Source organism: Aquila chrysaetos, chromosome 9 (genome assembly GCF_900496995.4).
Source record: "Aquila chrysaetos chrysaetos chromosome 9, bAquChr1.4, whole genome shotgun sequence".
NCBI classification, from domain to species: Eukaryota; Metazoa; Chordata; class Aves; order Accipitriformes; family Accipitridae; genus Aquila; species Aquila chrysaetos.
Window position 1 is genome coordinate 10,614,705 of NC_044012.1, and position 144,179 is coordinate 10,758,883.

Sequence of the window (144,179 nt, forward strand, 5' to 3'; positions counted from 1 at the left end):
CAGGTTCCATGTGTGCAGACCGACTGATTTTTGTTTGGCCTGTCTCGCCTATGAACTAGCCAAACTTACTTGGCAATCCCTACCTAAAGCAGAGGAAATCTTTGGATTTATCGTCTCCACCAAGCCACTAATTTTCATGCAACTGGTATTAAGTCAGCTATCTGCAAGATCTTTCTTGTTACTGAAGTTGGCCAAATAATTTAAGTTATTTTTGAGGAGGGGGTAGAATAGGGCAGAGCACAAATGCAAAAGCAGAGGAAACCGGACTAAAAATATTTTAAATATGACAGTATTCTCTTAATAGTTGCGTCGTACTTCTGTTCAGCTAACAGGTGACTTGGAGAGATTTTGACAGGCTTTTGCTAAATTTGAATTATTTCAGATCCTGCCAGTTTCACTGGCAATTTCTCAGCCCAGCAAAACAACATTGCAGAGTATCAGTCAAAACATCCTAATACAGCTAGTTAAACAGTTGCTAATTATAGTTGCCTACTGACAATCCAGTACCTTTTCTGGGGCATGTATGCTTTTCCCAGGAAAATAAACCTGTGTCTAACAGTTCAGGTTTATAACATACACAAATTTCAGTATTAATTCAGTAACCCCAATCTCTTACATATATCAAAGGCTAATATACCACTTGCTTGTTTCAAAACCAGCCCATTACAACAGGAACTAACAGTTATTACTAAAGGATATTGTCAGCTGACAGCTGTTGAGTATTTGTGAGTTGAGTCACACAGTGAGATTACAGCACTCTCCTTACTGACCTCCACACCTAAGCTAGATAAATCCAGTTCTGGGTTTGTCTGGAAGTACCAAGAGCTCTCCCCCTAGCCTTTTGCCTTTGTTTTGGATTTAAGAGATTTTCTGTGCAGTCAGTGACTGATCTTTAATAAAATGGAATTTTTTCCTACTTCTCCCTCTCTGCCTATGGGCACAGTAACTTAAGTCTTTCAGACCATCTGAAAATTTTGAACATCTTCACTTTCTAATAATCTCCAAAGCATAGTCAGTATACCAAGTCCTTCATGGATTATAATTTGATTCCTCTGGAAAAGAGAATTTGATAGTACTTAGTGATTTATTATCAATGTTTTTATCATCCAGTCACAGCAAGTAACATTCATCTCCACCTTTACCCTACCATTTAAGACATACATGATCAATATGGTCATTTAAACTTGAGCGCTACATTCAAGTTTGCTCTGCAACCAGAATGTGTGTGAAGTCTGTGTTCAGATACGTACTTTAATTACTGGGCCTCTGCCTAGGTAGGTATCACCCTCCCACAACACGTGCCCACCATTCCTATTTGCACTGTGACCATGTTGTCAATTTGCTGTACCAGGCTCGGGCTTTTACCACCAGCTCAGATTGCCTTGCAGGACAGTCAAAAGGCTGGTGTCAGACCAAAAACTTGGCTGGGCTCTTTCACAGAGGGAAATGGGCAACACAGGGCAAGACAAAAATGGTAGCCAGTCACTTGGGCCAACACCTGCAAGTCATACAGTACTCTGTCCTCTAGTTCCTCAGACTGTAAGTCCAGTGAACAATACGTAAAGTTGATCTTGTCCAAGCCTCAGCAGCCATCTCCATCCGTTACCTGTTCAGTGGTCTTATTTGCTCTGTCAATTAACTCAATTCTAGTGCTGGGATTTCATTCCCACTCTAAAAGGAAAGTCCCTGGTTTTTGGAATGCTGTCAATCTGGTAAGATGAGTGCCAGAGATTTACAATTGCATGTTTCCTTTTCTGAAGAACTTCCATATTTTACTGCACATTCTTGCAAATATTCATGCAAAACGATTCCTAGCACCTTTTAGTTGCAACCACCTTTCTGGCATATTTTGAAGGATTTTTTTTGTTTTTAAGCATTTGGCAATTCTGAGACAAGGATGACATTTTTACATGCATCATAAAGCTACACTGTTACATACAAACAAGTACCAACAGTTTCATTAGTGAACAGTCATACTGAAAAATCAAACGCTTTCCAAAGGCAGCTTGTGCAACCTAATTCAGCTTTCTTGTACACAGATACAACTGTTTTATTTTAGTGCTGGACATTGCTATTTCAGCTTTTGTTCTGAAAGAAAGGAACCAGAGTGTCTTAATTAAGACAACTCAAAAATAGAAAGAAAAAAGCTTAACCCATATTAACAAAATTCTTAGAACTGAAAGAAACTGCTTTTGTTTGGCAAAAATTTAGCAATTTACTCTTTGAAAGATATTTAGCCTAAATAAAAAAAAAATAAAATCTGCCAAACAAGAATTATTAAGGGAACATCACAAGCAATGCCTAAGGCATCTTGCAATGGCACATTAAGCAGCATTACCTACAGGCATTGATCCCAAGTCTGCCACCTTCTGGACTTGGAACATTTCATCTCCAGAAACCTTCAGGAAAACATAATTATAATTAATTGTCAGGGAGAGTGGAGTCAAGGATCTTTTTCTTCAGATAAAAAGTTACAACTAGCAACGTTGATTCTGCCACACAGAAAGTCTGCAAACAAAGGCAACAGAGAAAATTGTTTCCCTTGTTTACTTTATCTTACAGACCTCTTGCATGTAACTATTAGCATGGTTTCAATATAACCCCTCTAGTAACTCCAGGTCTGTGACTATGAATAGCAGAACACAAACCAAAGCGATTACGTAGCTATTTCAGAGGGCAACAGTGGTCCACATCAACTTACACTGACTAGTCAAATCTTTTGCATCAGTCATTTCTAAACAGTGTCAGCACCATGCTCTCAGATGCACTGTTGTATTTGGCAAAAAAAAGTCTAAGGTGCTAATACTACTACTTTTTTTTTTTTTTAAGCCAGTTTAAAGCAGAATTAGGTGCCCTATACTTAAGATTTAGAGAGACATGCATGATTTTGAAGCATTTTAGCACCACATTTATACTACCACTTGTAAAGCGGTTCATTTGAGAAAATTAACTTCCTTGAGCTTTTTTTAAGCATTTGAATGTCAAGAGGCATTGATGTACACGTACAAGTCAGAGCTTACTTCATTTCACTTTTCCAGAGAACAGAAAGCATGCTAGATCAGATTCTGCCCTCACCTGCACTTCTGCAACTCCCATTACATAGAATGTCTGTTTATAAACTACAGTTACATTTGTCTGCAGACATCTCAGATGTTTGTCTCAGAGCCATGTGGTGTCCCAAAGCATTAGTTCAGACTGCTGGCTTTCTTAATTATTTGTGCTTACATTATCTTCTCCCTACAGTCTGAGTGGATCAGAGTAGTAGTAATTAATTATTATGAAGACTGTAGCAGAACAGGCTGGAAGTTTTATGTCAATGCTTCCTTGAAGGGGAAACTGAATTCCAGCAAAAGTGTTCTTCTGGAATTAAACTGCCTCTATCCTATAAATATATTATTTATTTTTTAAAAAGACCAAATAACAGGAAAGTTTTGCTTTTGGTACTAAGTATTCAATTTAGATATTCCATGCAGGTCTACATACAGACCCAGATAACCATGCAGGTCTACAGACCGAGATAACCAGAGTCTGGTTTAGGTCATCAATAACAATCTAATAATCTATAGCCTTTCCCTTGTATGTATTTGAATTACAAACTCAGAAACTGATGACTTCATTCAAGCAAAGGTTCTTATCTAAGAAGTTCATTCCCTAACAAAATCCTGGCATGGCTGAAAAGCCAGAGGGGTTAAATCTGGAAGAGTACAGACAGTGAAAGATTCATCTTGTAAGAGTAGCTTAGAGCCTCCAGCAAGATGTTTTCCACACCAAAACCTTATTATCCTTTTTTTTTTTTTTTTTTTTTTTTTCATTTGGAGATATTTTGCTTTCAAAAAAAAACAAATTACAGTTGAACCACAGTAAAATAAACATAAGTTACTAGGGTATTCTTCCACTTCGACCCACTGTTACGGTCCTTCTGAAGAAAGTCACTTTCAACTTCAGCATGTCCAAAGATGAAGTCTTCATTTAGTTTCCTCCCAAATTAACATAATAGATAATTCTCTTCATATATTCAAAAAATATTTTCTAAATCCCATCTTAAAGGACTAAAATTAATTCTTTACATTAATGAACTCATTAAAACATAAAGCATGGTGGCAATTCTAATATGATAATTGTTTCATGGCCTCATAAGGATTCACTTCTAGAGAAACTATGTATTTTAGAAACCAAAAGCTTAGTTGATGTGTATTTCAGAGGCAGGGTGACTCAAGAAACATTAACAACTAGAACTTCAATCTATGCAGGGGAATATATAGGCATCGAGTTAAAGTAACAATGAAGTAAACAAGTAGAATCCTAATTAAATCAGTCTACTCTTTCTATGCTTACTAGGAAGAACTTGTTACACCCACCAAAGGGACAAAACTTAGCTTTGCTGTCAGCAGAGAAGAGGCATTTGCATGACTCAAGCAGTTTACTCCTCTAACTTCTCATAACCTGGATTTGAATCCTGCAAATTTAGGACCAGTGCTCTGCTTTGATACAGTATTCCACAAAACGTATTAGAAGGTATACATCTTAACCTGGGAAAATACACAACTGTTTCCCCATTCTCATGAAATATATTACTTTGCATCAAAAGCAGTTCTGCTGACGTAACTGTTCATGTGTAAGCTATCACAAGCACAACTCTCTACAAATGCAGCTATAGCAATTTTGCTTTACTTACACAAGGTGCGTGCTCTAAACTCTAGAGAGGAGTTGCATTAGCAAAGGCTGGTACAAGAACTCCCAAGAAGGAAGTTGTCATTAAGTTGTACACAACTGTACAAGCCAACTTACTTCTCCTGTTCACAGAACTCACTAATATTCTGCTCCCATAGAAACAGCTCTAGAAGGGGGATTTTAAAAACAACAAAAAAAGCACAGCATAAAGCAGTCTGGATTCGTGTTTATTGAAGCCAGTTATTAAAGACGTCCTCATTTTGCCAGCACTAGAAAGCAAGATTCCACATGACTGCATACTGCACCTGGTTAAAGCCATACAACTGGACTAAGGTTTGTTTCATACATTTGCAGTCCTAATTGTAAGTTGGAAAAAAAAACCAATAAACTTAGTATACAGGACAGTGAACTTTCATTTACAGCACGTATATTGTTAAGTTCATGATGTACAGAGCAGTCACTTTCAACGTAGTTAAATTAAATAAAATACGAAATTCTGTTCAGTTTAAACAGTTTTTTTAAATGCCAATAAAAAAAGTGCAAACTTAAAATCAAGCAGCATAACCATAGCATTTTTATGGAGGGCCAATCTTTAAACTTTTCTAGTTGCTTCAAGTTGAATGCTGTCATTTTTTTTTTTTCTTAGTTTAAACATGAACAGTAGGTGCAGTCACTATAATGCATATAAATATATAATAGTTTAAACAGTCTACCATACAAGTGTATCTGCAAATAAAATGAAGTTTCACTTGAAAATGTAAAGGCTGTTTGCAATTTGGCCTTTGGTTCCAATGCTTGAAGACACCAGAATAACAACCGTGCAGCTCACCAAAGTGGACAGACTTTGGCAACCACAGGGTGCTACATTACTTACAACTTACTTTCAATAAACTAGGAGCATTCACTTGCAATTAGAAACCGGAAATCTGTTTCTGTTTTGTCAGAAGCATCTTTCTGCAAAGCTAGCAAGTTATACATTATCAGTTTTGATCAATTTTAGTATAACATTTTTACAGAACTGGAAAGTACTTCAATTTTAAGTTTTAGCCATATTGCTAGAGAAAGTGCTTATCAGGTTAGATGACAAAAAAAACGCAGTTTCAGACTGAGGTTTTCAAGCTATATCCTGTTATGATCACACACTTTTTCAATTTTCCTGTCAAGTTTTTGATGTTTTAGTCTCCAATCTCAATTCTCAGTGTCAGGAGCACAGTGTGTAATTACTTCTTCTGGCGTGGTAACTTGCAACTGGCAACCATTACACCAGGAAGTACATCCACATTACCCATCATCCATCTACAGTCTTAGTCTAACTGTTATCTAGACAACTGTATAACTTCAGGTCATACCGTTTATTAAAAAAAAGTAAAAAAAAGAGAAAAATATAGTATTTTCAACAAAAAAAACTGGCACAAATAACATACTCATGTTAATGTTTGTCAAAGAGGCAAGTAAATACTCTTAGCTTTCTAGATAATGTTTAGACAGACGTACAAGAACAGCCTCTTGATGTAACATAGGATTTGAAGTTAACATCCAGTACTGTGTTAGTGGTCAATCTAATTCTGTATATTTAAGTAACAATATATATTAGGGAAGTTATATCCAGACATCAGATTTAGTACAACAAGTTCATATCAATAAAAAGTAAACTCTGCATAATTCAAATTGTGGTTTTTCCCTTCAGCGTTAAGAGCACAGAATATGCTTGGTATTTTTAATTTATGGTAGTGTGTACACGTAAAACAAGCATACCGTATATAAAATCAAAGTGCCATTTCAATAACCATAGCAGTTTTTGTTTTTACAGAATGATGGTTTTATGTGACCATGGACAGAGCTCCGTTAGAGCAACGGGGACAACCACAACCCATCTTTCCAAATGAAATGCTACATTAAACAAAATACAAAACAAGTTATTGAGTATGTTCATCATGTACACATTCATACTTTTTAGGTTACCTTCAGAAGAATTGGGAGTTGGCTGCACCTGCAGCAGATGTGGTTGGAACTAAGGGCCTTGAAAGTTTTTTTTTTAAAAACCTCCATAGGTGTAAGGCAGGAATCAATTTTACCTTGGTAGCTAATATTTAGTTACAAAGAGTAAGAAAAAAAAAATACTGAGAGTGTTCTGTAGCACATTTCATTATGGGAAAATGATACGTCACCCACCATTCTTCATAGGCTAGCCTCTTGGCATAAAAAAAGGCAGAAGCTATCAGGAAACAAGATTTAAAATTAAATACAAATCGCCAAACTACTGATTTTAAAATAAAACCAAACAGTGACTGTTTGTACTACAGTGCACAGTAAGTTCAAGCACCTTCTAAAGACACATCACACAGTGCCAGGCACTTGGATCTAAACAACTTATAGTTTCTCCCTTTGTCAGCTACACCAGAAAGGGCATCCACACTCTTAGACTTTTTTAAAAACTAAAACAAGATTTATAACAAGAATAAATTCCCATGATGGTTAGTGTTTGGCCTGGAATTCTCCAATGTAAAGTAGTCTTTTTAAAACAGTGATTATTTACCCTATGTGAAACACAGGATTTAACAACATTGCTCCCCTCCAGTCAATCCAACATTCTAGTTTCTCACTGTCCCAAATCTGTTTCCCTTTTTAGGGCTCCATTCCCTACCTAGGCTTCTTTCACCTAATTAATGCTCTGTTACACCACCACCACCACCACCTTTCCAAGAATATAATGCGTTTGCAAACATACAAGTAGCCAATTCCAGTAACTCTGAAAGAGGATTTCATTTCTCTTTCTTGCCTTGTGTGCAGTCAGTAGTAGTATTTTAGTATGAAGTCTCCATTTTGCTTCTCTGTGTTCTTCACAACAGGAAATGCAGCTGCACCTGCTTACCTCCAAAACCAAAAGAATTGCCCTATATAAACTCTAAATGGTTATCTTATACAGAGGGATTTTATATGCAAACTTCCTGAATGTGCACTTTTTGCTGGGACAAGGCAATGATGTAGTAAGCTCATTTCCCCTGCCCCAAGAAAACTGATAGCATCTGCCATAGCAGAAAATTCCTGGTCTTATCAGATCAATATACATAGTTATTTGGTCATTTACATATGCATTTTTTTTATGCGCTATCAAGCTTCATTCTCTGTTGGAGGAGAGTTTGTTGTTACCATAGAGTCTGGCTTGCGAGTCATCCTATCCAATTCCTCTTGAACATTTGTCAAAACCGTTTTTTGTCCTAAAAAGAAAAAGGACAAGGTTAAAGCAATCTCATTTCAATGAAATGTTTTAACCAATGCGTACAAGTATTCATAAAATCACTTTTATATGACAATATTTCTTTAATTTCTCATTATTTCGCCACCTACCCAAGAACACAGGGCCTGACACAATGCAAGGCAACGTCTATGTAAGGACTGATAAATACTAAGGTTTGATTCACTTTATAAAGAGATGAAATGCTGAATTATACAGCAGCATAAAGCACAAAAACATCTGTGATATATTTTACAGCAACTAACATTTTAAAAACAACCACATTTAGAATTTTCTATAAAAATCAACTGTACAGAATTCCATTATTAGTATTGATAGCAAGGACTCTATTTAAACTCAGATTTTAACCACAAGTTTTCCAAGGTATGTAGGACACCTGCTACAAAAATTGCATTTGTTTGGTCACACTTAAACTTGCTGTGTTTTAATATTAAACAACTAGCAGGAAGAACTCTTTTATGTCTGCAGACAATGTTTCCCTTAAAAAAAGGGGACATGAATTGCATATTCATGTAATATCTCAGAGCAGTCATTTCAAAGGACTTCTTCAATTGGAAACAGACACACTGAAGAATTTCATGGAAAGGCGTATCTTACATTTTTATATTAGACTCAAAACTTTTTAACAATTCTTTAACTGAACCATCAGTTTAGTTCTCTCATTCTGAAAATTATAAACCCACAGACAAATTAATCACTAAAATTGGAACAATATATTCTAATGCTTAGAGCATACAAGCATTTAAGATTAAAAAGCTATATTTTTAGACAAAAAGTAGATTATATAACCATGTACAGCTTCCTTACATAGCCAAAGAATTTAACAAGCATCTGTTTTCCAACTCAAATGTGTGTGAAATATTAGGTGGATTTTTTCCAGGGTACATGCTGAAAACATTAAGAAGGCAAGATTTGACTGTTAGAGATTTAAGTGTTTTTTTCCAAAGTACAAAGACATAACCAAGTTAAAACGTTACTATAAAGGTTTTAGGTTTAAGCACTAGTCGTAAGCCACAGTACTCTTAATAGCATCTATTCAAAGCATGAGTATTTAAACAAAATTAAAAAATTAGTACATTAACTGCAATATAGCTTATAACACAAAACAATTTACATGTAGACTAATGGTACCTTGGAGTTAAAAAACCCTAAACTCTAAAACAATAAAAACCACACAAAATTCTTGCTCAAACAAAAGTACGTCTAAACAAAAACTGTGGCTTTATTTTTTATGCTAGATGAACTGGATCCTTAAGCCTTCAAAATAATACCAAGCAGCTGTCTCCTGCAACTACCTCATACTGGATAGGAAAAATATTGCCAAGCTATTCAAAGATATGTAGGTTTACATACTCCCCTTTACCACCATCATAGGTGAGCACCTTTCAAAGGAGAAGAAATACAAGGAGCTGTTTTTAAGAAAATAAAAATTTCCCCTCCATTATAAATTAAATTGATACTTGCTTTCAGTTTCCCTACAAAAATATTGTCAAGGACAGTAATGGCCCTAGTCAATTAGATGTGTTCTGTACAATTATATGTATTTTCCTTTCTAGATTAGGGTGAGAGCAGAGAACCCTAGTTCTTTATCTCTTGCACAGGAACAGAAGGGTAAAGGCAAATCTTAGAATTTGCAAGAATCTTCTTGTGAACATAAATGAAGTAAGTTTTTAAGTCTAGAAGAAGTCCATGCAAAGAAAAATAATCTACCACAGAAACCACCAATTGAAGTTCTTTGAAATATCATGGTCTACACATGGAAGAAAGACAGTCCAGAAACATAAAGGCAAGTAAGATGGGTGAGGAATTACGCAGCATGAAAAATAGACATGACATTGCAGCATCTGCCCAGATGAGAGAGTTCTCTCAAGTAAGAGTTAACATAGCAGAAACCAATCAATCAATTAGGCTGACCAATACGTTGAGATCCACAATGTCTCCTTCCTCCTGTGACAGAATCTCAACATTTCAACCACAGAATATTCATAGCTGTGGGAGAAACAGATGGTCTCTTAAAAGCTAAATATTTTTAGTGTCAACCTTCTGAAAACTTAGGGCTCTTTAAACAGTTTAGATTAGACATTTAAAATGCCTACAAAGATCATTTTAGCATATTTACTCGCACAGAGGATGCTGCTGTAAATTAGACTTTCTCCAAGATATTCTCCTCAACTCTTCCACAAAAAAGCAAGTAATCTCTTCTGTTATCACCAGCACCAGCTACCTTATACACTCAACAAGAGCTTTTCAAATACCAATGTTAGGAGCCCTTACCTTCTCAGGAAAGTTTAATGTTATATTGGTTGAACATAAGATGTGAGCACATCAGCTGACAAGGAACAGGCATATTCTCTTGTGAGTGAAAGCCGATTGTTCTGTTCCAAAAGTCAAGGAATGAGCGTGAGCTGCCAACTTGATGCAGCCAATAAAAGCCAACTGCAATCTTGAGATCACTCAGGAGAAGTACTTCCACCAAAGAAAGAGAACTGCTGTACCAGGCACTACAATGAGATATATCTGGAGTGCTGCATACAATTCTAATCACTCATGTTCAAGAAAAGATAAGCCAATGATGGGAACTAATGAAGAAGAAACTAGTAGGGAGAACAGAGCTCAACCTCTAACAGAAGACTAGAAGAGAACTTGTCTAATTTAGTCTAACAAAACAAGAAAGTTATGAAAGGATATATGACTGCTGTCTCTAGATGTTTCAGGAGAGAAATAATCTATTTAAATTAGAAGTTAATGCTGACACAAGGGAAAAAAAAAAAGTACACATAGCCATTTGTTATCTTTGAAAACTCCTGAAAGGAACATGATGTTCTAGAAGATTGAAAGAGGAAAGAGTAAAGCCCAGTACAGACTAGTTAGTTTTTACTCTAGTATTTTTTCCAGAAATTGCAATTATGTTTTAGGTGCTTACAAACAGCCTACCAGCACAACAATCAACACAGATCTGTTACCAACAAGTTGTGTCAAGCCAACCAAATTTCTTTCTATGATAGGATAACAGGTCCTGTGGAGAAGGGAGAAGTGGTCGATATCACATCTCACATAACCTTGATATAAATAAACTAGAAAAAAAACAATCTTGGTATTGCAGAAAAATGAATGTATTGTAATTCATAAAATTACCCATTAGTTATCCAAAGTACTGGTCAATATTTTTATTCAGCAACCTACCCTGTCCAACTGTTGAAGATATCAGATACGTAGGCAAGCATGCTTGAAGGGACTACAAAGGATTTTGAAAAACAGGATTGGAGGTAAACAGTTATTTAAATAAATTACCAAAGTGGTGTATAATGGAATGGAAAACAACAATTAAGCAAATGTACAACCTTTTGAAATACTAAGGTGATTTGATACAGACTAGAAAAACTCCTACTAGGAGGCAGAAATTGTATTAAACTGGCTGTATTGTTATAACAAATCCTGATCAATATCATATAGATGAAAAAAAACTAGCATCACGCTGAGACATCTAAACAGAAGCACAATACACAACACAGATTAAGTAACCCCTACTTAGAGCAGACAAAGCCTTGTCTGACATACTGCATTCACTTCTGAGCACCAAAAGAAACAGGTCATCTGCGTAGACAGCCCAAAGGAGAACAGTAAGAATTATCAGAGCCATAAAAACACGTCCTGTGAGGAAAGGCCGACAGAAGTGTATTTTTATAGTCCAGACAAACGTCACAGGCAAAAGGGTAGTGGCTTTCAAATATGCAAAAGACTGCTGCAAAGACGAAGGGGCTACACTGCTCCCTGTCTCCACTCAAACAAGACAAATAGTACTGGGATTAAGAAATACTGACTGTGCAAGAGAAAAAATAACTAAGAAATTAAGTACTGATATAGGCTTCCTGGGGAGATGATATTACATCTTGTATTTCAGAGTTTGTTTGGTTTTTAATCACTAGCCAGGAACTCCCTGACTGATTCTGCTTTAGATAAAGACCATGAATGAAATAACCCCTAAAAATTATATCTAGTCCTATTTCTATAAAAAGTTAATTTGGCATTGTGGTCAGTAATAGCACAAGGCTGCACTTGAAGCAGGGGACACCTTTCAGTGTTTAACTGAAGAGGGCATTCTGGATTGAGAAAGAATTAATTAAATATTTTTATAATGTAGATACAACAATATTATGTAAGTAATAAATAATACAAATAATTATTTTATTGTTATCTTCATAATAAATGAAGTTAATAAAGATAAATTGCAGAATTCATCATGGTAAAACAAAACAAACAAAAAAACCCCACACCCAATAAAATACTGACTTGCCATAAGTGAAATTCTAGCCACTTTTGAGCTTTCAGAGCATGTAATGTCATATAAAACCCTTTCCAATTAAAAAAAAAAACAAAAAAACTTTACTTCCCCCTTCAGGAATAGTTTCAGTTCAAATACCCACACTCCAACAACTGCTCTGGTTCTCTTACTGGCAATATCAGCACTGTGGCTAGCATCAAGTATTTTTCATTTCCAGTTCAGAATGTCTGGGCTTTACACTCTCCTCCAAGCATCAGAATCCATGGGTTTGGCATCACCATTAAATTTTACATGGTTTCAAAACAAGTCTGGGATCAGAAGTAGAACAATCTTATCAATAATTTAGTAGTGAAATAATTCTGGAAGGAAAGCTCCTGAATGCAAGTGTGATGGGAACACCAGTATCAAAAAGAAACAGTTAAATAATCGAAGCAGTAAATTTCTAGTATCAGCTGGAACAACCATGCATTTTACAACACTGAGTTTTGTATAGGTACCAAGTATTCTGACATGTTTCTTTTATTTTCACCTAAACTAGTGCAATTACTTATTAGCAAGTATCTCATACAACGCAGTCATAGGCACATACACAGAATGAATCCACTTGATCAGTGTTATCAGTTGCATTGGACCACAATAAAATACTAACTAATTACTGATAGAATAACTTCAAGCTGTCATAAGAAGTAACTCATTTAAACTTGAACTCTGGAGAGATTTCAATAGTTTGACTGGGAACTACAGCCCAAACAAATAAAATGCATTTCCTTCAAGCAACAGTTAAGTGTCAAGAAAGGAAGGAATTCTAAAGCAAAAAAAGAAATCAGCGCTTTCTGAATATGATCAAGACTCAAATCTTATTTACATCCCAGCAGTATAACTTCACTCGAAGAATCAAGTTATAACAGGCTTAATAGAAGCCCTGGAGTTGTGAAGTTGCAGTAGTTTAGTTCTTTTTTAAAGACTGCACATTTTGGCACTCTCATCTGTCAAGGTCTGTCACTTTATTGACCAGTTTAAAAGATAAACGCAGTTAGACCAATGTGGGCCAAATGAAATATTAAAAATATGCAAAACAGCCTGCAATAACAAGTCCAGTACCTGATTTCTTGGCTGTACTTTGCACTCCTCCAGCACCAGGACTCCCAGGAGAGCCAGTCTTTTTGCTCAAGAGACTGTTAAAGAAACTAGCCAAGACACCTTCACTTGCAGCATTATCTAAAAAAAAAAAAACCAAATATATACATATCACAGAATAGTTATTGCTGGTAAATGACAGAACTTATTTTTTACATACATAACTCTCTTACCAATTGAGGAAATAAACCTCAAATATGAGAGAGTCTCTCCTTGCTCAATTTTAAGACACTAGTCCTTTGCATTCTTTGGCAAAGTTAGAGACGACTAAAAGCACATTACTGCTCTTCTGGAATGGGGAGGGGTTCACAAAATTTTAACCTAATATTTGTATGCTTTTCCTTTTTCTAAATGTAGAAGCCAAGAAACAAAGTATTAAGTATGGATGTGCAAGTCAATGATTTATAAGTCCATTAACAAACTGCATAGATGTTTTAGTGCAGTCTTTCATGCCACACTACTTTTCATAAATCAGAACTTGGATATACAGCAATGAGACATGATCCAGAACTGCATGAGTATTTTATCCACTGTAACTGAGATATGGCACCACAGTGCATAATTAAAAAAAAATTGGCCCTACCAACTTTCTTAATGCACAAAGAAAGAAACCACTCAACAACATGGAGCTCCATCTTAGGCCTGAGGGAGGGTAAAGGGTGTAATTTCCAAGTTACTTCATGTACTATAGAAAATGACATTCTAGAGAGGGTTTAGTAGAACAGGTTTCATTGTGGATTCCAGAATAAGCAATATGAAGGATAAAACCGCATGTAGTTTAAAGCAGTCCCCACTCTAATAATCCAACTGATGCATAATAAATGTAGTTAGGCAACCTAAGGAAATAATGTATTTGAACTCTGTCTGACTGCTTGGCAGTAACAGACCTCTACTTCAAGTCATATGAAAGACACAAAAAAAAAAAAAAAAAAAAAAAAAAAAAAAAAAAAAAAAATAATATCAAATCTGAAGCTATGTCATAAATTCATTCCTGTTATTAAACTAATGATATCACTAGTGAATAAATTCCAAAACCTTTGTACAGGAGAGGAATTTTTTTTTAAGGGAAATAACACATGATAAAAACGGTACAATGTTTATTCATACTTTTAATATTTGGATCTGGTTTCTTAACTGATGTTATTGGTGAGGCACTGGGTACATTGGCGGGACCAGCTCTGCCTTGAGTTCTTGGGGATCCTGCAGGGCCTCTTGCAGGAGATTCCTTAAAAAAAGTCCAAATCACACAAATCAGAGAAGAACTTAAATGGATTAGTTATATAAAGCAAATGTAACATTACATACAAATTACTTTTTAAACCTTTATATTAGCACTGTAGTGTATGCACACTGGGAAAAAAAACCCAAACAAACAGAACACCACCAGTTATTATGGGCATGTGCCTCCACTAAAAGAAAGGATGAATCACTGTAGGAAATTTACAGTTCAATAATCATCAGATATTTCTATGTTTCCACAGTGAATTAGAATGAAGTAATTTATAAGCAACATTTTAAAATACTGCCTTTTTTTTTTCCATTTACTTTCTGCAGTTTGGGGAGATTATGTATTTTACGTTTACATTTACAAAATGAACCTCTACAGGTTAGAATCATTCCCTCTTCCCTAGAAGGAAGCAAAACACCTCCCACTCTTCTCTTGGATCTACTTACTGATGCTCTTGTAGGCGTTGCTGGCTGTTTGGCAAGGAATGACTGCAAAAACAACATATTAAATATATTTCAGAAAATATATAAAGGAATAAAACACAGTGAAGCTGACTAACCAGTAATTTATTTGTTAATTTTTTTTCCTGGTATTTACAGACTTCCCCTCTAATATTAATATACTTCCAGACTTTACCACTAGAGGACAGAGTTAAAATGAGTAAATAAACTTCAGTCCTTTGTCTTACACAGCCGTTGCAGAACTATAAACCAGACCCACAGACACCCAAGTCTATAACTTCTATGATATTTATGATCAACTATACAGGAAAGTATTATTAGATTTTTTTAAACAGTAAGGTAGTAAAGAAAGTAACAAGATACAGCATAACCAAATTTGACACCTTGAAGTCTTTCAAGCCTGTGGCAGTAACGAAACTGCAACACTAAAATGTTATGTTTTAAAAGTATCTATATTTTACAGATCAATACATCTATGTTGTGAAATGTCAAATTATCTTCGTGCTCTTCTCCTTTGAGATGTAAATTACTTCTGTTCTCAGCATATTTTCCTTTCAACTTGCCAAGATAAGTGGCCATATTTTCTACTTGTACTTGTTAAAATAAAGAAAAGTCTTAATTCACAATTACATCTGAATCTGCAAAGCTGAAAAGTGGCTATGTAGTGATTTAAATGAGGAATGAAAAACTGAAGTTATTAACAACAGAGAGCTTAAAGTGAAATCTTATTTAGTAAGGACATATTTTCATTCTTCCATTCTTACCTGCTGCTTCATAAGAAATACTTGTTCATCTTCTGCTGCCAGCTCTTTATCATGGACTAACTGTTGAACAAAATATTTTGTTATTACAAGTAAAAACTGAAATTACTGCAACTGTTTCTATGTTTTGGCGATCAAAAGGGAAGAAAAAGAGCTACATCTTTACCTCTTCAAAAAAAAAAAAAAACCACTTCTTTCACATTTAAGAGATTAGTAACATTAAAGAAGTTGTCATTAAAAAAAAATATTGTAAGTGAATGGAGTAGACTAGCATTGATGCTAGCCTGTGGGTATTCTCCTAGAAAGATGAGTACTTGGTAAGTAACCACATTCATCTTTTTAAGTTTAGGTATTAACCTCACAGCATGTCTTCAAAGACCTGAGATTACCTTACTTCATAAAATCCCACCCCCAAAAACATTATCAGTCATAACACTGCTATTTGGCAATGATTATTTCTTATAGGTGCCATGAGTTACACACAACAGGATTAAACCTTTCCTTTACATGAACGCTTCAAACATCTCTTCACTTTTCCAGATACTGGGGTTTGAGCTAGAAACGTTAAGCATGTATGAAAGTTGTAAAAGAAGCTTTCCAATACAGACCAGAATACAATTTCATCTGCAATTATCCATGTTATCCATTTTACACATATCCTATGCCTGTGTGCCTATATTCACAAAATTAGCAATACACAGAATTTATATGGATTATTTACTGCTCTTGCCTTACAAGAAAAAAAACTGTCATTAATAATATGATAATGCAATAGTGATATACTGTCTTGTTTTACAAGATTTGCCTTTACATGGTAACCTCAATGCCATGTGTGTATATATGTAAATTGTTGGAAGTCCTACAACAGTATTCTCCATTTTTAAAAAGTGGGTTTGCCCCACACATACAAAAAGGTTCATGTGAAATGGTTATTTTTTGACTGCCTTTCATTCACTAAAGTGAATGACTCTGTGTTTGCTTGCAGTATTTTAAAAAACTGGAAAATGAAAGCATGATGTTTCACACATTTCGATACAAAAAAAACCCCTACATTTAGATTTGGAGTTCTTCAATATTAATAGTTATTAGTAGCCATTCAAGCAAACTGCACATATTTGTCAAGGGGCAAGGAAGAGTTTACCCCTTTTTACCTTTCTTACAGGAGGTTTTACAATGAAGTCCTCATATGCATCTTCTGGTTTCACTGTTGTGAAGTTTTCATGTAAAATGGCAATTTTCTTTTCATTGTCCCAACCAGCAGGTCTATAAAAAGAAGGAAAGCTTTGCGTTTTCAGTCACAAAAAGCATTTCTATAGGGACCATTTATTTACTGCCCTCTACCTGAATAAGGCAATTTTATTATACGTCAGTCCTAATCCCCAGCTAAATTTCAAAGATACTAAAAAACTGGAATGGTATACTCTGAGTAACCCACATAATATGCACCAAGTTGGTTTTTTAATTCAGGATTTCAGAAGACTCACATACTAAGCTTTTGAACGACACGAACTATTCAAGTTATTTTTATATATATGTTATATGAAGTGTAGTGCTTAACAGAAAACAATCTGAAACCATGCTGCTTATTGAATTGACTTACATAAAAACTGCATCCTTTTCTACCACTAAGGCAGGTGTGGTAAACTGAAAACCGTATGTTTTATGTACAATGTACTTATACAACAGATCAAGGTTCTTTTCCTCCTTAACTGATGTATAAATCAAGGCAGCCCCATCTGATTATTTATTTAAGGAAAATTACGTAAGATACAGTTTTTAAATTATAGTAAGAATTTCAAAACAGGAGCTAATGGACACGTATCTACTAGACCTAATTTTGAGAAGTAGTTCAAGGCAAAACTATAGCCATTTAGTATTGAGGGAGAGGAAGGGGGTGTAACAGGACAAGATTCATGATACTTTTCTTTGACACACACAAAAGTTACCTACCCTCCCAGGCACTTAACTCTGAAAAAGTCAAGACTTTAAGAGACAGCTGAGAACTGAGGCTTACATGGAAATTGCAAGTTCTGAGAGGAAAACAAAGAAAAACCACCTCACAAAATGCAAGACAAATCCTTTGTAAAGGAGCAAAAGCTCCAAATCCCATGCACAATTTAAAAACTATGAAAAGTGTTATATGTCTCTCAACATTTTCAAAACAACAAATGCTACATAGTAAATAACTAAATACCAAGCAATCTTGAAGTGCAATTTCTGGGATTAATTTTACGTGCAATTCAACACTAAAACCTGTTTTCTTGCTTCCAGGTTACAGCAAATCACTTCAGTGCAGAAAAGGATACACTGTAAGCAGAATCTACGAATGTGTGACTGAATGAAGTCGAAGTGTTCTTCTCTGTAATCATGCTCCTTCTCTAGTACACTCACTGCATCGCACTGGAAGAAAGGGAGGAAAAACAAAACCAGAAAAACCCAGTTATTTAATCCCAGCACATCTTAAAACATCTTCCTTAATATTACACGCACATCACATTTACTTTGAGCCTTTGGTTTTAAAATGCCACCAATAAATCAAAAGATAAAGTAATTAACATATAATTGATAAGGTTATTACCCTTCTGCAAAATTAAAAATTGACACTGATGGCAGAAGCTTACTTTTAAAATAAATCCCTTTACTATTAATCCAGAATTCATTTTGCATGTCTGTATAAAGCATGCCTTCTAAAAGAAAAGTAATTAAACTTTTCCATAGTAGCGAACAGAACTAAAAACTCACTTTTGTACAAACTACCAGCACAGGAATACCAAGGTTGTGAGTCAGCACATTTTCTCCAAGTGGCAAAGAAACACGTTCATCCTCTTGGCCACAAGAAGGGCCTCTTCTCTGTGGTGATCCTTGGTAGCCTTCTTCAGGTTCTACATACTCTTGAAACTCCTTTATAACTATTAAGAGAGAGATCTTCTTAAGGTACAACAAAGGAACTAGTTCTTCTTTTTAAACCAAAATTAATCTACAACTAACTAGAAATCTCAACTTTTTTTTTCCTTTTATAGTGAGGCACTACATGAGAACAGAATGCAAGCTTAAGCCTTACTGGCACTTCAAACACAACAATTCTCCTCCACCAGAACCTACAGCAAGCTAAACCAAGTGCAATTTGGAGCCATTACAAACACTCAAAACTAGCTGCAAGGGCTATAGTATGCACAAATGCACATTCCTCATCTCAATGCATTTCATTACAGGGGAGTTGACAACAGAAAACATAAATGTAGTTTAGTAACATAGCCTGTACTCAATGCAATTGGTACCTAGTTTTGGAAGAAAGCATGGTGAAAATGTAAATGGACACGGAAAACACTGAGCTGAAACAGCCACTCTTTCTTATAAACTATTACTCAATTTAAGCTTGTATTACTCTACATTTCTGTTGCAGAAGTCCTGTGCCCAAAATATAAAAAATACACTGCATAAATACAGAGTCAAGGACTTCCAAAAGTTATCTGAAGAGACTCAGTTATATATTTTGGAAAACGACAATGGAGTCCAGAGTAAACTAGATGCTTTCTGTGTTTTCAATGTGTTAATTTTATGGCAGTGATGAGTGTTCCAACAATATTGAATACTATCAAATACTGAAGTGCCTAAGAAATGGTTTTAACACCATTTTGGAAGCGCACTGTGATCCCACGCATGCTTTATCAAAACTGGGCTGCAACTTACAGCTTTCATGTCTGTCTTCAGGACGAAAGCCACAGACCAGATAAATCTGCCTACAGGATGTGTCTGCTCCCAGACACAGACAGCACTTCACGAAGGCCCAGGGTTCTCCCTGACATGACAATCCCACCTGAAGCCTCCTTGCTCAGCCACGAGGAGCCCTCAGGAAAGAGGCAAGCAAAAGCTCCATGATTTGCTCCCATGAAGGCATCTTTATTTTAGAAACAGTGGGAGCAGGCTGACTGTATGTACAATAAGGAAAATTTGAAAAAGCTCCCAATCTCCAGCACAGTCACAAAGAGAGTGTTGTTCAGTACATCCATCCATGTGACAGGGAAGGAACTGCAACTGTACTGCAGGCCATCTGATACTTCTGAGGTTTAGGAAGTGGTAAAACCTCAGAAAAGTTTGTAATACAAATCTTGCAAAATGAAGTCACTGTACCTTTTCAAAATAGGGACCATTCCTGCAACAGAATGGGCATGTGGAAGGAAGAACAAATCAGAAAAATACATCTGTTCAAGCTGCACAAGCTACAATTTTTATTTGAAATATAAAATGGTGTGATTATTGCAGAAAACGAGAGCTCTAGTCCAGAGAAAAGCTAAAAAAAACCACCCCACATTAAATATAGACTGTAAGACTTTCAATCACCAATTCAATATATCCCAAGGTCCAAGGAAATTAAAAAAAAAAAATCTGAACGCAGTTGCTTTTCAACTTGGGGACACAGTGCCTTCTGGAGGAGAGGAAACAACAATGCTTTCAAAGAGATGCTTTCCTCTAGTACTGTTTCCTGTTCAACAACTGGCAATCAAAATTCTATTATACATTCTGCACAATAAATATGTTTACTGACTATCTCATAGAAAGCAAATTAATTCCAGAGCATTTAACTAGAAAAGGGTTTAAAAAAAAGTACTTATTTCATTACTCAGACTCCTCCTAGCTCAGGATAGAAAAAAACTCTACTGAAGACAGTTTTATTACAGCAGGTAAGACAATACCATTTACATCCACCACAATCATTCAGATAAGCCTCTCTGACTTAATCAGATGTAAAAGAATATTTGACAGTACTGCTCTCAATTTACTAAAGCATTATAATCAGACAATATTAGTTTCCTAGGTTTTGTTCATATCAAAGCAGAAACATCTTTTCTTTACCAAGGTATCTATTAGTATAAACCCCGTCAAATTTGGGAAAGAAAAGCCTCTCTTGAAAACAGAAGACTCTTGACAACATGCTACAAACCATAATTCAAGATACCCCAAGAATTTTACTAATACAAATAATAGCAAATGCAACATTGAAACTTCAGAAATCTGATGGCACATCCTCATTAATTTCTGCTGAATGGGAATGATGACCATAATCTAGAGAGCTGAGATTCCCAACTCTTCCCTCTCCGCAAGAGTAAGCAGTACCAAACACCATGCATCACAGCCCAGCCGATCAACAAGGCCATATCTCACTCTGGTTGATCCGTGCATGGAGGGAGAAAACAACTTCACTGTGGAGATGAGCTCTTGTTGTGGATTGTTAATAATGCATATGGTCTAGCATTAATCCCTGACTAGAGACTGAGAAATGCTATAGGAAACACAGTGCTTTAGTTAACAAGGGCATCTGCTCAACAAGTAACTACTAGAGTTAAAAGAAGGTAAAAGCTATACTAAGAACCTCTAACTACTGTACCTTGAAGATACACTTGTTTCTGACTTGGTTTAAGTGCCTGTTAGCAATAGGCTCTTAAACACTTCTTAGAGACTCTCATTCAACCCCCATTCCTATTCAAAATTTAGTCTTGTTAAATCCAAGTAAACCTGTATCACAAGTGCTGTCAGGCTACCTCTTATAAGCAAACTGCAATCTAAGCAGCTAATAAAGCTCACTTCAGTTAAAGCATTTCTTTGTCACACAGCAATCTAATACTTTTTCCTTACCTCCCATATCTATTTCTCACTTGATCTCCACTCTCAAACTTTTAACGGACATCAAGTTCATCATGTGCCCAACAGCTTGTATAAATGTTTTCTTTTTCTATTCTTCTAGTGAGCTATGAATATTTTCTCCTCCACATAACTCATATTCAGGAACCACACTCTATATGATATTGGAAATAACTGTTTTCTTTATTAAGAAGTAGGGGAAATTACTTTGGTTTAGATATTTTTTTGAACAGGAAATACAGATAAGAAGATGCACATAAAATAGGAAGCCAGAAAAACAACTGTTCATCTGACAAATCTGTAATATTCTGCTACCTATCAGTAAGGTCCACAAGCTACTGAAAGCTAACTATAACAAGAACAAATGTATCATTCATGTCACAGGAGCAATTGACTTTAAGTACCACCAAGAAAGCAATCCACAATTATTCTTAGGTTTGATTGTTCTAGTAACAATAAAATCCTCAGTCTTGGAGTACTGTTTAACTGCAATATGGAAATGGCAGACAAACACTACAACTTACTTAACTAGATAGATCACAAAAGCACTGAACAGCAGCACAAGAAAACCGCAGAAAATTTTTCTGAGACAATCGTTCCATATCTACACTCTTAAGTTTCACAATTCATGCAGCTTTTAGCTTTTTTGTGCACTATCTTTACTGATCATAAATTTTAGTCTTGCAAAAAGAATTCCTAGACAAAAGATATCTGGGCAAAGTAAGTTTCTTTTATCTTTTAGTATAAGAATTCTTTCAGCTGTGTGTCAGGAAAAAAAAAAAAAAAAAAAAAAAAAAAGGCAGAGAACCTGAAACTCATTCAGCTTGAATGGGACACAACACATTTTTCTGAAAATTAAGTAATTTTGTTTCAAGTCTTTAGCTTCAAATGCTCCAGAGGACATTAATATAATAGCCATTTTACCAGCATACTTCCTTTCTGCATTTCTTGATTCTTGACAGTCCTCTTCTCTGCTTTGCTGTCATAAACAGGGAGGCAAATTTTAGATCTTCCCTGAAATAATTATTCAAATGTGTGTTATTTAAACAATGATTTATCATAATTGAGCCTGAATTAAATTAGAACATTTGAACTGACATAATTTATCTGAATCCACACTAGCCAAGCTTTTAGCAAGAACTACCAGAGCAGCTCAGTGACAGGAGTGAATGCAAACAAACAATGCTCTTGGTATACTCTGAATAATTCAATTTCTTTCAAGGCAGCCTGTTGCTTCCGTATGTGTGTGTCCTGCCTCCCACTCTGGAAGCTCTTGAACAAAAGGAAAGCTTCTCATATACCAGATGGAGCCAAGCGTCATCCACCCAGTAAAGCCAAGAGTCAGTATCTCAACTAGCAAACACAAGACAAAAAGGCTGGGTGGAGAAAGGCTGTGAAAACCTTGAAAGCAAAAGACAAGCAGCCCAAAGTTCAATTCCATTGAGAATGATGAGCCAACAAAAGGATTTCTGGAAACCGGTAATAAGATCTTGGTAATGGAGAAAGAACAACCCAGCAGCACTTTAAGTGGATGCTAATGGGGTAATACAAGAAAATGTTTCCCCATGGTCAACAAGAACTACTGGGTACTGGTACTGAGTGCAACAGCTAGGGAAAGCACTGTGGACATTCAGCTTGGTCCACACGCCCCAGCTTATATCTAGAAGCAAGCGTAAGGGAAAATGGTTCTTTAAGGTGAAGTCAAGAAACATAAACGTCCATGTAGCATTATGCTGCAGTGGGGCTTTACTGGAATTAGTTTAGCACATCTCTTCACTCTGCACCCTGTTTTTAGGTTTTGACTGCCTGCTTCACATGTGCACTTTATTACTGCAGTTTTTACATATGCGGGCTATTGCAACACAGTGATTCTCCATTTTCTAAGTGGCAGCTTATCTCAAGAAGCATATGCAGCAGGATTTTAGTAAGGAAAACTTTGCTGGTGTAGCTTTGTTGATGGACTGTAGTCACAAGGCGTTCTTCAGGCATGTGTGCTCTAAACTGTCTAAGCAGTTATGCTAATATAGCCACAGTTACAATAGGAATTTCTTTTAGCACAATTTGCTCTTAAGAGAATTACAAGATATGGTGGCCAAAGTTTTGAGCACGCATCTGGCCTTAGGGACAGTCTGCAAGAACTCAGAAGACAAGTATTTGAGATGACACAAGTGTCCTACACAGTGACTGAGAAAAGGAGTGAGATGGAAGTTTCGGAGTAGAAACATTAAGGCCTCTGTTTCACCTGCATGCTGATATTGGACCGAAGTTCACCGCTCAGCCATAGGATGGCAGCAGAGTCCTGCAAACGTGTGAATTAAGCGGCTCTCAAGTTCTCCTCTTCCCTCGATTCTATTAAAGCGCAAGACAAACTACGAATTTCTACAATACTTTAATTTAGAAATCTCTAAGACAATACTACTCGAATGTCTTCTAAGTTCCCCAAACACGTTGCTAAAGCTTTGCCATAGCTGTAACTGACTCCACACAGTACACTCTTAGTGAAGGCTAAAAACACTACTCTTCAGAAGTAAAATTTAAGTGCACAAACTCCACATTTATTTGGATTGCCATAAGATTTGGTGCGTCTCAGAAAAGTGCAAATCGGGTTAGCTGCTGTATTCTGAGACTAGAACTGCCTTTCCATCTCCCATTCCCCAAAAATATCTCACACATTAAAAAAAAAAAAAAAAAAAAAAGCTTTTTCCCTTGAAAAATCACAGATTTTTACCTTTTTTTTTTTTTTTTTTTTAATATAACCTGGTGATCAAACCCAGGTGGTTTCAATCACTAAGTTTAAACTCTAGCTAGTATGCTGTCGGCACTAGCCTTTTGGGAAAGTAGTATATAACATTCAGAAAGGATATCAGCTATAAAAATACATCTGAATGCTCACAGGCCAAACAAGTTCACTTTAGGGAGCAGTGTAATCTAAGGAAACTACTAGACAGTATTTGCAAGGCTTAAACACTACAGTACAGCTAGCCACCAGCCCTGAACAAAAGCAGCAACCAGCAAGGATCAGTGTGAATCTATACTTCAGCTGAAACGGAATCCATGTTGCTAAGGTCTTTTTCACTGAAGAAATTTATTTTGGAGTAATTCAATATGAAAACAGAAAAAACTCTCCAGAAACATTCACAACTATTTTAGGAAAGAAAAGAAGCCGCAGGAAACAATACTGCAGCAATGACTGTGTGCCAGTGCCAGATTCTTTCCTGCCACAGATATGCCAGAAAAGAAAGTTAATTTATACAACATTCCTAAAGTCACAGGGTACGAATGGCTGTAATGAGAGACAATTAGATGTACCAGGATCACAGTCTGAACCTTGTGAAAAACAAGGGCAAAGAGACTTACTGGAAGACAAACACAGTATGGGAATGGGACCTGGCTTAGATACCACAGGAAAGCAGACAGCTCACTTCGCTACTGAATTTCATCCTATTTTTAAAAATGTGATTCTGTATGGAGGTTTGTTTTTTTTAAATTGGCCTTTTTAGAAATCAAATTATCAAAATCTCATTACTGCAAGGGATTTAGACCATTAATTCACCTGATGTTTTGTTAGCACAGCAAAACTGGAAGAGTCATTTTAAAGCCTAATAGGGTCTATTTGAATGAGAGTTGTAATCACAACTTCAAAGTAATTCTTATCCAACCCATTCTTAAAACATTAATCTGAAGAGATTTATCATTACAAAAGAAAGCTGCAAGAGCTAGTTAAAAAAAAAGAAAAAGAAAGGAAAAAATGGACAAGAATGTACGGATGCGCAAAGACTTACACTTCTGTTCCATGTCTCTCATCTCTTCTGGAGGAATTTTCATCTTATCAATATGTTCTTGCAAGACACTGGCCCATTTCTGTAAAGATTCCATAACAGTCCAAGGTCTAGACATATCTGCAACAAAGACTACAATGGTGTCTTGCAGGGATTCTGCAGAAACTGCAAACTTCAATAGCCCTTTATGGTATAAGTCTCCATCCAGAATCCAAACGTTACAGCGAGTATGATCTGAAAGGAAAAGGTACAGTTGTAAATCAAGAGATGCCAACTTTTTGCTTTGCTAGACTACAAGTAAACAGATGAGTACATTAGTGTTAGATGGAAGACCAAAGCCCAGCTACCAGCAGATCTTGCATGTTTAAGACAGGTACATGTGTAAATGCCTACATTATTCGCTATATGTTTTTATTTAACAGGATTTTTTTCTTTGTTCAGAATCTTTTCATTTAAAAAAAAAAAAAAATTCTGTTCTTTGGCTTTTACCATGGACAGCTGATGCAACAGTTTTTAGATACTGCACAACATTCCTGAATTTGAAATATGTGTATTCCAAGTAAAACCAGAATACATGTGACACATATGTAACTCCAAGTTCAAAAGGGGGTGGTCATAGCTCAGTCCAGCAGGGAAGCCTCAGGTGTCCCTCAAACACATAAGCTGGCTTAACATACTAAAGACATCTCACAACAGAAATAAGCTGCAAACAAGATACAAGCAATAAGCAGCTTATGTTTCTAGCACAGAGGTAGGAGGAGCAAACACAGAATAAACTTACAACCTACCAAACTTTAAAGTTGTGCTACCTGCTCTTAATTCACACTGACTCAACATTGGCTCCTACTTGCAGGCTCCTTACAGAATGAGTACTGGACAAATTATTTGGAATTTTAGTTTTTGTGTTTCCCACCCCCTCCCAGTGTTTTGATAGTGACTGGACATTTTTTGTTGAAATGCAAGGGGAGGGGGAATCAGCTGGGACAGACAGCTGGCATGAAGAGTTTTACCCCAAACATGAACTTTGGCAAGAATAGAAGAAACTGAAAATGGAGCATCATTCAGGAATCATGTATCAGGTACTCTGAACAAACAATTCTGTCCAAATTAAAAAAAAAAAAAAAGAAAGAAAAAAGAAAAAAAAGAAAATAATTACATTATCCTCAGAACTTCCTCCTGAAAAGGAACAACTCCATTTGTTTCTATCTTCTAGATTCTTCCTAGTACCTCTTCCAAAGTATTCCCTATTCTACTACAGCTGTCCAGAGGGAACAGTGGGTCTCCACAAGTATTCCATACAAGATACGTGAATTCTGAAATACATGGATCAGCAAAACAATCACTGCGGAGCCCAGATTTTCAAAAAAGCTACTGAGCTTCATAATTACTCTGCCTCACTGTATTTTCCCTGCCCTGTGCTCCAAATCTTTTAACCTCACAAAATAAATCCAGTTGCTGTGGTTATCATAACTTTACTCTAGGAAAGAACCCAGAAGGATCAAAAACACTGGCTCTAGAAAAAGGCAGAAACTTGACTAAGGAAGTTGGAAGGAGAAAAGAGTACAGAGATACACATACTACCCCCCTAATCAGGTCTTGGATGAAATTACTGAACAGCCAAGTTACAGTCAGATTACATCAAGATGCTATACGTGGGCAGTCTTCATTTAGCATGTTATGCTCCTACTTAAGTACTGTTAGGCTGTCATAAGACATTCAAACATCAGTATTCACACAAATGGGCCAACAGTTATGCTTTTAACTTAAAGATCTTACTTCCAACTGTGCATCTCAGATCTACCCTTGCAGTAAACAGTTATGGTAATCGTTGTGTACCTAAGAAATGCAGCTTTGCATATTCATCAATTGTTTCCCCCCTTCCCCCCCTCCCCACTTCAGGAAATTGTCTCGATATCACACAGGATTCTCATAGCACTAGACATATGAATCTAAAGCTATCGGAAGACCTCTAAGGACAGAGGGAAAGTCTGGTAAAAGTTCAGAAAAACAGAAAGGAAGCTAGGATATAAAGTGAACACATTTACTATTACACAACAGTAAATGAAACATCTATGCAGGACTCTGTTATCCTCTGCATTCCAGAAGCATCCTTTGTATATCACCAAAAGCAGAAATCTACCAGTGAATAAAAACCCTGTGAGCTTTCTATGAGTTAAAGGTTATTAATAGACATTAACTATGTCTATGCACAACTGTGTCCTTGAAGCAAATATGAAAGTTTTAAAAACCTAACTTAAGTCTACCTGTAGTCTATGAAAGTTTGCAACTCTTATCAGCACTTTCATAGATTCTCCTGTGATGCTTTGACTGCAGAAAAGACTTTCACACCTTAGCAAGTAATAAAAATTAATAAATATCCTAATTCACTGCTTCTAAGTCACTTTTTTAAGCCAGTATCTAAAGGTTACACAGGTTTTGTTTGCTAAACACCTTTGTCCTACTTAAGGATTTCGTTTCTGCTTAACATCCAGAATACAGACTAGAACTAGAATAGAGTTGGAACTAGAATGCAGTTGGAACTATCACTCAAATGAAATCAATCTGCTAGGGAGACTGGAAGCCTAGCACTCACATTAAAATGTACTCCAAAAAAAAAAAAAAAAAAAAAAAAAAAAAAAAAAAAAAAGAACATCATACGAAAATGAAAGGTTTTGCTCCTTTCTTACAGTAAAGAGGTATGGCTTGTGATTTACATTTGCTAAAAATATGAAACACAGTAGGGGTTGTTCACAATTTGGCAAAGGCTTGATGGCAAATTCAACTTTGTCAGCACCACATCAAGCTCCTAGTTAGTCATATGATGTGAATGTTAACTGGGCCTTTCATAATGGTTATGACATCAGACACCAAAACAGAGCAAACAATTACCAGATCCTGTTGGAAAAGCAGGTGCTACATATTAAAGACTATTACAATAGCTGCTAAAACTAGATTTCTAAATCCTGTCAATACTTCATTATCCCTTTAGTCAGGACAAAGATTTTCCAGCTTTAATGAATTTTACTGCAGATGGTTGATTCTGTGAACTGCAACTACATCTCCTGCATTTATTCAGAAGGTATCAGTGGTAATGAGATATCCCTTGTCCAAGCTCTGAAGAGAAGCAAAACAGGCAAAAATAATTGTCAAAAGAACTACTTTTAACATGTGGACAAAAAGACAATTTTCCCATTAGAAACCAGTGTAGCAGCAGCACTTGGCTCAATCTGGAACAACCAGTTCAACTGGAATATGCATATATGACATGACTGAGGCCAGTCCAAACCCGAGGCAAAAAACCAAGACTACTTGATTTTGTTACAAGTAAGAACGCAACAACGGAATGGCTCTACTTCACTGGCACATTTGGCACAGTCAGGACAACTGTATTGCATTTCTAATCTCAGGCCGTTCAACTGAAAGTTCTCTGTGATGTTTGTAATTGCCAGCTAACCCATACAGTACCGCTACTAAACCAGTCAATGTAGTTTGTCTTGCTGTATGTCCTTGCTTTAACTCTGCCCCATCACTGCAAGAGACTCTGAAAGCTACTCTAAAAACACGTATCCTCTAAGAAAATTATGCAGAGCCTCTCTTCTACCTCCTATGAATTAAGATTCTCATCTCTCAAAAGCAGACTAACCAGCATAGACACAAAACATCTGCTCATCACAAAGAAAGGCAAAAAATTAAAACTGGCCACGCTACCTGAGAAATTCCACTATCAGAGGACTCTTGGGCCTGAGCTCCAAGGTCGTTTAATATTCTGAGTTAACTTTACAGCTAGTGCTGTGTGCTTTCATCCAGATGAACTATGGTGTCATGTATGCAGAAGCAGCCATATGCTCCAAGGATATGGTACCTGGGGCTAATGATCTAGGAGAATCCTCTCTCTCAGGATTGCTTCTCAGGCATTCCCAAACCTCTTCTTGAACAAATGCCTTACCCTAGGCAGAATTTGGGGAAGTACCCTAGGAAGGAGATTTTTCAGGTAGAGATTCAGTAGCGAACTTATTCTAAGTTATCCTGAGACCTACGGACCAAAGTACTACACGTTACATTGAACAACTAACATCTAACAGAACTGAACCAGTTAATTACCAAGGCAGTGGCGATGTGTATCTTGCCATCCAAGCTAGGTATCAGCCACTGCCAAGAAACAAGCAGATGACAGTGAAAACCAAAAAGTTAGTGGGCACCTGTACTAGCTACAGGGATCCTTCAAAAAAAAGAAATGCTTTCTATGCATTTATTTTACTTCCCTACCAAAAAAAACCAAAAAACAATTTAATCACTGATCTGATCTTTTGGGGAAAAGACAAAAGTAACTGTAAACTAAAATATGCACCTAGCAACCTAGAGTAATTCTACTTCAAATGTAGGAGGAGCCAGATTCAAATATCCCTTGGAGGGGGATGCGGGGGGATAAGGAGCAACACAGAAGATTTTCCTTAAGATTTCCAGAGGGAGGTGGGAGGTAGATAATGACTCAGCACTATGACCAAAATATTTCTCCTGGACAGAATAAACTCTTCTGAAATAAAGCAGAAAAAGGCAAAGATGGCAAATAAATCTTCTCACACCTGAAAAAGAAGTTGAAAAGATCTCACTCCACTACAGAGTTTCAGTTACCAGTGTTGATTTGACACCCCTGGAAATCCCTGTGGTTTGCTGGACTTGAATATGTTGGGGTATAATAAAAAGCAGATACTCTCAAAAATGAATATGTGATAGTAAGCTCCTGAATACCCATCTCAAGTATTTTTATGGCTTCCAAGAATTGTGGGTCAGTTATAAAGGCTTTGTTCCCAAATCTGTGTCTGAGCATACATACGTACAAAGCATGCAAAGAATTTAAAGAAACAAACCCAAACCTGTCCTAGAGAAGAAGAAGTGTTATCTTTGCCTGCTGGGAGGTCCTGACCCACTTTGCTATTTATTTTGCTTGCTGATGACACTAATGAGACAGAAAGGAAAAAGGCATGTATTATTAGATCCTAACACATCCATTAAAGGGATGCATGAAGACCTGAATTCTCCAGCTGAGTCTGGTAGTCAAAAAGGTCTTGTCTCTTCCTGCTAGTGCTGCCTGAGTTCTTATGACAGGCTTCTCGTAACCACCTCAAATACTTATCACTTCCAGATACTCAGGAATAGCCGCAAAATATTTCCAAAGTAGGGACATACTTGAGGTTTGATAGTCAGCACCAGGAAAAATAGGACACCGAACATTTTCCCGCTTATAATACCATCTCCTTTGATGTTGCAAGAAGCCTGATGTCACAGGTTGTCTTAACACTCCTAATCATAGGGGTTTTTTCCCCTTGAAGTATTTATGCAGTACTGAAGAAGACTGTGCATGGTGAGAAAGCACACCAAGAACCTCAAGAAGCTGAGAATGGCTCAGCACTTAAAATTACAGGACAAAAGTTTTTTAGAACTGCAAGATTAGGTGGCCACTGAAGACACAGTCAATGTACTCATGATTTCATTGTGCCTAACTTAGTATCCAAAGACAGTTTACAACCATGTGAGCGCAAGACCAATCTCCATAACAACCCGTCACATATGGTACTTAATCACTCGTGCAAGCCTTCAGTACATTTCCATTTCCATTTTCAAAATACCATTACAGGATCTTCCTAGTTCATTTGTTTTCAGGAACATGGAAGAACCACCACCATTGCTTCCCTCTTCTCAACTGAAAACTCAGAAGGAAATCAAGAATAGGAAGACTGAAATTCCCCATTTTTGAAGATGGAAACTAACACAAAGAGGTCCAGCAGTTTGCCCACAATGAGACAGGCAGAGGCAGATTTAGAAGCAAGGATGATGAACTCACTCCCCATCTCCCCCTGTCTCTAACCTTCCTAAAAACAGGAGTATTCTGATCATTAGATCTGCTTTTAAGTGGTCTCTTGTTGTCATCCTCCTTCCATATAGTAGAGAAGAGCAATCATCAACAGCAACAAGGAGAAAGACAAGGGGCAAAGATAAAAGCTCCAATTTGAGAAAAGGAAATACTAATTCTGACTTAAAGTTCTGTTCTTCACTCATTCAACTCTACTAAAACATCTCAGTTAGTTACCCAAAATTCTACATACAGCCCCCACAAGAAAATACCCACACCCAGAAATCCATACTAAGAATTAAATTCTCATTAATGTATCACTTACTTTCTATAGTTATCAAGTAGTCATACCAAATGACAATATATCTGCTAGTAAGTCAACATCAGCAAATATATCTACCCTAAAAGTAAATGGATCCTGAGAGCTGCTCAAGTGTACTTTCTTCTCATACACAGGTCAAGCTGTAAGAAGGGCAAGAGGGAGAATGCACACTGAATGTAAAATGCTTTTCACTTTTAAGAAATTGATATGGCTTCTAAAACATACAGAGCAATGCTGGAACCAGCTACCTGGGCATAACCCAAAACACACTGATGAAACCACAGTTATTAAAAAAGCATGTCAGCTACTTAATTACAGTAAAGATATTACATATGAAATGAACTTACCATCTCTGTCTTCATCGTGAATATTTAGATACAAGTATTCCAGCCCTCTTCCTTTCTTGCCATGCTCCGCTCCCTGTATTTTAGCCATAAGTGTGGTTTTCCCTGAACCATCATCACCTGCCAGTAAGTTTTTACAGGAAAAAAAAAAAAAAAAAAAAAAAGACACTTTCAGGATTAATTTTAACTTCATAGAAAAGATTTTTCAAAACACGTTTAAGCAATCAGAAGTATTCTTGTACATTTCTGGGCCACACTTATTTGTTGTTTTCTTTCAAGTATTCCAGCTAAATCCAACAACTTATACCATGACAATAAGAACAAAACACTTAATTATTCTCTATTACATTCCATTTGTTTAAATATATGTTCTAAATCTAACAGCAGAAACCAAAAAGAAAGTAAATCTATGAGCCTGAAGACAGTAATACCATAGATCATATTACATAACCTAATTTTAACAGACTACTGTATCAGTTTGTTCACACCATTGTTTTAAACGCACTTTGTTTCTACAAAAGAAAAAACAACCACCCAACTGCCCGCATATGTTACTTACCAAAAACAAGAATATTCTTGCCTGCTGGCAATTTAGATCTTGACCGGGTAGAAACTTCACTCAGTATTGAGGACCTAGAAAAACAGCATCATTCTCGGTGGACAGACATGCACACGCATGTGCACACATATGCACGCGCACACACAAACGCAACCCACACATTGCCCATTTGACAGCACTGATGAGCTCAGCAGATCTCCACGGACCAATCCGGTTACATTCATTCTATTTACAAACTAGATATGATGTTACAGTTAAAGATTTAAGTTAATTTTAAAAGACCAAAACTATGCCACCTTTTTGAGAAACGCTCTTATAATTTCTAAAACACGTGCAATAACATTTTTTTCTCTCTTTTAAGACGTCGCGTTACCGCAAAACATTACTTTTCAACTGATGACTAACTCTTCCCACAATCCATTACTATATCTTATGCACGATTTTCTTCCTGCCGTTATTAGTATTTTCAAAAGCGCTACTCAGAGATAAGCGACGGCACAACAAGAGATGGAGTCTCCTGGAGCCTATCCCACAGAGCCGGATCTCTCGGGCTCCGCACACCTGCTCTCCCTCACCCTCGCAGCGATGCCGGCCTCATTCGTGCGGGTGCGGGGCTCCCCTCACGCACCCCACGATCCCTCTCAGAGCCGGGAAAAACAGCATTCCTCACCGCCCCGGCCGCCGGGCGGGCCGGCCCCCGCCGCGGGCAGCCGCCTGCCGCGGCGCCGCCACCCGCCGCTCCTGTCAGCGGGGCCCGAGCGCGGCCCCGCAGCCGGCGCCCACCGCCGCCCCCGCCCCGGCCCAGGGGAGGCCCCCGCACTGCTCCGCTCCAGCCCGGCAGAGGCTCACGCCCGCCGCGGGAGGACTGAGGCGGCTCGGCAGAGCAGCGAGACCCCCGTCGTGAGAGGCGCGGGACGGCCGAGAGCAGCCGCGGGGTGCCGCGGCCCGGCGGGCGCCCTCCCCGACACCCCCCCGCCCCCCTCGCTCACTCACTCACCACAGGTTCTGCCCCTCCTCCTCCTCGCTGGGGAGCTCGGCGCCGCCGGGCCCGTCCGGCCCCAGCAGCTTCTTCTCCACCAGCACCGGCGCCATCTTGCCAACTGCAGCCACAAAGAGTGACCTCACCCGGGCCCGCCGAGGACCCCCGCTCCTCCCTCTCCCCCGCCCGCGCGGGCGCCCCGCGCCGCCGGCCCCGCCGCGGCTCGCCGCCGCCCCTGCCGCTGGCGGCCGCACCGCCGCTCCCCGCCGCGGCCGCGCCGCTTTCCGATCAGGCGGCGCCCGGGCAGCCCCGGCAGCGCTCCCCGCCCTGGGCGGTGCCTTCCGCGGCGGCTGGGGCCGCCGCCGGCAGCGCCCCCTGGTGCCGGCGAGGCGCTGGCGGCCGCCGGCGGCAGCGAGGCCCGGCCCGGGCCGGCTGGTCTGCCCCGGTAACTCCTCGTGCAGCCGCCGCCGCCCCGGAAGGGTCCCGGGCTGAGCGAGGTCTGTCAGCGAGCTGCTGGCACGGCCCCTGCTCCTGGCCTGGCTGCAGATGCCGCGCGGCCCCGGTGCGCAGGAGTACCACGTGTAGCGGTGCAGGCTGAATTAACTCATGTGTTCAGATGAAAGCGCCTGTTATAAATTATTTTCCACTAAAGCAAGCTTTAGCTACCACCCTTGTTCTTACACCCCGCCATTAATTTTTGTTCTTCCACTAGAACTACAAAGCAAGGTGAAGGTTTTCTGTAAACATGCTTTCCTTCGGCATTGGTCAGTCAATTCAGCTTTTCAAAGTACTCAAACACAGTGCTAGGGAGCTTAAGCAGCCTAAAAAAAATGACATTACTCCTACACAATTATATTTTTACGATGCCCGTTATGTGTGGATTTCAAAGCATTTTATGCAAGAAAAATCAAGATGATCAAGATTGTACAGTCAATCAAAAACAGAGAAAAAGGTTAATTGACTTGCACAAATTCACACAACAGGTTTCTGCTTGCTTCTGGCCCATGGCTCTTCCCTTGTGGATTACACAAAAATGTTTTAATGACGTCTTTTTCAGCAACTTGCACTGCAAGAGTAGTTGAAGCACCAGAAGAGGTTGCCCAAAGAGGCTGTGGGAATTTCATCCTTGAAGGTTCTCAGAACTTGACAAGGCACTGAGCACCTTGACTAACTGCAAAATGAGCCCTGCTCTGAGGAGGAGGCAAGACTATGGCCTCCAGAGATCCTTTCCAACCTACGCTATACCTCAGATTAACTCAGTTGTCAGTACTGTGAGACGCTGACTTTGTGTCAAGTGAAGATTTACACCTTACATATTTTCTCCACTTAAAATACATCTAGGCCAGAATAATACGGATTACTAATACACACTCAGTCAATAGATGCAATAGCAGCTCGCCTAGACCAGCTTTTGAGTGCTTAGAAAAACACTTTGTAGAGTATGTAACGGACCAAAATCTCCCTGCTGTGCATACCGCTCCCCGGCAGTCCTTTTGGCTCATGTTCTGCAAATACATATACCAATATTTACCTAGGCTGCTTTTAACAGCTCCATTCAAAGACATGTTCTATAGATGCTTGAATATTTTAATAATATAAAAAAGCGCAACAGCTGAAAATATTAGAAGACCTATTTATTATATCATCGGCATCATCTTTACTGCAGGTCTTTCAGTTTTTGGTTATATTGGTTGGTTTTAAGCATATAAGCTACTTCATAGTGAAAGCCTAGTGCTAATAAGATAACTAAACTTTTTCCGTAATAAATCAACTATCAACTAATCATTCCTTTATCAGAATAGATAAAAAATAGAAATTAAATACTAAGGCTATCACTGAAAAATCAAGTTACTAAGGCTTTCACTAAAGCTTTCTGTAAAAACTGTGTAATTAGCAGAAATTACGGTTCTGCTCGCTTACTTGAATAGTACACCAAAAAATGTCTAACTGTGAAGAGAAGCCCAAGTTTATCAGTACCTGCATCCTACTTAGTTCAACACTGAAGTATTTTATGTAGGTCCAGGAATGTTATCCCTGTCATTAGTACCAGCCAAGAAATACTGCACTGAACCACACACCAAATCTTCTACCCAGAAGTTCTGACATTTCCAAAAGCTTTCTATTTCAATTTACTTACTGTACACCAATGTAAGATTTGCCTACTCTATGCAGCAGCATTTAACCGTACATTTGGTGTTTTCTGTCATAGATCTTTTCTCTGCACATACAGCAGATTGAATACACAACAAAATATTTTACCTGCATTAAACATTTCACTGATTAAGAGGAAACAAATTCAGACACAACAACATAGACATTTAGCGGTTTCTGACGTAAAATACTCATTTTAGCAATATAGCCTTTTCTTACAAATGGTATAAAGCAAACTATAAAAAGATTCAAACAAAAAGCCAAGTCAAATGTTACATAAATCAAATGTTCAAGAAGGTTAAGTTAAAAAAACCTGTAAATTCTACTGATAAAGATTGTTAGCTATGGTAGCATTATTTAAATAAAAAAGAACAACTTATCAAATTACACGCAATTTAAACTTGCAAAGCGTAACAACTCTGTCAGAAAATGTTATCATTGAAAAACATGAGTCCAAGCCAATCTAAATTCTCCAAGGGCTCATACTGTTGTGACAATACCTCGCTGTTAAAAATGCTGTTCTTCAACATTCTGCAACAAAATCCAAAACACTCTTGAATGATGTTATTGATGAGCTTTGTTTTTTTCTTGCCTCTATAAAATGGAGATAACAGAAAAAAATCAAAACAAATGTTGACCCAAACACTGCACAGTTTTAGAAAATGTTTCAGCAGAAGAACACTTGCCACTAAACACTCCCCCACATATCCAAAGCACAACAGAAATGTTATCATAGATAGCACCTCTGTGTAAGGAATGTACGTATTAAACACAGTGAAAACTGCCAGAGAGATATTCACAAACCATCATCAGAGACGAGGCTGAACAGATTAAATATGAACTTTAAATTAATCCCTGTGTTTATTAGAGAGTCCTTAACTGAAATTCTTATCCTCTTTGTATCCTGTCAGGTGGCACTGGAAAGTTCAAAGGCTCTCTAATATTTTCCCAGGTTAGTTCTCTCTCTCCAAGCATGAGCCCTGATTGAATTACGTCGGAGACCATTCTAATGCTTAGCGTGTGCACAGCATTTATCTGACACAAAGCACAATCCCATCGGTTCCAAATTCTAATAGCCTGTCCTTTTTTTTGCAAGTCAGTTCAGGGGCAAAAGCTGAAAACTGAGCTGACAGCATATATGATGAGTAGAAAATAAAATTATGATTACTTGCAACTGTAACCTGTAGTATTTCTTGGAAAGATCAACATTTGTCCGTCCTTTCTGAAATGGATAAGACCACAAAATTAAATTCCAGTGATTACCCATTTTTTTTACTCCACTCAAAAGACAGTTAATTTCTTCAGTTGTGAAATCTTTTCGGGTTCTTTTTCTCTTGTTTAAAGGTCTTCTGTTCACATCCAGGGAACATATTTCATTGTTCTGCAAATATTTATTTTGGTATCATTAAAAATTATGTAAATTTACATACTATTTTGCATTTGGAAGTAACACATTATTACTGACAATACGATCTTAAGTAGTTCTAAAGAAATGATCACTGTGTCAAGATAACAATGGCTCTTCAAGGTTTATTCACTGTCACCCACTTAGTGAAATACAGTATTTTTCCATGACTTTCACCTTCATTTCTGTCATGCCTACACAGTTTATACCTTTAGTATGTTTATGCCTTTAGGTTTCTGTTATTTCTATACTATGCAAATTGTCATTAGTGCAGGAAAAAGCGTAACTCCATATCCATTATTCAGAAAGGACTGTCAGTTGAAAAATGCTTAACGCATTTCAGGGATAAATCAGTATGACTAGAATACAATCAATAGAGGAGTATCTTTTTAATAAGGTTCACTTTGCTACTGGGCTCCTGTTAAAGGTGACTTAGAAAAAAACCTATGTGATTCATAGTGATTTTATTTGGACATTTATAAATATGTGAGTGTATGATTAGGCTTTCCATAACTAACCTTATCTTTGTGAAGTGAATATATGCAGTTTTCTTTTAAGCGCTGACATTCCTGTTTGCACATTTCTTTGACTTTTTGTCTCTTCAAGTTAGCATCTTGGGTTTTTTGGAAAGCTATGAAATTGTGAACAAGACCACCTCTTAGTTACTTTAAAATAACTGAAATCTACTGTAAAACTAAATAAAGTGGTATAAAGGAATATTTCTTCTAACAAACTTGAATATGTAAATGTTGCTTTATTAGTAATATCTCATTTTCATTAGATCTTTTTCTCATCATTGACATAAACACATAAGGATTATTTGTGCATTGGAAGCAACTAGCAAATAACAAGAATTAACTCAAACGTCAATAGTACTATGATTGGAAGTACACAAACATATCTATCTACATTCTCAGCCATTTGTCTCCAATAGCAAGCACAGCTGCTTTTCTCAATGCCCTGACCTAAATGCAAAACCTGATCGTTAACCTACACTTATTACAGAATTGATTTTCTGGTAATACTCACACTTTTCATATGTCGGTATCAAGTTATAGTCATCAGTCAACCTAGTATTTTTACTATGTTCATCTCTATTTGAAGTATTAGATTTGTTTTTTCTAATTGGAGTCAAAAGAATACCTTAAAAAAACCCAAACAATAAAACATTATGCATCTTTCTTAAAAAAAAAAAAATAAACCACAAAAAAACCCAACACAAAACACAGGTAATGTTTTAGGAATTAAAATTGAAGAGAGAACCATCTTTTGAGCCATACTACTATCTGGTATTGGAACAAAGACTGGAAAATTCAGTTTACTTCAGAAAATGTTTGCTTGCTAAAGGTAATATATTAGCGTAATGGGCTCACTAGAAATAAAGTTGGGTTTGGGATTTTTTTTTTTTTTTTTTTTTTTTTTAAAAGACCTCCATGGATATCATGGCTAAATTAATTAATTTCTGAATCTGGAGGGGAAAAAAAGTTTTAAAAAATTAAAAATCAATCTACTAGCTTTTACCAGAAATTAGTTAAATAAAATGATGACATAAACAAGGTTTTTGGAAATAGAAGACTAAAAATAAATTCCTGATGGGTGGGCTGATTTTTCAAAAGAGAATGTTTTTTGAAGTAATATTAATGTTTTAGAATTTAAGTACTAATTTAGAGAGCTGCTTCAGCCTACTTTAAAATTTCTGGTCATCAGTCATAAGAAACAGTATTGGTTACTAGTTGATGAATGTAGTAACGTATGACTGTAGTTGGAGCTCTGCAGGATGTACCCACAAACACCACATTTGGAAGAAAATTCCTTGTGAATTATGTAAAAATATATATCTGCAGGGTAAAGAAAAAAAACTATAACCATTACCTTTTTTGCTATATTGCAGAATAAAATACTGTAAAAGATACGTACTCTGCTATTTACAAATGGACAGTTGGGTATTATGAAGAAAACCAGTTTTTATGGGCAACTGATGGTTCTGTAAACATAGGGTTCCTAAACTGCACTGCAGAAACTGATGGAACTTATATTCACTTTTCCATCTCTACCTTGTTACGAACATCTTATTTAACAGCTCATAATACAGGACAGGTAAATAGATCTTCTGTACTTAATTTTCTGATAGGTTGTTTTCAGTTACTTGCTCTAGTATTGTTGTAGACATTAAGGTTTATCCTTTTAGCTATTTAGCGCACACAGATCCAAGCCCTTAGCAGAGCTCCAAGCATCAACAGAAACAGGTGTAATAGGGTAACATGGCTATTAATAGAGTGATGCTGAATCCAGGAACAGGCAACTGTACTGTATTCTGATCCTGACTATACCTCTCCATTTTAAAAATTAATGCCACAAAACTGAAAAATAGCAGATGGCATGGAAGTACCCCTGACAGGATTCAAAAGCAGTAACTACAAAGCGCCAGATAACTTCGTTGTAAACTAATGTGCATAACACAATTTCATTATTATAAAATATGCATTTTCTGGCCTATTAATATAGAGATTTTTCACTGAATCCACAGAAAAAAAACCCTAATTCCCTATCCACAGCATCCCATGGTAAAGACCTGCAAAAGAATTACTTAGACAGTAAGGGCTTTTTGCATTAATTTCCAAACCAAGCCCTTACTTTGGAAGCTATCCTTTTTGCTCCTAAAAGTTGTTATTTCTGTATGCAGTTTTTCTTTCTTCATTGGAGTCAGCACTAGTTCTGCAAAATATAAGATGGACACCAGTACAAATGCCAGTAAGTACTAACTGTTTAATTTTCAAAATGCCTCCTTTAAACCAGAAAAATATAGGATGTGCTTTTATTTAATTCATTAAGAATTATAAGTATCTTACATCCCTAAGTATGTAATAGTAGAATGAAATGACCTTGTTATGATGTCATACATCCCTTCACACTTATTTCAACTTAATATATTCCTTTCTATTAGTACTTGACTAAGTCTGGCAAACAGGACAGCCTCATCAAAGCCTATAACGAGGATATATTACTACTGCCAAGAAATACACAAGATACTCAAAACTGAAGTGGATAGTTCTGATCTCACTTAGTAAAAATCATTGGTAAATCAAATTAAATGAGTGAGTTTGCAAAAACAGACAATCAGAATCAGACCAAAAAAAGTTCCGAATCTTAAATAAAATTTAAAACAATAGTTACAACTACTAAAAAAAAAAAATCATAATTACTCTCATGAGTTGCATGTCTACTGTTGTTACAAACAGCTAATTGGCGAAGTTCCTTTTTATATCTTTCTTCAGCTTCCAGAATGACTTTATGACGGTCACACTGATGTGGACAACTTTGCAACATCTTGGTAAAGGTTTTACTATTGAAGGATAGTCCTTGTGCTGTACAACCTGGAAAAAAAATAGGATATGGTAGAAACAGCAAGCACGAATGCTACAGAAGCCATCACAAAGTCCAGCATTTCATTTTGCTCACTATAATGTACAATTTGACTTCCAGTTTTCTATATACACATCTCAAAAGAGGCTACACTTTACATACCTTCTTGAAAATACTTCTTGTTTTGTACTTGCTCTCAAAAAAAAAAAAGTTTTCAACATGACCTATGGGACCAAGTTATACTGCACTTCAACTCCAGAAGTACTAAATGAAGCACGGATCCTCTACAGAAGTAAAAATATTAGTGGGATGGGAAGAAAGGAGCCTCAGTTCCCTTTGCACATTTATCCAGGAGACAGAACATAAAAGATATCTTTGGTATCCTTGGACACTTTCTCTGTGTTGTAACAGTTATCTGTATTAACCAGAATAAGTAAGTCTAGCTTAGGTATGAATTTCCTCACAGGAAGCCTTCCTGTTCGTTTTTGAGGACATTCCTAGGGTAATTTATGGTTTAGTTATTCTTGGATGTTCCCACAGTTAGTTACATCAGCTGAAGGAGAACTTCTGCACTGTGAGGAATTACAACAAGGGCACTGGTACATATCTGCAATATTCTAGCCTAAGATAAAGCAGTGCTAAAGCTCAGGTTGAATTTAGTTTGACAACTTGGATTCATATGCCTAAATGATGTCCAAAGGTGGGTTATGAGCTTTTTTTTTTTGGTGGTTGGGTATTTTTGTGTGGTTTTGGGGGGGGGTTTGTTGTTTTGTTTTGATAATAAAGAGACACAGGCTTGATTACAACATCCACTTATGAATCCTGAGTACCAGCAGCATCCTTACAACCTACTGATAGACCATGTTCAGGAAGTAGAAGATGGGGTAACTGAGGCCTGCAATCATGAATTACTATAAAACTGCCTGCCTGTACTTAATAGCAGTAAGGCAGAGAAACAGAAGCGCTGCAAAATAGTTAGGAGGCTTAGCAGGGGAATACATGAGGAAACTAAGCAGGGCTGTATGTTTTTCCTCCGTCCTTCCAATCAGAGAAAGGAGGAAAACACCCACTCTTCACTATTCTTGTAAGTAGTGTGTCATCTTTTAAGCTGCTGTATATTCTGTTTGTTAGTAAACACACATTAAGAAAAGATACATAGACCAAAACTAGAATATGTAAGCTTTATTTCAATATTTATGTTTTATTTTAGGCACAGAAAAGGGAAAGGAAGCAGTTAAGAATTACATAATAGGTAATCCAATAGATGTGTTAAAATGTTTGTAATGTCAGTTCACTTACTGCATTGCTGACTCTTTAAGGCTTCTTTTATGGACTCAGGAAAGACAGGCCTAAGATAATACTTACCTAAACATCTTAAATCTGCCATTTTATGGGATGCAGATGTAGTTGAAGTACTTTTTTCTTCCTTGTTTATCTTTGAGTAGAATGAATGTTGATCTAAATCAGGAAGGAAAAAAAACCACTAAGAAAATGCAACCTATCTTTTTCCATGGTAATCATGCAACAATGTACCTATATTCAATTGTATTTTCTATTTGTAGACTATTAAAGTTTAATTTACATAAGAGCAGAAAATCCAAATGAAATTTCTGAAGTTAAATGGATCGCATTTACAGTTTTGTAAATCCAGAATAATTACATTTAATTCAGTGCTTTTTCATCACTCTCCCAAAGCATATTACTCCAACTTGAACACAGCAAAATAACCCTGTAAACTTAGATTGCTGAACTAAGCCTTACAAACTTCATTTCCATTTGGAATCAGATGCTGAAAGATGTGATGTACTGGAATAATACTTACTCTCAATTTAAGTAGGTATAACCTGGGGATCAGCTTGGTCACCTGTAAAGCAACCATCCTGGCAAATACTAATCTAATGAATAATTATAAATTTTATAAATTAACAGGAAACTAAATTATGAGTAAAGATTTGATTGAACAGATCCCAATTCTGAAATAAATGTATCAGACTAAGAACATCAATGCAAATCTGAAGAACATTTATCTTAAACACATGTTCAACATGTGGGAATAGCTTCAGACAAAAGTCACTCTCACAGGTAGGTTCTATCCCCAGTCTTACAAATACAGAACAAAACCAGCATCCTTGTGCATTTTCTATTAATGATGTTCATTGTTCAGTACGGATTGCATTCAGACTAAACTTAAAACATTTATCTGTGATACATTCATTTGAATAGTTAAAATCAATTAAAAAAAGAAAGCTAAAATATGTATTATAAGAAGAGTAGAATAAATATTCTACTGGTAAAATTGTATACAATAAAAATTCCAAAACTATGCAAACAGTTAAAGGATATTACACATACTCTCTAAAAAAAGGAGTATCTTTAGCTATTTGTACCTGGTCTGCATGTCTGTTTCATATGTTTAACAATCTCTGCTGGTTGTTTAAATAAGTGTTCACTGGGAAGATCAAAATGTGAACAAATTAAAAAAAAATAAAAATCAAACTTCACAACATACATTTACCTGTAAATTAATACACATACTGTAAAGGCAGAATGAAAAACACATTAAATATATAAAACTCTGAAAAATTTATTCTAATTATCCCAAGTTATAGGGCTTGTAGTATCTAGCACGTAACCATTGTGTGTTAGAAATCTGTTTTACCAGAGATCTGTGATTAACATTCCTTGCAGTGCTGTTCAGCAAGTTTGTTCCAGCATTTGGATGCAGTGCTTTCAAGGGGTGCTGGTTTCCAGAATCATCTGCAATTCTGATTCACGTCAAGATTACTTAGTGCACATAGAACTTTCACAAAGTCTTCAAAATACTGCAGCCTTCATCAGATGTAGCAATTGCTCTAAAAGGTAATCGATTTTCTTCTTTTCTTACACTGATTAACTTTTATGCAACCAACATGCTCCTATGATATGGTGATCATGTATTTTTCTATGTCACTGACCACCTCCAAATACTGCAGGAGCAAGGAGCCTCATCCATGATTATGCTTGGGTAACTCCTGTTTTCACATAAATGCATATGCAAGGAGAGAGCTTTTTTCCCCCGCAAAAAAATTAATTTAATAGTTTTGTGCTTCAGAGGTCAGAACAACAGATAAAGAAGCTGTGTGAAATTATGCTAATCAGTAGCAAAGCAAAATTTACCTGGATGTACCATGGAAAACACTCTAGGGCTCTTGATAATTTCTGTGGTAGTTGAAAAGTTACAATATAATGCATGCAAGCAAACTACATAGGAGCAGGGTCCAGCCAGCCACATAAAAAAGCACAATAAAAACATGGAACTCAAAAAAAAAAAAGGAGAAACGTAGTTTTGTTCTTACTCTCTCATTGCCTGTCTTGAGAGATATTCCAGATATAAATTCAAGATAACGGAATCTGTATTTATCCTTGCATGTTGCCTATAATTAATTTTTTATCAATAGGAAAGATAACCATAAGAAGCAAAAGAGGAAAGTAAGAATTCGTGAGAGCAACAAGCAAGACAACAGTGAATGACTAACCAAGGCTGTATCTTTCTCTTCCCATGCAGGCAAGCAACTGAATATGGAGGGGAGAAAAGGCGGGGGGGGGGGGGGGGGGGGGGGTGGAAGCTTTTTTCCCTAGTTTGTAGACACTCCAATTTTTTTGCAAAGCAGTTCCATAACTGCTGTTTTCGTAGTAAGTGCATATTACAGAGTTCTTTGTTGTTTCATCCAAACCAATGGGTCAAATCTTGATCTACTGAATCAGTGAGAATTTTGAGGCAAACACTATGGATGCTTTTTCAGCACTAAGTTGAAGGCATTAGAACATGGCCTGTAACAGGCTCTCTATACAATCCATCAGAAGCCTACCATTCAGAGAAAAAGATCAGAAGCTTTTATTACTAACTACAGTGTCTATAATCTTTGATCTGTGATGTCAAAAAACACTTCCACAGAATATTCTCTAGTGAGCCACCAAAAGGCTATGTCTTTCACTAGAAAAAGACATAGTAACAGAGAATTTAAAAGGCTGACACTGAATTTGGAAATTACTAAAGAAAAGCAACTTAGTATTTCTGCTTAGGTATAAGATACTTACCTTACTTGAAGAATAAACTGATTTTTTACACAAGCAGTTTTTTCATTTATATTGTGACTTTGAAGTACACTGTCTGTTTGCAGTTCATTAACTGAACGTGGAATATTACTCTGTTCACTTTGTCTAGTAGAAGCATTTACTGGATCCATAGTGTTCACTATTTCATTTTTCAGTGGAGAAGAATCTACAGATGGAGCAAGAACCTGATCATCTAACTCAGAGGTCAACTGTCGACAATGTATTTCTTTATGTGTTCTTTCTACATAAGCTTTTGGATCAGCAAGATTCACTTCATGGTACTTTGATGCTTCAATATTGGCTTCTGAAGATCTGTCTACAAATACTCTTCCTTGTACTCCTTCCTGTATTGAAAAATATTAGTTAGTAACTATACAAGCTCTATAAAAATACTAAATAAATCTAGTAACAAGATAAACTAGACTAGACCAGTCTAACTCCGAAGGCAAAACAAATTCCAGAGAAGCTTCAAAAACCCCTGAGTTGAGAGCCAACAAGACAGCGGTGCTGCTGAAGGTGTTGAAGGCGTAGTTAAGTGATAATTCCAGGCTGAAGCAATGGATTTGCTACTAATACAAGGCACTTCTAGAAATTAAAAGATTTAATTAACTTAAGATCCAGCTAAATAACTCAAAAACTTGCTGTTCCACACCCAGAGATACCAAGTAGTTACACAGAACAAGGAAAATACCAAACAACTTTTTTCACTTATGTTCACATTTTCCATTATCATCTATCCCGTCATAGCTGTATAATCACGGGCATTTCATGCACGCAAATATTAAAATTATAGGTTTAAGTGACCAGCAATTAAAAATAAATCCAACTCTTGTTTCTCCAACCTAAATTATCTCAATTTTGTAGAAAACCTGGTCTTATAATAAACTAAAATGTTTCATAAAAATACAGACACCTGCATTCTCTGATTGCCCTGCATACTTCTGACTTTGTACGATATACAGTAATGGTAAAAGCTGCAGGTTGTAGTTTCACACACATCCAATGTTTTCTCTACTTTTCCAGCTGACACTGAAATTATCTTAAGGGCTTACTTCCTATTTCTCCCTAAACTCTTGAAAGATTTGCTTAGTTTTATCCTACTTTGGTAAAGAGGCCAACCTCACTGTGTTCTTTTTCAATCAAGTTTATTCTGTGAAAAATTTCTTTTGCTTTCTTCCAGTAGTCTTGTAGACTTCTTTTTCTGACCTGCACATCCAACTCTTCTGCATTGTTCACATTCAATGAATTATCATTTATTTTCAGGGACAATTGTTCAGCTTTATGAAATAAAAAACAATATTATTATTGCAAATTTTATCAATTAACAGCTTAATAAGTATTTATTATATTTTAGTATGCTGAGGGACAGCCCCAATAATTTAGTGCAAAATATAACCTCTGAATAATAATTTTTATATAACTTCAATTTACACATAAATGTTAATATACTTCAAATATAAACGGCAGCTAGAAGAGGTGAGCTTGCAATCATAGTTACTATGAGCTGTTTACACGATGCTGTGCTCTGAAAAATTACTTTATCGTGGACTTAATCATAACACTATAGGTCCTTTACCAGTATGGGTCTCCATATTAATGGACACTGAAAATCACCGCACCCCCTCAATCTTAAAACTCTCAGTTATGTTTTCAGTATAAAAATGTAAATACATGCTTTTTACTAATTATCAATTGTATAATACCTTCCATGCTTTAAAGGACAAGGTATCTTTGTTTCATTGGTAGTATTATACACTTAATTAAAAAAAAACAGGATACTTCAAAGTACACTCTACTTTAAAAATAAAGATCAAGATTTTTTAATATTGCAAAATAATTGTAGTCATGGTGATTTCAGGCTTCATTATCTACTGGTTTTGTCTCTAGATACAATGGTACATACCCAGGAATAGAGTACCAATTGCGTGTTAAATGACAATGTTCATATTTTGCACATAATATATAGATAGGGAAAGCTTTCAAGAACTGGCCTTACATATGCAGGTTTCACAAATGCATTATTGCAACATCAATGGAATTTTTACTTTTCTTTTTTCTGCCTAAACGCCATAATCAGTCCATGGTGGCAAATACACAGCTTTTCTGCAGAAACAAACATCTCAGAGTACACTGAATTACAAAACTGCTACAGTTAAAATCATTTAGAAAGTCAACAGAACTTAAAGATGGAAATTATCTCTGTAATTTTTAAAGCAGTAACAGTAAGCTTACTCATTTGTTTGCAGTTTTGTAGCACGAAAGTAGCAGCTTTGTTTAGTTCCTCATCCTGAGACTCAGTTAATACCTGAATCATAAGTGGAAGACCATTGTTCTGGAGCAGTTCACACTGGTTTTCTTCTAAAATAGGACATTGTACAGGAAAATAGATTGGTTTCAGCTTCATACACACTTAATCTTACAGTAATTTTAGAAACTAATACTAGTAACTTTCAGAGTAATTCTGAAAAAGAGATTTTCATTATGGATCCAAGCATGCTGTAATGACCTACTACCTGGGTCGCAGCGGAAGTGCTCTAGATCACACAGGATGATTTCACCATAGCTCAAAGTTCTTGTAAGAAAACTGAAGGATGACTGAGACAAATTCTATGATGGAGATCCAAACTCATTTAATTGTCACCTAAAATATTTTAATTATGGCTTCCATATTTCTTTTCCTCTGGTATATACTCCTAAAGTATATACACTACATTTATGTAAGCCTTGAGATGCAGAGATATAAAAAGCTTAAAGTTTATAATTACCAAAACTCTAATAAAATTAGCAGTTTAATCCTGGTCTAGCTAATCTGTTCCTCCTTGTTAACTATGTAATTAGCTAGATTTTTTTATTGTGATCTCATTTGCAGTACGCATTCATAAAACTGATAACTTTCTAAAAATACTTCTTTGTTGTCTGAACTTGATAAAACAAAGGAAGCGACAAAAGATGAAATATGATTATTTTGTCAGTGTTGACATTTTAAGAAAAACTTTTATTCTGTTGGTTTAATCATATTTGTTTGAAAGACATTTTCCATTAAGCTTTGTTTCAATTAATTCTTCATGAAAAAGTGTCTTTTAAAGTATCAGATTTATGACCTGCTGAACTAATAATTGAACTTGTTATTGACATTTAGAGGATGATAATCAATCAGGATTTTTGAACATAATCGCTTTTTCTTTAATTTCTGAACATACATGAGAAAAACCAGTAATATAAATAAACAATGATCAGTATGTCACAACCTCACATTCTGTTTGCTTGTACTACCATAAAATACCAACCTAAGTGTTACATTTTCACCAGCTATGCTTGGGAAAACCCTGAGGAGCCTGGCAAAAACATTTCAGGGTTACCTACTGCTTACGTTACTTCAAAAACAATACTGTTATATAGCTTTTTTTAAAAAATAATAGCTATGTAAACAGTAGACAGACACTGTATATATTAAGAGCCATTAAAATAGAGCTCAAAAAGACTTATTTGGTATGTATGTATTGTAGTAGTTTTCAGGTCTGGATGAATTTTACCCTGTGATACCTAAGCCCAGCTCTGAATTCCTGCATAATAGTCTACTTTTTTGTAAGCTCTTAAAGATACTATCTGTTAACAGATTTTAAAATTTAAAGATGGAACTTTATAGCAAGCATTTTTTCCGAATGTTAATATTACATTATTTAATAGACCTTTCTCTCATGTTCCAGTCTTGATGAAACAACACCATTGAAGTAGTTAGTGTATAAGAATTTAGTAGAAACTGACAGAAAGAAAAAAGAAAATCTTACCACAAACTTCAGTACAGTGCCCAATTGTTAGAATAATACTAATTTTTTCTCCAGTATCCAGAGTGTCATTGGACAGCAACTTCAGTAGCTCTGACACAGTGTGATACTTTGTCAAGACAACACCCATGGCAGCTATTATGTTGAAAATAATTTGAAGAAAAATAAACTACATCGTAAGGCATTATCCAAGTATAAAATGCTGTTGTTCAAGAGAACTCTACAGACCTCTAAAAAGCCTTGGGCCTGCACAGTCCCTCTCTTCTCTCTCTTTCATTTTAACTCTTCAAATTACGACACCCTTCCTGGTGCCGTAATTCTGCCCATGCTACTCCCCATATCCAACACTGCCCTTTCTCCCAGCTTGCGCTGCATAGAGATGTGGTAGAAGATCTGATAAACAGGGGCTCTGCAATGTGCAAGTTTTGTAAACCTCTGCTGAGTTTCTCCACATCCTTTATCAGTTCCAGAACGGAGCAAGAAAGAGGAGAATAAGGTTTGACACACAGTCTACCTGCCACAAACAAAGCTAGGAATGTTTCTGGTAGAGGGCAACCTCTTCCTGAAACTGGGAACACCACTGCTAGTACATACATGCTGAAACCTCATCCTGTCATGTACCAACTTCTTTGAAACCAGACTCAAAACTAGTGCAGGTATATGCTTTAAAACTTTTTTGAACTTCCATTAGCGAGCACTTATGGCAGAAACATCAAATATGATCATGGCCAACAGCACAGATTCATCGGGCTCATGGTTTCTCAAAATCTTCTGATGGAATACACACAGACCTCATTAGGGTAGCACTAGCCACACAGTAAATCAGAGTAAAAATGTGTTATGCAGACATACCACATTTGTTCAGCTCCACACCTGAGTTACTAAAGCCTCCTAAAGCTTACAAAGTTTATTAGCTTAGACATAGGCCTACAGAAACACAGCTCTAACTCCAGGATCAAAGCTGACTGCTACACCCAGTTCTCAGCTTCATTTATACAAAACTAGCTCTAGCATCTTATTTTTAATTTTCAGTATAGTTTAAATTTCACTGTGTTTATTTTAGCAACAATAGGAAAGTAACCCACCTCAGATGAACTGAATCATTCCCCATATACATATTTGAATTTTTAAAAAATGTGCAATATAAACCTGGATGTATATAACTTAATTGCCTTTTAGCATCCATTCATATCACTTTTCCACCAAAACCAGACTTTTAAAATTGCATTTTAAAATTACCATACATAAAAAAATGGTAGCAGTCTTTTCACTCACAGTCATTAGCAATGCAGGCATCCAGAGTCTTTGTTACTACTACTGCAAGTTTTGTGCTTGAGTGACTCATACAGGAATCATGCATAAGATTGATGAGAACTTTAGCTAATGTATCCAATCCTCCAACAGAAACAAAATATTTCTGCACATATGCTTAGGGAAAAAAAAAAAAGAAAAAAGTGTCTTAAATAATACAAGTTGCAAATTGTTTTAGCTTTTTATCAATCATCACATTTATTCTGTGCATGTATTATTCATTACATTTCTACCCATACAACAGAACTGAAGCTGGATATATATTAATCTCAAGAAATGTAGTAATTGTCTTATACAATAGTTACAAGACACACATGGCCCTAATACATGCATACAAATGGCAAACATTATGCCCAAGTTCTAAGTCATTGCTTTCAGAGATGTAATAATGACTTATATTTGTAAAATACTTTTAATCAAAACAGCTTCCGTATAGTTTTTACTGACTTACTTTACTTACTAAATGTAGCCAGTTTGTGCATTTCGCCACAACGCAGTGTACATAAAGATGGTGGAATACGGTTTTCAGAGTAAAAGTTGGAATAACAGCAAATCAATTTGTAAAGTTTGACAAAAAGAAATAAAACATTTAACTGTCAAATTAAACTTACTTTTACAAAAGAAAAACTATTTAAAGCTTGAGCTGAACTTACAGTTATTTGCAACTGTGAGACCAACAAATGAACAAATAGGACGAACTATCTCAGGCTCTGCGCAACTTTCGAGCCACTCTTTGGCATATGGAAAAACTGAACAGCAAATGTTTTGATTATCTTCTGGAAAAGTAAAAAAAAAAACAAAAAAACCACACAAATCAAGAAGTAATATGAAATTTCAGTTGAACAGTAAAAATGAAAACAAACTGTTGTCTCTTTGGAGAAATACTTTAAACTTTTTTCATAATTTTAACAGCAACACTTACCATTCTGAGGATTGTTAACACAAGCACAGAGAGTACTGCAGACTGAAGACCACAGCTGATAGCACTCATTAGTATTTTCATCTGACAGATTCATCTCAGATGTGGAAAGTGTTGTTCTGTTAAGAACAATGCAAACAAGTCCCAAATAGTCAAGCAAACATAAGTCCTAAATAGTCTATCATTTTTCTATTTGAATTGCAACTGTTTGTTTACCTGAATAACTGCAGCAGAAGACCAATGCAGCCTGTATCTCTGACATAGGTTTGCCCACTTTCTAAAAAAGAACACATACAAGACTCCGAAGACACATGCAACTTAAGAGAACATCTTAATGTCAAGTTCAATTTACATACATATATTCTGTTTCCATTTCCTAAGCATTATATGCTTAAATGCTTATCCCCCCAAAAAACAAATACAAAATCACACCAACACTGGCAAAAATGTTCCATTTCTTTCTGTTTTTTTTCTATACATGGTCAGAAACTACTGGTTTGTACTATTTTTTTTTTAAAACTATAATTTCATTTTCAGAACTAAAACACTTTCTGCCATTTAAGGAAATCCCAGTGAGCTATGATGTACTTACACACTTTGGGTTCAGTTACATGCAACCATTCATCTTTATAAATTAACTTTACCAAAACATTATTTATTGAGCGTTCCACATTTCTGTACTACAGATTGGCAAATAGAAAAAATTGGTGTTATAAAACAGAGAAAAAAACCAACTTACTATTATTTGAAACCAGTACTAAGATGACGTAAACAGACATTCTTTTCAAGTTCACACCAGAATCCTTATTCATTAACAATAAAATGAGGTCTTCAAACAATGCAGAGGTACACAAAGTTTGTTGACAATAAACTGAAACCAGAAAATAAAAACCATTAAGTCCTAAAGCAAGACATTCATAATCCTAAATTATTTTTGTAATGCAGTAACTAGAGTCTCAGTTGCATCCAGTATGTGGTGAGTGGAGACAAAACATGACTATAGTGACTGAGGGCTTCCCCCCGTAGCCAGTTGTAAACCAACCAGTACCTAGGCAAACTTTGGAATAATCTACGAGTCATTTAACACTTGCTGCTGAGGAAGAGAAGTAGTACAGCTGTCTGGTATCATAAACACATGCTATTTACACAAGTCAGCAAGGTGCTTCTCCAAATCTGGGGATGGACAGTAAAGCAGTGGCACCTTTACTGCCCCTCACTTGAGCTGATAATCTTGTAATCTGATTTTTTGAGAGAAAAAAAATAATGGAGACAAAGCAGAAGTAGTAACATGGGATCATAACTCACTCAGAAAGAACAAATAATATTACTTATTATTACCATTACTCTCTATTATAATTCCTAATGTAAATAAAGCTGCTTCCTTTACTATGCAATGAACACTTGACTTTGCAAGATCATTTATAAACATCAAACCACCAATTTCTTGAAAATATTCACTTGCTTCACCTATAACAGAAAAAAAAGAACAAAAGTTAAACTTTTGCTTTTGTTTCTCTGTAAAATGAAAACCTTCCAAGATTTTATAACTTTTCAAGCCTTACATCCTTTAGATAATTTTTTTACAGTGACAACCAGCTTCTTAACATATACTGCAAACAGAAAATTGTGTTATTTCTAGGGAAAAATGCTTCTTACTGTTTTGTTGACAAATTGAATAAATAGTGATCAAAGCCTCTTTCTGAGATACAGGGCAGTCCATCTGGTATTTAAGGCATTCAAGGAGTAAGTTCAGATCTGTTTTCATATCTAAGAACAAACATAAAAAAACTTCATGTAAATTTTCTTTATATTAATCTATTTAGTATTACAATAAACCTGCCCAAAAACGTAGTATATCTACAAAAAAAAAAAAAAGTGAGCAAAAATGGAGCTATGCCACTTCTACCCACTTTTAAATAACAAACATACTTAACCTAAAAATATTCCTCTCCGTAGTTTGTTATTTGACCATGATTGCCTTTGTTAAAGTAACAGCCCCCTTTTAATATTTCTTTCATTACTAGTAACTGTTAGTAAATGCGATGCAAATTACTAAACATTAAATTCAGAGTTGCAAGGTGCATTAAGTGTATTTAAGTGAATAATACAGAACCATGAAAACACAACTGAAAATCTACAGAGTAAATAGGGAAAGAATCAAACAAAGCAAGGCTTCCTATATGATATTTATTTAGAGAACACTTAATCACTTACCACAGCAGCTAGAATCTTGAATCAGGTTGTTAGGTTAGCAAGTTAACACAAAGCATTTTCTGGGCACCTACATACAACCCTAGGTAGGTAAACCACTTTGAAAATCTGTTTCTTACTCTTTGGGGTATAATAAAAATACTTATTTGATAATTATTTGCAACAGTAACAGCAGATACTGTATATATATTAAAAACTTGTAAGGTTTGGGGTTTCTTAAGTTAAAATACAATAAAAATATGGGTAAATATTAGCAAAAAAGGTGACTTTGTGGTGGTGGTATTTACTATGCGAAGGTTTGTAAATAGATTTGTCCTTTAGCTATCCAATACAGAATCCACAAATTTGGCAAAAAGGAAAGTGAACATTTCCCCAACAACTCACCACCCCATGACAGACCTATGACAGTCTAATAAAACTTTGTAAAATTGATGCAGATAATAAATGAAAGTTACATTAGGTATCTTACCACACTGTTTTTTCTGCACCTTTTGATTTTCCATTTTTGGTTGTATCCCTTTTCTTGTTCTACAATAGCAAGGAAAAAGTGTTTTCTTTTCTGTTTAGATTAGCAGTGTTTGTAAGACCATATGCAGTATAAATGAAATCATTTTTCTTAAAATATACTCCAATTTTCTGGTTTTACACTATCATCTCAGACACACACAGAGTTTAATATGCTCTTGCATGGCAAAGATTTTCTTTGGAAATACAGTATTTATAGTTACACTGCATTTGTAACTACTGTGTTGTTATGTTTTGAAAGCTTAACATTTTGCAGAAATCAGATGATTCCATGCTACCACTGTGTGGCACCAAAACCATCTCTGTCATTAAAAATATACCTAGCTCTCTGTCATTTATTACAATAAATCTGATCCGATTTTCCTTACAACAGGTTGCCAACTTTGTCATCAGCCAACAACTGGCAGTAAGACCATCAAGTAATGTTATGTGGGGATCAAGTGTGCCTGACATCCACTATAAAACATTCAGCCTCCTACTGCTACTCAGTGAGCCACTAAACCATTACTATGTTGTTTTATCGGTATCGATTAAAACCAAAGACAATGAGCATGAACGGAGATGTTATTTCTTAAACTAAGAATTTATTTTAGTTCACCAAGGAAATTATCACATTACGTGAACCATATAAACCAGAAAAAACCCACAGCATTGATTCTACATAAACCTAACGTGCCGGCATCTGAGAGTTAGCGGAGCAGCAGTCAGAATGAAATTCAGGTTTGGAAGCAGAAAAATGGTCACTTAACCACACCCCAAGTCCCAAACACAAAGAAAGGTTGATGCAAGCATCACAGTAACATAACTCAATCTCTCAAAAATTATTTAGCTCCAGGTAGAAACTTTGTATCAGTGATAAATCCATGTTAATAATAAATTAGTTATCCTTCTGAAAGTAGAGCAAAGGCTCTAAGAAACATTAGTGTCATCTCAGTGAAGACAGTCAGCCCTGCTTTCCATTTAGGGTTACTGATTGCTGCCATTCCTTTGCTGCTTCCATTAGTTCATATGCTCCATACACCACCTCACAGTAGCATTCGTGAAGCACATGTTTTGAGAGGGAAAGTTTAAAAGTTCACCTTCCTTCACCCTTTCAGAACCGATAACATATAGGCATTTCATTTTCTTGCAAATCTAACCCTGCCATAGAAGCAGAAAGCTTACAAGTCTTCCTCATCTCCTTTTGCCTCTACTGATACCACTGTTAGCCTAAGAGAAAACAAAAACTACGTACATACTCCTTAACAAAAGAAAAGCTGTAAAAATGAGGTCACTTTGGAGCTAATTTCATTTTAGTAAAGTTTAAATACACATTTACACAATTAAAGAGCCTTTAATAAAAGAAGCACAAGTTTTTTTAAACACTATAGAAAAAAATGGCTTGACTAGATCTTTTTCTTTTGCAACATACAGAAGGTACACAAAATAATACTTACAAGCCAGCCTACATTAAAATGCAAATAGCGTGACTCTGTTGTGGCATCACAGGGCAAAGATGGAAAGATGAGTAACACGATTTGCTGCAACAGACTTCTGGCAGATGTTGCATGTAAAAGAAAATAGGTTACCTCTTCCCCCCCAGTAACATCCCTTCAAACCTCAAAAAAACACTCTTTAAAAAAAAGTACAGATATATTAATCTGTTTGTTCAGCAGCATTAGAGCACACAGCTTGAACATGCAGAAAGACCGACACAGGAGGTTAGGGAGTTCACATGGAGGCTGATGGGGACAACCCCAGTCAGTCAAGGCCTGGGCTGCTTCACTCACCCCCACGCAGCCACACCAGGACAGAAACAGCCAGTCTTGGGGGTCTTTTTCCTTTTCAAAACCAAGTGGTCAAATCCTGTACATTGGAAGAAGTCCAGATTGTTGGTATCCTGTTGAAATCAATATTCACACCAGCAGCTGAAGAAGCATCCGCTAACTTTGGAGAAACACTGCCCAGCGTTAACAGACCTTTGAAGTCTTCCAGTGCTATTTTAGCATTCATCCCATCCCCTCTCCCTCTCAAAAGAGCCATGTATGATTTACAGCTCATTACCAGAGTTCGACTTTGAAGTAGAAGTCTTAACAAGTACTCCAGATCATCCCAAATATAAAAAAACCACAGAGATTTATTAAAAAAAAAAAAAAGGGGGGGGGGGGGAACCAAGAGTCTAAAGATGAAACAGCAAAAGCATTCTTCTGCCAGAGCTTTTGGGAGGGGTGGGGAGTACCAGGAGGATCGGAAATAGGGCTCGGTTTAGCTACCTGTTGATCCGGCAGTGGGAGCAGTTCTGGTCAGCCACGAAGGCGGCCCGGGCCCCCCCGCCGCGCCGGGCCGCCACCGCGGTACCGGGCCCTCCCCGCCGGCCTGAGGAGAGCGAGACGCCGCCCGGCCGCCCTCAGCCGCGCGCCTTTCCCGCCCCGCCGCGGCGCGCGCGGGGCCCTCAGCCGCTTCCCCCGGCCCCGCCGAGGAGTCACCTCAGGCAGCGCCAGGCGAGCGGCGGCGGGAGGCGCCGCCAGCCGCGGCTCCTCTCGGGCACCAGGAGATAGAGCCCTGTTAACCTTCTCCGAGCGCTGTGCCAGCCTTAGCGTGGCTCCAGGCCTAGGCTAGGGGGAAATCGCTCGGGTTTCAACGCAGCTCGCTTTCCATACTCTGCGTTTTGGAAACTGCAGCATTTGACATTTGCCAGACACAAAGGGTGCAGGAAAAAGAATCTTTCACTAGATGAATACAGCTGAAAGAACCAGGCTTTCAGGCACGCAGTCCCCTTCCCTGATGTCCTTGAAATCAATAAGAAGTATTACAGCTTTCCCTACCTCTTCTCACAGTTAGATCCCCACACCATCATAGTTATATTAGCCTTTTTGAACCTGTTGCAAGTCCTCCCCCCTCGGTCTGAAGAGCAGCTTTTATTAAAAAAAATCCAGCTCTGCTGCAAACCAGGTAAGCCAATCTGTAAATGCAACTTACCATGCCAAAGAACAGCTGCTGCTTTTCTCTTTCAAAGGTGAAACAGAAAATTCTAGATTAAAAATATTTTTTCAGTATTTGGTATGATTTTATTTGTCCTCAGAAAAAAAAAAAAGATGATAAAATCGTTACAAATAAAATAACTTTAACTTGCAGGTAATACAGAACAGTCCAGTCAGTGGCAGACCACCACAGTATTTACAGGACACAGCGGCAGCGCCTGGTGGCAACAAATGTGAGATCGTTATCTTACAGCTGGAAAGTTGCTGAAGTCTGTGACATTCCACTGTAAATATAGGTGTTATTAAAAATTACAAACTGCCCTGTAATGACTTTGATAACCTCCTGTGCAGCAGCTCCTGTAAAGAAAAAAAAAAAAGGTAAAACAGAAGGTAGTTAGCAGGTCATACTTAAAAACCAGTAAAAGAATGCTATTTATCTAGCACTCACTACACTGGAATTATTTCGGAAGCACCTGATACAACTCCTAGAAGGAAAAGATGCCTTTCAGTACTTCCCAGTATACACTTTGCTGTATATACTTTCTCTCTCTCTCCATGTACATACACACACACACACACACACACACACACACAGAGTAAAAATATGTGAGCAGACAGACCCATGCAAGTTGTGACCTCTCTAAATGAAATTGAGAAGTTAAATTTAAAAAAATCACACACAGTTAAACTGTAAAATAAATGGAAGGGTCACTTCACTATGATCCCTTTGTGTTCTTCTGTAGTATGAAATATTCTTTAATTTCTTCAGAAGATATCTTTACATATTTTTCTAAAGCACTCCAAATACCAAGGTTCACTTAATCAGAAAAAAAAAAATCCTACATCCACAGAGTATTTAATACAATTATCTTCAGCACCGCATGAAGCCAAATAAAGAAGTGAACTGATACATCAATTTTGAGCATCCATTAAAACATATATTTAGTTTTGATAATGCCCACAGGTTGAATTAAGCAATCAAGGCTATTTATATTTAATAGATACTTAAGTGTATTGTGTTATTTTAAAGGAAGGTGTGTACTGTGTTAATTTTAATATTACTACAATTATTCCTTGCCCCCCTTTTTTTTTTGAACTCAAAGCCTCTTTCAAGCACTTAATTTTTAAACACACTTTTAAGCTACTAGAATTGATCTACTGAGATTATTTTTTAAGTTTACTTGCTTTCTTTTCCTGACTTTAAATCCCTTACTGTGTCCACTTTTTCTATATACCATAGGAGGTCATATCTGGAGAATTAAGGGGGAGGATTTTGTTCTAATAGTATCTTTGACTACAGTCTGTGATGGGTCTTTGCTCTGACAATACAAAGTAATTAAAACAGTGGAGATTTTGACTCAAGTATGCACTAGAGCAGGTTGGCTTGTTTGCATGGACCTTAGAAAAACAGTGATATTCTTACCTCCCATGAAGGCAGCGATAGCATGTGGCTCAGCAGCTCCATAGCGACAACTGGATAGCAAAGTAACAGTTAGTATTTTCAGGTCAGTTTTACGGACAAAGCGATGCTTAAGATATAATACTTACAACTCATGAACATAATCATCTTTCACCACTACAGACAACCCATGTTCTTGTAAGAAACCAGTAAGGCATGATTTTAGTTTTCCAATATCATCTTCTACGTGATAGTTGTAGACACCTGGAAAATTAAGTTAACTGTTTCATCACAGAACTGTAACACCAAAGTTAATGGGTTTAAATGGCAGTGTAAGTATTTTACTTTTCTGAAAAGTTTCTAAGCCAATTAATATATTAAATTATTAATACTAGACTAATAATAGAATATTCTGTTGATGCCACTCCTGATAATGACAAATTACTGCACAGCTGAACTGATTCATAATCCATGCAATCCATTTCAGTGGTATCAATTCAGATATCAATCCTTAAGTTCCCAAAGAGAAAAAATTCTCACTTGAATTTTCACATTCTTAAAGTTGTATTAATATGGAAACTAACTACAACTAATGCTATATTTGTAGTTTATAACTAGTATTATAGTAACTATTGGATCTTTGTATTTCTTTTGATGACATTAAGTAACTCTTGTATTAACATACCTGGGTATCTACCATGCTGCTTATAAAATCTGTCTACAGCCCGTAGCATCAAGTACAGCACTACTTCACTGTCTGGGTTGTCCATATAGGAAACTGAAAACAGTAAGAGAACTGATTAGCTGGTACAGATGAAATGGAAAAAGAAAGGTTCTGAATTACTTGAAATCAAGTTATTTCCCATGTGCTTAAACTGTAAAATGTGCAGTAAAAAGGAATATTAATGAAAACAACCTGCAACTGAGAATCTCAATTAGTCAACTGTCAGATACACAATTTTGACGCCAGTGTACGACAAAAACATATTGTATGTATTTGATATAAACTGTTCAGTGAAGATACTCATGTTTCAACTCTGACAGCTGCTATAACATTAAATGGGATATTCCTTAGTTATAATTTTGTGATTTGAAACGCATGCTTCATATGTAACTGTAATGACTAACTATAAAACAGGTCTTAAATCCCTTAACATACACCTCAGTAGTCCTTCTAAATACTAACTACTACTTAAATCACATTGCATACTACCAACTAATTCAACGAGCTTTCACTTAAATTATAAATATTACATATGTATACACAAAATGTATTCACTTTGTATATATGTTTTGTCCAAAACATTCAGAAGACTTGTATAAGCTCAATTTAAACAAACTTTGATTAAAAGTATTTCCAGCTTTTTTTTCCCCTTTTAATTTATGCAGTTCAAAAAATAAAACGCAATATTAAATAACTAGTTTGCTAGTTCACATACTGAAAAGATAAGCTGAGAGGGGCCAAGACAATTATTCTCATATCTTTGGTCAGGTGAAAGCACCTTTCCAGTTCTGTCAGAAATAATTGAGGTACAGAAAGGAGAAATTTGAAGAAAGCTATGTTTTATTTATGTACTATCAAAAATAACATCTGCAAGAAAAAAAAAACCCTGAAATATCCATCAATCTATAAGGTCACTTTTGAACTTTCAAAATCAAATTGAATTCAACAGTCTAGACTTAAAAAAACCCCATACTTCTAGTTGATGCCAAATTATTAAACTGCATAGTTGATGCCAAATTATTAAACTGCATAATGAACGCGTAACATACACTTCTTTTTGATCACAAAACCACTTCACGTTGAAAATGCAATTAAAGTATGTGCAAAAAAGAAGTACTTACTGATTTCATCCTTGTTAAAAGTGTTTAAACCATATTCTTCAGACAGAGATCTACATCGTACTACTCGGAGGAAAGCTGAGTTGCTGCCTAAGCAGAGGGGGTGGAAAGGAGAGCATTACCTACTTGAATGCATCACCAATTACTGTATCTTTGTAAGTCTGTATCTCTATTGTGTTAAACATGAAAGACTAAAACTTATAATTTCACAAACACTTTTCTGTTTCTTCCAGTAGCTTGCAGTAATAAAATCTACTGAACTACATTTAGGTCTATGATCACAAGTATTTTAGTGAAATACCTCATGCTTAAATAAGAATCTAAACATATCTGCCATGTTAATATAATAGCTCACAACATGTGTAGCTCTTCTATACCAATTCATCAGTCACAGCCATCAACTTCATGTTTTCCTCTCCCATGTTGCAAATGAACACAGGTTCTTTTCATCTTCCACTCCACCTACCGCTGTCTCGCATATCCTCAATTAATATTCTAACAGTATAGCTATGAGCGGGAAAAGGTTCTTCTCCAGTATCGTTGCTATGAAACAACCTAATGTGCAGCTACTACCTAGCACTCAAAAATGAGGAACTGTGAGGTTCTCAAAGCTCCCAGCAAATTGTATATCAACACAGGGGCAGTGTGCTCTTGGCTACATGCTTACAGAAAAATTTTCCAGTTGCAAGGAGACTTAGCCAGGCTGCTATGTGGACACGTATACATACCAAGAACAGATACAACCTAAAATGCCATCAACAGTACTACTCACTGCGTCACTGTTTTACCTTTTCAGACTACCAGAAGTTTACAGAGCCTGCACTCTGAAGTCAGTATCACAGAATGGGCAAGGTTGATTAAGTACTAATCAAAGTAGAGGACATATGCTACCTGTTCTTTGGACCTGAAAAAATACCGTATCTTTTAAAAGCCAACCTTTATAAACTCACTATTGAGAGATGCTGAGATCTGTTACTTCTACTGAAGATGAGAGATGCAACTGCTAAGCACTTACTTGAAAAATTCAAATATTGAGTTACTGATTAATAACTACATTATCATTCTACAGTTTTTGATTATTTGATCATTTGCATAAACACAGCAACAGAATCCAACCGTACTCACAAAGCAATTTTAATTCTCTCTCTGAAATAGATTCGGGTGCCTAAAAGAAAGAATATACTCATTCCAGTACATACAATGACCAGAGAATTTGTATTTTCAGAGATACTTATATATTCATTGTGAAATAACTAGTCGTTCTTGTAAAAAAAAAAAAAGTTATCTTAAATTGTAAATAATATATCCCTGTATGCCTTTTACTTTTATATGACCAAACCAAGTAATAAATAAAACAGACTACAGATAATAAATGTCATTAGAATTTACTTAAGCCTTTTGAAGAGAATGAGGTAATTAAGCCTTCTCTTTTCATATCTGTCTCCTGTGACTTATTTCTGTACAGAGTGTCAGGGTAAAAATATTTCTATCCTGTCAGAATGGCTGTACATTTGCAATTACCTTGCCTAGGGATTGTAACAATTTAGCAGCATGGTTACCCACAGCAGCAATATCCTTCTTTGCTTTTTCACGGTACCTGTTAATAATAAAGAAGTCTTAATAATCATAGCATAAAGCCAACTTCACAGTTAAGACCACTGCTTTTTGTTTCATATTATAAAGACAAAACACAAGCCACATTAATGGAAGTGAGCTACCTCAAGGCCATGAATGCACTTATAAACTCCCTGCATGACTGTTTGGCATGGCTGAGCTGTTCACTAAATCTGTGGCTTAGAAACCGGTTAAAATTAAAATGAATAGTACTACAAACAGTCAGAGGAAGAATATTAAGTAGTTTCAGAACAACAGCTATATGTCCTTCATTAGGCTTCTAATATTTCATTCATTTCTGTATTTTAAAATTTTTAGCCATGGTATATTAGTTCTATTAAGACCTATGACAATGCAAACATCTCAACAATACAGTATTTAATAAAATTCAATTTAAGAGCTCATTTTAAGGAACTGTAATTGTTTTATCTGCAAATTAAAATCTTGTAATGTTTATTGGAATTGAGAACTGAAGTACATAATGATCTGGCAATTCAGGACTGATGCTTATAGAATTCAGACTTACAAATTAGGGTATCTCTGCAAATTCAAGCAATTACGGTTTCATTTAGCAAAATAATGATACAAGTTCTTGGCTTTACTGTCATTATACAAAGTAAGTTCCATAAAGCAATAGCAATCAATTATTTTAAACATGTAACAGATTCGTACTTTTATATCCATCTTTTTAATGCTATTTGTCACAGATCTGAGGAATGCACTTCTAAAATTACAGATTTTGATTAGTAAACACTATTAAGGAACACAATCATTTTTCTAGCAGAGGTTGTGTTTCAGAATCTACGGAGAAAATCAAAATCTATTAGAAAGAATACTTTCCTGTTTGAACAATTCAACAGTACAATTGCACAGACAATAAATTTAACAGTCTTCTGCAAGATACTGCTTCATTTGAAAGATTAAAAAAAAAAAAGGGAGGAAGAAGCAATCAACTGCAAAGAAAATGTGGTAACACTGTAAGAAAGTCTTTTTGGCCCAACAATTTGCATCATGTCCAGGATGCACAGGAATAGTAAGTTCATGTTGAGGATACATGCATTCAAAGATGGCCTTCCTAAAATCTCGATCCACACAGATGCTGTTTAGAATTTGCAGTTAATGTTTATTCACACCCTTCCTTATCTACCAAGCAATCCCTTCAAAGGGCATTAATTAGAATTAAGTATTTAGAATTAAATATCTAGGAAACCAGAATTTCTGTAACCAGGTTGACATACATATTGAGGAGAAAAACCAAATGCTATGTTTAGGCAACAATTTTCTTTGGACAGCAGTAGCTGGGCTATGGGATCTGCTATCTATAGGAAGGTCTTTACTAGATCTGAAACTAAGAAAAGTAATCACTCGCTACCCAGCCTCAGGAAACTGGGATGCACTGAAGGCTTAGGCACCAGTTCCAAACAGCAGATAGCATCTGTACAGGGATCAGATAGTCCCAGGCTGCCGTGCTTCCCACACCCCTCCTCACCCCAGTCCCACATACGCTTTTTTTTTTTTTTAAATACAGGAATTCATGCACTTCGTGAGGTCTGAAGTCATCACCATTTACTATCGTTAGTAACTATTAAAGAAAAAATTGTACACTTACACATTTTGCAATTTGATAAATTTATTGGAGTCTGCTATCATATCAGGAATAGTGCCCCGGACAGGCAAGCTTCCTTGCCCCTCATTTGCCACAAATTCCTTTACAGCTCGAGCCAAAATCCAGAAGGAGGGTGACTGCAAATGCACAAGAGACAGTCATGTACACAAATGTTATTTATAATGCTTTTCCTACATTTAAGCCTTACCTTTAATTACTTGTTACCTGCTCCGTGAGATTTATGCAGCAATCATCATTAAAAATCTCTTCAATGCATCTTGGAATCTATAAAAAAATAAACTGGGTTTATATTTACTTAACTTTTGATTTCTTGATCTCAACACTCGTTACATAAGGGAGCCAACTCTAAGCGACCTGAGTTTCATACCAAAATCTCTTCTGAATCGTACATAGTCAGTGCTTCTCATATTTCAAAGATTAGCCCTGCCCGAGAACAAGGCACATGCTTCTGATCAAGATGAATGTTACTAACAAAATCTCACCTTATTTCCGTCTTCTACATGGAAGACTTAAAAAAAACTTGCATCAGCAAAAGGTACTACCAGTCCCAGCTGCCCATCCTACCTGCTAGAGGCAGAGAAGCAAAAAGGCTGGGGAAGTGAAGAGGGGCTGCAAAAGTGAGCGTTTTGACTCCTTAACTGCCGCAGTTCAGTCTGGCTCATAAACTGAAATAAATCACTAATAGCCTAGCACATGGCTTGTAGTGGCTTAGATGTAAGCACGAAGTTTTACCGGCTGCTTTCTTGGGAGATTTAACGTGACTGTCCGAGCAAGGATCAGCACAGTTCAAATAAAAATGGAAAGTAATCTTGAAAGAATCACAGAATGTGCTTTTACCTCATGTAGCTTTTGCAATTTACCATGGATGAGAGATTCAGAGGTCAATTCCAAACCATGAGTTACTACTTCAGGATTATTTAAAAACAATGAAAACTTCACTTTTAATGTTTTTAAGCTTGATCAGTCTATGAAAGGAATTTCATAACGTGTTTCTTCAAGAGGAAAGCACTGAATTTACCGAGTCAAAAGTCCCTTGCAGCACTCAATTTCTATACAGAATAAATCCTATAGCAAGCAGCTTCAATATAGCACAACTTCAATAAATGCCTTCTGAGTCTCTCTCCTAGCAATGTATTTAAATCAGACATCATCCACACCAGTGACTGCTAATTCTTTATAATTGCACCAAGCACTTTACAATTCAATCTGTAAAAGAAAATCTGATGAAGTCTAAGACAATGAACCCTGCTAATGAACCCTGGTTACTGAGTCATTCTATACTTGAATTCAAGTCTTCAGGAAGGAAATGTAGCTTCCTTGCATGAGCAAGGAAATAAGAATTTCCATAAGTTACAGTGCCATCTAGTCTAGGTCTATTTTACTACACGATTTCAACTCTAAAAATTTTACTAATCCTGTTTTACCTAAATATAAATGTTGCAAATGGAATTCCTGTCCTAAAAGTGCATAGTATGTTTTGAAAAAAAATGAGGTAGTTGAAGTTTCTTCAGTTTTGTCATATAAATGTTTATTTTACCTCTGTGGTATTTAATGCTGTGTTCACATTTTTTATAGCTTCTTCAAAGTTTTCCTCATCTTCTGGGGTCCCATTTTCATTCTTTAAAATACCTTATTAAAAAAAAAATTAAAAATACACAATCCTCTGAATTACATCTCATCATTTACATCTTACCAAAAGAGCAGACTGGCTTTGGACGTATTTGTGGCATAATAACTAATCAGCAAAAAACTGAATTACCAATAAGACCTACTGATAAAACTAACTACATATACATTCTGCATATGATTAATTTTCCTGTGATGTTTAAACAGAAGTTATTCATCACAAAAATACCAGTTTGTTTGTGTGAGAAAGAGAGTAAAGTTTCATAATCACTAAATTAATGTAGATGGTGGTAAATACACAATTCAACTCTCCTTCCCATCCCCAGTCATGCTGTGTTGTTTTTTCGTCAGATGTGGCAAACACTTACGAAGCCACACAGCAAGCTAGACCAAGAAATGGACTCTGCTAAAAACCTAGCTTAACCAAAGCTAATTACTACAGATCAGATCAGTTCCGTAGCCCAAGCTGGGGGTGACACAATCACTCAGTGATTTGAACACAGGCCAGCTTTAAATGAGGAAATGCCAAAAATCCAGTTAATGTTTTTATTCTACAATCATTTAAGATAATGTATTTCTAGATCTTAAAAACGCCTCAATTTCAGCACTCGCAGAAGGTATTAGATTGAAACATCTGCAAAAATGAAGTCTGTTCACATACTGGTTATGGTGTATTCAATAGATACACAATCCTTCTCTCTCTCTCTAAACTAGTTACTTAGAGCTGCAATGATTACCAACAGTTTGGTGGGTCAACTGACCAACCAAATACTTGCAGTTAATAACAATCACTTGCTTTCCGCTTTGCCACATTTTCCGTATTAAATAAACATTTTCCACAGGATTTTCTCTTAAGGCCTCTCCTCCCACCCAAATCAAAACATATTCTTGATCTTAAACAGCAAACAGTAAGAAACTGCCAAACTGCATTTATAAGCAAATCTGGGATCTTAAGATCCAGCTGTATAAAACAATCACTTAGCAGAAGAATCGTACTGTATATGGCCGCAGATTTTCATAAACGCTGAGAGAACTTCTGATTATTTTCCAGACATTGCCTTATATATTTCTGCCAGTATGAATAAATGACTCCTAGGACATATATTACCTTGCCGAATCAGTTGTCTGAAGGCTTCTTTTTCTTTGTAACTCTTAGGCAACTGATCGCTTTTCTAAATTTAAAAACACAAAAACATTTTGTCTTTAAATTATCTACTACTAACCTCATTGTGTTCAGACTGCTGAACTCTAGAATTTGTCATCGTTCACATACATTCACTTGTATTTCAATTAGTAATTTTTTTTATGATTCCACCTTGTTTTCTTTCTTACACTGCCAAAATAATAATCTAGTTTAGAAGAGACATAATTAAAGTAATAATAATAACAACAGACTGATGACTTAGCCAGTTTGGAATATACCTCTTTGAACCATTTTGTTAGATACTTGGCTACAATCACAATCCATGGAGTGTGGCTGTGGTCCTGTAATTGAACAGCAGAGAAATCTTTGTCAAGTTGTGAAAAAATAAAAATGGGAGACAAATTAAAAACCTATTTTAAAAATGTAAACTCCTAACATCCTTTCCACTGTTGTAAAAACACAGGACATGTTTCAGATTTTGATTCAGAAATAATACTCACTAACTACTGTAAACCAAATCATTAAATTATTATTCCTATACTAAAAGAAGGGTGGCTGAGCGAAGTCCTCCAATGTTTTTCTGGAGTAGAACTTAAGTTATGCACAAATACCCACACTGCAAAGCTCTGCAGCAGTAGGTAATCATAAAAAAAAAAAAAAAAAAAAGGGGTGGGGTGGGGTGTTAGAGGGAATCAATCTAACAAAAGATCAAGTTGTCCCAATAATATTCCTTACCTAAAGACCCCCACTTGCTTAAGATTTAAATACAGACCGTAACATTTGGGGCAGAGGCCAAAAATAGTACCTTATGACTGGTTCTACAGTTGCCTCTGCTCAGATGAGACTTGGCACCAAAAAAAGTCATCTGCCAAGAGTCATTTTCATAGAATCCCTGTTCTATGTCTGCTTCCGTCTTAGAGCACACAGTGCAAACCACATACCAACCTTTTTGTCCATATGATCCAAGTCATAAGACTGAACATGTTCCCTCAGCTCTGGAAACGGCTTGTCCAGTCTCAGATCTTCTAACATATTGTCAGGATGAGATTCAACAACTGTGGAAAAAATTACACAATGCATTTCACAGTTTTATGTCCGGCCTTCAAAACAGAGCTATACATCAAATGCAGCGCATCACCTGCTCAATTAACTGCTTAATTCTCAAAATCAGTGTTTTGCGTAAGTCAGCTTTAAAGTCAGGATAATCTCCAATTTTACTATTTGTTGCAGTCCATAATTTCTACAGATTCCTCAGAGAATGCTGAGAATGCTCCTGGTGATGAACTGCAAACTATGTTAAGACTTAACAAATAGTAAATACATCACCAGATTAAAAATAAATAAATAAATAAAAATCAAAGTGACATTACATATTGAAGCTTTAAACCTTTTAGAAAGGTCTTTATCTCAGAAAACCCTCTAACCTGTATGTTCTTTAATAATGACTCTCATATAACCAACCAGTCCGTAAGTCCTGCAGACCAGCAGAGGAACATTAGAATTCCAGAGAAGTTCAGCCAAGCGCAGCAATGTACTGTAAGGGAAAACATTTAATTTTTTTTCAGATGTACAAGAGGACAACAGTTAACTAAACTATAAAGTTAACTCTTGTACAAGTCACTTGTGAAAGAGAAGTTTTCTATGAGAGAAGTCTAGTATTATGATTCTAAGCACATATAAGGTGATTAATTTTATACATGAATTTACACTAGGTTAGAAATAGATTTATCCGTTAGCTTACTTATATTTAACTCCATCCTCCCAAATGCTCCAAATATCAATTAAACAAAACTTCAATGAGTTGTGAAAGAAAGAAAAAAAGAATTAGATCTCTATGTTGCACAAACATAACTTCCAGTAGGGGCAATTCCAGTCAGAGGTTTTTGAATAGCACGTAAGAAATTCTCTTCATTCACAAATGCCTGCAAGGGAATCACCACTTCAAAAAGGCAAGTTGGCTCTTATTTCTGCAAAAGACTGTATCTCTAGCTCTTCTGTAAGTAGGGGGAGGGAGAAAATATATAAAGTATGAACAACAGCCACTTCCTTACAAAAGCAAGATTTAGCTATTCCTCTATCCAGCAACCTCTTGCCTCTGGGGAAGCAGCTTGTCTACTGAAACAGAAGCATGCTCTTCTCCCCCAAGTTTCTCAATACTCCGAGAGTTGACATTTTTCATCTGTACTATTTACTGGAATGCAGCATGCAAGAGGCCTCTCAGCAGGAAGAGGTTAAAAAAAAAATAATCAAGAACTTCTGGTCCTGACAAAGTTTATATGGGCAATACAGTTACATCAATGGGTAAAATGGAAAGAGCTATACAAAGGATAAAATACATTTGCAAAAATCTAAAGGTATCACAGACCGAAGAATACTTGTTACAGTGATTTTGGACCAGGAACAACTATCACTACAAAAGGGTACTTGACACAGACAAATACACCTGGAGACAGCACTTAGGAGTCAGGCATGGATCTGAAAGAGATTTTAAACTATGTATTAATATATAAACAGGTCCATAGTAAAATGCCATCATTTACTGTAACCTTCCTTCACAATGACAGTTCTGTTTTGCATAAGTTTTCCTGCAAGAATATGCCTGCAGTTGAAACATGCTTTTACAACTGAATGAAGACAAACAAACAACTTTAGATGATTCTTTACCTTTCTGGTAGTTGCGTTGCAACCACCAAGTTAAACCGATTAAAAAAGGAAGGGTCATTGTCTAGAAGTTTTTCTGGACTCTAAATAGTAGGAAAAAAAAAATGTCAGGAAACACTGTGAAAACTTCTGAATACACAGCAAGTCTGCTCAACATCCACTGTAAAGTGTTAAGTGAAAGCTATAAAATTATCATGAAGTTATAAAGTAATGTTTAAAATACATAAATTGACTTTTTGCAAATAACTTTAAATCTTCTTCCTCAAATGTCATTTTATCATGAAGCTACTTAAACTGCAACATTACAAAGACAACATATAGCTATTATTTCATACTTTTATCACATTGTGTAACAAGAAATGTACAACTAATTTAGGACAACAAACCTCTTCAACAAAGTTTCCAGAAACATCATTATTCAATTCTTGCAGGAGCTCAGTAGCACTCTGGGCGCGATTCTGTTTCAGAACAATCAAAACAATGTTTAACCTCTTGAAATGCAATTTATATAGTGTATCAGCACTACATATGCTACATGCTTAAAAAAGGAGAAAAAAAAAAAGGACTTCATCATAAGCTAGGATTTCTTATTCCAAGCCTTGCTTATCTGAAGAAAAAATAAATCCCTTAACAGCACGCACTTGTTTGAGACCATTTTTAGTGATATAATTTTTAAAACAAGAATCATGTGACAGCTGTTTATTAATTTCAAGGAGTTACCTATGCCTTTTGCACTCTCTTGTTTTTGTGATTCCCCCCATCCACGTCTCTACTCTTAGCTTTATTTGGTCAGCCACAATTCTCTTCCACCTTATCCTTCCAAAGATTTTCTTAACTATATCCTGTTCATTTTTTCCATTCAATCTTGCCAGAATTGAACTTATCTTCTCACTTATAAGCAACTAAAAAATAAGCATGGGGAATTTTGTCAAAGAATAATGAGATTTTAACCTATGCATACAAGTTTTTAGCATTACTCATAATACGACATTTGAGTATTTACTCAACACTTTCATGCTTTCAATACACCTAAAGTGACATTTGTTATCTCCTTACCTGACCAATATGGCTTTTTTGTAGAAAGAAACTGAAAAGGAGACAAGGAAAAGAGTTACATGTGAAGTTTTATTTTGAAGAAAAACAACATTAAAGCTACATTTTGTAGTGCAGAATATGTTGCTGACTCTCATAAACAACAAACCAAGTTCCCCCTTAAATCTGCTTTTCTTCTCCTCACCACTGTTATATTTTCCTCATGATCAGTTTCTTAAGGCAACTTTCCAATGCCTGAGCCACAAATCTGAAAAATAAGTCAGGCCAAACTCATCTAGAAGTCAGGATCACACTGCAGATTCTTTTTCACTAAGCTAATTAAAGTTCCATTAGTACTCATTTCTTCATGTAATGGAATATCTTTCGCCCTTATATAACCCCTTTAAGTAGACAGATATTTGTAGGTATCTACCTGAACCATAAGAGAATGTGATCTCGAATTAGTAAACAAATTATTTTTTATAGCATTTGTAAAGAGTTTCTTATCCTTTCCCCTGCTGCACGCAGCCTTTCAAAGCTATGAAAGCTAATAAACAGCAACCAGTCACAGTTTCACAATGATAAATTAACAAAGTGAGTTATTTTCATCACCAAAATTACAGAAAATACATTTAGCCATGCTAAAACACAAGCATATCTTGCATTGTCATATCTCAAGATTACAGCAAACAAGTTATTTTTACGTATTTTTATACTGAGTAGACCATTGTCTTTATAAACTTGATGCATGAAGCAAATAGGCCTGTAAGATACAGAAACAGCAACTAAAAAGAAGATGTAAAATTTAGCAGCTAATATCAAAATGATTGTGCATGCTCTGTATATCACAAACACCCAAAACCACAAAAGACTTGGAGAAACATATAGAGGCTTTTAAAATTATTAAGAATTCTAGAGGATTTCTTAACAAGCATAGAGATGGAACTACTTATGAAACCCTGTTACTTCTCAATTTGTATCGGAAACTAGTAACAAACCTACTTATTTCCAACATCTTCTCCAGAGACCCGATTCCCATCGACAATTGTAAATGAACCAATACCTTGGGGGAAAAAAATTTACTATGAATAACTAGGCATTATGAAATTATCAGATACATTACAAAGAAAACACAGAAGACAGACCTACTCACCTGGTAGCACTAAGTTTTTGAGTATTTCAGTTCCTGTCGCCGTTGCGTTTATTACACAAACATGGGCAGATTCTAAAGCTTCTTGTCCATGGTCACCCCACAATCTATATTGGGATGGAAACAGAAACATTCTGAAATTATTTCATATCAGGTTGTAAAGCCAATATAAAGAAACAAAAAAAAATTTAAACAATCATAAATGGAGACTAGCATACTACTTTCCATTCACTGTTGAGACGGCCTAAATAGCACTAACCAAAATGAGCTTCCCTTAAGAAAACTTACTGTGACAAACTTGAAACTTTCTAAAGAGCAACCCACTTTTACTGACATTTCATTTTCTCCGTCTTTAGTCTCTACACCATATTAATGTGCACACCTTCTTCCATTGTAACATATTTAACTTTTTAAAAATCAGCATGGATCAAAACACTCCTTACATAATCCTGAAACTGAATACTCTCTTTTTCGTAAGTTTTATGATAAATAATACGTTTTTATACATTTATAATTTATAATACAACACACTGAAACATACAAGCAGATGGGAATCAGTCTTGATGAGCTCGGTAATGTATTTAAGACATCTATAAAATAATATTCAGGCCGAAATTGGGACTTGACTGTACTCAAACCACGAAGGCCCGGCTGACTTCACACGGGCACTGGTTTTACTCTCTTCAGCGGCAGAAAAAGTTACTGAAAAGACCCGGCAAAGCATTGTAACTACTACTTTCAAACGCATGCAAGCATGTGAAAATTAACCCGTGCCGTACTACAAACACCGGCTGGCTCCAGTACAAGCCACCCTCCTCTCATTTTTAAGCTTCACTCTTTCCTGCCTTTTTCCCCTATGCCAGCACAAACATTCACGCAGCCGCTGGCCGGCCCCGAGAAGCGACCGGCCCAGAACGGCCGGACCGGCTCGGGCACAGCCTCCTCCCCCCCAGAGGCTCCCCCCGTGCCCCCCACAGGCCGCGCCCCGGGCGGGGCTCAGCGAAGCGCAGCCCCGGGCGGGCGATCCGCCCGCCGCCCCTCTCCTCACAAGCGGCCGCGGACGCGGCCTGTGGCTTGAACGGGCAACCAGAGCCGCAGGAGCGTCGGCTGCGGCCCCCGGCCCGGCCCGCAGCGAGAGGCAGGACCCGGCGCCGCCACAGCCCGCTCTCCGCCCGGCCAGGACGGCGGCGGCGGCCCCCCGCAGCTCGGGGCTGGGACACGCCGCAGAACCCCGGCCCCGGCGCTACCTCAGCTGCCGGTCGTATCTCTGCTCCTTCAGGCTGGCCCTGCCCGGCTGCGCCATTGCCGCGCGCTCCCCCGCGGCGGGCGCTGCGCAGGCGCGGGCGGGCGCATGCGCGGGGGCGCCGGACCGCTGCGGGGAGGGCGGGGCTGCGGGGCGGGGCGGGGCGGGGCCGTCTCCTCAGGGCCGGGAGCCGCCCGCGGGGCTGAGGCGCCGCGCCCCGAGCCCCGGCCTTGCCCGGGCCATCCCTGCGGGAGGGGTCCGGCGCCTCCTCGCCCTCCGTCGCGCCAGGCCCCGCGGAGAGCGTCCTGCGGCTGCCTGCTGCTCCCCGCTGGGCCCGGCCCGGCCCGGCCGACCCGGGGTCCTGGGCCCTGGGCCCTGGGCCCGAGGCTTGCCGGCCGGTATCGGGGGCTACCTTAGGCTGGGCTGCGGGGCTGCAGGATTCGTCCCGCGGCTGCTTTTGTGAGTCGCGGGCGCTGCCTCTGTCTTGCGTAGATAGGTGAAAGCATTCCTTTGCTCTGACACGGAGATCTTGCCGAATCCGACGGTCGGGCGGTGAGGGGAGCTGCCGTCGTTGTTCAGCGGGGTTTGAGATGGCAATTTGGAAAACGGTAGAAAAAACCTGTGCTGACAAGGCAGGCCTTGATGTCTTTGGGGAACACTGAAGCTGATGGGAACCACGAGCATAGAAACAGAGGATGCTCTTTTCTTCAGGTGCATGCTTCTAAAGACACGGTGCCGTTCCTGGAATCTGTGTTCAAAATGGGTGTTTCTCTCCATCTCAACCCTCTTCCTGCTATAAAGTTTTGAAGCATTTTACAGCAGTCTGAGTCAGAAGCCCTGCAGATACCTGCATTCAGAAAAATCAGTTTAGATGTATTTTGCAGAGGTGGTGTACATTATTGCAATTATTTCTGTTTAGTATTGAGACAATAAAGTCTGGAATGTGTTATGTCTATGTACTTCTGTTACGAAAACCTTTCCACATAGGATCGATATAGATTGTACTATGAAAGTGTACAAAAAAAGAGAAAACTTTCTTTAAAAATTTCAACCAATGTCTCTGGCACTAAGTTTCAACAACAAAAGAGAGGTCCTAAAATGTGTGCATCGTTCCAGCTGATTTGTTAGTCTGTAAAAGGGTATTCTGTTGTCCTTTTTATCTGCTTCTCTTTAGTAAATTTTATTTGCTCTATATCTGCTGGAATGAAGTACACAACAGTGTGATTATAATTTGGTGTTTTATACCTTGCAGATGATGTTGTAATACAATATAGTGCTTCCTCTTTTGTTTTCCCATATACAGTATCTCCTCCAAAGTTCATTTTTCTCAGGCTTTGTGTTTGCTGTGTCACAGTAAATCCTTCATTCTGTTGAAATTTCTGTGACTGTTGCAATATTTGTAGGAATGTTCTGTTTACCAAAATCAGAAGTTGTCTCTTTCTGTTCTTGCTATCTGCTACAATTATACAGTTTCGACTGGACAAACCATAAATTGTAAGAATTATTACTTCAGACTTGGTTCCAAAATGCAGTCCCCATTTCTGGTGTAAAGCAGCCAAGTGTGTATAGCTTTAAAAGTTAAAGACAAGTAATAATAAATAATGGCATGTGAAGGCTGGGAAACTCCCAGGGAGCCAGGTATCCAGTTCTTCTTTTTCTGCCCCACTTCCGCAAGAATGTTCCAAATAAATTCCCTCTTTCCTCTTGGTCCATATTTTATTCAAGTTTTTCTCTTGCAAAATTGTCTGTTAATTTTATGCATGTCCTTTTTGTCCTTTTCTTCTCAATCCCTTCTTTGCTTAGGGGCCATTTTGGTTTGGTTTTTTTTCCCCCTTATGCCAGGAAGAGATTCCCAGTAAATAAATGTTGAGTTCTTTCCCTGAGAAATCTCCTGAATCTCACTATGTAGCTGTGGGAGAAGGATTACCACTTTCAGCTCCTGAAGTTACACTGGATGCATGAGAATCTCAATATGCAGTCATCACGTTTTTATGTTTGCAAAGAAAAACTTGAGAATATAAAATTTGAAATTTCTGTTGTCAATGAACAAGTGTAGGCAGTCACTTTTAAAATAAAATACTTAAAAAATGAAAAAAAAATCTGGAATGATGCTGCTTTTTAATGTTTAGTGTTGGCAGTACACTCTCCTGTTTATGTGTACCTTGTGAAGTATTTTTGTGCAGTTTCTGGATTCATTATAAATTATTTTAACACACACATGAAGAACAGATGTCACCTTAGTATAATTCCCATTTGGAAACTGCCAGCATTAGTAATGGCAATGTAAGAAGAGAGATGAGCCACCTGGATAAACCAGATACTCTTTCAAGAACCTGAGGTGTAGGCAAGCTCTGGAGTGATGAATGTTTTAACATTTAATCTGCTCCTACCTATTGTACTTCAAAGGCTCTAGAGTGAGCAGCCTGTGCCCAAACTGATTGTATTTCTGCCATATTTTTGTTAATAGGCAATGACACATCAGACACACTCATATGCATTAAAGAAGGCACATGACATCTCGTTCAAATGTATGTCGCCATTATTAAAGATGCTCAGCATAATAAGCTCAGATAATTGCCAAGTTACTTAAGCAAATACACTTTGAGTGCCATTTAGCCATACACCTTGGAAACAAATAACTATTCTTTCATTTTGCATCTTTTAAAATGCAGCTCTGCCCCTCTACAGTGATCCAGTAATATATAGCAAAAGCATTATCCTCAAGTGACATGATATCCTTGTGCGAATACCTCCCAATAACTCCAGATCTGTATTATAGAGACAACTTGCCTTAGAGATTCAAAAATTCAATTTCTTCAAGCCTGCAAAGCTTAGTATGTTCAACTTCTATTTGGCATGCCAATCTTGGAGCTTTCTAACCGTAATGGTTAGTTCTTATATAGCAGTTTTGATAAAAAGAGCTCAAATTAAATCATGAAGAAAATTATTCCGTACATAGGGATGGGAAAACTGAAGCATTTGTTGTTAGTCCTGTATCACAACATAGTGACAGGTTCAGAAGAACCCGTGTATTTGTCCTCAGCTGCTCCTCTGTTCACTCATGATTACTGTCAAAGAGAAATAAAACTGTAAGTACAAAGACTGGGGAAGACAGTATTGTTCTTTAAGTAGCTTGAAATGCTTCACTGTAGTGGATGGAATTATGTCTTCCTGTCATTCACTGCTAAGCAGACACTTTTGAGATGTAGTCAAAGCCCATGAGAAATCTATGGAAATCAGGAGTGCTTCACTTTTAGCTCAGCATTGGAGAAATCCACCCTTTAAGCACCTACCACTCTGTTGTTCTCACTTCTGTAAGCTCATGAGAGATCTCCTTGATTCAAGCTAGTAAAATTGAGATCAGAATTAGATTACTACCACAACTTTTGAAGTGATAAATGATAATTTGAGGACAGAATCAGTGAAAATCCATTCTTAGGTGCAGCCAATATCAAGAGGCATCAGGGTTACAGGCTAATGTGATATTTGTATAAGCAGCAGTATTACCCTATCTTTAAGAAAAACTTAATATTTTCCTCAAAAAGAAAGAAGGCTGATTGGATGGGGAAGCACATAAAATTGTCATATACACACTGGCTATCATTTATAGCTAAAACTTTATTCAAGCTATTTTTTTCTTTCCTCTCAGGTATTGTCATCCCCCTTTTTCACTTTTTCTAAATAAAACCATTTAAACCTCCATTTTGTGGAGTCCACTTCCTGCCATGTCTTCAGCACATTTTCTCTTGTCTCAGAGCTCTTCTATGCCCTGCCTTTGTAATCCACATGTGTAGACATCGATGTGTTTTTGAATGTGAGAAGATAAATGCTAAAGTGGTGAACGGTGTCAAATGCATGTAGACATTGGGCCACTTCAGTGGCACTCTGCCCTGCGAGCAAGATCTGAGCCTCAGTTTTCAAGTTTCTCTTGAAAACACTTGCCCAGCATTCTCTATCTTGCATATGTTTTTCCCCAATCTATAGTCTGCTTTTTAACATACAAAATTCCTCCTCCGTTTCTTCTTTTTGCTGGTAAGTTGGTATTTTTTGTACTATTTCCCATGGTCTAGAAAAGCTTTCCTGACTACTTGCATCTGACTGACTCTGTCTACCTCCAGCTTCCCTGTCTACAAACACAGCACAGAGCCACACAAGAATAAGAACCAAAGCATCACAACTTCTCGAAGCTCATTTGTCCTAGTAAGCAGCAAAGTATTTTAACCCAGTGGCAGAGCAGCTGTACTGCTTCCAGTATTTGAGTCACCATGAGGACCTGTGTGTGCAGACTATTTGGCCACAGACATAGCTGCAGAGTCAGTGCCCGGTGCGTGTGTCAGGCCTGTGCAGGGACCTGAGTAGATCACAGTAGTTTAACAGAAATAAATTGAGACGCTGACCTGAGTAAGTCGTTGCAGAAACTACTCTGTGGACACCTTTAGAGCTGTTTACATCCCTTATTGAGTGATTTAGCTCACACCAGTGAATCTCAAAGGTTTTACAGCTGACTTCTATGGAAAACTCCTGAAAAAGAAAATTAATACTTACAAGGCAGTACCACAATATAAAAGTTGCATAAAATGCATTCATTGCTTTTTTTCTTTCATTTTCTTGATCGCATAATAGAAGAATCCCTACTTCTGTTTGCTATTGTCTTTGTGAAAATCAATATGTTTATAAAATGTAGCCTTGACAGACAGCGTTTCCTCAGATCTAACAAAATTACTACCAAGGAGCCATTCTTCTTGCCACAAAGATGTCTTAAGACATTTTACAGCTGCAGGTTGGGTATCTCATTGTAGCCTCATTGGGTATCTCATTGGGTATCTCATTGCAACCCTTCATGGGTTTAGCAGGGTGCAGGCAACTACTGGATCATACCAGATAACTGAGGCTTCACAGATCAGCTCCTTTCTCCAGTCTGCTGTGTTCCGTTCCCTAATATAACCACACTTTTCTTTTTGTCTTTTGAAAAAGTTTCTTTAGCGTTACCACCACTACCAACAACAAATCAGATTGCCGATTTAGTCTTAATTGGTGTGGTTGTTATCTTTTTTAAAAGTAGCACAAGTAATTGTTTCTGAGATGAGAATGTTCTCCATCTCATCTAAGCACTGATTCTGAAGTTTTAGTTACAAAGCAGGTGGAAATATCATTCATTTTTTGCAGCTGGAGAGAGTGTTTAAGAAAAGAGAGGCGGTAGCCGGGTGGTTTCCCCCTGCAGAACAAAAAAGCGAGAAGGGCAGCTCCCCTTACAATCTGCTCACGCGTTACTGCACCCTGATGCTCAGAGCAGGTTACAGCTCTTGCTTCTTCGTGGTGTAGAATGGGAAAATACTACTACTTTTCCCTAAATTTGATCCCCACGCCACCTGGACAGTCTCGGTTCCTCTCTAAGTCCTGGGACTTGCTCCAGTTACCTCAGTTCCACATTTTCCTTCTCCCGGGCTGAGCGAGCCAACGGAGCGAGCGGCAGCAGCGCCGGGAGCAGGAGGAGCGCGGGCGCTTTCCCTGTCCTGCAGGATTCGCGTTGGCTGCTCTGTATCTTTAAGGGGCTGACCCCATCCCACGGTGAGCCGTTATAAAGGCAGGTAAGCAGCCGTGCCCCGATCAAAGAGCTGAGAGCAAAGCGGGGTGCAGCTCCCCTATAATGACTGGCCACCACGGTTGGGGATATGGGCAGGATGACGGTAGGTTATAGCATTTCTGCGCTGCATCTCTCTATCTTCCCACACTCGTTTTCTTTCTAGAACTGTTGCCTGAGCCCTGCAGAGCTGCCTGCATTTCAATGTCTGCAAGCATCAGTCATATACAGCAGGTAATTAATTACCTTATTGATAATAAATAGCACCCAGAAAGTGGCACCAAAAGATGCACAAACTTAAGCCTGCTGCCTTTCCTTGTTGCAATCAATGCTCCTAAAAGGGGGGAAGCAGTACTGAGTGGGGGTTTTTTTTCAGGCTGCAGATATTACAGATGGGTCCCTTTCCCAAAAGCTGTTACGAAAAGGATTAACCGTGTCTGCCTCTCCAAAAGCAATTCTTTTAAGTAAAGAAGATTTAGTAGAACAGTAATAGATCTTCTGATCCTGTGCAGCTGTTGAAATGTGATATCTAGGCTTCCATAGAAGTGAATAAAATATGGTATATGTTATATATTTCTAGAACATCAATAAATTATACAGATCAGTATCAGAAGTCTCTTATAGCACAATTTATGCTTTATGATTTGACAGTTTTTAATTTAGTCATCTTCCTTTGCTTCCCACCTCCAAGAACGTGTGTCACAGAGTGAGAGGATATGTGAAGCTACTGAAAGATTCCTATAATAGTGTATTATAGCACCTGTGTCCTTTACAGAGAAGGATGGATGAGTGACTGCTGTTGTCCAATACGACAGTCTTTTGCATAACTTTCAGGAGTCTCTCCCTCTTTTGACAGCAATTATTTTAGCTGCTGAGTGTCCAACAAGAGTCTTTCACATAACCTTCAGGAGCCAGTCTCTCTCTCTTTAAACAGCAATTATTTTAGTTTCTGTGAGTCCCAAAGCAAGTCTGAATTCTAAGTGAAGCTGGTTAGTGCTAGTAGATAGTGTTATGTGTTTGGGCGTATCAGTAGTAGTAATAAAGCCATGCATATTCTTATGAAGCTTATAAGAGACAAATTATATTGCCTAAGCTTGTGTAACAGCATTTAAATACTAGATCTGCTTTATAGGCAGGCTGAGAAAAGATATTCTGTAAGATCAGCTTTTCAGAAAATGCCAGAGACAAATGAGTATAATAGATCAGTGTTTTTGTTACGTAAACTCAAGGAGGGTAAATATCTGTGCTTGATTAAAACAGTTTCCACTCGTGAAAGTATGTAAGAATGCTACAATTAAAAATGTGCCTCTTGAGAATCTTAAAATAAAATTGTTACTGTTAATACTTCATGAACATAAGCAGTAGAAGAATTTAATTGCTTCTTGCACTACCATACCAAAGTAGAAAAAGAAGTTGTAAGAATAAGCATTTCTTTGATACAGATAAGGTTTTGTTATCTCAAACAGGATAAGAATGTTCCAGCTCTGGCAGTAGAGAGCTGTGTTATTAAATTGGTGTTTCTCCCCACTCTATTGGGGTCAGGAAGTCCAAAAATGTTAATTATCACACTGTACCCTTCACTCAGGGTAGAGAGATACCATAATGGGCATGAGTGAAGAATGAAGCTGCCTCAAAGATTTACTGCAGTCATAAAATGGTTTTAAAAATAACTGCATAGTCAGTAGCTAAGAGATTGAGTCATCTGCATCTAATTTGAATCACTGGAGCTTTTACACTATCTTTCCCAGGAAGAATTAAATGCTGTTTCTTTGGGGGAGTGTATGTGCGCATGCAAGTGTGTTTACATCTGCACCCACCTTGGAAGGTTTTCAGATACCTTAGCAATATAACTACAAACTCTGCAGAAAATTAGTAGCGCAAGTAACTGAAGATACAGCAGTCTGTTGATGTGCTGTGATTTCCTCAGCGTGTTTTGTTCAAGGTATTTGAATCCCTCATCTTGTTGCAGCCTGTTTGGGCTAAAAAACACACCAGCTTAGAATTTAAGTGGACTTCTCAGATACCAAACTTTCAAGTCACTCCTGCTCAGCAAGCTTTACTTCAAGTCTCATGAAAACCTGTAATGATTATCTTGTGTATAGTAGGAACAAAATAACGGTGTTTTCCTTTCTTTCCTTTTGAAGGACCTTCAGAGTGGCACAAATCTTATCCTATTGCCCAAGGGAACCGCCAGTCACCTATTGATATAGTTTCTGCAAGAGCAGTTTATGACCCTAATCTGAAACCACTTATTATCTCCTATGAATCATGTACATCTCTCAACATCTCCAACAATGGCCATTCAGTTATGGTTGAGTTTGAAGATACTGATGACAAGACAGGTGAGACTAACACACAGCCAACTAACGTGGAATACCATTTTGTGACTTAGTGAGGGGAAACGATTAAGTACATCCTGTATAGTATACTTTATATGATGTATAATTTCAGTTCAGAACAAGATATATGACCAGAGCCCTTTATATTTTGTGTTCTTGAGCCTCATGTTTCTTGTCACTTGAGTCTCTCTAGCAATGCAATATTGCAGAGCAGAATAGTGTTTCTGCATTAGGAAAAGCTCTTGCATCACGAAAATCAGAAGTTTGTTTGCAGTGCTTCTCTTTTAAATGGGGATTGTCAGTTTGCTAGACAGGGAATCCATGCATCTCTCCTGCACTCCTAGACCACATCCAGCATGTAGAGTAGGTTATGTACAGTCCTCACTGCCCTGTTGCCATGATCATCCAAACCAAAGATGCTAACGCACATGCCAGCTCTGTCTGGCTCGCTGCCCAGTGTCCATCCACAGGGGTAGGGAAGAGAAGAGGATTACCAGAGATCAGGTCATACAGCCTAGCCATAATCATACAACTTGGTATAGTGACTATCTGGACCAGTCACTGTTACGTTGCATTTTTTTCTTTCCTCCCTGCCTCATAGCGGTTCAGTTTCTACAGAAATTATAGAATTCTGAGTTGGTAGCAGCTTGTGGATGTTGGACTATTTGCAGTTGTATATTATTCTTGTCTCAGCTCTTGGCAGAGAATATAAATGCTTTAAGTGATTGATTACTTCTGTTAATTCTACTTCCATGGTAGACCTTGCTTTTACATCTGGGGAGTAGGGGAAGAGCATTCAAATGGAGATGATAAAGTAGCTGGTAAATGGAAAGAGTGCATTTAAAAAAACAAACAAACCAACCCCACAAACAACTGAACAATTTTTAAACCTCTCAGCTGATTTCTGTCTTCCATTTGGGTGTGTTTATTGATTCTAGCTGCATAGGATACCCTAGATACTCAAAACAAGTTACTTTTTCTGTGAAGTGACTTGTCTGTGCTTGTAACACTCTGAAATAAGGGCTGGGGGTTAAAATTCTAGCCATTTTGTTTAAAAATTTCTCTTCTGGAATGAATCTAAAACTGCCCAATTGAAGGGTCATGTTTTCGAGCGTCTTTACTGAATTTGAAGACTAGATGTGCATTTTCCAAAATCTTACTACACAGAACCATTAAGCATGTTACCTTACAAAGAGAATTTGTAAAATATATCTGGAAGTGTTATCTCAGCTTGCTAACTACTTTCGTGCAATTCTAACCTGAACTATATCTACATAACAGTGAACTTTAACCAGCTTTAGAAGTTTAAGAACATTATCTATTACTCTGCATTTAGAGATACAGACTCGGAGCACACGCAGGAATTAGGACCTCTGCCCTTTCTACACTAAGCACATGCCTTGTTTTAATAATGCTTTCAAGGAAGACTGCTAGGAGTGGAAAACATGGTTTAAAGTGTTTTTAGTTGTGTTGAAATAGATCTAGTGACTCACAGCTCTGCATAAATGGCACAACAGAATTTTGACAGTAACCCATCATAGCTAGATTTCTTAAAATAATATTTGAGACAGGTGATGCATTCCATTGCTAAGTTCAGAAAAACATACTAGGAGATACTTATATTCTTAATTAATACTAAAACCTTTGCTTTGGCAAGGCCAGTTTCCTGCATAAAAGCCAGCTGGAGCTATGCACATGTGGTAGCATTGTGTAAGCCCCAGCTTTAATTTTTTAAATAGAATTATATGGATTACACTGAGGATAAGTACTTTACAGATACTAAATGTAATTTTAAGTTTCTTAATATAAGACTGATCAGGTTTTCATGTCTGTTGGGCAAAATTTATTTGATTTAGTGCCATATTAAGTTACAGGAGGATTATTGATGCTGTTGATAAAGTATCTTCTATACATGGCATCTTAAATAGTCATCTGTTCCTAAGTGTTATTTCTAAATGATGTGTGAAGTTTCTCTGTAGCGTTTCCTCATCTTTAAGGTGATTTGAGATTCTGAATGGTGTCATGTAAAGTACAAGCTATTATATTACCTCTTTTATGGGATCAGGTATTTAAAGGAAACAGAGTATAGGTAAACTCCACTGGAAGTAAAGGCACTCTAAAGAGGAAATTATTACCTTGATTATCAGGTACACAGTTCAGCTATTTACAATCTTGCACAAAATCTCAAGTAGCACTGTCAAAAATATTTTAGGTACATGAGTTTCAAATTGCGATTTATTTTTTAATATACAACTTGGATTTATTGTGTTTTACAGGAAAAGCACAACCATAATAATGGCTACCACATCTTCATATGTCAAATATAGTCTTTCAAAAAAGCTACAGAATTCTGTACAAGTAGCCACTCAATGTTTTTAATTTAAATTTTCCCATGTATTCAGGTGCTTTCCATTACAAAATCAACCCTTCTAAATATCTGGATGATGCATCTCTTTCATATTGGCAACTGGGGATGCTGCTGGCTTTTTTCCACTGTTGTGCCAGAAATGGTTAGTTTTCACTCACAGGAAGGTAAAAAGCCAGAATGCTTAAGATTTTTCTTTTTTTTTTTTTCTTTTTTTTTTTTTCTCCTGCCTAGCAATCAGTGGTGGTCCCTTTGAGAATCCATTTCGACTAAAGCAGTTTCACTTTCACTGGGGGACAAAGCACAGCCAGGGATCGGAGCATACAATAGATGGCAAACCTTTTCCCTGTGAGGTAACGATGTGTTTTTACAGATGGGATTAATTCATGCAAATGCTGTTGACAAATGACTTTGCAGTGGGGACTGGATGTCCCTTAGGATTCTGATTGCTTACTCACCATGGTCAGGTCAGCACAGACTTCAATGAGAATTAAATGACTATGCTGGTGCTATCCATAGCTTAGAAATGGCTTCATCTGGGGGCTCTTGAGAAAATTCTGCAAAGCTAGGAGAAGGCACAGGCCTTTCCCAGCACATTCTATCCCAAATATTACAGTAGCATAGCATCCTGGAATCTACCAATGAGTACTGGAGCATAGTGCTTCATGGGATGAAGGCCTGTACCAGGGAGGTTAGGTCACAGGTTAATGCCTGATTTGTTTCAAATTAAGGCTGTGTGGTGGGTTGACCCTGGCTGGATGCCAAGTGGCCACCAAAGCTGCTCTATCACTCCCCCTCCTCAATTGGACAGGGGAGAGAAAATATAACAAAAGGCTCATGGGTTTAAATAAGGACAGGGAGAGATCACTTGCCAATTACTGTCACAGGCAAAATAGATGCGACTTGGGGAAAATGAATTTAATTTATTACCAAGCAAATTGGAGTAGGATAATGAGAAATAAAACTGAATCTTAAAAAAAACCTTCCCCCCACCCCTCCCTTCTTCCCAGGCTCATCTCCACTCCTGATTTTTTGTACCTCCTCCCCAGCAGTGGGGCAGGGGGTTGGGGAATGGGGGTTGCAGTCAATTCATCACATGTTGTCTCTGCTGCTCCTTCCTCCTCAGGGGGAGGATTCCTCACACTCTTCCCCTGCTCCACCGTGGGCTCCCTCCCACGGGAGACAGTCCTCCATGAACTTCTCCAGCGTGAGTCCTTCCCACAGGCTGCAGTTCTTCATGAGCTGCGCCAGCATGGGTCCCTTCCATGGGCTGCAGTCCTTCAGGCACAGACTTCTCCAGCGTGAGTCCCCCGCAGGGTCACAAGTCCTGCCAGGAGGCTGCTCCAGTGTGGGCTTCCCACGGGGTCATAGCCTTCTTTGGGGACCCCCCTGCTCTGGCGTGGGGTCCTCCACGGGCTGCAGGTGGAGATCTGCTCCACCGTGGACCTCCCTGGGCTGCAGGGGGACAGCCTGCCTCACCATGGTCTTCCTCACGGGCTGCAGGGGAATCTCTGCTCCGGCGCCTGGAGCACCTCCTCCCCCTCCTTCACTGACTTTGGTGTCTGCAGAGTTGTTTCTCTCATGTTCTTACTCTTCTCTCTGGCTGCAGTTGCGCAGTTTCCCCCCCAGCTTCTTAAATATGTTATCATACACACGCTACCAGCACCCCTGATGGGCTCAGCCTTGGCCAGTGGCGGGTCCGTCTTGGAGCCAGCTGGCATTGGCTCTATTGGATGTGGGTGACGCTTCTAGCACCTTCTCACAGAAGACACCCCTGTAGCCCCCCTGCTACCAAAACCTTGCCATGCAAACCCAATACAGGCTGATATATATAAACTTTTTTTAGTGTCTGCCCTTGCTTATGGTCTGGTCCAAAAGACTGAACTTCTCATCCTTCCTAAGATGCCTTTGGAGCAAAATGTACATGCTGTTTTGAACAACTATTAGTGCCTGTTAACATGAGACAACTTATGTTCACAGCTTCTATCACTAATTTATTTAATTCTTATTTGTTGTTTTTCTTTAAAGCTCCACTTAGTTCACTGGAATGCCAGAAAATATGCAACATTTGGAGAAGCAGCAGCAGCTCCAGATGGCTTGGCAGTAGTTGGTGTTTTCTTGGAGGTAAAAATCACTAAAATAGCATGTTTATATGATGAAAAGCATTATGCTGTCAAGTGTTTGAGAACCAAGCCACATATTTAAGAAGTGCTTAAGGAAAACAGATGACTTACTGGAAGCAGTAACTCATTGTAAATTGCTGTTAAACTTTAGTAGGAATGTTGAGATTCAGATAAGAAAACACCTATTCAAAGCATAATTACAGTTGTTTTTATTTAACCTGTCTATTCCATTATTTTAGATTGGGAAAGAACATGTCAATATGAACAGACTCACTGATGCTTTGTACATGGTAAAATTTAAAGTAAGTTTTAAGCTCTTTAAATTTAATTGTTTCTGGGATATCCTTTAAAAATCAAGTTCATATGTGTTTGAGACAAAAATGGAAAATCACCCACCACAAATCCTCCCATCATTAGAACATCACTGTAGTTGTATTTTCCTCTTCCCCTCCAAAGTTCATCTTATTTGCCTGATCTTGGGTGTCTCCCAAGGCTATGCTGACCCCGCTGGTCATTCTGAGGTTCTAACTTTCCCAGAGTATCTAAAATCAAAAGCCTCATGACCCTTCAGGTTCAGCTCTTATACTCAGCAAAATAATCCTTTTCTATTGAGCCTAGCCCTGAACAAGTCAAAGCTGGCTGTCTATCTTCTGCTGGAAAGCTCTGTCAGAGGACAATCTTAATGAGGTCCTGAGCTAGTCTATTCTTACAGTGGTACCTGAAGGTGGTCTTTAACCAGTTGTATCTCAGAGCTTTGCTGAAGATTGATATCTGCTGCACTTTCTCAAGTGCAGACTGATCAGACAACTACAAATGTTATCCTTTCTGGATTTAAATGAGGTTAATGCATTCTATGACAAGCATAAGTTCTAATATGTAAAATAAACTATATCTAATACTTCAGTGGGCATATTACTTCTCGCTCCTCTGTACATGCTTGTGAAAGAAGGAAAATGAAGGCAGTTACATAGCAATATGTAGGCTGCAGACACACTAAATGATACTTTCATGTTTAAGTGATTTCTTCCGCTTGCAGAAAAGAAATAGTTATCCCTCAGTTGTAGTGATGGAAGGTCTGCAGGTTTGGGGAACAAGCACTGGCAATAAGCTGCTCATTCTGTTCCTTATGTGCAATTTTACAGACAGTTGGACAAGTGCTTTCTGAGTGACTAAGTACCTTTCAGATACTCCTACAGGCTGAAAAATATTGCCCTAGACTGTGCCACTACTTTAGGTAGCACCTCCTATTTCTACTGGTCTTTTTGTTGATCTACCTTCCTCTAATTTTAGACTTGAACATTTGATTTTTTTTTTTTAAAGCCAATATTTGTCCTAGCAGACAATGACTGTTTGGGGCCAAGTTTTCCATAGTTTTGAATTTTCTACTCAAATAGAATAGCATAGCATAGAAAATAGCAAGTAACGAGACAAGGAATTCTGCCATGATACTACCCATAGCCCATACTGAACACTATATACAGAATACACTTCCTGCATTATTTTTAGACCTTTTGTGACAAGAGCTGAACTTTGGTAGAGGCAATGCGGCAAGAACTCAAAGTCCAGTAAGCCAGCAGCAGGCATCACACTTGTCATGCTACTCTTGGATAACAGTTTTTATAAGGCAGCCAAGCCTTTATTGACTTTTCCTTTCCCCTACTTCTTAATATTACATTAGCATTTTTTTCTCTTTCAAAGAGTTCTTTAGCCTGCACTTAAAAGTAAAAAGATAAATTTCAAGTATCGATTTTTTTTTTCTTTTTTTTTTTTTCCCCCCCCAGGGAACAAAAGCTCAATTTAGAAGCTTCAACCCCAAATGTCTCCTGCCTTTGAGTCTAGATTATTGGACTTACCTTGGTTCTTTGACAACACCACCCCTTAATGAGAGTGTAACATGGATAGTGCTGAAAGAACCCATCAGAATTTCTGAGAAACAGGTAAAGTTTTGATATCCTCCCAGTTCTTGTAGAATTCAACACTGGATAAACAGGCAGTGACTGTTTTGATTTGCAATGAGGCTAAGTTAAGACAATTAGCCTGTGAATAATCAGCCTGTTCAATAATTAGGGCTTCTGTTTTTTCTGTTAATACTCTCTAGCATCTTTCCTTGAAACTGTTCTATTAACAGATTAAAATGTACTGAATACTTTCCTTTGGTCCTTTTTTAAAAACATTGTTTGCCCTTTTAAGCAGTAAATTATTTCACCTGAATTTGCAGCTGGAGAAATTCCGCATGCTCCTCTTCACCAGTGAGGGAGACCAGAGGATCCAAATGGTGAATAATTTTCGCCCACCTCAGCCTCTTAAGGGGAGAGTAGTTCGAGCTTCCTTCAAGGCCTGAAGAAAACTGATAATGGCCCTGAGATATCCAAGAGCTTCCACATCTGAGATACTACAGACAGAAACTCTGGTCTTCAGATCGTTCATGGAACACAGAAGATAGCCATTTCCACGAATGCTTTACTTGGAGGGGGACAATCTTTTGATTTTATATTTTGTTTGAATTGCTTATTCTTTCGAGAAATGGGATCTTTTTAACTAGCACTTTTTAATATAAGGGATAGTCAAGTAAACTAGAATGTTCTCCAAGACCTGAAACTCTAAAAACTAAGATGAAATTAAAATCCTGCCTAATATAATATGGGAAATTATGTAGTGATCTACTAGCACTGGTGGCCACAACTTCTAATTTTCTCATTTAATACATGATGAAACAGTAGTCAAGAATTTTGGACAAATTGGACTTAAATTTTCCTTACCGGTCTCCTGTTAGTATTTGCTGAGCTCGGTCTGATTTAAAGATTGCTTTCACTGTATTCTTGCTGTCTGACAGTGCACATGAGTAGCACTAGAAAGAAGTTCTTTACTCACCTCAACTAGGCACTACATATATATATTTTAAAGTTACTGTTCTAAGATGCTATTTTATAACTAATTTAAAATAACAATGTAAATACTGTGTTTATAAGCAGGCCATTTCATTGCACAGTGTTGTTCAGACATTTGTTCGTTTAGCCCATGCAGCATACGTAACTATAATGCCCTTGTCCATTTTCTTGAAAAGAACATCTATAACAATTCAGGTAAGTGTTTTGTGGTTCTCAATTATTGAAATTCTACCTCAGTGAAGTGGTTTGCTCTGCAATACGACCTCTTTCATTGTCTGCCCTAAAGAAAGTAGATATTTTCTTTACTTTAGGGACTTAACATGGGTAGACCTTGACTGCACTGCATGTGCATTGCTGCACAAATCATCCCCTCGCTATGGCAGTCTCTCAGGGATTCTCCCTGCAGATCATCAGTCCTGAGTCACTTTACAACTTGAAAAGAAAGTTGCTTTAGAAAAGCCATGTGTTAGTGTTACTGCTTCTGCAGCTTAGTGGCAAAATTCAGACTTGTGCCTCCGGTACTAAATACAGTGATGTTACCTGTAACTACCCGGGGAGGTGGGGCGGGGAGTGCTGGTGAACAGCAGCTACTATGGGCTGTTCTCCTTTTTCAGAAGGGGAGAAAGACACTAAATGTGAAGCACAGTACAAGGAATGGAAGACTAGAATTCTAGACCTAACTCTTCTAAGTTTTTCTGGTACACTGACTTAAAGTTTTCTGTTCCTTAGTTTCATCTTCTATAAAATGAGGGTAACACTGACCTACCTCACAGGGATGTTGTGAGGGCTAATTCAACATTGTTTTAAATGTGAGATTCTTATATAGCAGATGCTAAAGGAAACAGAAAATTATTACTAAATGCAGTGTTTTTAGCTATTATGAATGTAACTTTGCTAGTAATACAAACTGGTATTGCAGAAAATCTATTTCATGTATCTTAATTTCTTTTAACAAATGAAATAAATGAGACTTTAAAATCAAGTGTGCATCCCTTTGTCTTTTATTTTTGAATAGACCTACCTCTCTCTACTTCCAGCAGTTTTTCTTGGACTTTCATTAACAGAAATGCTGTTTGATATCTTCAACTGATGCATCTATTTCAGATCAAGGAATGCTTTGATTGTTTACTTTCCGTTTCATAGAAAACTTGATTATGCTATAGTAGAATAACCTAAGTACAGATAAGAGTTACCTTGCCAAAGTTTCTGGGCTTTTTTTTTTTTTTTAAGTTCTAGAAAGCTTATCTCCTGTTTAAAAACTGGTTTTAGTCTATATCGCATTTCTTCCCATCTTTTGAGACTAACAGTTTTTCCTTCATCTTACTCCTTTCACTCAAACTCTGACATATTTTGTGCATCTTGAATGACTTCTTGCCCAGAGTTAAATTGTTGTTGTAATGAATCTTATGTCCCTGTTAAAAATTAAAACCTACATGAAGAGACTAATTTTAAAATGTAAAATGTCTTTCAGAAGAACCTTATGTATTTGATAGCCCAAATATATTTTATTAGGGATGAATTAAAATACTTTCCTGATTAAAATATAACCAATACTACTTACCATATATAGCTTAATCAAGCTACCAAAGTACTGCTGCATTAGTATTAGTACACACTTTTTACAGAGCTGGTCACTGATCAATATTTTCAGTGTTTTCTCTCATCCTAGGCATATAAGTAGGTTTCTGCTCACTCAGTCTCTCACAAAAGGTAAAGGGGGTTTGTATACCAAAACTTTGCCTCGTTTTTTTTCCCTGCTACAACCACTCAGTCTAATAAAATAAAAATCTTATTTATCCACAGAATGTGTCCATTCTGTGACCTTGAACACAGTACTTAAGCTTATTTAAGGGTGGTTTACTCATGAACAACAGAAGGATAATGTTTAGCTTGCAAGGTTATTGTAAAAGCTTAGCTGTCATAAAGAGCTTTAAATGCTGAATCCCCCAAGGTGTTCAGTTTCTGGGAGAAACTAAACTATACCTTACTTCAGAAATAAATTTTATCTTAGCTACAGGGGTTTTCTTAATTGTTGGATTAAAGAACTTTATATCTTTTTACTATGGTGAAGCAAAATATAAAAGGAAGCCTTTTATTTTCTTTGTTATTTCTTGAAGCCCTGGTCATCCAATAAAAAAGTACAAATATTTAAATTTTGAGTGGTTTTAAAGCTATAAACTACATTCTACAATTTAATGCACTTAATTTATTTTGAGATTATAAAAGCAAACTGCAAGAAGAAATATCAAGTATTATATGAAATAGTGAATTTTATTGTATACTCTATGAATAATGCAATCAGTATGATGAAGGTGTAGTATTCAGTCAGATTAAGCTTTGCCATACTGTCTTTTCCCTGTAACTGAAAATACAGTCTACCAGAAAAACATAGCAAAACCAATAACAATAAAACTGGTGATTTTAAGTCTTTTGATGAGGAACAATTTAAGTTATTTTTCAGAAGGAGTAGTATGAAGAGCTTCACTGGTGATTTGTTCTCATTTAACAGTTCTCCTAGTAATAATGTTCTGGAGGAGGTACAAGGAACCATATTCGTTTGTATTCCTTATACAAATTCTTGACTTGTTAATATGTTGGTTGAAATATAGTTAACTTGAGAGCCTTATAGCAAGAACACCTTTATTTCTTTTACCAATATTATTTTATCTTGTTGTCCATGAGATGAGGATAATCAAACCCAAGGACTGTGTACTATATTTATAGTATGGTTTGAAGCCCTTGGAAGATATTAACTATAACAGTACAAACTTCTGTTATTTAATAATTCCACTTTTGATCTGAGCTACATTTTGGTACTTGCATATACAGATGTGCTGGTTTTGGCTCGGATAGAGTTAATTTTCTTTCTAGTAGCTGGTATAGCATTATGTCTTGGATTCAGTACCAGAAGAATGTTGATAACACACTGATGTTTTCAGTTGTTGCTATGTAGTGTTTATACTAAGTCAAGGATTTTTCAGCTTCTCATGCGCAGCCAGCAAGAAGGCTGGAGGGGCACAAGAATTTGGGAGGGGACACAGCCAGGACAGCTGACCCGAAGTGGCCAAAGGGGTATTCCAGTCCGTGTGATGTCATGCCCAGTATATAAACTGGGGGGATTTGGCCTGGGGGGGATGGCTGCTCGAGACCTAACTGGGCATTGGTCGGTGAGTGGTGAGCAATTGCATTGTGCATCACTGTTTTTGTATATTCTAATCCTTTTATTATTATTATTGTCATTATCGTTATTAGTTTCTTCTTTTCTATTCTATTAAACTGTTCTTATCTTAATCTATGAGTTTTACCTTTTTCCTTCTGATTCTGTCCCCAGTCCCACTGGGTGGGGGGAGTAGGTGAGCGGCCGCGTCGTGCTTAGTTGCTGGGGTTAAACCACAACAACAGACATGACCATCAATTTATGAAGTGCTGCGTTTTGTTAGACTGTAGGATTCAAACCACTATTACCAGTTTGCTTACCTGAACTCCTAACAGTATTCTAGCTAGCACCTCTAGTACAAATGTTCCCCTCAAAGGTAATTCATAGGGCCAAATACCTGTGCTATGCATCAGTACTTTTTGAGGATTTGCAGAAACTTCATTTTTTCTGTTTTCCTTCTGAACTGTCTTCCTCTGCACACAAACATGACTTAGCAAAGCTCCTCCATCAAGGTCATTTAAATTCTAGAACATGTGCTGTCTTTATCTTCTACCAACTATGTTGAAGGAAAAATAGCAGTTGAATCTGACTAGTCCAGCAAGACTTAGCTTAACTTGTAATAGGATCACAGTCGTCATGACTGAGAGAACGCGAGGACAGTGACTGAAATTGCACAGCTGTAAAAAGCTAGATTAAAAATGCCATCTAGTGGCTATCTGTTTCCATTTCTTACCACAACGCTTAGAACAATTTTTAAGGCCAGTTCAGTCAAAATACAACAGATGAGAGAATTGAACTTTGACAATAATTACTTTTGAAGGTATGGGTGAGTGTAATGGAAATCCCTGTGCTGGCTCTACATATACAGTCCTTGAAACTCCTTTATCAGATAAGAATCAATCTTACAAAAGAAACTCAATAAATCAGTTACAATTTTTTGTTCTTCTTTTCACTGATAGAGTGGAGATATCCTCTGCCTGGTAAACCGCACGCTATCTTAACTTTTAACTTTTTAACTTTAATAGCTAAAGTTAAGGTTCAACTTAGGGGTTTTTTCCCCGTCCTCTGCAAACAGAAAGATTTTTAGGCAGTTTCAGTGATATAGTTGGTATGATCTAGCAGTGATTCATAATGATAAATTTCATGATGAGTGTGAATTAACCCAAAGATAAGCATCAGAGGAAAAGTGTTGCAATGTACCTTGTCACCAGATGGTGCTTTTGGTGGTGTTCAAAGGTCAGAACGATAAAAAAGGGAGCATTTCAGGAAAAAAACAGAGATAAGCCTGAAAAAAAAAAGATGTTATCTTATACCTCAGATTAGCTGTTTTCCTCTCTGAATTCCTTCGGCCTGCAAAAGTGACCATTTAGTAAAGACACTGAGTATCAAAGCACGTTGCTCTGTGCTGCCTGCAAGAGCTGGGGTCTCAATTTTTTTCTCACTTACCCTGAGGCAACTACAGTATACTGATGAAACCTGACTGACTTTAACAGAACTATTCCCAGTTTGCACGGCTGTAAGGCAGAGAATGTTTATACCTCTGATGTTCCATTTATACCACTACTTGCACATTTGAATTTTAGTAAAATTTCAGCCCCTCACTCCAGGTTGTGAACAGCAATATAGTAATGCAAACCGTCATTTCACTTCGTTTCACATTAGTATAGTGGAACATTAAATGCAGCAATTCAGGAGTCAACTCAGCCTGTTCATGTGTTGGAGGGGAAGAAAGTGGAAGGAGGAGGGGGAGGAAAGGAATATAATTACTTTTCTACACATGAGCACTTCATACCAAGCCAGAAGACTTTCCTGCACTTGTAAGCTGTCCTCAAGAAACTTAAACTCACTTTTACAGTGGTAAGAACCTTAACTGAACATGTATTTCAGTTTAACTTGAACCATTTTGTAAGCAATGGCTGGTAAAAATTATATATGTGGAGTTCAGATCCAATTACAGCAACTAGATAGGCCTTTGCACCAGTCCAATTACATTAACTTCATAATCTTCAGTTTAACCCCTTCAACTTCATATATAGACACTGCTTATCCTCTGCTGTAACAGCAGAGGTTAAATGAAGTTGGAGAGTTGGAATGGCACTTTTCCTACAGTTGTTCATTGTGTTTACCTCTGTTCATTGACATTTCTTGCAGCTTGTTTTCTTTCCTAGCATTTGAGTATTTGTTTTAGATTATATAGGAAGGTCAAAGACTGGAATTTGCTGCAACCAAACTAGGAAAATGCAATTGCTTTAACAGACATAGAGGAAATTTATTTTTCCAAGTCTCATTCACGTTTTTTTTTTTGTTTATAAGAAGGGATCTCTGCATCTAAGGTGCTAATTTGCCTTTTGTGAAAAGTCAAAATATGATATACAGCAAATGAAATGTATGTCACTATTCACAGGGCAAAATACATAGAGTAAACAGCTGACATTTTTAAAGGCTCTCAGCAGGAAAGTATCCAAGTGTTTTGTGGACTGGCATTGTATTAGTTTTCTTGCAAAAAGCTGGTTAGCTAGACTGTTGTGCTTTTTGTGCAAAGGCAAGTTCCGACTCAATCTGTATTCTCTAAGATGGATCAGAGATTCAATTCATTCAAAGGACCTACCTTCATTTGCATGATGGTTATTCACAAGTTTCCAAAGGGTTTGGACCTATGGCTATTTTCTAATGTGTATCACTAGACTAAGTCTTTCTCTCCACTTCAGGAAAACTTCTAGTAAACTATTTTCTTTGGATTCAAATTGTGTTTGTTACTAGTCAGCTTTTTGGGAAAGAATTAGTTATTTATTAGAAATATTATTCTGATTTTTAACTTGCTTCCTTAGGAACATCAGGCTTATTTGATGGTTCTGTTCTTCATGTGTCCCCATAACAAGAAATGTTTACAAAGCACTAGAAGTGCCATACCTTTCATGAATATCAATTAGTGGAAAGTAATCCATTGTGGCACCTGCTGTGAAGGCAGCAGTAACTGATGGACATCTGTTTGCAGCTTCTGGAAGCAGAAGCTGTATATATTGCACCAAATTAGCCACAGCCAGTTGCCCAAACAAACAAGGGGAGGAAAAAAAGTAATGTTCCATGGGAATAAAGGGAATGCCAAAGAGTGCAGTATCAGTGTAAGGAAAGTCAGATGGAAAACTTTAATTTTCCCTGTCCAGTTAGTCACAGAATTAGCCTCCTTTTATAAAAGGACATGAAAAATTAGAAATGGCTGTTCTTCCACCTCTTAGATACATTCTGGCTATTTCTTAACTTCAACTAAAGACCCCATTATCCCAAACTGTCAAAGCTATACCAAGTAGACTTTCATGTGCCATTTTGCAGCGATACATATATATGTGATGTATTTTGCCTCCTATATTTTTCAGTTCTTCTAGACAGTGTTGGATTTTTAGAGAGAAAGGGTTATACAGTGCTGTTAGGAGTCTAGTTACTGTGGAACCACAGTTATCTGAACTTCAGTTAACTACAATTCTTTCAGCAACATAGATGTTCCCAGAGTTGAGCTGGCTGCTGCTCTTTTCAAAGCAGAATACTAGGTGCTAAAACCCTCAAGCAAATTTTACAATCTGTGGGACACCTCCCCACACTCTCTCCCAAGAAGTCAGCTTTTCTTATCGGTTTTGCCATTATCTACCTCCAGTTCTGTGTATGAAAATCCTCACTGTGCAAATATTCTCTGTTACCACTGAATAATTCAGGTACTTCTGTATTAACTTACTTGAATTACTCCAGCTATATAAGATTGTGCATCTTCTATTATACTTCATTAATTTTTTGGAACAAACATTTAAATTTCAGACCAGGCTGCTGAACTATATCTGCTTTGCAAAGGCTGCACAAAGTCTTACTTTTGTCTTTGTAAACAGATTTTGGGAATTGACGAAGTAGAACAAATGCAATTGTTTCTCTGATGGCGTCAGCATCTTCAGTATATTGTAATTTAATCTTGAGCTAATTATTCTCCTCAGATCATTCTTAATGCTTTGCTAAGAAACTTGATATAGCTAAGATACTGAATAATAACAGTAATTTTTGCCTTAATATTAAGATCATCATAGAATCTAAAATGAAATCAAGGCATAAAAGCTCACAAAACGGTAAACCCAGGCTTATTTCAAGTCTCTGTATGCAATGGGAGGTATGCAATATAAGCAGAAATAAAGCAATTTGTCAATATTTTGGTAATCCCCCAAAGCGCTTACCAAAATATATCTCCCCTTCCTTCAGTCTTGGAACCCTAATTCTCCAATAAGCATCCGGTAAGTGATATCATAACTCCAAAAGTTTGCTAAGATACACCACAGGAGAAGAAGGAAGGACTAGCTTTTCCATTCTTTGTATCCCATATCCAGAAACATGCAGCCTAAGGATATGGGTTCAAGTGTCATTCATCCAAACTAACTGATACCAGAAGCAGCAGTACCCCTCCCCACTCCACATTTGTCCCCTTTCCCTACATTTGATCTAACAATCACACTACCATGCAGGAAGCTGGATCACAACTCCCCCTGAAAAACTATTATTTTGTCAGATTTGATGACAGCCTGACTTGCTGTAGGGTCGTGTGATAGCTAAATCTGACAGAAGAGCTGGGTTCTGGGAGAGAATAGGACTACATCTCTAAACAGCATCCAGTAATTACAGCAAATTGAACATACAGTGAAACTAATTAAGTCTTTTTCATAGTCTCACACTTCTCCATTCATACAAACATATAAGTTGGCTGAACTAACTTAAGTGAGGTACTCCTGTCTCAAATACCTGGCAGGATTTGTCTGCTTAGCAAATCCTGAGGTAGTAATTTCAGGTCAGAAGTAAAGATGCCATGTGCTTGAGCGGCCTCCTTGCAACCTGTTTCATCCAATGGCCTTTCTCAAACGGACCTTTTAGGCTCAAATAAAGATTTCACTTTATCTGAAACCTACTGAAGTCTGCTGAAGCTGTCATTGACTTTCATAGGAGCTGGACCATGGCCTAAACAAGCAACATAAAAATGAGCACAAAAATGTATTTGCAAAGAAAATCAGAGCTGCTGACTGTACAAGTCAACAGATAAAATTATACCCTGAAAAAATCTAAATACAGCATTTGCTACATTTTAACCTATCACTGCACCTTAATACAATGCCCCTGGAATTAGACTCATTTGCTTTTAAATACTGGTAAGAAGTTTTTCCTGGCACAAGACATTTGATACTGAACTTTGGCTCACTTCTAAACAGGGAAGTAAAAAAAAAAAAAAAAAAATCTTAGTTTTATTTAAAGAAATCTGAGTTATAATTTTTTCAATGCAAATTAACAAGATGGAGCACTATGGCAACCAAGCCACTGTTGCCACAGAAATTTGCCATTTTAATTAGATAATCCTGAAGGCAAAAATACTGCAAGCCTGAGCAATACTGTTTCTTTCCTCAAATCATATCAAAGAGTAGCATTTCTAGTTTTTTTAACTTTAATTGTATATCACTCTGGTTCATCAGCATAACCAAACACTGCAAAGCAGAATCTAAATCTCAATTCAACTTAATATCCAGTCCTGTCAAGTACTGGATATTAACACTGAAAACCATTAAGTTTCTTCGAAGCCTTCAATATGGTATTCCTTCTCGTGCTTAGAAAATATGGAATGAAAGCAACACCATCTTCTGCAGGACTTTTAATTGTTTCACCTTCATTTCCACATTTTCTAAATCACTATTACTGTATGAACATGTGAGCAATAAGTAATAGCTTTCAGCTGAAGAGAACCATTTAAACATGCTAGGAACACAGGAGACTCAGAGCAGTCAAGTTAGCTTTCAGGCTGCTGTATGAGGTTTTATCACTGCTGTAAATAGTACTGAAGCTGAAAAAAATTGGTAGGTCAGAATGAAGAGTGCCTTGAGACCCAGAAAATACTGTTAGTATACCTGAGCAGTGGAGCAAAGCAGAGAGATGCAGGTAAGGCCTGCTGTGGGTGACCTCTTTCAGTTCAGCATATTTGTCAGACAAATAAAATAATTATGTCAAACTTAAGATAATTTTTTCATGTGTGCTAAAATATTGTCCTGAAATTTTTCTTTAAGGTGACCTTCTATTTTTATTTCTTGCTCTTCCGTTTGACATGAAACTATGTTTCGTTGTATTAGTAAAACAAGAAACAAATGAAAGCTCAGACTCACGAAGATGATTGCACATCCTTCCACTTCAGATAACCTGGGAACACATTTATCTCATCTATGATACCTGCAACACATTATTTAAATGAAAAAATGCTTCAGTATAAGAAGCCAGGAGAATAAAAAAATACACTGGTAATATCAAAGCCTCTTGTGACGTGTGAACTCGGTTTTTGCAAAATCACTATTACAGGTTAAAGCAAGGAGTACTTAGTAACCAATCCATAATATGCAGTAACTACTTATTAACCACCATGCGTTTTGGGCCCATTTCTTGTCTTGTTACGTGGTATAAAACCACTCAGTAAAAATTTTAACCAAAACAAGCAGACATATGAAACAAAAAAAAAAATGGGGAGCCAGCAAAATGAGCCTTTAATTTTTGTTCTCCATAATTTATATGGCCTATCATTTTCAAACGGGCTTTGGGACTTTGAGCCTCATCAGCTGGTGGCCTCAGCACAGAAGAGTGTAGAATTGTATTTAAAAAGGCGCAAACCAAACAAATATCCTAAGGACCCTCCCTCAAGAGAATAACGTTTTTTGAACTTTATTAATGGGGAAACAAAAAAATCTTGCTGATGCTTTTTTCCCTAACACATCTCATCCGCTTGCTTTTGCTGCTCACGTTATTATCCTGCTTAAAAATACGCAGGAAACCGAGAAGCGCAGGGCCGAGGTCGCCTGGCCCGCCCTCAGCACCTCATCGGCGCTGTGAGGCAGCCAAGGGCACGGCTCCATCGACCGAGCGCGGGGTAGCTGAGGTGACGGGAGGCTCCGGATCCCCGCCCCCGGGGATCTCTCCTCACCCCTGGGCCTGGCGGCAGCTCCGGAGCGAGCTTTACCTCGCCCCTCCGCGGCTGCGCCCGAGCTTGCCGGCGGAGGAGCTGCCGCGGGCCGAGGCAAGCGCTGAGGAGAACATGGCGCGGGGGCGGGAGGGAGGCCGGGCTCGGCTCCACGCGCTTCATCCGTCCCGCCGTGTCCTGACAGGAACCCGCGCGCCGCCCCCCGCCGCGGCAGTTACTCGGGGCGGGGCGCCCAGGGCGGCTCTGGCGTCGGAGGCGCGGGTTGGGCGGCGGGGCTGTCAGTCAGCTCCCACCGCCCGCGCCGCGCCGGCCAGCCCGGAACCTGCAGGCGGCGGGGGTCGCGTAGCGGCTGCTGCGGCCGGTGGGTGCGCCCGGGGGCGCCGCGCGGGGTTGGGGGGGGGGGCGAGCAGCCGCCTGAGCGGGGCGGGGGAGGCGGGAAGAAGGCGCCGCCGCCGCGAGGGGCGCTTCGGCTGCCGCCTGCGGGGGAGCGCCGGCCGCGGGGGCTCGCCTGGGCGGCGGCGGGCCTCCCGCCCGCCCTTCCGCCCGCCCTTCCGCCGTGGCACCGGCTGAGCCGGGCAGGGGGCGATGTCGCGGGGCAGAGGGAGGGGAGCCGGGCCTGACTTGACGAGGCAGCCCTCACGGCAGCGGGAGGAGGGAGCTGCGGGGGCAGAAAGGCCGCGGGGCGGCTCCGCGGGGAAAGGTCGGCGGGGGTGTGTGAGGGGCAGGGTCTGTGCGCGGTGGGGTATGCGGGGCGGGGTGTGGGGTCAGTGGGGGGTGGTGTGGGGTAGGGGCCGGGGAGGGGAGGAGCTGGGGGGGTGGTGGGGTGGGGGTTGATGCGTGTGGGCAGTGTCGGGAGAGCGCGTGAGGGGAATATGGGGGGGGGGGGGGGGGACTGTAAAACTGAATGTAATGGATATCTGTTATTCTGTTGGAAAAAGCGGGCGTTCCTCTTCCGTGAGCCCCCAGTGCGCACCCCGACTTGCCGGCAGCGAGCGGGCTGTGCCGCGGGGGCAGTCTGGGTTTCGGTGATTACACGAATTCAGCTGGTGAGGAAGTGCCCTGTTTGGTGTGAAGTGGTAGGTGTGCCAGGCGGGGAGGGTAAGGTTTATGTAATTGGCTCTTACATAATGGTCTTTACCACATCGCTTTTATTAGCACTGCTACCGTGTTTTAACGTGGCTTGTGCTGAGGTGGCTAATGGATGCAGGTGGGTGTCCTGGGCAGAAGCAGCGAAGTCTGCACAGTGCGACTGGGTAGGAACCTGAGGATGTGAAAATTGTAGTTATGGGCAGTGAGTAGGGATGGTTCAGAAATGTGCTCCAGGACTGATCGATACTACCTGACCTTAGGCAAACACATGTCTAAATGGTATTAGGCAACTCTGCTTCTAGGGAAAAAAAACACCACCTTGCTGTGTCTGTCAGCCAGCTGATGTGAACAGGGTAAGTTTGTTTGAAACGCTGTTTATATCGGCTTTTTGAGTGAAGAACATGAAAGTTGTCATTGTTTCAATCTTATGTGGCTCAGAAGGGTGGGAAGAGAAAGAAGAAAAAAAGGATGGGGAACAGCCTGGGAAAGGTTAAGAAGCACAAAGGCTTGTCTTGCACTGTTGGTGCTTTTTGGGTTTAGCTGATGCTGGAGTTAGTCAGCTGTCTTCCTATTAGCTTTATTTTGGTTGTGTTCCCTCTGCGGTACAACAAAAAGTGTCAGTTTTGTTGAGAGTTGCCAGTGTCCCAGGAGACTGCAGGCGAGCCTTGAGCAATGAACTGGCATTGCCTTTTCCATCTGCTCTCCTGACATCAGTAGTAAAATTATGCTGTGTCTTTGCCTGTCCTCATAGGGTCCCCAGAATTATAGCAGTGGGGTCCTTGTTAGAATGGCTTGTCTACTCTTTTCTGTTGTTAAGCCAACAGTGTTTCTGTGGTACACTTCAGAATTGTTTTGTGACACTTTCGAAATGGGATTTCAGTAAAGTCCTTGGGTTGTATCAGTAGGCCTTTTGTTTAGAATAGTTCAAATTTGTTTTTAGCTCCTGCTGATTTCTTAGAAACATTTTCATGCAACTGGCTGGGCTGGCTTCTTGTTATTTCTCATGAAGTGCCCCGCTAAAAAAAACAATATTGCAGTAGTATGTAGCATCTTTGGCCTGAGACCTAGAGCACATGGTGCTACAGGCCGCCTGAAAGTGGTTCAGAGCTCACAGAAAACTGTATTGTTCTAACTGGCTGCTAGCATGATCTTTTGGGAGTAATTGTACTTGCAGTGCTGCTCTCCATTTACCTTTTGAAATCCATGGGGCAAAATTCTATTGTGGAGTAAGCATCTGGTTGTACTTAGGTACTCAAGCTGTGCGAAATTGCTTATTTAAAGTAGGAGACAATATGATGGACCTCCCCCGTGGCAAGTGAACAATTTCAGCTGTTCAGGTGCACTAGGTTTTAGTGCTGTTGACAGCAGAGCTCTTCACAAGCTGCTTGTTCTAATTGCACTCCAAATGAACAATCCAAATTGTAAACCTGTAAAAGCTGTCAGTGTAACTGTGCTATAACTTTCACTGCATCAAAATGCACAATGCTGTGATAAATGCATTAATTAACCAGCAGTTGAATCTGCCTTCAGTGGCGCAAAAAATCCTACCTGTGGGAAGGTTGGTTAAGACCTTGAAGGTAAAAAAAAAAAACCAAAAGAACAGTCGAGCTTACAAGCTGGAACAGAATTGGAAAGGTAGACTAGCTTGTTCTAGATGTGAGGATCGTGGCGATTCATATATATCATTAATTTGTCACATCTTTCAGTTTTTCTGGAGGGTTTGAGTACTGATTTTCTCTTGGTTTTGTTATTTAGAGTGTATTAAGAGAGTTGTACTCTAGCAGGCTTTTTAAAAGTTGCACATTAACTGTCACTTAAGTTCCTGTTTTCTAACTTGTTGGATCTGTTTGTTCTGTGTCACGTTAGACAAGGCTTTTCACCATACAGTTTACAATTACATTTCTTGTAATGTTGGAATTTCTTCTTAGCCTTGCCACAATGAGGAAAAACATGCCTGGAAAAGAAAAAGTAGCTTTTCTGATGAGTTAGCTGGAGAGGGGCAGTCATATCCTAAGGTTATAATTCAGTGATGGAAATTATATCACTTTTAAGATGCCTCTATCTGTAGTGGTCTTTTTTAGAAAAAAGTTCTGAATATTTCTGTGAGCTCTAGACTTACTTTTGTATTGCTATATAGAAAGCTTCTTGTGAACCTTCTAAGTTTTATACCTTTCCTATTCTTATATTCCAGGCTGTAAGGACATTCTGTGTTACTGAAGGAAGGTGCTTCTATTTGTGGAGTGACTTATAATGTCAAGAACTGTATCATCCTGGATCTTAAGCTCAGCAAGAAACAGCATTGTTTTACAAGGAAAAGGACGTTTGTACTCCATCTGTATCCCAAATAGAAACAAGATAAAATGGAAGCTTGTTTTCTCCAAAACACGTCTCTACCCTGCTGGGAGCTGCAGCTTAGACAATACTTTCTCCTTAAAAAAAGCATTCCGACACACTTCCACCGAAGAAGAACATTTCTCTTTCCAGTTGTCTCCATCACAAATCAATGATATACTCAGAGCAGGTGAATTATCCCATAAAATACTGGATTTGAATGGTAAAAATGCAAATTCTGTGTTGAAGTTTGAAAGTAACCAGTTGGCATCCAACACCCCTATCGAAGACCGCAGAAGTGCAGCCACGTGCTTGCAGACCAACGGGATGATGTTTGGAGTCTTTGATGGCCATGCAGGTTCTGCGTGTGCTCAAGCAGTAAGTGAGAGACTGCTTCATTATATAGCAGTTTCTCTCATGTCTCGGCAAACCTTGGAAGAGATCGAGCTTGCTGTGGACTGCATGAAACCAGTTCTGCCTATTCTGCAGTGGCACAAGCATCCAAATGATGTAGAGTATCGAGAAATAACTTCACAATATTTTGAAAACCTCCGGGTTTACTGGCAACATTTACTGGACCTAGACACTGAGCCAGGATTTAGTTTAGAAGAAGCCATGATATGTGCATTCAAACGGTTAGACTCGGATATATCACTGGAAGTTCAGGCTCCCCAGGAAAATGAATTGATGAGGAATATTGCCCTTCAAGTAGCTTTTTCTGGTGCAACAGCCTGTGTAGCTCACATTGACGGTGTTCACTTACATGTTGCAAATACTGGTGATTGCAGAGCAATTTTAGGTGTTCATGAAGAAGACGGAACGTGGTCTACCCTCCCTCTGACCCGAGACCACAATGCCTTTGATGAATTTGAAATTAGAAGACTGAAGAGAGAACATCCTAGATCTGAGGAGAAAACCCTATTTGTGAATGACAGATTACTGGGGATTCTCATGCCCTCCAGAGCTTTTGGAGACGTGCAATTAAAATGGAGTAAAGAATTGCAACACAGTGTTCTCGAGAATAGCTGTGATGTTGAGTCTTTAAATATTTATCAGTACGTTCCTCCAAACTACCATACACCCCCTTATTTAACTGCAGAGCCTGAAGTCACATACCACAAATTAAGAAGCAAGGATAAGTTTCTAGTTATTGCTTCGGATGGACTATGGGAGATGCTAAGTAATGAGAAGGTTGTAAAACTTGTTGCTGGGCACCTTACAGAGCTTAATGTGCAGAAACCACAACTGGCTTTTGAGAAACCAGTTAATTTGGGTTATATGCACAGCTTGTTACTTCAGAGGAAAAACAGAGGCATTGCCTCACTTGACCAGAATATAGCTACTCATTTAATAAGGCATGCAATTGGAAGTAATGAGTATGGGGAGGTGGACCAAGAAAAACTTGCTGCAATGCTAACACTGCCTGAAGACCTTGCAAGAATGTACAGAGATGATATCACTGTTACTGTGGTGTATTTTAATTCAGAAACAATTGAAAATTACTACAGAAACAATGAATAGAGACTTGAACTGCTGCTGTTCTATACCACTAGCCAACTTTGATACTGAAACCATTATTGTTTTTCTCTGATAGTCAAGCTGCTACCAGTGTTATGGTCTGGAACTTCCTAAATCTTTTTGTTACTTACTAGTCTCGAAAATAACTTTCTAGAAGTGAGTTTGGTGCAAGTTCCCTGGGTTTCCAGGTCTGTACACACTGAAGAAACATGTTTTGATAAAAGCTTACTGAAATGTAATTGAACTGAAGATTGCTGACCCAGTTCTGATTCCACGGGAACCGCTGGTAAAACTTTCCAAATGAACAAATGAGACAAATTTCACTGAGACTGGTACAATTTAATAGAGATGGATAATACCTGTAGCTGCATGGAGTGTAAGAAAGTTTATGCTCTTGTGCAAACTGAGTAGCATCCTATTGAAGCACTGTAACTGAATTAAATAAATAAACAAACTACCAAACCTTTATTTGGTGTAACAGTGTCAGATACTTTAATAAATTGCCTTGTATATGCAAAGACAACACTAAAGAAGGCTGTTCAAAGAGCCCTGGGATTGTCAGACATTTTTTTTCCCAATTCTTTTTTGTAAGTTAGGAAACAAAATCATATTTTCTTCCGCAACTATTTTGAAGTGTGAATGCGTATTCTCTTAACTCTGTGGATTTGTGTGACAACTTACAGCTCAAACACATGTGAGGGACTTCACGATTCCCTGTTTAGGAATTAACAGTATGAGACTTAAGCATTTAGGTGTTTAACTTGCTTAAAGAATATACCCTTTTATTAAGTATTGATCTGTGAAGTGCTGTGCATCAAATCCACCAATTGTAGTTTAAATGAAGTTTGACAGATCCAGAAGTTCAAAAATCCATCTAAATGTAGATACAGCAAAAGAGAGAGCACCTTTCTTTTCAGATTTAACTTAGAAGAGCGAAATAACAGTGCTGATATTTCACCAAAATATGTTTAATCTTTATTTTACTCTTATTCTTGCCTTTGGATACCAGCTTTTCCTTATAGGTGCAGAGTTATTTTCTCTAATGAATGTATGTTCTAATCTCTAAACGTATGCTTTTGTGTATTTTACAAGGGGTTTATTTTATTCTGTGCTTTCTAGAGTGCCAATCCAAGCTTGCAAATTAGCTGTATTTTCTTAAATTTCACATATGCTGTTCTCTAGTGACTCTTTTCCTTGTTTATGCACAGCAGTAACTGTTGCCCACAAGAATGTGCATACTGGGAATATAGGACTGTTTACTGCTGTTGCTACTGAGTAAGAACTCGTATGAGTGCAGCAGAGCAAATAAAAATATTGCTGCTTTTTTTTTTTCCTGAATTTCACTTAAAATAAAAGTGTTATCCTTCTGCAGTTTAGCAGATGAAAAAGTGCTTAATTTTTTCTCAAGATCTTAAGTAGATGAGATCTTGGGGCATAAACTGGCAGCAGTTGTGGGTTTGGGGCTTGTTGTATACTTTTCCTCCAGATGAAAATTCTCAGTGCTTTTTCAGGCATTTAAATAATCTGTTTTGAAGATTGATTAGAAGGAAACTAAAACTGTTTAAAAAATATTCATGCTTTTGACTATTCAGGATTGACCTGTAATTCAGTGCTACAATTGCAATCACTGAAGGCATCCTTAGAAAACCTCTGTTCTGGAAAACTAATTTACTCTTAAGTTTTCTTCACCTAGCACATTTTGGAGTACATACAGCAGTTCAACCTGGAGGCAGGTAGCCCTATTTTTCAAATAAAATGAGTAGGTCTATTCCCGTTGATATCTACAAAACAGGATTGCCTCAAATCTCACGCTTAGATCTTGGTGACGGGCTGCAGGAAGACTTTAGGTACGTGCAAGGTGTTACAGAGGTTGTTGAAATTCTCATTGCTTGGGTCCAACTTACTTTAAAGTCTGCCTTCATCCTTGAGGCTGGTACTGCGGAGACTGAGATTTCATCTGCCAGAAAAAAGGCAGTGAAGGTCAGGCCCTGTGTTAACCTTGGGAGGGGTCTGGTCTACCTACAAGGCAACTTGAGTGAGGAGGGGAGAGCTCTTCAGCAGCATTCCTGAACCCTTTTGGCTTTAAGTGGGCTGTTTCTGTTCGCTCTTACAAATCCTTCTGTGTGATTAGTTACATGCTTCATTGCTTGAAATTTAGACATAAAGCAGTAAAAGAATGCATTTCTAGACTACCTCTCAATAGAGACATTACTTAACAGTGTAGCTAGAGGGACAAAGGGGCTAAACCATATTAGAGCTGATACGAAGTGATACATTTTTAATGAAGATAATCTGGAAAACTTTTGATGTAGAACAAACCTGCAACTGCAAAAGTAATGTAGCAAACCAGCTAGTATATAGTCATAAAATAAAAATAGGCTGTTTTGTTCTTTTCACCACCCAGTGGTGAAATCTAGGTTGTCTTTTGAAAGAGTCATTGTAGCACTATGTCATCATAAGTATTACTCCTGGATATGTTATTGTACATGGGTTGTTGTAACTGCAACTGCAAATTGGTAATGATTGTGTTGGGGAACATGTCTGAAAGTAAGGAAGGTACTATTTCTAATTTCATGTTAGTTTTGCTCAGTTTGATGTGCAATGCTATAATTATCCTACAGTGGAAAAGGATAACATTAAACAACTAGTTAGAGGGGGTTTGGGGGTGGGGTGGGGTGTGTGTTTGTTTTATTTTTTTTTCTTTTTAAATGCAGATCAGGGATTTAACTGCATACTCCCTGGAATTTGTTGCAGGCCAATGAAAGCAACCTACCTATACTTGTGATAAGGAAAATAATGATTCTACCTGTTTGAATTGGATCATAGACATTTTCGTCTCTAACTGCAAACACAGCTAATGGACATTAATGAAAGCAGTATTTTGTGACTTGGAGGGAGAATCAACAATGTTTAAATGAAGGAACTAAATGCATTTATCTGCTCCTGCAAGCACAATGACATGAAGATTTGATAGCACATTTAGACACAAGTCCTGCAATATTGAAAATATGTTGGAACAAACATCTCTGCAGGCAGTCTGTTTGGTTTAGGTTAGATGATAGTTCTGCTTGGCATTTGTTTTATTTATTTCCATAGCAGTCCAGAGAAGCAATAGTCAAAACCACAGTCACTCAAATTCTGTGTCTCAAAATGTGGTATTATGGTCATTATGACTCTTAAGTAAAACATCTGAGGCTAAGCACTGATGTAAATACTAGAAAAAATATGATTTTCTTCCCTAAAACTTAAACCTTTGGTTGAAATACAACTTGGGTTGAAATGATGATGCTTATTTATATTTAAGTATTCAGGCCTCCGTAATGTATTTGGAGTTTTGGGGGGGGGGGGGGGGGGGGTGGGCGTTTGGGTTTTTTTTTTTTGGTAACTTATTTGTAAATAGTGAGGGGGATTACTGTTTTTGTAAGTAAAAATATTCATTTCGCACTTAAAACTAATTTCTGTTAAATGGATGAAAGACAATGTTTTGGTTGCTGTACTGGAATCTGGCATTCTTTCTGCTGAATGCTCCTATGAAAAGATGCCAGATTCCAGGTCAGAGAGCGTAAATGTTCAAGCTGGGGTAAAAGTAAATAGTTTGAGTAGGCATTGTGAGTTTGCTGGAGTGTTTGTAGCTCTGTGGTTTTCCCTCAATGGAAATAATTGTTAATACATAAAAGTAAGGACATCTTGATACTAGAGGTTCCACTAAATTAACCAGTCAGCAGAGGGAGCACGAGTTCACTGGCCAAAATATCCAAATTGTGCTTTAGTTAATTTGACAATCTACATAAAAATATTGTAACTTTGATAGGCTTACATGCACATATGTGTTCATCAGCAGTTAAAACATCATTGTAACATTCACATCAAGTATGTGTTGTAATTGTCTTAAAAGTAATGCAAAAATCCCTACAAATACAATATCTATAGAAACATTGATTAAATTCTTGAATTACAACAGACCAGTAGCAAGGCAAATGTTAATGTACTTAGTATTTGAGGCTTAATTTTATTTCCATTAATTCCAAGTGTTTGTCTTTTTTTTTGGGGGGGGGGGGGGGGGGGGATAAAGAGAAAAGAAAATTATTTGGGACAATTTTCTTTTTTTCTTCCAAAAGAAGATTTTTGTCTAAACTTTGAGGAAGAGGTTTTTGGTATTGTTTTAGTCGAACAGAGGTTCTCTGTTCAGAGCTATAATTGTACTGAGAACTAAAAGGAGAACTGTGCACACCTTGTGCTTTTGTCAGGTATCAATTGGTTGTGCTGGTGGTGTGTGCTCTGTACTACCACAGGCTTAATACTTCAGTAGAAAGTAGAAGAGTAAAAATCCAAGGCATGTGTTTCTCTTGGTGTGACATGGAAACAAAAAAGTTTTTCCTTCTTTATATCTGTTGCAGAGAGGTTAACCTTCAAAGAAGTAGTATTGTCAAATAAAACACTTGAAATTTTACTAAATCTTTGTCTTTATCCTGAAGAACCAGGTCAAACTGCTACTGTTGGATCTCTGCAGTTGTCAGTCAGGTAAGAGTTAGTCTTATTTCTTATTGCACTAGTTAATTGCTGCTCAGAGACTTTGTGGCCCATTGGCCTGCACTACAGCACCATGCTAACAGGCGGTGGGGTGTCTACTCGAGTCTGGCTTCTTTGAGCCTGTGCTATCAGAGGCTCTCAGAATGCTTTCACTGAAGCTCTTTAACAACTTGAGGGAAAAAAGATGACTGGGAGCCAAGCAGTTGTGGAAAGGAAGCATAATTATGGTTTCTGTTTGGGTTAAGCAAACTCAACTGGACATTTTTCTTAAAGAGAAAAAAAGTACTTTTTTTGCCTTCTGGTGAGCTTTTTCGGATTAGAAATAACGGAGAGGGGAACAATGTGGTCAACGAGCAATGCTTAAAAGGGTACTGGCACCCTAGGCAGCAGATAAGTTGATCATAAAGCATGCTTCTCGTGCCTCCCTGCTGAAATTTTGGAGCCAATCCTATAAGGACTTGTTCTAGAGTGGGTTGGTTCAGACTCTGACGTCGTACTTCTCTCAAATCAGCCAAAAGATGCTAGCAGTGGAAACAGTTCTTCCTGGCTGCAGCCTACTACTGAAGTGCATCAGAAACCAGCAGCTTACTGTCAGCTCAGGGGGGTTCGGAGCTCCGATGGTGGAGCATTTGACATGCTCTTTTCTATTTTTGTTCAGTGTGCTTTGCTTCATGCTCTCTGAAATGGTCTTTGTTGCTTTGAGGTGGCTCTTACATCATTAATTCATGCTCCACAGTTCTGTGGTGTTTTTCTTAACAAAAAGGATTTTAATTTCAGTGCTTTACGGAATAGATCTTTGATTTCGTACCTGCAGAACCGAGGTTGGCCAGAAGATGTCATCTGAGCTTTGCAAAAGGAGAGCTGTGTTACGAATTAAGTCTCTCTCGCTGTTACATATGTGTTCGTAACATAAATTTCAGGTGCTGTTGGAAAAAGGAGAAAAACTCCCCACCAATTACCTACACACATCTTAAAAATTCTATGTGATTTATTAGCACTCCCAGCTTATGAACTGGGTAATCTGAGCAAGAGTTTGATTAATTCTTTGCCAAAACCAGGTTTTAATGGCCCGAGTACCCTAAAGCGGTTAAGCTGTGTGGAAAACAGTCTCCTTGTCCTGGCACTGCTAGGTACAAGAACACGAAAGTGAAGCCAAGGGGCACCTGTCTGAGTTTCCTGAAGAGTCTTCAATTGCACAAGAAGAAAAGATGCTTCCTAAGCTGAGGAAGTCTTTGCTCAACCATTACCTGGCTGTCTAGCTCCTGCTGTTGTGCAGCTCAGAAGCTGCAGGTGGCCACAGCTGCTCCATGGCTACACTATGGCTTAGGTTAAATTGTTTTTGTTTGGACAAACTTCTAGTCTGGAAATGACATTGAAATGCTCCCGGAGGAGCTTGCTGCTGTGAGGAGATGGGGATCTACTTTCAGTCTAGGTGTTCACAGAGGTGGTTCAACCTCTGTCAGCTGTGATCCTTGAGTAAGATGAGGGACTGAGAAATAAATCAGTGTTTGGTTTTGTCGTGGTTTAACCTCAGCCAGCAACTAAGCACCATGCAGCTGCTCACTCACTTCCCCCCCACCCAGTGGGATGGGGAGAGAATCAGGAGGAAAAAGGTAAAACTTGTGGGCTGAGATAAGAACAGTTTAATAGAACAGAAAGGAAGAAAGTAATAATGATAATTATAATAATAAAATGACAATAATAATAAAAGGATTAGAATATACAAAACAAGTGATGCACAATGCAATTGCTCACCACCTGTTGACTCACGCCCAGTTCGTTCCCAAGCAGTGATCTCCCCCCAGGCCAACTCCCCCAGTTTATATACTGGGCATGACGTCACATGGTCTGGAATACCCCTTTGGCCACTTTGGGTCAGCTGTCCTGGCTGTGTCCCCTCCCAAATTCTTGTGCCCCTCCAGCCTTCTTGCTGGCTGGGCATGAGAAGCTGAAAAGCCCTTGACTTTAGACTAAACACTACTTAGCAACAACTGAAAACATCAGTGTGTTATCAACATTTTTCTGGTACTGAATCCAAGACATAACACTATACCAGCTACTAGAAAGAAAATTAACTCTATCCCAGCTGAAACCAGGACAGGTTTGTTTAGTTGTGCAGGTTTTGGGGTGTTTGTTGTGGGGGTTTTTTGGGGTTTGGTTTTTTTTTTTTTTTTTTTTTTTTTTGCTTTTATCTGCAGTTCTTTCTTCTGGACATAGTTGCCTGTACTGGATGCAGCTTCTCAAAACTTGCATCTCTTCTGTATTCTTGCTGCTGTTCTTTCCACCCCTCACCTCTCTCTTTCTTCTCTTCCCATTACTCCATGGTGTTTCATTTTCTATTTATTGTTCTGGGCAACTACTTCAAGAAAAAGGGGCAACATTGCATTTTTTAGAGCAATATGAGAAGGGCAATGTGACTTTCTTCTACACACAGCAGGTGAGGGAATTCTAGTGTGACAGGACATGCTTTCAGCCAGGTGTGTACGTGAGTGATCCTACAGTCCTATAGCAAAGCTTTTTCAACTGTTTGCTGCTGTTACAGCAATGCAGTACAGCACAGCAAATAACAAAGATCTGAAGTGCTGGGTGATGCAGAGTAATTGGTTTTTCTCCTTTTTGTTATCACAGATAAAAGTAATACATCCTCCTCATAAACCAACTTTACCTTCCATTTAATCCCAAACTTCAGCCTGAGATATGTTTGAGTCTCTGTTTCTAACCGCTTACCATGAAAGTAAAATAACCAGACAGTACTGGCAACTCAACTGAGAAATTAAAATGATGGGCAGTAGTGGGGCAGAAAAAAGCTGCGGTGTTTGGGTTACAGAGTTGATCCTCCACGGACTTGCTCCACACATGGACTTGGGTCAGGTTCTGATTTCAAACCCACTTGATATATTTGCTAATCAGATCTTTGCTATGCTTGCTCTCTATTAAAAGTGAAATCTAGTCATTTGGCTAGATTTTCAGAGAAGAATCAGGTCATGATTAAAATCTTCCAGGCTTGGGCCTCATTTTGTATCATATTATTTTAAAAAAACCAAAATAGTTCTCTCTTACTGTTTGGAAGCATATGTAAAGCAAATAAAATCTATGCATCCATCCCTAATTCTGATATTGCTATGCATTAAGAAACTTACTGTTCGCCAGTGGTTTTCTTTGCTGTGATACCCCCTGTGAATTCCTAAGGCATGTACATAGGACCTTTCTCTCATTTGCAGAGCTGTGTTTATGAATAAGAGATAATTGCTGTATTTTTAAAACTATGATACTAGTAGAGAGTAAATTCCCTAATGACCCTGATCCTTTTTCAAAAAATGTGCCTAACACTGCTGAAAAGGTTATTTATTTATTTTTATTATGACTTTGTTTATAGTAAGCCCTGTATCTTTCATATCTTTGGCTACAGTAGAACAGATTGCACTAGTCAATAGTCTGAAAGTTTCTCTGGTGACATTACGCAGGTGAGAGTGTAGAATCCTCTGTAAAAACGCCCAAACCAATGCGACATTGCTGCCCTTTTACAGCTATGTTACAAAAAGAAAAAGGGATTTCAATTTCATTTTTACTTCAATTTCTGTGTGGTTTTCCAACCACCTGACACAAAAGTAGGCGTACTCAGTTATCTTCACTTCCTTTTCTGGAGTGCGAGTTAATTTTTTAAATTTTTTTTTTTTTTTTTTCTGCCAGGCTTTTGGAGGCATTCTCGTGTCGTTTTCAGTTAATGCTAGTAATAAATATTTCTACCTTATTCACCTGCCAACTCATCTTTTATTCATCCCGCTGATGAAAACAATCTCCTGTGAAACTTCTGTTGCTGAAAGAGTTCAAAAACTTTCCAGTTATGGATGTAATGGATATCTTTTCAGCTTAGTGTAAGAATTTTCTATTACTTTGTTACACATTTTTGAAGAAGTTAGGAATTGTAAAGTTCTGATGTTTAATTAGAACAACAGAAAGAATGCAACCCAGTAAATGTAGCAACAGGTGAACCTGCACTTACATTACATTCTTATTGCAAAATGCCAATGTGGTATTTAATAAATAAATTTAACAAAGGCAAAATAAAAACTGGCTGTCCTTATATTTCCTCAAAACTTCAGAGGTGTGGATTCGTGCAGCTGTACCTAAAGTCCTTATTCTGCAGACACTGGTGCACTTGCATTATGGCAGTGGTACCAAACATGCAAGAGAATGGTTACTTGTAAAATTTTGTGTCTTGGGAACTGGAGCTGAGAATAAATTAATTGGCAATGTGTATTGATGGAAAAAAGGAAGCACCCACAATACTCACTCTCTTCTTTCCATGTAGGGTAAGAGCGTGCTTATGTAGGAATTTGGGGAGATACCACTGAATGAAATCCAGCTAAGTGATAATTCTTTTTTCTTACTTGAGTGGAAATTGCTGATTTATGTAAGCTATTGATAGCATGATCTCAGCTTAATTGTTGGTACCTCTTTATTAAAAACTAGCAAATAACTTAGCTGTAATCAAACAGCTTTCCTCAAGTTGTATTTTGCAAATATGTTTTGTAAAAACTGTAAAATGTTGTAGGAGCCTACATATCTAGTTAAAAATGTAACAAAATTACTAAATACATTTGAAACAGGTTGTAGTATTCACCAGACCAACTGATTTGTGCAGCTTTATGTATTTTATATATGTGTATCTAAAAACCGTCATTTGGTCTACAGATGAAAAGCAAGAACTGTAGGCAAGCTAGTATCCTAGACAGTCATGAGTACAAGCATCTTGCTACTTTAAATATATTTTTGTGATACAAAAATGTGATTTTTATGCTCTGTGGAGAGAAAAGAGAGGTATGAATGTGCGTCCATTTAAACTTTTTTTATCTAAAGAGGTTTTCTATACTTAACTAGATGAAATTCTGGCTGCTTCAAGAGCTTTCCCATGAACTTAATTAGAGGCATGATTGCATGTTTCTGACACGTTCCTTAGGAACATGTCAAAATCTGGCTCTGATTTTCAAGATGGTGTTGAATTAAAACAAAACATGCCAATGATGTAGGCATTGCCTCTGAAGTCAGATCACTTGAGGCACTGGTCAATAGGATCATTATCCTCTGAGCCGTAGCAGTGGATGAAACCGGTAGAGTAGAAAGTAAGCAAATGTCCACCTCTAAAAAACCATGGGATTTTTGATTCCCTGGCCTGGAGTAGAAAATGCAGTGTTGTGCTCTCCCCTGAGATCACATAAGATTTCACTGCCGTAACATCCTGTGACTCGGTCCTGAGCCCAGTGACCTCTCCTTGAAAAGCTTAGAAGGAATAAGAGTGTGAAACCCCTGGATGTGTACATTCTAACTGCAAACGAGGCGCAGTTTTAGACATGCAATACCCATGACTCTGATGATTACAGATCTATATTCTTATGGCCGTGCAGGATTGGCTATTGGCTGACAGAGTGTATTTTTGTTTATTGCTGACCCGTTTTTGAACTTTGCTCTTTTTTTTTGTAGCAGAAATAGGTTAGATCAATAACCTATTAATAACCTATTCAAGCCCAAAGTTCTATTCATCCTCACTCTCCAAACAAGAGGTATTTCCATTGCTCATTATTATGTGCCACTTCCATTTCAACCCTGAACTCATAAATCATAAATGAGCTTGAAGTATTAATTTCCCTCTTTCAGCACTACCTTTATCTAGTATTTGCTGACATGGCTCATTATAACTTATTTTTGAGTACAGTCAGACCTTGTTTTCTGAACAGATGAATTCATTGTTGGAAAGGACTCTATAAATAGAATTTAGGGGCCACCAAAATGAGAAATTCTAGCTCATTAGGATCTTAGCTGGAACAATGTGATCAGATATACAGAAATTTTGAGCTGATGAAATGAAAGCAAAAACTTAGCTAATTGGTTCTAAACCTTTAACTTAAAAATGGGCTATTTTTGTATTACTCTTAAGGGTGATAGAAACCATCTGGAAAAGAGATTCAAGGCAGCATATATTGGAAGGAGAGAAAGGAGAAAAAAAACTAATGTAGTTTAATATTAAGGAAAATAAATGAAGTGTATACAGTGGGATAAACAAATGACTTCTGGTATCTTCTGGTATTCTGAGCTATCTTCTTCAGGTGAGGCTGGCATAAAATTAAAATCTGGTTAACCTCTGCCTATCTTCCTCATATGTAAGAGGGAGATAGATATGTCTCCTCTATCAACACTTGGTGCTGAAGTGATGAAGTAAATTTATGGATATGTGACTTTATTTCAATATCTCAAGTAGGATTGCTAATGGAAAATGCATGAATCCTCTAAACTATCTAGTCTCATGGAAGACTAAAGGCTTACTGCATCAGCCCAGAAATATGTCCTCTGGGAACACTGTGAATAACTGTGTGTATGTTCTGCTCTGAGTAAGTGTCTGGCACACAGTGCTTCCCAAAAGTTGAAACTCTGGTGTTGGGGCATGCATGAAGACTTTGCCCTTATTCTTCCCTTACTGGCAGGCTTCAAACATGGTTGGATGCCGAACTAAGTTGGTTAGTTTTATTATTGTGAAATAGTATCCTAGCTAATGTCTTTACTTCCTCTTCCCTTACTGAGAAACAAAGCATGCTGTGCAGGGTGAAGACCCTCTAATCTTGAGACACAGTAAGTAACTGAGGAGGAGCTGTAGACCATTTTTCTAGGATATATATATTTGCTATTTAAGAATTACATTACCTCACCATTTTCTACTGTCCTCCTAGGACATCTTAACTTCAGCTTTTTCACTGCGTACTGCAACCAGGTGAGTCCATGTGTTGCCTCCAGAACCAACAGTTTACAGAAGAAACTGATGACATTATTTTCTTTATAACTTATATATTTAAAATTATTGTGCTTTAAGTAAGGGGCCTGTGAAATATGAGTGAGATAAAACACATGCAGGTATGGGATGGGATCTCTGAGTGGCAGCAGACTGTATAGCTTTGGTAAATAAAAAGTCAGGGAAAACCAGCTGTTAACCATTTGTGACTGTTACGGAAGTGTGCAGCTTGGAGACCCTTGTCACGGTTGTCCTGCTGTCCCCTATATGCAACGTCCAAGAAATTACGTATACTGTAAATACCTAAAAAGGAAAAAAGGGTAGAAAGGGAACTGGTGAAAAAGTGAGAAAATTTGCTGAGATCAGATCATCTTAGGAGCAGATAAAATCTGGGAATCCTGACAGTGTGCTCTCCCCTGCTGCTAGTTCACAGCTCTTAGCTCAGACTCCGTCACACAGCATAGACAGGCCTTATGGAAGTCCCACTTCCTCTTCCCGAGTATGGAATAATGAAATGTCTTTGACATCAGGAATCATCTTGTTCATATTCAGAACTGCAAAATTAATCTAGTTATACCAAGAACTGGATCTTTTGAGAAGACCATTTAAAGAGATACTTTTAACTTTGAAAAATGTATTGACTACAAATCTTTTTTTGAAATAAAACATCTAACATTTGTATCTGAAAGACCAAGAAGACTTTGCTGTGTTTACAGTACTGCATTAAGAAAAGAAGCAGTGATAATGGCAAGACAGGTAGTTAATTTTCCCAGCTGTTTTTTCACGTCTTTTGGGTGATCAGGGTGATTGCTGGACTTACAGAAAGAGCTGCAAATGTTTTTGTAGACTCACTCATACAAACCTAACAGGAAGGACATACGAAGTATCTGAAATTACAGTTGGGTTTTGTGTTTGCGACTTGACAAGCTGCCTTTTCTTACACAGTGCAGATTATTTTTAGAGAAACATGAAGCATTGTCAGTCTCAGTATGCACAGCCTGCATAGCTTGTAGGATTTAAAGAAATATGGGGTGCTCTCTCATCAGCAATTTAAATACATGACCAGTCTCAGTGATGCTGTAGAGCATGCAGTACAATACAGAGGTACCTGAGCTAACTGAGGACCTAGATAGTAGTAATTTGGCACTTTGCTGGATTAATTTTCCTCACTAAAAGAGGACAATTTGCTTGGATACTTTTCTTGTGCTTGTCATTTCTATTGTTAATACGTGTAACTTCAAAGTGATGCCTGTCTTTCCTCCTGTGTTTTTTGACACGTATTTTAAAAATCATTCTTTCACTTCCCTAAAACAGGACATTTCCAGTGTAGCTGTGTAGGTATGTTTCTTTGACTAAAGCATTTTGTGGCAAAATTAGAGCTATTAAAATAGGTAACTAGTGCATTCAGAAGTCAGAAGGAGGAAAACTAAGGCTCAAAGACCACTGTATCCTCCTTCAAATTGTGCTTTATTACAATTTTCTGTTCCTTCTCCAAAAACTAAAAAAAAAACCCCCAAGCTCCATGAAAGCAAATACTATCCTCTCAAAAACAAGCAAGTATGAATGGGTAGTCTATCTAAGCAGATGTTTTAGTGTTTGTGAAGCTCAGATGACTTGGAGACTGCAGCAAAACCCTGCATACACAGTTCAAAACTACCATGCTCACATTCAGCTAACTTGCTGTGTATGTAGTATCCAAGCTGAAAGCACAAACTGACTTGTTAAAATCTATTTCAATTTTAGATTAAATTAGTGATCTTAATTACACTAGGGGTAGTGTAAGCCAGGAATGATTAAGGAAAACAAAGTTAGAGAAAATCATCCGGTGACCTAAAAAATAAATTTGCTGTGCTCATTTAAAAATTACTGAAGTATTTCTTGCATGCTTGCCTTTTTCCTTTGGTCTCTGTGGATTTGTAAACCTTATGTTCCTTCTTGTAAAGTATGTGTTGATTTACATTGTATACAATGCTTATGAAAGCATGAGGTTAAAAATAATGTATTGCCTACATTTTTTAAGGCATACGCACTAGATACTAATTTTGCTGTGACTTGTGTTTATGTGAGGAAAGAATGTATTTGATACAGTGGGGAAAAAAACTATCATAAAGCACATAACATTAGCAAGCAATACTAAATTGGGATTATTCAATATGAAAGTCTTAATGGTGTATCTTGCCTTCTTATGTTAATGGATTAAATATAATAATACACATCCTTAAAACATATATATTGTGCTCATGGTCACTGTCTCTAATCAAAGTTGCCAATCACCATTACTTCACTAAATAGTTTGATGTATAGATGTTGACCTGCCTTATTAGTCATCAGCAGCCAATATAGTATGTTATCATCTGACTCATACCGCATTTAATTGGATACTGATGGATGAGTTAATTGTTCCAGGTAAAATAAGAAACTGCTTACAAATGTTGTTGTGTTAAACTAGGTCCTTTTGCTTTGTGAAAATGCCTTGTTAATAGGTAGGGTATTGTATAGTCTAGGTGCGAGCACAGTACTTTCCCAATGTACTACAGGAAGGACTGTGTCCTTGCAAGTTGGCTCACTTCAAAGCCAAGCAACTGTGGTGTACATCAGACAAATATCAAGGTTAGCTCACTGAACCAAAACTCCAGTTATTTCTTAACCATCTCTGGTCATGCAATTGTTAACACAGACAAGCTAAGGAGCCAATTTTAAGAAGCTGTTACATTTCATAGTCTTAAATCTTTTAAAGATGAAGATTCACAACCTTTATTTATTAGTGGGCATCTGATTCATTGCTGCTTACAGTGGAAATAGACTTTTATATTGCAGTATAAATGTTCATATTGCTTTATAAAAAATGTGCAATTATTTCTACTATTGATGTCTATTTGGAGGATTTATAGCTTGTCTGCAAAACCTATAACCTGCCAAGCTACAGCATTAGAGCAATCTCTATCTGGAAGTGATTTAAAGTGGTCATTTTTAATTATGAAAAGGTTTTTCTTTAGAAAAAAAGTTTCAAAGCATTCACAGCTTTTTCAGTAGCATATAGAACTCTAATTTTCATTTAAAAATGAAAATATCAATAATTTTCTGTTGGTTTAGCTAAACTGAAATGTTTCATACACATTTCAGTCACACACTGATTTTCACAGGATAAAAATTGGAAAGTTTGGAGGTAATCAACAAAATATTACAGAGAAATAAACCTTGCAATTTTTTTTTTTTTTTTTCCTCACGGAAAGGATGAAAAACCTTAATTTTCAATGAAAAGGCAATTCAGAACTTCCATCAGCACATTTTAAAGTTAAATGGTTTATTCAGGAACAGCTTAGATGAAATGAAGTATTAATTTTTAAAGTTTCACTGTTTATAACTTGAGCAGACCAATTCAGATTGAATCATGACAATACTGTGCCATTAGTCTTTAAGGCCACGTTTGTTTCATCTTACCTTGTGAAAAACTTTATACTTGTGCCATAACTGGATTTGAAACATGCTGCTTCCTGCACAGTAGAAATTTGGATCATTCCTTAGTGAAAGCTTGCTCATTTCAAATCCCTTTATGAATGGTCACTAGCTAGAGGCTGACTTGTATTAGCAATGGTATGGTGAGGTGTTTTGTGGGTTTTTGTTTTGGGGTGGGGTTTTCTTGTTTTGCTTTGGTTTGTGTTTTGGGGTTTTTTTTTCAGTGTTTGTGCACATCTTACTAAATTGCCTGGGAATTCCAGGGGTCTAGCACACTGCTGGGAGAGCTGAGCTGACTAATGGCAACAAATTGTGAGTGTTCTTTGGCATCTCAAGATTAAAGAAACAGACTCATTTGGGGACACTTTTATTCATAATAAGAAAAATAATAGTAAAAGCAAATCTGACATTTAGCATGCATTATTCCCATAATCTGGTCCAAAATGCTTTGTTTAGCTTTCAGATAGTCTTTGGCAAGCAGTAACTATTAGTTCTCCCTTACTGAACATGTCTGTTTCAGAGACTGAGAATGCTGAGGTAGGATGTTAGCAACTTTGCAAAAGTTATTGTGTGTTTTGAGCCGATGGACTTTATGCCAATGATACTGTAAAGTAATTATCTGAGAACAGATTTGTCCTGGTCACTAGGCCAGAAAGCTTTCCTTGTTATGAAATGATTGTTAGAAATTACTGTTCCTTCTTAGTTGCAACATGTGTAGGGAGTGGGTGAAAACACCATGTTAAAACCTGGAGTTTTTACAGGTAAAAGTAAATACATTGTAAGCTTTCAGATACCCTGTCTTCAAGATCTATTTCCATCCAAAGGCCATACAGTCAAGCTTAAGAGGATGCTAACTGTAAACTTCAAGAAAATGGAGAAGTCTAAGCCAAATGATTCTTTGTTGTACCTATGTGATTCTGATCTCACTTTTCAAATATAAAACCTCTGTTCTTATACCACTGAGTATCTGAAGATGACTTCAACTAGCTGAGTAAAGTCCACTTGTATCAGGTAAGGATTGATGGTCTCCAACATTGTGGTTGGTGTGGAAGCTTTATCTCTGTCACCTTCCATAGGTTCTCTCTGAAGCTTCCATCTCTGGCATTCAATCCTCATATCCATAAACATTCGGGACACTTGATTTTCACAATGTATTTTTTACAATTCTGATGACAACTCTATTTCACATGTTTCTTTTTACTCTTCAGGGCTTGTTATTTCTTTCCCATGATTATCATTCAAGCTTCTTAAGGAAGAAGCTCATTCAATGTGAAAGCATTTCTTTGGTTGTAAAAGCACAAAACTGGGAGCAAAACTTTTCCATGAGTTATGTTCAGGAGATATGACTGACTAAAGTTATATTTGTGTGAACAGAAATCAGCCGAAGACCTCTGAACATTGAAAATACTACTGAGGCTCTTCACAGTATTCTCCTGCTATTGCTGGAACTCTGACTGAAATATGGCATTTTCCAACTTTGCAGAGTTCCCACTACTTTAACAATAACTATGAAAATATAGTCTATGTTAGTCTATGTGCTTCTAACTTTATTTGCTTTTCCCACAATCCTCTATGCATTTATTTTTTAATATAAATGCAGCTGATTAAGATGTTTCATCTTCCGTTATTGTCTTCTGAAATAGTAATTTCTGTCAAGATGAAAGTATTAGGAGGGTGGGAAAGAAAACAGGCTCATATCTGTTTATATGTATAAATATACTTTAAGCTATCTTTTATTGTTGTATTTCTTTGAATTGGGGAAAAATGCTCTCTTTTGGCACAGTTTTCTATGAGGAATTGTTTACAGACAAAGTCAGAGAGCAACTGCATCAGTGAATGAAACATGACTGTTTTTTACCACAGTTTAGACTGGGCAAAAAGAAGGGCTTTTATGTTTGTGTCTAGCTGGGAGATACACAATGTGAAGATCCCTAATTTTAATTTGTACTTCTTGAAATGCCTTGGCGGTATGCATAGCTTTGCTCTGATACTCTAGTATCAGACACCACTTATCAACTGCTTTATTTCTGTATTCTTTTATCTAGTGTTTTACCTCCTTAGAGGGAGCACAACAGGATTAATGAGATAATCTTATCTTTTACAAGGCATTGGAAATGGCAAAGTAATAAGATGTACTAATACTACCTTGAACCTAATGTACAAAGGATTTTAAACCTTAATTCTATGATAGGTTTTATTTTGTTCTCATTATATTTAACTCAAAACTCAGTTTCAAGCCAACAGTTGTCCAGAAAAAGACAGGGAGATGGAACAAATAGAACACAATTTGTTTACAGTTCAGAAGGCATGTTTTCAGTTAAAAACACAAGTGGATGCATATGAACTTGTATTAATACGTACTTCTCAAATAACTACACTGTACTGCTTGCTCTGCCTGAGCAATTATGCTTGGTACTTTGGGTTTGCCAGGGGAACAGGGATATAGTCTAAGCCAAGGACACATATTTAAGCATTTGACTTGCTAGTAAGGCCTTTTGTATGCTATCCAAGACTACCTCTGTTTTACTGGTGAACTGAGGAATATTTTCTGTGGCTGCTATTTTGAGTTTACTTGCACATCTTTCTGAAAAGACCAATGATGACATGCTTTTTGACACTTCAGAAATCTCTATTGCTAATGGCTATACATCCATGTCACTTGGAAATTTTCTTTCCTGTAGCTGTGCCTAAGTATTTGTATTCTGGAAGTGGAGGGACTCTTTGCATGGAAAAGTACCAGTTAAAGTTCTATCCACTTCAGACAATAGTAGAAAGATATATTTGTCAATGAACAATTTTCATACAGTTTTTCTTGCAAATGTTTTCAAAATTGTGGCTGAAAATCACTGAGCTAGTAAGATAGTATGAAACCTAGAATGACTCTGAGCGGAATGCATGTTTTCATTTCAATGTGAATTTCCTCTTACCTATATTTGCATTGACTTCACCTTTTGAAGAGAAGAGCCAAATTCTCTGCCATGCCACCATAAATGTCTGAAATTCTTCTCAAGTGTATAAACCATCTTATAGAAGGGCACCTGGCCCTCTTAAAGCAAGGATGACTTGAATAGACTCTACGGCTACTACAGACTATTTTTTGGAAATAATTTCACAGTAAAAGTTTCCCATGTTTTTGAAAAACAGGAAGATATTTTTCAACCTCCAGTCTTGAAGACTGAAGGGTTTTTTTGATCTATGGATATGCTAAAATTATCTCCTTCTGAGTATAAAAGTAGTAGTGCTTCAGTACTCTGCTGAAACTATTAACCAAGCTTCCCAAAGAGTTCTTAAAGTCTTAATCTATTTAAGTCATATCCACAGTATGAGACAGCACTTGTCATACCAAGTTTTAAGGTAGCTAATACTTGGGCTATGGGATTTGTCCAAACAGGATTCTGGTTCCAGAGTTTATCCACAGCAAGTTGTGCCATCCCTACAGCAGCAGCAAAGCTATGTCTTGCATTACAACGCCATATTGTTGTGTTGTAATATAGAGGCACATTTATGACTAATCATACCCAAAATTTGTCTGGTAGACAACAAGCATTGCAATTACTTCTACACATGGAAATGGGGTACTAGTGAGACTGATTCACCAGAGAGAGCACTGTTGGAGCTGGATGTATAAAAACACACAAGCAGTTTATTCAGGTGGTGAAAAACAAGTTACAGAAGCAGCATTCAGCTGTGTCTCCTTGGGCCATCTCTGTGGCCCACTGCAAGAACAGAGTCAAGCTATAACCCAAACACTGGGGTGGAAAAAGGGTAGAAGTAGTAGCAGTTAAAATTTAATCAGGCTTTCAAAATTTGGCTAGAATGCTCAAGCAACTGGTCTAAAGAGAAATAGAATAATTCTGATTTAGTAATGTGACTGCATATGAAAGCAAAGTAGGTAGCTCATTTCACCACAATCTAAATGAAATGCAATATCATCATTTATTTATCTATTTTGGCTAACGTTTTGTGTCTGATCTGCACTTAATAGGCTGACAGCCTATGTTTCAAGAAATGCATTTTAGAAGCAAGAATGTATTCTTTTTTACAGTTCCACTTAGGCAAAAGACAGATCCTCATCAGTCACCTTACACTTTTTTTTTCCAAATATATGTAGGAAACAGAAGAGTTGAACTAAATACAAGAAGGAACCATGTCAATTGTGGGTAGAATTTCTAGTCTCTGTGTTAATCAAAGGAAGAAGGTCTCATTGTCTGGGAATAAAGGCATCTTTCCAGATTTTTGCTTTAGGAAACAAACAGGTTGCTTTGCTGTTGCCTCACAACTCAGAGCATGTGGGCAAGACAGCTTGTTTGAAATATGATGCTGAGCATTGTCTGCTTTATAGTAAAAATATCACAGCTCTTCCAGAAAAGAGGCAGTAAATCCACTGGTGAAATCTGGAGTTAAGAGGAGCAGAGGTACAGTATTCAGAGATACTTGTCTTCAGGAAAAGGTAAAAATGTTATGGTTTTGTGCCTCTTGCTATGAGTGGATAAGCCTTCACCTGCAGGACTCCTCTTGATTTCCAGCAAGGGAAAACAAGGAAGGAGCCTTAATGAGAACTTGTAACAAAAATGTGTTTCTAGTGCATCTATTTTTTAGTACAGATTCTTTAGCCTTTTATAGTTCTGACTATGGAAATACTTTAAACTAGGTAAATTTACTGTGATTCCAATCCTTATCCTGTGCGTTCAGAGATTTGCTAATCTACACTGCATTCACATCTGCTGAAAAGTCTATTTATGTCTGTTTCTGGAAAGGGAGGGTTATTCCTCTGTGAGCTAAGAAAAGGTGAACACACATGACTCTGTCAGTCTAGAGAAACCCCCAGCTCTGTCTGACAGCTGGTACACGTATTACACAGATGACTAGAACTATTCAGTTCTCGGTAAACCGCCTACTGACTACTTATCTGCCTGTCGCTTGCCAAATGTTAATTACACAAATGTCTCTGTCTCTGTCAAGTGTATATGTTGGGATTGTGGAGCATTTGTCTCAATGCTAGATGTGTAATTTATCAGTCATCTGGCCTGCTGTCAGCAGAGTCCTCACTTCCACCTAGCACATCAAACTGGGGATGAGAAAAGCCTCCCTAAAGATTATGTGCTTGACAATTTGTATGGGATGTACTCAAACAATGATGCTCACATTTGACACCAAGTTTTTAAAGAAATCTTGGAAATAAACTGATAACACCTATGTGTAAAAACAACAGTCTAATATTGCTCTATGGTCTTTATAATTGATAGTTGTTTTGATTCTTCCCCTTTAAAGGCTAAATTACAAGGGGATTTCAGACATTAATTATGAGTTGTCTGTAGCTTGCATAATGGCATTCACCTTTTTTGGCATTATTTCAGGCTGAAATGAAGAGAATTCAGAATTACCCCCCTCTACCTGGCAACCTGCTGTTGACTGCAGGTTGTGTGCGTTGTTCCAAGTATTCTTATTGCTTGTCTGACTGAGACTGAGAAATGTAATCATAAACCTTATGTATTTAAGATATCTAAATAGTGTTCCCAGTTAAAAACATAAAACCAAGCCGGTAGAAAAAGAAAAGAATCGTGGTTTTGACCTGTTGTATGAGGATCAGTCTGGAGAAATTCTTATGCCATTGGGGTCACTGAATCCACACAAGTGTAATGTATTTGGAGACTTAGCTTGGGTATTTATAATGTATCAGAAAGTTCTCCACAGCAGGTTATAACTATCATCCTTCAAAGTGAGTATGTAAGCTGATAAGTCAATAGTAAGATGAGTAGGAGTCTGAACCAGAGTTTGTTTACAAAGTGAATTACTGCACATTAATGGTATGAATTGTCTGCTAGCTACTTTGCAGTAGCTCTATTTGTCTTCTTAAGACAGTTCTTTAATGAAAAGTGGTGCGCAGTGGAATGCAATGCCATTCACTGAACAATATATATAGCTAGCTACAGCATGGCACTGAAGAGTGACCAGCTTTGACCCCAAAGACAGCAAATAGTTACTGGGGTGCAATGTTGTTTCTTAGTTAAAAAACCTGTTGGTGCGACCTTTTGTACAGTGCTGTGTTGTTATGACTGTTTTGCTTTGGTTCTGGTCACAGCTTGCTGAAGGAGATCTGCACCATCTTTCGTTTTAAGGAGAAGGCATGCCTTCAGCTTGGAGCATCTTTGTGCATGTGGACTGGTTTTCTTTTTGAAGTGTTTGCGCATGGGAGGTAGCGCAAAATAGGTAATAAGTAGTATTTCCTTACCCTGGCTTAATGGTCGTGATGTAGACAAGCCTGTTAGTCACTCCTCAGCAAAGATTGTCTTCCCTAGAAGAGTTTAGCAAAAGAGGCTTCTTCTTCTTTAGTTTTCTAACTTTCAGATTTTATAATATTAATAAAAATGAGAGAAATCTGGTGTATGATAATGCAGCTCTTCTCTGATAATAGCTGCATCTCTCTTAAGCTTTGATACTTAGGAGTATTTTAGTATGTTTTCTGACAAGCATCAGAATTAAACATCACTGCTGAATTTCTAAGGTAAAGGAAGGGAACTTTCTCCTACCCAAAACAGTTCATTGTTTTACTGTATATTTTTCTGTTACCTGTAATCTTGTTGACAGTGTAGTTATGACTCTCTATTAATTTTAGTTGAGCCTGTTTTCTGTTGTTTTCCCAAATAAAGAAGTTCTGGCAGATACAGGACAACAAGATACATACTCTTTCATGGGCTGTTCCCTGTAGTCAGACCTGACTCTGGAAACCTGAAGAAAGCAAAGAAGAAATCTGCTAAAGCATAGGGATATACGTACATAGATATAGGCATATACATTGTATATCAGCTTTTAGAAATAAAACTCACTTTTCTCACTTAACCAAAAAGCATAGTAACTTTTTGAATCTTTTGTTTTCCTTTGTTCTCTTCATTTTAGTGATTAAAGGAAAAGCTTTCCATGGGAGGTTATAGTCTCTCTTTCAGCATTTGAAATGGTCAAATGCTAAAGGAGAGGGAAATTATGTACAGGGAGAAGAACAATTTACTAGTTGGATTAACATCAATGAATAAATTCCTTAGCATGCCTTAGGGAGGAAAGTCTAAAGGACTCAGTTTTTACTTAATGACCAGTGGATATTAACATTAGTGAACAGCTAAAATGGATAGGTATATGAAGCTCTGTATTCAGCTGTAGCAATTGCTGCCCAGGCTTTGAATCTAATCTGGTCAGATTTTCAATCCTTTCAGAGTAATTGTGAAATGAATTGCATTCAGTAGTCTTAAAAAGTATACCTTGAGTATACCCTGCTAAAATAGGACAAGTTGGAATCATCCTACTTTCAGCTGTAAGCAGCCTTAATGCACTGGTATTTAGGACCATATTTATTTACAGAAGAAATAAGGCCCTATTCACAGACTTCTTGTGAAATTAACTTTTAAAATTATTTCAAATATTGGTAAAGTGTCCATAACACTGATTTTTTTTTTCCCTTGTATTTTTATTACATAGAATGCCTGTTAAGTTATATTGATCAGAAAGGGAACATGCGCAAGAAACATCAATAAAAAAAAGCATTAAACAGACACATGGGGATCTGTTCCAGTTTTTCTGGTGATAAGCCATGGATTTGTTTTTACTGTACTTCTTTACCTTCCCACTATTTGTCTGTCCTGAATAATGTATAGGGACTGCTCTCTTTGTTCTATGTCTGTATGGTGCCAAGTACAAGGACTAGAGAGAGATTTGCTGAACTGCAGGCATTAAAGAATAGTAAACCAGTAACTAGCATTACAGCTACTAAGTCTGAAAGCAAGTTGAAAGCAAATCTTCAGTCCCATAGAACAGAAGTAGTGCTGAAATGAGACCTCATAAAACTAATAATTTCTGCCACAATTTGAAGAATTTTTTGTTGGAAAACATCAAGTGAGGCAACCAACAGCTTTCAATCATAAAGGAACTACTGTAACTCTATAGGCTGATGTGGGTCTTTGCCAGCTGAATTCATGGCCTCTAGCCTTGGAGATTTTCAAACCTTTCTGGGCAATCTGTTACTTTTCTTAACCACCCTTGTTATAAAGAATATTTTTCTTATGCCTTTCTGATGTTGCAACTTGTGACTATTGCTCTTTGCGCTTTTGTGCTGTCCCTTTGAGAATAGTCTGTTGCTGTCTTCTCTATAAGCCCCACCTTTAGGTAGCAGAAGACACCACTTAAACTCCCTTTTGGCCTTCTCTTCTCCAGGCTAAAGAAACCCCATTCCCTCACTCTCTTCTCACACGCTATATGTTCAAGGCCTGACCATCCTTGTGGCTTTCCACTGTACTCTCTCCAGTGGAGAGAGCTGGGAGACCCAAAACTGGACACAGTGTTCCAGATGTGGCCCTTCACATAGCCTCTTCTCTCTTTTAAAGCTGTCCTTCCAGAGTGTCTACTTGTTTCTGTCTTCTGGTATTATGTTTTCCTAGGTGAAAGTTGATTTGATAGTCTGGGCTAGTATTTAGTCAGCTGCAAATGACACTGTTGTCATGAAAATGGTAATCCTTTTTGAAAAAATCTTACTAGTGATATTAAGATTTATAAGGATGGGAAAATTAAATTACCTTCCAGATTCTTTATGTACTGTGGTAAACTAGGTCTAATCCGGCAACCATTTCTTAAGCTACAGAACATTTAGTAGCAATACACATTTCCTTGAGATTTGGCTCTGACTACAGCAGTAAATATCAGAAATATAATTCACCAGAATGTTGATAGCAATGACTAAATCAGGTGGTGCTGCCAAAATGTTACTATTCTGTTATCCAGTTGTCCTGAACTGATGTGAGGTAAAATAACAAGAGCTCTGCCTACACAGTAGCTTCTAGTGCTGTTTACGGCTGGTAGAGCTATATTAGAGGTAAACTATGACTTTAAAAAAAAATGTTTGAATAAGGACACCTTCAATCTGCACTATGAATAAATAGTGAACTTCTATCTGGCAGAGGGTGAATTCGGCATCTGCCATTAGTACCACATTCTCTTATTAAAATAAATAAGTAAATATATCCTCTCTAGGTCATTAAATGAGGAAATACATTGAAGTCATCCTGTGGTTACATTTCACTTCTAGTTAATTCAGTTAAAAATTATTTTTTTCCGTTACATTAAATATCAAACTATCAGACATCTTAGAACTTCTTGAAGTGACAAGTCCTTAACACCCCAGCAACAATTTGGAAAACCTCATGTGAGTGTCTCCCTTTTCTAGGTCAGCTGTTTCTCTACTGAGTACAAATATCCAGTAGAATAAACATGTTTCCCTATCTTTAAGAAAAGCCACAAGTACTCTGACAGCACCTCAGCTGTGTGCAGAAGTAGTCATGTAGGCTAAAGATCATGAAAGTTTCTCCAAGCCTCTGTGCCAAAAATAGCAAACGTTTGGTATCTGAAATCAAAGGGTTGCTATAAAAAGATGCCTCTAAGCCTGTGGAGTATCCATGTCATTCGTCAGGAGGGTTTATTTTTGGCATGAGCGTTGACACTGCCACTTACAATCAAGGCAGATAGAAAGTTACTGAACCGTGAGCTCCAGGAGCAATGTTGCACAAAGGGCACTGTGACTCTCACGTGAGGAAAGCCAGGGAACATTACTGTCTGAGAGCTTTGTATCTCGGCAGAGAAATGATAATTATATAACACAGAACTAAATCGTTCTTGGTGGAGTCTTCTAAGATTTGCATTTCCTGGAACAACTCAAAGGCCCTACATGTGGTGACCCTTTCTGTAGGCTAGAAGGGCAAGACGCTGCATTGTTTATCAGTCAGCAGTGGTTGTTTAAGTGTCAGAAGACATGTTCATTACCCAAGAGCAGAGTTTGAAGGCTCTCTGTTATCACAGCCTTTTTTGACCCCCATACTTGAACTCTGGTACAGTTGGGTTTTTTTGATAGTTGAAGTAGAAAGCTGTGTTTCCAAATAAAGTTTGTATCTGTCCACTTTTCTGGTCCTCAGTACCATTGTATTTGAGGGCTTTGCAATCTTACCCTCAAGAACCCCTGCAATTATTTTTCAGGCAGCAAACCGAGGGACAGACAAGCTAATTACTTGTTCAAGGTCACAGAAGAAATCTCTGATGGAGCAGGACGTGAAAGCAAGTTTCCTAAGTGTGGCTGTCCTCTGCAGGACTGCCAACTTCTGACAAAGGGTATCCTTTGGTAGAAGACTTTATTCGGACAGATAAGCTGAGTCAATTTATTTTGCTGGACTTCTGGAGTGCAGTTGTATCCAAATGCCGTCTTCTGGCCAGAACATGCTGCAAATGGCAAGATGCCATACCAGTGTGCTGGGGAAGAAGACATAACACTGAGAGAGCAGAATGCAGGCTGACGGCTCAGCCAGCTGTTCCTCCTGAGCACTGCTGCCTGCTGTAAAGTACATGCTGCCTGACAGGATGTACCTGGGTAGCAAAAGACTCTTGGTGACCCCTAGTCTCTAATTTGCACAGGTGTAGTACAAGGTAGGATTTAGGCCTTAGTCCTTTTCCTATTAATTGAAACTAATGAATTATTCAGCTTCAATTTCCAATTTCTCGCTGAGGCTGAGGAAGTTGGGTAGGCCTCAATGCACAGCAAACAGGCAAAAAACATCTGATGATGTCACAGCAAATATTTTGTACTGCATATTAGCTGTATATATTTTGCTTTCAGGATACATAGTTGAATATAATATTCACTGAGTTTCATAACTTAGTTTTATACATATTCTTGGGTTCTCAGATGGATCTGAATCCCTTCATTCATTTATTGAGGCTATATCTAACTTTTGCAGATGGTAATAACTAACTCTGCTCCTGCTCTTCTTTTTTTCCTCTTACTAAGTTTTTTAAAAAAGACTCTTCCCTAAAATAAGGATTTCCCTGCTCACCATTCTTTTCTGATCCTCACAAGCACAGCAGATTACATCTTTTTCCACTGGATACACTGTGATGTGTTATTTAATACAACTTTTTGGGACATATATTTTGGCTTGGCTTGGCAGCAGAATTTGAAGAGCCTCCTGCGATTACATAGACTGCCTGGGGGTTCTGCAAGGATCTTCAATGGTTGGTTGTGTTTGGTTTCCACCTCACTGTTTCTGGCAACATGCCTACCACACACAGACACTTTCTACAGGATCGAGTCTAAGGAAAATGTCAGAAAAATTACAAGAAACAAAGTGTGTGGGGGACTTCCCTCTTTCCCACAGATTATTAGAAGTAGAGACATCGCTCTCTGACCTCTGCAGGGTTCTGTTTCCATTTAGAGCCACACTCCTATCGCTTCAGTTTCTCTGGGTTACATAAAATCCTTTTTAAACATTGGAAATATTTGCATCCAGTCCTTGCATATATTACTCCATGTTTGCCTCTGGCCTTGATGTTATCATCTTTGAAATTATGTAAAAAGCTCAGTTTTCTTCCTTATTAAATGATTAAAGAGACTAAAATAAATCTTAGTCGTGTGAATACAGCCTGGTTCTCGTGCAAAAGTGAAGCAACTCTACCAAAGCCAGTGAATTAAATAAATTCAAAATCAATTTACTCAAAGCAGAATTAGACATTGAATACTGCTGATGACAAATTTTCTGTTACAGGTTGGTAATACAAACCTCTTTCTGCAAAAACATTGAGAAATTTAAGTAAGTCTAAAACCAATACCATTAATTTGCCCCTGAATTCTTGTAAAATGAAACCCCTGCCAAGTTTCCAGGGAATGTGTTTGATAAGGACTGGGCATCCTTGTGACCTTACTAAATACTCTCCTAGTGTGGGAATATATCTTACACACTGTGCCCAGTAAGAATAGTAACATTGCTAACTTTGTAACAGATAGCTAAAAACAGACTACTTCACACCTTGTGTAGACTATTCCAATATCTAGTGGATGATGTGCGAAAACTAACGTGTGAGAGTGGACGTTTGATTTAAAAATGAAAGGGTATGAGAAGAGAGAGCTCAAATGATGACTCGTGGGTAATTAAAACTGCCTAATCTGTCTCCTTTCTGACTCTAAAGTTACGCATGAAGGTTTACATTGCAACTCAGCCCATTAATGATGAATAATTGGATAGACAACTGAGGAGCTCACATCACCTTCTTTCCATAGTTTGTTGATGGAAAAATAGCACTTCAGAGATTAAAATTCAAGTGACATGAAAAGTATAGGTTATATCACCAAACCAAAATACCACAAAAATGCCCTTCCACATTACATTGGGGTCTAGAAATATCCTCCCTTTCTTCTCTCCCCTCTTCCCATTTATTTTATATTTTTAATGGACTGAAACACTGCAGAATCTCATACATAGCTACAGAGGCCTGAATGCTGTGTTAACAATGGCAACAGCATTATTAGTTTGTTAAGAAACTTTGTTAACACTCAGTTTCTAAATCAAGCACAAAAGGTGGTTTTGAAGGTAAGCTATTTAATTCTAGTTGTATAACCTCTGGTTTGTAACATATTAAACACACTTCAGTTAAACTTTACAGTTAAGGCCAGGTATGTTGCTAAATTAATCTACTATTGAAGATAACTTTGCAGACTTTCTCTATAGGTGTATTTTATTGTTAGACTGCAAAGTCCACTTCATAACAGGGCTTGACAATTTTGTAGTAAACTAAAAAATATATTGAAAGAGTACAATTTGTTCTTGGATTGGTTAGCTAGCCAGCAAATCAGTTAACAGAGTTTAGAGAGAATCTGCTGCCTAAAATAGACTGGGACATCCAGTCAATACATCCATTTAAAATTAGTCAAGATTGTGAAGTCTGACAGAATGTACTGGTATGAAAATAGTCATTGTTGTTTATATTTTTGAATAGTCTTGTCCCAAAGCTGTGTCTGTATTTGATGTTTCAGTGAAAACCTGTGATGATTCAGTGGTAATAAACTTTGTAACAGAATTATGCATCTTCTTTGTTTTCGACTAAACTCAGCCAAATTTTCAAAATGCCTTTTATTGAGTCTGACTTTAAGGAATTCCTGCTTCACGCTTTAGGAGTGATAAGTCATTTAAAAATTCAGAATAAGCTTTGCCAATTGGCCTGTTTCAAAGCATAAGAGTACTTCAAGTTTACATGACATCAGAGTTGGGGGAAAAGAATGCAGGTGTTTACAGTATATTTGCACTGAAAACAGGTATCTTCAGTGATATATATGTTTTACTTTTATATCTGCATGGCTCTCCTGCTATATTGCTTTTCTTGAGGATTCAGTAGTTCTTAAATGTCACTGAAATATTTTAAGTCCCAGCTTTATTATTTGGTACTTTCAACGTGAAAATTTAAGAAATTTGTAATGTTTGCATCACAGAACAAACTTTCACTGAAAGTTCCTATTCTATGGCTGAACGGATAGCAAGATACTGTATTTTGTCATAACTTTGAGAGGAAATTGACATTAAAGTGTTAGAGTTCAGATATTCTTGTCTTAAATCATTCACATTCTAAAACATTCCCTCATATTTTCTAAAATACATACTCTCTCAAGCATCAGAAAAATCTCACTTTTCAGTCAAGTGAACTATTTACCTTGGCTTTTCAGGCTTTTTTAATGCAATTACTATTTTGCTTTTTTTAAAAGATACAATTTATCAAAATGATTTGGCAAACAAAATAAAATGAACTGTAACTGCTCTCCATTACTATATGGTATCTTTCCAAATTTACCCCAGCTTTTTTGTAGATATAACTGCAAGATGCTCATTCTGCTAACAATGGGATTTTTAAAATATTGCTTGATACACTCCATGCTATGCAGATATAATTTTCAACTAGAGTCTGCAGTGTTCTGGGAATCCTTGCATAATCTGAAATGTGCTATAAATAGAACATGCACTCAATGGAAGGAAAGCGTGACTTATTTTGTAACTGTATGCTTGCCACAGATCCAGCTTCCACCCAAAGTCAAATTGGTCTTGTCAGGGCTGCCAAGTTGTCAGGCAGAGAAAGCTCTTGCAATGTGTAAGGTGACTTCTCAGACTAAAGGGAGCGGGGGAGGAAGGAGGCTTCCCTTCTGCCGAGTAACAGGTTTCAGTCCTTTCACAAGGCTGTTTATATCTTCAGTTTGAGATACTCTCCACACTGAGATCAGATTGACTGTTCAAGAAGGCCTGCGAGACACTGTCCTGATTTATGGTCTTTGTTGGGTCCCTGCTGGTACCAGCAGGTCTTCCACTGAAAAGAGCTGAACCTTTGCAACACATAAGAGTAATGAGGACATAATAAGTGAGCAATTGTACATTCACCCTATTTCTGTGTGCCATTCACAGCCACTGATTTGACAGGAGAGGTGGTTAGGTCTTCCACACGAAGGAGCCATGTGGAAACCACTACTGCCCTCTTCGCCACCAGTTCCTAAGAGGAGGTGCAGCTCCCAGCAAGGAGGACTCCATTCCTCACCAGGCTTCTCACCCCAGTCTTGCCAGACCTGGTGGCAGGAACAGGGAAAGGAGGCAACAGCAATGCAAGAACCAGTGTTGGATTCCAGATTTCTGTCTGGTTGATTGCTTGCTCGTTTACTTTTTAGTTTTTACATGCCAATGTTTGAAGGGTGTTTTGCAGGAAGAAGGTGGCTCTTTTTCACTTTCTCAGATCTGTGATCTCATCATGTTTTTCATCTTCCTTAGGTCTGTTCTTTTGAATCTTTCTGAACCCATACAAACTACTTGCTTTTGCTGTCACTATGGAAAGCTCTGAAATACAAATCTAGTTTGTGTCTTTCTACTCACTCTGTCTGTGAAAGTCGATTCCTTCTTCTCATTCTCTTCTGTGAATGCTCCTCAGTCAGGTCATCAAATAATTGCAAAGTCTTCGTTCCCAATAAGCTGAAATGAAAAAATCAGTCTTTTTTATCTAATTTCTCCAAAACTCCAATGTATCAAAAGACCTAATCTTAAGCATTGCTGAAGTATAAATCAAATTGGAAGATGATAGGGAGATGGACAAACAGAAACTCATTCTCATATCCTGGCTTTCTGAATATGTCACTGAAATGACTGAATTTTGAAACTAAGAGCAGAGGGTGGTCATTTTAGGTTTCTGTCATCCTCACTGAATGAGGTAAAATGCTACTTTGTAGCTAAACCATTACTACAAAGCAGCCCCTCTTGGTGACTTAAGCAGTTATGGTGAGATCACCACAGCAGAGGGAATCCTTATGAGTCTGAAATTTATGTCGCAGCTCCAGTGCACCCCTTTTCTTTCCTGCCAGGAAAACTTTGTGTGGCTGCACTGCTTGTCTTAACTATTTCTATTTTTAATAGGCCTCTTGAGTTTACTGGCAGTTGGTATTACTGAAAGCAGACTTTATCCTACTGCACCCTATGCTTGGGTGCATTTGGGCACATGTCCAACTCGAGAGGGAACATAAGACCTTTTCTGCAAAACTGCTCAGATGTGAGCTAGACAGCAATGGCATTCTGGAATGATGTTACAAGAGATCTGTAAACTCCAAAAATATGTTTGGAAACAGTTTCCAGGCACATGGTTGCAAATGGGAGGATTTTTGGTATTTTTCACAGCTCAGTGTTCTTTTGATCACATGCAGAGAGAATCAGTCACCAATTTCAAATGAGTGCTGTAAAAATTCCACCTCTAGAAAGGAGGGCTTGTATGTAAAGCACAATTCTAAGCTACTAGGAAAGAGTCATTAGAGTAAAAGAGATGTAAAAGTTTGCCTCTTAAGTGAGTATGATTTACAAGTTTTTAAAATAAATCAAAGAAATACTTCACTACTTTGAAGGTTTGGAAGCCTGAAGAAACATTCGTAGAGCCATTATTAGCACTGGGCAAATGTACTGAGCCCTTCAGTCTGAACTGTCAGCCCTGTTCTTTAGATCTAGTCTGTTCAAATCAGAAAATCTTAGTGATGTTGCGTTATCTGAATTTGTGTGGTCATAAAGTTAGCATAAAATATACCCTCAAACAAACTATATTATTGGAATCTCTTATTCTTTTCTTACTAAGTCTAGTCATTTTCTGCCATTTGCATTAAAAAAAATCAGATGGGGATTCTAGTCTCAGAAACTTTTCTTCTTTTTGCTTTTAGTAAGTGACTAGGAGGATTACTCTGTTTCTTACTCATTGCTATAATGCTTTGAATTTCATCCAAAGTAACAAGGAAGAAAAATGTAAGGTGTATTAAAACAGAATTTGGGGATCCAGCTGAACTTAGAAAGGATAAATACCTAAATCACTGAGGGGCTCTTTAAAATTTTCAGAACCCTTGGCTTTTCTGAAACCTCATTTATGGGCATAACACATCACAGAGCTGGACCTTCCCAGTGTATCTTCTTTGATGAGCTCATGCTCCTTCAGAAGTCTCACAGCCCCTTTGAGAGGCAGGAAAACATTCCCCACAGTACAAAAAGGGCAGGCTGAGCTACTGAGAAAGGAAATTCACTGGTTGTGTGCAGTAAACCTCAGCTGCCTGGACTTCCATTCTACTTACAAGATACATCTGAAACAAGATTGGAAAGGCTTGTGAGAGCCTCTGGCATACTGCATATTGCATTGAATCACATGAAAAAAAACGATTTCATGTGAGGCTGACAAGGAAGAAATGTGACATTTATGTGGAGGTTAGGTCATTCAGGGGATTAGTAAAAATATGTCATAAAACTGTTAAATTCTAAGACAAGATAATAAAAAAGTCTGTTTGAATTTATGAAAGTAAGTTACTAGGTAGGACACAAATGCTAATTGTAAGAAGCATTTTTGAAGAGTCCAGTAAAAATGGCAGACAGCAAGCACCTACTTGTTTGAGACTTGCTAGTGTCAGGCACTATTCAGTTTTTATATCTAACCACACATTTTCTGGGACTTTTAATCTGTTTTCCACCAATATCCAGGAAAGGTAAAAATGTAAAAAAAGAACATGAGCTGGATCCAGAAAATCTTCACCAGGCCTTCCCATGGCACACACTGAACTTTTCCCTTCCATCTGTCTTTTGTCAGTGTGTCTGGAAAACCTAGACAGCAGAAAAATCTTACACTCTGGAGGTCACTGTCTCTGGAATTTGTTAGACAAGATGGTAAAAATGCTTTTTTGAGGACAGAGACTTCAATCACTGGATATTCTCAGCCAAGGAAAGAAATGAGGCTATTCATCCTCTCCCAGATTTGTCTTCTGAGAGAAGGAGGAATCAGTTGAAGTCCTAGGAGAAGTCCACTGAACTGAGAGAAGTTATAATCACAGCAGGTTTTGTCCATTGAGAATATAGTGTCCATAATCAAATAAATAGACAGATAAATAAATAAATAAAATGGTGACCACTACTCCCTTTGCCTACTTCCTGTGCTCTCTGCCCATACCCCTGCTTTTTCCTTCTTTTCACAGAAACCCCGTGGTTACTTATTTTGTGTTTGTTTACTTAGAACTCCATGCTAAAGCAGATTCTTACTTTCTGATAGTACAGAAGATTTATGCTTACAGGTTATTGGTATAAACATTGCTAATTTCTGAAATGCAGTCCCAGATTTATTCTGGGAAAGGACTTTCTCTCTCCTAAAAGCACATTTCTTTAATGCTGACAGTCATTTTCTTTATAGCTTAGCTTCTTATGAAAATGAGATTTATACTATCATATTATTAGCAATAGCACAGTCCTATCTCCCTGAAGATGTTTTACATCCATGGGATAATTTTAGCCAAATTTGACAAAAAAATATGGAAGTCTAATTCATAATTAAGTTTCAATAAAACTGAAGGCTGTTCAGAAGAGAAAATCTGCACTAGTGCCATCACTGAGGGAAGCAGAGGTACAACCTGAGTGCCAAAAACTCCATTTAGCAGAGGCCAGCTAGCCAATCTACAGGCAAGCACTGTCTGAGGATGCTTTAGAACACATGGAGAGAGAAACTGTGTTAATACAATGGTGTAGGTGAGCATTTGTGGAGATAAAAAGTACAAATTGATAGAAAGCAGGTGTCTCATTATTTCCAGTGCTCACAGAATAACTTGTCTTCCAGGATCAGAGTCTTTAGAAATTTGGAGACCTGCAAAGATGCTGGAATTCTTCCCCAGTGTTATACTTTGACTCTTAGCAATAAACAAATTTGGTCAAGCAATAAAATGAAAAGCTGCTTTTGAAAATTCGACCCAGAAGTTTATCTTTAGTAATTTAAGTTTTACTTCAGCAAGGTGCATACATATATCCTGAAGTATATACTAGCAGTAAACAATTAAGTACCTTGCTAAATTATATCCAAATACCATTAAAAGGTGCATGCAATATTCTTCACTACAGAATAATTAACCTCCTGAATTACTATAATCTTGATTCAAGTAGCTTTACAGTAACAGTTTTTTAAGATCTTGGTAGAAAATCTGAAGTCCTTATAAACATATAAAGCTGTATCTTTGACAGAAGCCAATATCTTGGCTTGTCTTACAGTATTGGAAGTGTGATTCCCAAAATAGCATATGGTTGACAACAGGCTGATATCTAACTAGAACATATTCTTTTCCATTTTATCATGTATATGATTTTTCAAAGAAGGTCAGTTGGTTGCTGTAACCACAATAAAGATTTCCGGCATGAAGCAGGAATAGGCACTAAAAATGCATTAGTGCTAAAAGAGACTGGGGTTAACCAGGGTTATTGAAACTAAGTCTCTCTTTTTAATGTTATTATATCCAGCTTTGGAAGTTTTCATCACATTTGTTGTACATTGAGTCTTTTTGTATTTTGCTGAGTGTCTTTAGCAATGGTGACAGCAAAGATTGTCTGTGTTCTTTATCAGTTCTGGCTGTGCTCAGACTGTAGTTCACTCAGGTTGTATTTGTAATGGGGCCCAAGCCAGACTGAATTTCTTATTTCACTCAGTGAGCTATGATTGCTAGGAAGCTATAGCTTTCTTCAGAATTACTGCTTGGCTAGTATTTAGAAAGAAAGGCCAGATCGTTGATTAGTAGCCCAGTATTTCCTCCAGTTGCCTGTGCTTAGACCCATGATCAGATCATAAACAACCATTTTATCTGATTTTTCAGAAAAAGAATTTGGGGGTTAACAGAACTCTCTAATGCACATGAGAAGTCAAAGCCAAAATCATATGCATTTTAACAGTCTTGATTTGTACATTGGTTTTTCTCATCAACTCTTATTTGACTTTTATATAGTATGTTCTACTGTTATAATTTTGGAGGGAGTGTATGGAAAGTGGCTAGTTACATTAAACTATCAGTGATATTTGTAATGTGCCTATGTACTGTCACATAGCAGAAGGCAGCTATGAAGTAGGTAAGGCAAACTGAGTAGAAGGGTAGCAATCGCTTACTTTTGCACACATATGACTTTCAGACAAGGTGAGAGTCATAGGGCAGCTTGATGCAGACAGAAAAAGGTTTTGTGATTGAACTAACTAATTGCCTATAATTTTGAGATTGTGTATTACTTGGAAACGTTAATATTTTGGTATTATACAGAGGGCAAAACTCACTGAAAGCTCAGTTACTCTGATTGAGTAGCTTTGAAACAGACTTAAGTGAAATGCACTTTCAATAAATTCTCCCGAAATGAACAACATGCATTTCAATGAAGTAAAGTGGGACTGACTTCTTGAACTTTTCCTTATTTCTTCAGCTTCCTGAAAAATATATCTTCCATGAGCCAATATATTTGTGGAATACTTAGGGAGGGATTCTCTGTTGATGTCACTGTATGCACAGGTTCTAAGTGTAGCCTCAGACACCTCATTGCTTTCAATTTAATTGAAATTTTGCCCAGAGTGGGAAAATCGAGATTAATAGGCTATTTGTGAGGCTATCAGATATGATAGAGATAAACATACTATAAAAACATAAATAGACCATCTTATAATGAATAGGTTTCTGGCTTTCTGAGAGGTTCCTTTGAAAAATGTAACAATAGAGTTTACTTTGTTAAATCAGTGTTTCTTGATGTATAGAATAATTTTATATTGGAAATAAGATAATTATTAAGTTATTATATGGTCCATTTATACATAGACATGTCGCTGAGCAAAAGAAATAATTTCAGGTTAAATTCAAGAAGGTATCTAACACATAGGGAGTTTTTTTGAGGGGTATTAGTATAATAGTATAAACCTTTTTAACTTTTGCGGGGGGGGTTCTGGTGTTATTTAGAAGTGAAGTTTTCAAAGAATGTGTTCTGCATGATGTAAGGAGAAATTGCCAGCTTTGACTTCAGGTAAAAGCTCTGCCACTTGAGGCTTGATCCATTTATGAGATTATTAGTTCAAGGATAATCTGTTTCAAGTATACTCACTCACAACCTAAACAAACATGTTGCAGTGTTTTCCTTCTTGCCTAAATAATAAGGGTTTATTGCTTTAAAACATTTATGCAACTTGCTCTTTGTGTCTGTTTAAACTCCACAACATATTTATGTCCAAGTATCTTCACACACGGCTCTATTGAATTTATATCCACTTTGTTGCATTATGAAAGGTAATTTCTGTTTTGTAAAATCAATATATTGGATAATTCTTATCCATCGTCCTGAAATTAGATAAATAAAGATTGTTACTGAAAGATAATACATTTTAAATAAAGCCATTAGGAAGAGAATTTGTCTTTAACAGAACGTTAAGTGTTAAGGAATGGTAGGTGGGTGAAACTTAGTAGTTTATAACAGCACTGAAATCAGATGCAAAAATTGTCTGGAGGGAGGCTGTAAATGGCTTTCAATGTTGCTTGTGAAAGCACAGAGATAATGTTCATTGACCATGGCAGATCTATGCTATTCTTTCCAGAGTGGCCCAACAACACCATCGAGACCAAACTCACTGACCATGCCAACAATCAGCCCACAAGCACGACTGTCAGGCACCCTCTGAATCACACAGGGACACTATTTATTCAAGTATGCCCGGCAGCTTAACAAGGCTGGTAGGCTGCCTGGCATGCCTGGGCTGGCTGCCTGCAGCCTGCCTGCCAGCCCGGCCCTGCAGCGGTGTGCAGCAATGGGCACTGCAGGCAGCTAAGGAACTGCACCAGACTCAGCACTGCCCTGGAGAGCACCGTTTGGGCGTTGCATAGATGGAACCTACAACAGCAAGCAGTTATGGATATACACAGGAGCATCTCAGTAAAAAAAATAATATGTGGATACAAATGGGCTTACCGTTACTCCAGAATGGAGACTTATTAGCAGCTTGAGACTAATGCATTCTAGAAAGTCATAGAAAATTATTCTAGAAAGCCTCAGCTGATCAAGTTCATGCCTCAGCCACACAGCAAGAAAACTCTACTGTGCCTTTCCTCACCAGTGTCCTTAAAGACTTTCAGCACTGGAGACCGAAGTCTTCCTAGGTCAACTGTTCTGGAGTTTCACTATTATCATTAAAAAGCTTTTCTAATGTCTAATCTGAACTTTTTTTTTTTTGCTGCCGTTTAGGCTTTTGTTTCTTTTCCTGTCCATCCTGGGCAGGCGAATTTCACTGCTTTCCCGGTTTTCAATGCTTTAAGCAATACAATCCCATTTTGTTCATTCTTGCATAGAAATTAAAAGATCCCTCATGTAGCCCTCCTTTGAATTTTTTTAATCTCAGCAGCATCCTTCTTGAAGAATGGCCCCCAAAACTGGGGCCCAAAATGTATTCCAGCCAAAGCTGCACCATTGCAAAGTAGAGTAAAAGGTTATTTCACATATGTCTTCTAGACTACACTTTCATTTAAACCTCTCAGAACGTTATCTTATATTTTTTGTGACTGCATAAACAGTGTTGACTCATGTCCAGCTTATGAGTCACTGAGACTCCTAAGTTCAGCTTTAATGTTGCCTTATCATTTATTCCCCACCTTTTATTTTTGCAGCTGACTATTTCTGTTCGGAACAGTATAGCACTTATTGCTATTGACCTGCATTTCTTTTCAGATTGCTTTCCAAATTTATACTATGCACTTGTAGTCTCTCCCAGCTTGCTAGCATTTGCAAATTTAATAAGCACAGTCTCTATTCCATCTTCCAAGTCACTACTGAGAACAGTGCGCAGTACTTGGCTGGGACAGACTGCTGCAGAATCCAGCATGATAAACCCTTCAGTTTTCCCTAGGAATCATTGAAGATTGCAATCTCAATATAGTTTCCAAACAGTGCTGCACTCATCCTACAGCAGCTTCATCTAGAGGACACTTCCTTCTGTGTATGTTATATGAGACCATGGCCAAAGCTTTACTGGAGCCAAGACATTTGACTCCTACTGCTTCTTCTCCATTCACAGGGCCAGTTACTTCTGACAGAAGGGAATTAGATTGTCTTGACAGAATTTGTTCTCAGTAAATCTATGATGTCTGTGAATCTTTGGGTTTTCCCATGTGCTTGTATGTAATATGTTTGAAAATATTTCAGTATTTTTCCAGGAATTTTAATTAAGAGGTGTGACTTATAATTCCCCAGCTGCTAACTGCTTTACTTTTTCTTAGAATAGGAACTACGTTTCTTTTTCTTTTTTCACTTGGTACCCTTGTGTGCCAGTTTTTAGAGAGAACTATTATGAACTGCGGAACTGCTTCAGTTACTTCTTTAAATATCCTAGGATGACAAAGTTCAGCCAGCCCAGTTGATATGAAAACTCCCTAATCCGTATTTTTCCTCTTCTAGGTTAAGATCTTATCCCTCCTTCACTGGTACTAATTATGTTAGGCCCATGCTATTGCAACCGACATTTTTTAAAGGGGTGATGAAAAAGGCTAGTAAACACTTCAGTCTTTTCCAGAGCTGCCACTTGTTGATCTGTTCCAAGTAAAGTACTGAGACTTCCCTTAGATTTTTTTTTTACATGCAGTGTGTGGGTATACTGCCGCACACTGATATAACGAACAGATCCTATTCCAGGAAATTCTGCTCTGGAAAATGTTTTTACTGCTATTGTTCAGACTTCTTACAATGCAGATATAAAAGCATTTCCTTTTGTCCTACAGATCCTGAAGGAATAACATTTTGAAAATCTCTAACAAGAGATCCTAACAAAAATCTTTGTCTTGAATTGAGAACATCATTCATTAGGTACAATTTATATAATTTCAAAAATGTGGCTTTACTTTAAACTGCATACAGTTAATTGTATGGTCTTCAGGTTACAGACAAACATCATTTTTCAGAGAAAATAAGCAAGCAGAAATTCAGAGATTATCTTTACAGAGATCATGAATTTAATCACAGGATTGCTCACAAGAACACAGATGCTCAAGTAAGCGTCACGTGGAGGACGGAAACATACTCATCACTAGACTAATGGCATCTTTAATTGCTGTCCTTACTTACAAACAAAATTGAATCAGTGGACAGGATTACAATTTAGTTCGGTTTATAGCATGAACAAATCCTGATCATATTTTAGTTATTTTAAACAAGATAAGCTCCTAGGAGAATATATCCTATATTCTCTGATATCCCTATATCCTAGGACACATATGCTATATTCTCCTATATATTGCAGAAAATAAACTGCAGTTATATTCTGTCTGGGACAGGGAATGACTCATTTGGATCTATGTCCCTTGACTTTTACATACATGTAGCATTATGGGATTAGTACATGAGTGACCAAAGAAATGTCAGTTTTGCTTGGACAACCCCCCTTCTATCTGAAATCTGCCGACCAGTAACAGTAGAAATGGTGGGGTTATAACACAACCTGAGACACTGCTTATTTCTACCAAGTCTTATCCAACTCATTATGAAGTCTTACGCAAACATGTGAGCAAGTTATCAAATGGTACTACCTTATCAGGTATTCCACAAGAGCTTCAATCTGTGTGGAATTATGACTGGCCTTCAAGGCCAGATTCAGTAACAGATCTATTCCTAAAGTTTAGGCACTTGATCTGAGGAGTAGACTTCATAATACAGTGCTACAGGAGAATCTGGAAGAGCAAGCAGAGGGGATCTAAAGAGTTGCACGCTGAGCAGGAAACTGTGTGCTGTTTTCTCGGGAAGTAGTGGCGACAAGATGGATCTTACACTCTTCATTGCAAGCAATTTTACTCTCTACAGTCAGGGAGGATCTTCTGTCCATTCAGATTCCAAAGCTCTGATTCCTCTTCCGAATGATACCACTTCTGCTCGTTCACTCACAGAACAGAGCAGGGCCTCCTTTTTTATCTTCAGAGGTTCCTTGAGAGGAAATGTATTGGTGGTATCTCCTTTTCTGGTAAAGGCAGTTGCTCAGGAAGGAGGTATGGAAATGTGTGTTATTCATCCTTTTTGCTTAAAATATGTCAGAGTGAAAGAGCTCAAGACTGATTTCCATATTCCCTATGCTACAGAGTTCTATCTTTATGCCTCTATCAGAAAACCAGGGAAAATTATAACTAAAAATGTCAGGCATGTCCAGATGGTTAAAAAAAATTCAAAATCACTGTTTTGGTGCTGGGTTTCAAATTAAGCCCAAGTTTTATTTTAGGTACCAAAGGCCTGGATCCTCAGAGATTTATCTTCCTAAAACCCGTTTGACTTCCGTGGATGTTTAATGAGAGTGAAGTGCCAAGATACTCTCATAAATCTTGGCAAGTGAAGTTTCTGATTTGCTCTGGTCCTCAGTTTTGAGCAAAAGACACTTGGCATTTTGCAAGATCACTCCTGGAGTGGTAAGGTAGGGACAGAAATATGTGTTTTGTCTTCCCTATTTGATTGCCTATTACAATTTTTCTTCAATTATATGAGTTACATGTTCTTCAGTTATATGAGAACATCCTGCATCTGGAACCTGACTGTTTCAATGCACCCTATATTAGCCTAGGTTACTTGTTCCCTTCTGAGTTGTTTATGTGCTGTTCCCTTGTCTTTGCTGTCGGGCAAATGCTAAAAATAAGAATTTGCTTATCTAATTTGTATGGATCTTCACAGTGTATGTGATTTCACTGTCTCCTTTCCCCTCAAGCAGTAGACAGATTTTCCAGACCTTATGACTACGGACTATGCATTCATTGCTGTCATAAATCAGAGGATTTTTCCTTTCAATACGGACATGTTGAATTAAGACACCCCAAATTTTTCCATGGGGAATAGTTAGAGATTACAGTTTCTGTTTGTTCTGATTGGGCTCTGGACCTACTAAGTCTGATCTGACTATATTTATTTCCAGTCCTAGAAATCTAATTAACACCTTGTAAAATTGTTTACTGTAAGCATGCCTAAAAATGTGCTTATACCTATGAACTGATTTTTTGTTTTTCTTTAGATTAGATGGGTAAATTGTATTTGGTGTCAGATTAATAACTTGTATGACAGAAGAAGAATCAGGGTAAGCTTCCCTTTGTTGTCAGCCCCTATGCTAAAAGATTTGCTAGAGATGCCATCTCAGAGAAAGATCAGGTTATTCTGCCTTCAAGGCTGTCCTGTCACTGCCCATTCTACCAAAACAGCTCAATATAAGTTCCTGTTTGTTAACTGCAACATTGTTTTTGAAAAAAGGAACTGCAGTACAGAGGTCACCAAATGGGCTTTTTCTGGTATGGTTTGCATTTAATCGGAATAGGCACATATTTCAACTATCTCTATCATGAATCAGTAGAAAGTTCTAAAATGCAGACACAGTTCTTTATGTACCCTTGCACATACTCAAAATACGCAGCCAGTTTAATTCCTGTTTTAAAAGATCTAATGCAAAGTATTTTTCACAGCAGGAAGTATGATAGTCAATGCTGATGTTTACAATACTGAGTTCAGGTCTTAGGACTACCTTATCTGTGTTATCTTCTCTTATTAACTCGGAGCAGTAAAAAAAGTTATATACCCTTAGGAACTTACAGATGGTAGGGAGGATTAAAAATGAACTTTCTCTTCTTTCTGTATGCATCATATTTTTTTTTAGTTGAACTGAGGAAATAATATTGAAAAACAACAGAGCAGTAAGTTATGTTTTGACAGTTTGAAACTTCTTTGTATCCTGGCTCCAGCTGTAGAATTGTTTTATCACTGAGCTGCTCAGCAAGTGTGGAGTCAGGAAACACAGCAAAGCAGAGCAAAGAGAGTGATCAGGTGGCAGTGCTGGCTTGCAAAGGCCACAGGCCTGTGATGGTCAGGCATGACTGGAAGCTTTGTCAGGGCCACAGAATAGAAAGGAATTCCTCGTGAACATAATAAAATCAGCTGAGGGACTAGTCAAAAACAAAATATATGGGCTATACAAGAGAAACTAATAAACTGTGATATGGAGATGATAATCAGGGCTGAGGGAAGAAGAGGGAGGATCCTGGAGGACGGTAATCTAAGCCCAAAGAGCATGGAAAAGTCAGGTATTCTGAGCTTTTTTAGAACTGTATTGTTAAGTAACTTAACAAGCATATGTGTGGACCTATTTACTTCCATGATTATGGCATCTCATGGTTGGAATTTTGCCTCTGGAGGAGCAGAACTGACACTGTGTTTGAATAATAAGCTTTTGCTCAGCAAATGCACTAGCAATGTCATGAACACCTCCACACACACGTATCTAGAGTCTACCTGGGCCAAAGGCAATTTAAGAGCATAGGAGCTTAACATACAGGGACTCAGTTTAACACCCAGTTTATTAACCAGCTGGCAAAACTTTTGAGAGTAGATCTTTAGCCAGATTCTAACCCCAGTTGCACCAGTATGAATACAAATTAATTTCCAAGACTCTGTCTGAATTTGTCCAGTAAATTCATTATCCCTGAAAAAAGAATTTGGTCCTTCCTGTGCAGTCTCAGTTTTATTCTAGGATAGGTCAGATTCCTTGAGGGAATAATGAAACAACTAAGACATCTGGCAAATCTCCTCTCTGACAATGATACAGTGGTGAAATAGGTCAGTGTAGTTTAGGGTTGCTTTTGAATCTATGAGATAGGAGACACAGGAGTCTTTTCTAATACAGGAGGTTGAATCCTAGGGACAGTGGGATCAGTTATTACAAGGAAGACGTAGAGAGATATGAGAGAGCATTAAAAAACAAATTCAAAAGATTTTAAGGCTGTAAAACCAGACAAGATTAAATTAATTAAATACTTCTAAATAATTAATTACAGTGTTGGCTCCTATTTACAAGTGCTTGAAAGGCAGTACAATTCCTATGAAACAGTATAGTACAGTATATAGTATATATGTTAGCATAGTATACAACACACCAGCTTACACACTTCTGGACACATTAGTATACTAAAATGTAGGAATAACCAAAGAAAAGTTAAAAAAGGAAGGAAGCAAAGGAAGTAATATTTTAAGATTAAAACTAAGACTTATATCCTGACAGTAACATTTGGAGTTGTTTGCAAGCAGATACAGCTTGTAGCATTTAAAACAAGGTAGATAAAACACTATTCTTAACAACATGAGTTCTCTTTAGATAGAGGATTCTGGTTCCAGCAAAATTAGTGGCAACTTTTGAGGCCATCTGAAATTATCCATAGCTTGCAAGAATAATTTCTGAAGGTATATATGTCTAAAGGAAGTGTATAGCCTATTCACATGGCAGACCCAGATATTAAAAAAAAAAATCTGTTAATGAAAAAGTACAAGAAAAATAACAAGTAGCTGGAATTAGGTCAAGGCCTACAACAGAATATTTAATTTGGCTTCAATGAAGGGGCCTGGATTTATCATTTGTTGTTAATCTAGGCACTCTGCTTGTCCTCATTTATCTTCCCTTCAGAGCTACTGAGGAGAGCTTCAGAAATACATTTCAGCACGTTGTGGAAACAGTCTATGCTCACAGCTAGTAATGAAGAAATAATGTAATTAATTGCTGTTATGTAATGGCACTTGGCAAATTAATGTGGACTGCTACAGAGTAA

The 144,179-nt window shown here is 37.8% G+C and overlaps 5 protein-coding genes across 26 annotated transcripts; 2 read left to right on the forward strand and 3 right to left on the reverse strand.

Annotated features, from left to right (window-relative positions):
- Positions 1 to 4,879: 4,879 nt before the first annotated feature.
- On the reverse strand, positions 4,880 to 33,569 carry DYNC1LI2 (dynein cytoplasmic 1 light intermediate chain 2). 3 transcript variants are annotated; one of them, XR_005933207.1, is made up of 14 exons: positions 33,289 to 33,475; positions 32,292 to 32,365; positions 31,736 to 31,852; positions 25,219 to 25,449; positions 18,539 to 18,705; positions 18,103 to 18,196; positions 17,397 to 17,532; positions 16,948 to 17,059; positions 15,800 to 15,859; positions 15,021 to 15,062; positions 14,454 to 14,571; positions 13,311 to 13,427; positions 10,202 to 10,943; positions 7,780 to 7,889 (listed from the first exon to the last, which is right to left on the reverse strand). XR_005933207.1 is itself a non-coding variant. In XM_030025622.2 (13 exons), exons 1-13 carry the CDS (start codon positions 33,381 to 33,383, stop codon positions 7,783 to 7,785), a joined length of 1,470 nt encoding a protein of 489 aa, XP_029881482.1. In that variant the 5' UTR covers positions 33,384 to 33,569; the 3' UTR covers positions 4,880 to 7,782. The 3 variants fall into 3 exon arrangements, 2 of the variants coding, with proteins under 2 accessions (XP_029881482.1, XP_029881483.1); XM_030025622.2 differs by lacking the exon at positions 10,202 to 10,943 and having other exon boundaries at positions 4,880 to 7,889; positions 33,289 to 33,569; XM_030025623.2 differs by lacking the exon at positions 7,780 to 7,889 and having other exon boundaries at positions 10,201 to 10,943.
- A 578-nt stretch (positions 33,570 to 34,147) lies between these two features.
- On the reverse strand, positions 34,148 to 56,017 carry TERB1 (telomere repeat binding bouquet formation protein 1). Of its 14 annotated transcripts, none has more exons than XR_005933149.1 (23): positions 55,994 to 56,017; positions 54,805 to 54,914; positions 52,980 to 53,038; positions 51,956 to 52,066; positions 51,638 to 51,766; positions 51,039 to 51,170; positions 50,516 to 50,576; positions 50,303 to 50,418; positions 50,034 to 50,156; positions 49,345 to 49,497; positions 48,073 to 48,204; positions 46,517 to 46,642; positions 45,404 to 45,561; positions 44,267 to 44,628; positions 42,577 to 42,638; positions 41,555 to 41,647; positions 40,030 to 40,200; positions 39,461 to 39,541; positions 37,856 to 37,969; positions 37,345 to 37,457; positions 36,590 to 36,802; positions 35,922 to 36,015; positions 34,148 to 34,775 (listed from the first exon to the last, which is right to left on the reverse strand). XR_005933149.1 is itself a non-coding variant. In XM_041125828.1 (23 exons), exons 1-22 carry the CDS (start codon positions 55,994 to 55,996, stop codon positions 35,945 to 35,947), a joined length of 2,598 nt encoding a protein of 865 aa, XP_040981762.1. In that variant the 5' UTR covers positions 55,997 to 56,017; the 3' UTR covers positions 34,148 to 34,775; positions 35,922 to 35,944. The 14 variants fall into 14 exon arrangements, 13 of the variants coding, with proteins under 13 accessions (XP_040981762.1, XP_029880696.1, XP_029880693.1 ...); XM_041125828.1 differs by having other exon boundaries at positions 36,685 to 36,802; XM_030024836.1 differs by lacking the exon at positions 34,148 to 34,775 and having other exon boundaries at positions 34,890 to 36,015; positions 36,590 to 36,643.
- NAE1 (NEDD8 activating enzyme E1 subunit 1) lies at positions 54,805 to 71,457 on the reverse strand. The gene is made up of 21 exons (XM_030024844.2): positions 71,338 to 71,457; positions 70,094 to 70,197; positions 69,943 to 70,003; positions 68,965 to 68,995; positions 68,295 to 68,366; positions 67,912 to 67,991; positions 66,672 to 66,781; positions 66,193 to 66,302; positions 65,526 to 65,588; positions 65,212 to 65,275; positions 64,015 to 64,106; positions 62,682 to 62,741; positions 62,460 to 62,593; positions 60,758 to 60,833; positions 60,362 to 60,401; positions 59,240 to 59,326; positions 58,080 to 58,172; positions 57,544 to 57,658; positions 57,419 to 57,468; positions 55,501 to 56,352; positions 54,805 to 54,914 (listed from the first exon to the last, which is right to left on the reverse strand). The coding sequence occupies exons 1-20, from the start codon at positions 71,391 to 71,393 to the stop codon at positions 56,243 to 56,245; spliced, it is 1,608 nt and encodes a 535-aa protein (XP_029880704.1). The 5' UTR covers positions 71,394 to 71,457; the 3' UTR covers positions 54,805 to 54,914; positions 55,501 to 56,242.
- Positions 71,458 to 76,945: 5,488 nt separating this feature from the next.
- Positions 76,946 to 87,611, forward strand: CA7 (carbonic anhydrase 7). 2 transcript variants are annotated; one of them, XM_030026683.1, is made up of 7 exons: positions 76,946 to 77,020; positions 79,059 to 79,256; positions 81,853 to 81,971; positions 83,647 to 83,742; positions 83,981 to 84,043; positions 85,523 to 85,678; positions 85,960 to 87,611. In XM_030026683.1, exons 1-7 carry the CDS (start codon positions 76,981 to 76,983, stop codon positions 86,080 to 86,082), a joined length of 795 nt encoding a protein of 264 aa, XP_029882543.1. In that variant the 5' UTR covers positions 76,946 to 76,980; the 3' UTR covers positions 86,083 to 87,611. The 2 variants fall into 2 exon arrangements, with proteins under 2 accessions (XP_029882543.1, XP_029882544.1); XM_030026684.1 differs by lacking the exon at positions 85,523 to 85,678.
- Positions 87,612 to 97,008: 9,397 nt separating this feature from the next.
- PDP2 (pyruvate dehyrogenase phosphatase catalytic subunit 2) lies at positions 97,009 to 102,165 on the forward strand. Of its 6 annotated transcripts, none has more exons than XM_030026478.2 (3): positions 97,067 to 97,120; positions 98,109 to 98,201; positions 100,040 to 102,165. In XM_030026478.2, exon 3 carries the CDS (start codon positions 100,099 to 100,101, stop codon positions 101,698 to 101,700), a length of 1,602 nt encoding a protein of 533 aa, XP_029882338.1. In that variant the 5' UTR covers positions 97,067 to 97,120; positions 98,109 to 98,201; positions 100,040 to 100,098; the 3' UTR covers positions 101,701 to 102,165. The 6 variants fall into 6 exon arrangements, with proteins under 6 accessions (XP_029882335.1, XP_029882338.1, XP_029882339.1 ...); XM_030026479.2 differs by lacking the exon at positions 97,067 to 97,120 and adding an exon at positions 97,315 to 97,459; XM_030026475.1 differs by lacking the exon at positions 98,109 to 98,201 and having other exon boundaries at positions 97,009 to 97,120.
- The last annotated feature ends 42,014 nt before the right edge of the window (positions 102,166 to 144,179 follow it).

Excerpts from the sequence above, each read along its gene's own strand:
- DYNC1LI2 (XM_030025622.2), bottom strand. The coding sequence starts at position 33,383 with ATGGCGCCGGTGCTGGTGGAGAAGAAGCTGCTGGGGCCGGACGGGCCC. Across the intron at positions 17,060-17,396 it reads GAAAAGGATGCAGTTTTTAT|ACCTGCTGGTTGGGACAATG; the intron begins GTAAGTCAATTC and ends TTCTTTTTATAG. Across the intron at positions 15,860-16,947 it reads TAAAACCTCCTGTAAGAAAG|TTAGTCCATGATAAAGAGCT; the intron begins GTAAAAAGGGGT and ends TTTGTTCAACAG.
- TERB1 (XM_030024832.1), bottom strand. Across the intron at positions 37,970-39,460 it reads CAAAAAGGATAGCTTCCAAA|GTATTCTTTTGACTCCAATT; the intron begins GTAAGGGCTTGG and ends GGTTTTTTTAAG. Across the intron at positions 37,458-37,855 it reads GATACCGACATATGAAAAGT|CTTTCCAAAAAACCCAAGAT; the intron begins GTGAGTATTACC and ends ACAATTTCATAG.
- NAE1 (XM_030024844.2), bottom strand. The coding sequence starts at position 71,393 with ATGGCGCAGCCGGGCAGGGCCAGCCTGAAGGAGCAGAGATACGACCGG. Across the intron at positions 70,198-71,337 it reads AGATACGACCGGCAGCTGAG|ATTGTGGGGTGACCATGGAC; the intron begins GTAGCGCCGGGG and ends ATCCCAATATAG. Across the intron at positions 66,782-67,911 it reads GCAACGCAACTACCAGAAAG|TACATTGCTGCGCTTGGCTG; the intron begins GTAAAGAATCAT and ends TTTCCCTTACAG.
- CA7 (XM_030026683.1), top strand. The coding sequence starts at position 76,981 with ATGACTGGCCACCACGGTTGGGGATATGGGCAGGATGACG. Across the intron at positions 79,257-81,852 it reads AGATACTGATGACAAGACAG|CAATCAGTGGTGGTCCCTTT; the intron begins GTGAGACTAACA and ends TCTCCTGCCTAG. Across the intron at positions 84,044-85,522 it reads TGTACATGGTAAAATTTAAA|GGAACAAAAGCTCAATTTAG; the intron begins GTAAGTTTTAAG and ends TTCCCCCCCCAG.
- PDP2 (XM_030026475.1), top strand. The coding sequence starts at position 100,099 with ATGTCAAGAACTGTATCATCCTGGATCTTAAGCTCAGCAAGAAACAGC.